General features: G+C 37.4%; 4 protein-coding genes across 11 annotated transcripts; 2 read left to right on the top strand and 2 right to left on the bottom strand.

The window, feature by feature from the left end:
• Positions 1-42,289: 42,289 nt before the first annotated feature.
• Positions 42,290-53,859, bottom strand: hic1l (hypermethylated in cancer 1 like). Of its 3 annotated transcripts, none has more exons than XM_048158457.1 (3): positions 53,698-53,859; positions 46,171-47,506; positions 42,290-43,384 (listed from the first exon to the last, which is right to left on the bottom strand). In XM_048158457.1, exons 2-3 carry the CDS (start codon positions 47,473-47,475, stop codon positions 43,208-43,210), a joined length of 1,482 nt encoding a protein of 493 aa, XP_048014414.1. In that variant the 5' UTR covers positions 47,476-47,506; positions 53,698-53,859; the 3' UTR covers positions 42,290-43,207. The 3 variants fall into 3 exon arrangements, with proteins under 3 accessions (XP_048014414.1, XP_048014415.1, XP_048014416.1); XM_048158458.1 differs by lacking the exon at positions 53,698-53,859 and adding an exon at positions 53,546-53,690; XM_048158459.1 differs by having other exon boundaries at positions 43,241-47,506; positions 53,698-53,858.
• Positions 53,860-54,020: 161 nt separating this feature from the next.
• Positions 54,021-93,793, bottom strand: LOC125247402 (FYVE, RhoGEF and PH domain-containing protein 6-like). 5 transcript variants are annotated; one of them, XM_048158679.1, is made up of 22 exons: positions 93,776-93,793; positions 85,991-86,176; positions 82,848-84,972; positions 80,876-80,975; positions 73,403-73,464; positions 73,168-73,198; positions 70,646-70,797; positions 69,426-69,582; positions 69,150-69,237; positions 65,583-65,633; positions 63,116-63,174; positions 62,958-63,029; positions 62,801-62,869; positions 62,097-62,180; positions 60,478-60,557; positions 60,123-60,216; positions 59,868-60,014; positions 59,025-59,133; positions 58,812-58,912; positions 57,937-58,065; positions 54,446-54,588; positions 54,021-54,320 (listed from the first exon to the last, which is right to left on the bottom strand). In XM_048158679.1, the coding sequence occupies exons 2-22, from the start codon at positions 86,001-86,003 to the stop codon at positions 54,284-54,286; spliced, it is 3,903 nt and encodes a 1,300-aa protein (XP_048014636.1). In that variant the 5' UTR covers positions 86,004-86,176; positions 93,776-93,793; the 3' UTR covers positions 54,021-54,283. The 5 variants fall into 5 exon arrangements, with proteins under 5 accessions (XP_048014636.1, XP_048014633.1, XP_048014634.1 ...); XM_048158676.1 differs by lacking the exon at positions 93,776-93,793 and adding an exon at positions 86,725-87,069; XM_048158677.1 differs by lacking the exon at positions 93,776-93,793 and adding an exon at positions 86,725-87,069 and having other exon boundaries at positions 85,991-86,167.
• Positions 93,794-100,801: 7,008 nt separating this feature from the next.
• LOC125247600 (mixed lineage kinase domain-like protein) lies at positions 100,802-119,253 on the top strand. The gene is made up of 11 exons (XM_048158983.1): positions 100,802-100,949; positions 105,507-105,959; positions 106,071-106,166; positions 111,588-111,771; positions 111,931-112,031; positions 112,115-112,250; positions 112,357-112,441; positions 116,047-116,186; positions 116,270-116,319; positions 116,428-116,571; positions 118,732-119,253. Exons 2-11 carry the CDS (start codon positions 105,512-105,514, stop codon positions 118,770-118,772), a joined length of 1,425 nt encoding a protein of 474 aa, XP_048014940.1. The 5' UTR covers positions 100,802-100,949; positions 105,507-105,511; the 3' UTR covers positions 118,773-119,253.
• A 1,287-nt stretch (positions 119,254-120,540) lies between these two features.
• On the top strand, positions 120,541-131,417 carry hexa (hexosaminidase A (alpha polypeptide)). Of its 2 annotated transcripts, XM_048158910.1 has the most exons (14): positions 120,553-121,001; positions 121,439-121,546; positions 121,732-121,797; positions 123,743-123,789; positions 123,890-124,000; positions 124,286-124,387; positions 124,760-124,892; positions 126,881-127,061; positions 127,156-127,242; positions 127,874-127,946; positions 129,760-129,934; positions 130,569-130,659; positions 130,740-130,847; positions 131,011-131,417. In XM_048158910.1, the coding sequence occupies exons 1-14, from the start codon at positions 120,740-120,742 to the stop codon at positions 131,072-131,074; spliced, it is 1,608 nt and encodes a 535-aa protein (XP_048014867.1). In that variant the 5' UTR covers positions 120,553-120,739; the 3' UTR covers positions 131,075-131,417. The 2 variants fall into 2 exon arrangements, with proteins under 2 accessions (XP_048014868.1, XP_048014867.1); XM_048158911.1 differs by lacking the exons at positions 130,569-130,659; positions 130,740-130,847; positions 131,011-131,417 and adding an exon at positions 128,039-128,213 and having other exon boundaries at positions 120,541-121,001; positions 129,760-129,929.
• Positions 131,418-144,179: the final 12,762 nt, after the last annotated feature.

The following is a 144,179-nucleotide window of genomic DNA, read 5'->3' as shown; positions in this document are numbered from 1 at the left end:
ATCAAATTGCCAGGGCGGGCTTTAATCGATGATGGACAGGCTATCTGCGGTTACGTAACCACCCACGTCATCAAAGAGCGCTTGGGTTGAATTGGTTTTCACCAACGATGACTGCAGCTGGAGAAGTAAGATGTTTAGATTCCGCTATCACGTCTGTAATAAAAGAAATCGACAGCGCATTAATTTTAAAAGACGAACAAAGAACCGCAATCAAGGCATTTGTCGATGGGAAAGATGTGTTTGCCGTCCTTCCAACGGGATTCGGCAAAAGTTTAAGTACAAGTTCAACATACGTCACTTACTGCGTTGCTCTGATTGGTTGTATGTCTATCCAATTGAGTGCAGAGTTTGTTTTTTTTACTGGTTCGGTTAAGACACGCCCCATAATTCAAGTGCAATGGAGCAGTATCAGACTCACATTCTGCCTAGAATATGAGTATGACGAAGTCAGGCTAATAGTTTACACGACTTGTACTCGAGCATTCTGCATTGCAAGTGCTATGGTATACCAGTTGAACTACAGTGCAAGTTTACTACATCAGAAAAGCCATATATAAGGATAGTTATGTGATGTAAATGTCAAAATGTATTAGTTTATAAACCATGCACAATGGTATAATAAGGTTTTTAAAAGTGTAAAAAAACACAATGGAGATATGATTAATTTTGAAGTTTTATTAAGTGTTAGATTATGTGGTTTTTATAATCAATTAACACTGCTTTTGTCATTTTTTACAAGATGGACAAAATTTGTCCCCCAAAAAGTCATTCGGTTTAACCAAAATTTTGGTTTTACCAAATGACACTTTTGGTTATACCGGATGACGATATTTTCAAACAATGCTAACAGGCTGATATCAAGCTAACTAGCTAGTTAGCTTGCTAGCTAGCAAAAGGACAATCAAACATTTCATATTTAGTACAAATTTTTAAAATATTACAACATTTTCCATGTTTTATAGCGGTTGTACCGAATTACCTGATGTTTCAGGACATGCGTATGAGCAAGAGAAAACATGAATTTGTCAAATAGTTAAAAGGGAGTTAGTTACTTTGCTTCATGACCATGTGGTCCTTTGCATTTGTCTGAATGATGTCACATCCTGTCACATGATATTGACCACATGACTTGATCCAAAATGGTCCCCTTATATTGATTACTCTGATTGACATCAATGAAATTCATTTTTCTGGACATTCTTTCTCATAACGACTTCTACACATAATTTTAATACCATTTTGCACTATGTTTATATATAATGTTGTAAAATCATAAAAAATATATACATTTATTACACTTTAATAACAAATGAAATGGCTGTATTGGCCTTTGGACAGTTAAACCGAACCTTTTGACACTTCAAAAGCTTTAAAATACCTTTATATGTAGGAAAATATAATTAAAACCTTTTGGATTCAATAAAAGAGACCTTACATACTTTGGATGTCATATGTCCCATCACGTCATTGATCCAGGTACGTTATTGGAGTTTTGCAAGAATGTAGGCAAATTTTTTCCAACAAGCCTGTGTTGCATATGGACTTTTTTTTTGGTCATTTTTGTAGCTTGACAGCCAGGACGTTCTGCAATATGATATATTTTTAATATGGTTATCACAGAGGAAGAAGGGTCATAGCAGTTTGGAATAACGTGAGGGTAAGTAAATGATTTTTCCCCCTACTTTTTTGATGAGCTATTGCCTTAAGATGTCTTTTTCCATTAAAGAGACAAAGTCAAGATGTAACTGATTGGCAAGTGTAATTTTAGAAAATAAGAAGTTTTTAGAGGTTTAAAAAGAATCTTGCTGAAATCCATCATCTCAATTAGATATACTGATAACTTATCTGTGAATCTAAATTATCATAATGGGGCACGCACAGATCTGGGGTCAAACAGTAATCTTCGTTACCTTAGAGATGAGCAAAATTCCTTGATAGAGTAAAGATCAAATGCGCTACCTTTAGTTATGATCCCCGAGGCGTCTACTCAACTATAGTTATCAATCAGTGAGGGCATGTCAAAGAGAAATTACTGTTGACAGATGACTTTCTTCTTTGCACATACATTAATACTTCTCTAAGAAATGTGATTCGGTTGATTTATGTTGTGGTCAGGAAGTGCAGGTTTCTCATGCATAAACATACATTGTAAGTGAATAATACTGAGTTTATAGTAATGTGGATCTGATTCCAGTTATCATTATACACAAAAAAATGAATTGTTGGATTTACTTAAAAAAGCAGCGTTAAGTGGTTTCAAACAACTATTTTGAATAATTTGTACAAATAACAATTTAGTTGTATGAACAAAAGAAATTCAAGTAAAGCTGACAAAATTTCTTTGAGTAAATACAAATCATTTGAATTTGTCACTTTTACATAATATTTATATATGCAGTTTACTTACGTAAGGTGAACACATTTATTGACTTAATTTACCTAATTATCTATTTGCTCTACAAAATGCACTCTAAACAATAAATCGTTATGTCAACATTCATTTGTGCGTTCCACTCAGCAATGTTAGGTTGACTAAACAAACACTTGTTAAGCAAAGCTGACAATACTCATTTTTAGTAGAAACAACTCAGATAAATGAAGTTCATGTAGTTACATGAGTTTTTTAAATAATGTGAACAAGGATGTTTTCTACAGTGAAAGTCCATATTTTTGAGTGTATGATCATAATAAAGACAACTTGCTTTCGTTACATTTTTCAAAGCAGTTTCTACAGGTTGAAACCATGACCCCGTCAAGCTCAATCCATTACAAGAAACAGTTTCGTCTCGACAGAAGTTTTCACACCTGAACACTGAGGAACCATATTCACTGCAAATTTCTCAATGAGTTTTCAGTGTGAGGAAAACAATGTGTTGGATTCAACTAATACACCCTAAAATTATGATATGATTAACACAAACTTTGCTTCCAAAACCTTTGTCCAATGTATTTCCAGGACATTTTTTAGATTATTGATTTTAAAACTAATTTAATGGAGATTTGTATGGGAATTTCTAGCGAGTAAATATTTTAGAGCAAAGCATAACTTAAAAAATATTCACTAGAAATTTTCATTGTTTATCTTTTGTAAGATTTCATTAATTTCCATGACCTTGACAATCCAATTCTCTCTAATATCAAAGCTTATATGCAGATGTAACTAAAAGAAACTTTGTAAATGTGGATTTCCCCAAAAACAAGTTGTTCATTTTAACTTCCTGTCATAGCAACATCTGCTTAACCAATAGTGTGTGTTTTTGGCGTGGTAATTTGATTGCCAACCAATCGCAGATGAGGGGAGTGTTCAAGAAACATGTTTGGAAACAGTCATTCTCTTCATTGCTTTCAATACTGAAAATATTATTTTTTCTGAACTCTTCACAAATTGCATCCAGGACACATCTAATAGGAATATGCACAGGGTGAAAATGGAGAACATGAGAATGGTGGGGTGAAAGAGTTGTCGGGGCTACTTTTGTGCATCAATGCTCATAACATTCAACCCTCTGGCCATCCTCTGGCAGACAGCCAGTTGGGTGGAGACAGAGCTGTAAATGTGTGTGAGTGTTTAAAATTGCACTGTCCATTAAAAAGAATGCTTTTTAATAGGTGTCTATTATAATGAATGAATTACTGGAGGCAAATACCTAAAAAAAATTGCATTTTTCAGGGATACACGGAATGACCTTTTGTAAAAATCGGCTCCAGGCATGTTTCTGTCATGAGGTGTATTTTATTTCACACTTTGAATGATTTCTCAAGTTGACTGTGCTGCTTTTAATGACTTTGTTTACAATGTGTGTTTGTCATGAGTTTAGGGCAAATTATACGGGAATCTGCAAACAACAGAAGATTTTCTTAAAATGTTGATGAAGTTTCCATGAATATGGTACATTTTGGTTTCCCATTATTTTGATGAAATATGAGTGAACATATCCCATGTTTTTCTTTTTCTGACATAAAATAACAACACATGAAAAGCAGGAAGTTTTTAAACAAAAAATTAACAGGTTCTTTTAAACACCATTAAGGTTCTATATAGGACTTTCAAAGCATGTTTTTTTATGGAATCTCATAAATAGGCTCTATTTCAAAGGGGGGTTCTGCTATTTTTACAAGCCGAAGAACCATAATCTGGTACTGTTTAGTGCCATTTATCTTAAGAGAGTACAACTGAATCGAAAACAGCATTTAACTAAATATTTTTCTGTAACAAAAAGTGGTAAAAGGGTTAATGTCACATATGAGAGAGAGACCTATTAATTATTAACTGATTCATGAGGATACATCAGTTTTTTCGATGCTATATGAGAGACATAAACCTGTTTAATACGAACTGATGCATTACAATAAATTGCATTTTCCAAAACTATATATGTGAGAGAGAAGACCGTTGAACTGATTCACTAAAATGTATGAAACTTTTCAGCACTGTATGTGTCACAGAACAGAAGAATGCAAACACAGGTAATATCCAAACAGAGTTTATTGAACACAAGGTGAGTAACTGGATAGCACAACGATATGTTGATACTGGCAGTGTTGGGTGTGCTTATTTGTTGCAGATGGAGTGAAGACCGGTGAACAGAATGGCTGAATCATGCTCTGATGTTGCAGACTGAAGAAGGACTGATGACTTGACAGTTCGAGATGGTATAAACAGGTAAGTATCCACAGGTAGGTAGTCTGTTCAGTGTTAGAACAATGGGTTTAAATAGTGACTGTGATGGTGACTGAGTGCAGGTGGTGCTGATCAATAGTCCGATGATTGGGATCGTGTGTAGTTATCTGGTGCTGAAATTGAGGCTGACTCTGTGACAGTACCCTCCCCCCCTCCACGGGAAGCTCCTGATGGCCATGATGTGTGATGACGGGGACTGACTCTGTCTCTGGGTGCAGGACGATTGGGATGACTGGAATGGAATTCCTCTAGCAGTGCTGGTTCCAGGATATCGTCACGAGCGACCCATGATCTTTCCTCTGGCCCGAATCCTTCCCAGTCGACGAGGTATTCCAGTAGGCTGCCCCGTCGTCAGGAGTCCAGGATGGTGTTGACTTTATACATGTTTTCATCTGCAGGGTCCACTGGAGGAGGAGGAGGTACATCATCAGCACCAGACCATGGGGGAGAAGGAATCAGAGGATTAGTGAAGGGCTTGAGGAGTGACACAATGCGGTAATGAGGAGGAAGGTTTAGCCTGTAGGTGACATCACTGATCTGCCTCTGGATGGTGAAAGGACCGACATAGCGGGGACTCACTTTGACAGGGCAGTCATAGACTGATGTCCCTGGTTGAAAACCAGACTTTCTGCCCTGGATGGTATTGGAGTGTCCTTCTTCTAGCATCTGCCTGACTCTTCTGTCTATGAACTGCCCTCTGGAGGTGGATATGAGCTGAGTCCCAAACCCTCTCAGTCTCCTGGAACCAATAATGGACAGCTGGAATGTCGGAGGGCTCACCTGACCAGGGAAACAGGGGCAGTTGGTAGCCAAGTATGCACTGGAAGGGTGTGAGCCCTGTGGTGGCTTGATGAAGAGTTCTGTGCATACTCAGCCCATGGTAGAAAATTGCTCCAGCTGTCCTGATGTTCATGGCAATAGGACTGCAGGTATCTCTTGATCTCCTGTATCTTCCGCTCAGTCTGGCCGTTGGATTGTAGGTGATATCCAGATAATTAAACTTGACCATTACTCCGAAGAGTTGGAAGAAGGCATGCCAGACACGAGAGATGAATTGGGGACCTTGGTCGGTGAAAATATCTTTGTGGATGCCAAAGTGACGAAATAGTTGATGGAAGAGGGTTTCTGCTGTTTCTAGAGCTGTGGGTAGTCATTTTAGTGGAATGAGTTTGCAGGCCTTTGAAAACCTGTCCACATTGACGAGGATGCTGGTATGTGAGTTGGAGGGTTGTAGATCGATGAGGAAACACCGATGTGTGACCATGGCCGACTGGGAACCAGAAGTAGTAGTAGTTTACCCTCAGGGAGATGCTGTGGAACTTTGGAAATGGCACAGACTGAGCATCCTTAGACATATCGGGAGACTTCCTGGGCCATATTGGGCCACCAGTACTGGTTGGTTATGAGCGAGAGGGTCTGCTGGCTGCCTGGGTGTCCAGAGCCCAGAGATGTGTGGACTGAGTCCACGAGGGACAGACGAAGGTGAGTGGGAACATAAGCCTTTCCCTCAGGACCTCCCAGCGGAGCTGGCTCAGACTGCATGGCTTCGGCTATTTGTACGTCGATGGATCACTGTATGAGACTGACAATTATGGCTGGAGGGAGCCCAGCGGGCTTGACAGGCGTAGATTCTACTGGCTTCATGAAGGTATTCCAGGTTTCTGTGATCTGTGATGACCTCGAAGTGGTGTTTGGCTCCCTCCAGCCAGTGACGCCACTCTTCCTAAGGCCAGTTTGGTAGCCAGCAGTTCTTGATTCCAGATGTCATAATTGCGCTCTGCCGGGGACAGTTTCTTAAAGAAGAAGGCACATGGATGGAGTTTGGGAGGCTCACCCTGCTGCTGCATTAGTACAACTCCTACCCCGGAGAGGGAGGCGTCAACCTGAACGACGAAGGTGAGTTCTGGATCTGGATGGATCAGGATAGGAGCTGTATAAAAGGCTGACTTCAATTGTTGGAATGCTGAAGTTGCTTCGGGGTTCCAGTACAGAGACTTGGACGGTATTGACGAAGCGTCACGTGGTGGCAGTGTTCCGTCAGGTTCCTGGAAAATATGAGGATGTCGTCAATGTAGACGATGACGAAACAATGGAGGAATTCGCAGAACACCTCGTTCATTAAAGGAACACTCCACTTTTTAAAAAAAAAATAGGCTCATTTTCCAACTCCCCTAGAGTTAAACAGTTGAGTTTTACCGTTTTCGAATCCATTCAGCCGATCCCCAGGTCTGGCGGTACCACTTTTAGCATAGCTTAGCATAGTTCATTGAATTTGATTAGACCGTTAGCATCTCGCCGGAACGAGAGTATAGTTCCTAGCCATATCAGCCTAGAAAATCACAACTTTTCATTTTCAGTCTGTCTTAGTACATGATGTAACTACAGAAGGGTCAAGTTTTAAATAGGAAAAATATTGAAACTCTTTGGTCATTTTTGAGTGAGATGCTATTGGTCTCATCAGATTCAACGAACTATGCTAAGCTATGCTAAAAGTGGTACCGCCAGACCCGGAGATCGGCTAAATGGATTAGAAACGGTAAAACTCAACTGTTTAACTCTAGGGGAGTTGGAAAATGAGCCTATTCTCCAAAAAAATTGAGTGTTCCTTTAAGCCCTAGAAGACAGATGGTGAGCATGACGGATAGCTTGAACAAAATCAGCAAACAAATCCGGTGGTGGACTGCCAGTATTGCAGGGATCCGCTTCGTGTTGCATGTTGGTCTGGTCTTCTGTCACAGAACAGAAGAATGCAAACACAGGTAATATCCAAACAGAGTTTATTGAACACAAGGTGAGTAACTGGATAGCACAACGATATGTTGATACTGGCAGTGTGGTGACTGTGCTTATCTGTTTCAGATGGAGTGAAGTGAAGACCGGTGAGGTTGCAGACTGAAGAAGGACTGAAGACTTGACAGTTCGAGATGGGATAAACAGGTAAGTATCCACAGGAAGGTAGTCAGGTAAGTGTTCAGTATAGAACAACAAGACCAGATGCTGTTGACTGAGGTGCGTGGGTTTAAATAGTGACTGTGATGGTGACTGAGTGCAGGTGGTGCTGATCAGTAGTCTGGTGATTAGGATTGTGTGTAGGAATCTGGTGCTGAGGGTTTGGCTGACTCTGTGACAATATGAGAGTGAGAGGAATTTTTAAGATAAGCTGGGTTATAGGATTATTTGAATGTTCCAACCCTACACATGAGAGTGAGAGGCACATAAAATGAATCAGCCTTTCTAGTGCTATATGAGATGATATAACTGGAATTTTTAAATAGATTCATTCAGTTTATGAATTTCATTCTTAAAGCAAATCATTCACACAAAGGACAATAACTATAACGATAACTATAACTATAAAATTGTAATAATCATTCTAATTTTATGAGAAAAGTCCACACCACAACTATAAAGATAATGCCCTAAACATTGACAATCAGAATCCCACAGACTTTAAAAAGCTCGAGCTTTTAAAACTGCATTGCACACTTAGAATAAACAAAATGAACAAAAAATATTTTTATTTGTCAGTTTAGGCACTAATATAGTTATAGTTATCATTATAATTATCATTCTTGGTGTGAACGGGCCTTTAGTCTTCTTTGTTTAATGCAGGATAACAGGGCATCCGTCAAGTGTATCCCTGAACTTCTTCAGTATGCACAGAACAATTTGTTTTGCATCATGTCACAAGAGGAACACACTGTGCATGTCAGCAAGCTTTTTGTCGGCATTGGGCGTTTGAGCGCAGTCAAAGCCAGGGAAGGTCACGCAGTCAGCAGGGGGCGGGGCTGATTGTTGCTCCTCCCCTTCGCTGTGGGTGGATGGATGATGGTCCTGATGTGGAATGTTGGACAGATGGGCTTGGCAGAAAAGACAACTGACCTCTCTCCACTCCCCCTCTGGCCCTGAGCCGTGCCTGGGAAGAACGGATCTAAAGTTTGCCTCCATTAAATGTCGATTATGGGAGACAGACTGCACGGATGGCAGCTTGTAACAAATGCTCCCTTGACCTTTGAAGGTCAAGCTCAAGAGAGGAAAAAAACAACAAAGCCATTGAAAATACTACACAAGATTTAGGTAAAGAGAACACACAACATAAGAAATGTTATCAAAAGAGAAAGCAATTTCTCAAAGAGCCAACAATGTTTGCAAAATACAAAAGCTAGGTTTATTAGACAACTAGATTAATGTCAGCCCAGTTAAATCAATACGATTGGTTGACAATTAAAAGACAATTATTAATATTCAGTAATATACTGCCATTTTTTTTACATATTGATAACTATTGTACATACTCTAGGCCAACGTACACATTGCAGTTTTCAATCATGTTTAAATGGATTCAGTTCAGAAATGAATCCACTATATTTCATGTGTGAACAGAAAACAAATCTCAAATGTGTGATGGTTGACATTCGAAAGTCAAGTAATATTACTGAGTATTAAATGTCTTTTAAATGTCAACCAATATTATTGATTTAACTGCACTGATAGTATCGGAAGAGAACAAAATTTGAACTGAATTGAGCTGGATGTTGACACTAACTTTTTTTTTCAAAATAAACACCATTATTATACTGAACAATAAAATGAACTGAACTCAACGTTGAATTGGCTTGAGCTAAATAATGACACTTTTTGACTTCTGTAGAGCCGCTTAGAGCTGAAATGAACTTGCAACATTGACAGTTACTGAACTGAATTGAAAAAAAAAAAACTTCGAACTAAATTAATCTTCCGTAGAGCTGATCAGATTCTCAAGGTTTTTTAGTTGAGATAGCTGAGCATGTGTGTGCATATATAACACAGGCTTGTTTTATTGTGTGAGGAATTGCTGTGTTGGTTCTGGACTCAACAGATGGTCCAGACACATAAAGGAATCACCTCCTGGTGTGTCCTTATTGACGCTTATGGAATATTAACATTCCGTTAGCCTGTTTCCACACTCATCCATAGGGAAATGCAATAGGAAAAGAAAACTGGCTGACCAGTGGCAGATATAATATTATAATATATATGTTTTTCTTCAAGTAAGCCCTTATGAAAAAGAAAGCCTTATTGTACTGAATGTGCCGCTGTAGTGTATTTCAAATCCTAAATGTATATTAAAAGTATAAAAACTGTACTTGCAGGTTATATAATATTAGTGGAATAAAAGGCCACTTAAGTGTATTTAAAAAGAGTATAAATTTTTATATTTTTAAAAAGTGAACTTTGCAATAATGTAAAATAAAAGTTTTACTTTAAAGTACATTTTAAATCATTATGGTTTAACAATCTTTTACTTTAAAGAAGTATACTTATTTAGACTAATAACATACTAAATGGAAAGTACTTGTTTATAATTTTAACTGCAGTGTGTTATTCAAATAAATGTGCTAAACTGCAACTTCATCATTGCAAATGTGTAATTACAAATACATTTAACATACATGACATACAAGTTTCAATAGAAATTACATTAAAAGTATATTAGTTTGCCATACATGTTTGTCAGTACATTTGTCAATATACTTATTTCAAAGACAATAAAATGCATTACAAACAGAAAGTGGGTCAAAACACTATGAAGTTCAGCTAATTGCATTTTTCATTTAATTGCAATTAACAAGCAATTAAGTGTTTCAAATTGTTTGTACTTAAGTATATTCTTTTAAAGTATATTATTTCTGTAATATCAAATGCTTCTGTAATAAAAGTGTAGGCCTACTTTATTTTTGAGTCAGTTTTCTTTCTGTTTTCTTTCAATTTCTCTCTTTTGGCATCAAAAAGTACTGTCAGGAAACACAGTGAAAAAAAATTAGTGATGAAAAGGCATGGACAGTTATTTTTGCAGCTGACCTTAAAGGGTTAGTTCACCCAAAAATGAAAATTATGTCATTAATGACTCACCCTCATGTCGTTCCACATCCGTAAGACCTCCGTTCATCTTCAGAACACAGTTTAAGATATTTTAGATTTAGTCTGAGAGCTTTCTGTCCCTCCATTGAAAATGTATGTACGGTAGACTGTCCATGTCCAGAAAGGTAATAAAAACATCATCAAAGTAGTCCATGTGACATCAGTGGATTAGTTAGAATTTTTTGAAGCATCGAAAATACATTTTGGTCCAAAAATAACAAAAACTATGACTTTATTCAGCATTGTATTCGCTTCCGGAATCCTTTCCATTGAATTGATTTAATTGAATCCTTTCATCTGTCGGCGTTGGTAATGCACTTTTATGTCGCTGTGGTTGTTTTTGGCGATTAGGACATCCGCGACATTTTGAAGCATCGAAAATACATTTTGTTCCAACAATAACAAAAACTATGACTTTATTCAGTATTGTATTCTCTTCCGGGTCTGTTGTCAATCTGCGTTCATGACTTCCTCTTTCCTGTTTTACGGCGGTTGGCATCCAGCTTATTGGTGCATTACCGCCCCCTTCTGCTCCGGAGTCAATTCAATGGAATCAATTCAATGGAAAGGATTCCGGAAGAGAAGACAATGCTGAATAAAGTCGTAGTTTTTGTTATTTTTGGACCAAAGTGTATTTTCGATGCTTCAAAAAAATTCTAACTAACCCACTGATGTCACATGGACTACTTTGATGATGTTTTTATTACCTTTCTGGACATGGACAGTCTACCGTACATACATTTTCAATGGAGGGACAGAAAGCTCTCGGACTAAAATAAAAATATCTTAAACTGTGTTCTGAAGATGAACGAAAGGTCTTACGGGTTTGGAACAATATGAGGGTGAGTCATTAATGACATAATTTTCATTTTTGGGTGAACTAACCCTTTAAATCATATGTATTTGTAGGAATTTCCTTTCAGATGCAAAATTTATGTGAGGAGAGAATTTAAATAATCAAGCAACATGATTTACTAAGGTTTGCAGTAGTCAATTAACTGGTATTTGCATCATTATTTAACACCCAAAAAGCATGTCTTAACTAATTTTGCTTGACATGCTACGATAGTTGATGCTAGGAGGAGAAACCGCAGAGAACAGAGAGCGTGTGACAGAAGGAAGTTAATTTTCTGTGTTGTTAGTAGATTACTCACACCTGATTATCATTGGTTTGTTCATTGTCATCATCAGTAGATCACCTGCAGAACTTTCCACTCCCATCGATGCTTTTATGGGATTGCGGTCTCACGTTAATGTGCCCTGAGGAAGCTCAAACGTGCTGCGTAACACTCGAGAATGAACCTCATTGGTTCTTGAGGAAGCTCAAACATATTGCAGAATCACAAATGTGCTGCCTAACACACGAAAATGAACTTCAATTGGTTCTTGCTGAAGTTCAAACATACTGTGCAACAAATGAGAATGAACCTCACTGGTTCTTGCGGAAGCTTCATTAAAAATATCTTTATTTGTGCTCCGAAGATGAACGAAGGTCTTATGGGTGTAGAACGACATGAGGTTGAGTATTTCATTTTTGGTTGAACTAACCCTTTAAAATATATTTTCACACCTTCTCCGAAATGTGACAAAATTATAGCTTGTTTGGAAAAGTTTCCAAGTTTCCAATACTGTTTGTTCAGCTATCCATGATTTTATTCTGAAGTCTGAACCTTTCTGCTAGTTGTGCTAATATTACCCACAACTCTTTGTGCAACACAAAAGAACTTTGCGACAGTTCCCTTTCAACTTTCAGTGGAAGAAAAATTAAGAGGAACACAAGTCTGAAGCAGTTTCTATATGTATGAACCTTTAAAGTAAAAAAAATATTAATTGCAAACTAATTAATTTAGCTAGATGCTTCCATGAAAATGTGTTTGCATGTAGCAATTTCATGACATTAGTTTGCCAACTAATCTCATATGTATCTACTAGAATGCAGGCAAAATCTGCCACCAATAGTCTATATGAAATTTCAATATGAACTATATTTCTATACTCTGTTACTGTACTGCATTACTGTATGTCAACAACTGTTTTGTGTCTATTTTCATTTGTCCTAATGAACTGTATTAGAAACATCTAAGACAGAACTGAAAATGATGCAAAGTTTCCAAAGATTGAAGAGCCCTGGGCTATTGTTATATGGATGTTACAAGCAGTTGTAAGTTATAAAGTTTTTCCCACTCACCCATCTGTTCGCTACATATGGCCTAGAAATGTGTGTGTGTAGGTGCATTATCTGAACTCCAGAAATCAAGTTCAGTATGTAGACAAGCATTCATCCCATCCGCCCATGCCTGATGGCCCCCGTCCTCTGGAAGAGACCTTCACAGGGCTGCCCGTCTCATGCTCCTCTGCCAAGAGATTGAGAGAGCGTGCAGGCTAGATGGTACCCAGCCAGGCACGGCCCCCGAGGGCCCTCCCTGTGGAGCCCTTTGGGTTAAATCAATTGTTTGGCCCCATTGATCCCTGACTGGCCATATTGTGGCTCTGTGGGATATCACACACACAAAAGAAACAGGCCGCATTGTCTCACACTCCAAATGAAGAAGTTCACTGGAAAGCAAAAAAATCTGAGCTTGGGGATGTCAGAGGTCGGCCTGAGGATGTGTGTGTGTTTCTGGGCTAGCTATACTTTTGAGGACACAACTGCTGAAAAATGTCTCCAGAAGATTTTTTCTTGAAATCACCCTTCACTAGATATTGTGGAATAAAGTCGCTATTTTGTTATTTTTGCCGCACAAAAAGTATTCTCGTCGCTTTATAATATTAAGGTTGAACCACTGTAATCACATGAACTGTTTTAAATATGTTTTTAGTAGCTTTCTTGGCACTGAAAAAGGAAGTGTTATTGCTGGCGATGCAGGCCTCACTGAGCCATCGGATTTCATCAAAAATATCTTAATTTGTGTTCTGAAGATGAATGAAGGTCTTATGGGTGTGGAACGACATGAGGGTGAGTAATTAATGAAATTATTTTCATTTTTGGGTGAACTAACCCTTTAAAGGTAATGTGTTTGGACACCTAATAAGCATGTTATTTGCAAATTAATTATGGTTAAACTGTACTGCCAAATGTACACTCTAAAAAATGCTGGGTGAAAAACAACCCAAGTTGGGTTGAAAATGGACAATGGACTGTTTCAACACAAAATGTTTTACACTCAAAAAAATGATTCTAGCTGCTTGTTCAGTTTATTTAAATAAAATAAGCTGAACCAACACAAATCTTTAGTTTTTTACTTAATTGGCATTTGCACTCAATTGTATTATGTTAAATGAAATTAAATTTGCAAAATGTTAGGTTAACCTAAACCATTTGTGTTGGGATGACATGAATCATTTATGTTGCATTGATTGAAACTGGGCAGTGGATTTCTAGTTCCCAGCATGCTTTGCGTAGGGAAAGATCAGGACAGTAAATGTTGAACTTAAGTGCTGTTTAATGTGTTTTTAGTAAAGGGAAATACCTTTTAAAGTTTGATGTTCAGTTATATTTGACATTTAAAAGAGTTTGTTATGTCGATTTTTTTGAGGTTACCATTATGCTGAAGTGTAGACCTTGTGGTTAGGCTATGGGTGGCTGCATGAAATAAATCTATGTTGTTCTCAACAAGCTTTAACTGTGCTAAAGCCAGTGATGAGAAGTTCTTTATCTGATCATTACATGCATGCTATAAATGTTACTTAGCATATGAAAAAGTGATATTTTAGTTTAGTTTTTATAGAAATATAAATAAATTAGTTTGAGGGCCAGCACATAATTTACACAGTCTACATATGGTCATCAGCTTTATCCCTCTCAATTGTCATGAAACATGTATGTCTGTGTACAACAGCTATTCACAACCTAAGCACAAGCGCACATCTTCACCATGATGGTAACAAAATTTTTTTTATATATATACGCTACAAACTCTTTTAAATGTTCAAAATAACTAAACATTAAACACTTAAACACTAACAGGTCTTTCCATTTCCTTAAAAGTGCAGAAAACTTGAGCAACACTGCACAAGGGCACCAGTCTGAATTGCAATAGCACTGGTTGGATCAACAAGAATGAATTATGTTCAGGAAACATTCACAGAATATGTCAAATGAAACTGGTGTGATCTCATTCAATTACCATGAATTTTACTCATCAGTACCTTAAGTTCAGTATCTTAAGTTCAAATAAATCAGTTCAACTGTGTGGAAATAGGTGTCATAATTGAATTAAGTTAGACCAACAAGTTATTTTTTTGAGTGTACCAACTAAGAAGTACAGCACTTTTAGAGTTTCATCTATTGGGACGGTTTAACTTAGAGCAGATGTAAAAGTGTAAAAGCTAATAATTAGTTGTAAATCCCTTGCAAACAATCACGGGAGCGAGTCTGTGACCCATAGACATCACCAGACTCTTGGTTTCACACTTTGAAATGCTTTTCCAGGCCTTTAATACAGCCATTTTCAATGGTTGCTTGTTAGGGGAGTTTCTGCCTTTAACCTATTTTGGGTTCATTTTAAGCCAGCCATATAATAATTTTAAACAATAGTTGAGTTAAATAAAACTGCCCAGCACATTGGGCAAACATTTAACCCAACTGCATGGTTTGTCCATTTTCAACCCAAATTGGGTTGTTTTTAACCCAGCATATTTTAGTATACTGACAAGCATTTATAATAAACTAAAAGTTAATATCATTCCTATTAAAACATTTATTTAAATACACTATATGGACACAAGTATTGGGACACCTAACAGATACTGTACATTGCATTCTAAATACACAGACATTAACATGGAGTTGGTCCCCCTTTGCAGCTATAACAGCTTCCACAAGGCTTTCCATAAGATTTTGGAGTGTTTCTGTGGGAAATGTTGCCATTTTATCCTGTAGAGCATTTGTGAGGTCAGGCACTGATGTTGGACAAGAAGGCTTGGCTCGCAATCTCTGTTCCAGGTCATCTCAAAGGTGTTTGATAAGGTTGGGAGTTTGATGAGGTTTAGGCCAGTCAGGTTCTTCTACACCAAACTCATCCAACTATGTCTTTAAGGATCTTGCTTTATGCACTGGGACACAGTCATGCTGGAATAGAAAAGAGCCTTCCCCAAACTGTTCCCACAAAGCTGAAAGCATAGAATTGTCCAAAATGTGTTATGTTGAAGCATTAAGATTTCCCTTCACTGGATGTAAAGGGGCTAGGCCAACCCCTGAAAACAGCCTGATACAATTATCATTAATATTAATATTACGTCTCATTAAAGTGTCATTGCAAACATAGGATTCCCAGTTTTATCAATACCATGAAACAAATCTAAGGTTTGCTTGCATAATTTGACTTCAAAATAGTACTAGTTTACATATTTGATCTTGAAAGTGCAAAAATGTTAAAAGTATACAGTTAGAATTGTGTTTGATAACTAACAGATAGCGACTGAAACCATTTGTTCAGATTTGAACCCTTTCAGAATCATTATAAACCTTAAAAATGGCTGAAATCAGTCTGAATGGTTAAAGGATTAGTCCACTTCAAATAAACTTTTCCTGATGATTTACTCACCCCCGTGTCATCCAAGATGTTTATGTCTTTCTTTCTTCAGTCGAAAAGAAATTAAGGTTTTTGATGAAAACATTCCAGGATTATTCTCCTTATAGTGGACTTCAGTGGCCTCCAGACGGTTGAAGGTCAAAATTACAGTTTCAGTGCAGCTTCAAAGGGCTTTAAACGATACCAGACGATGAATAAGGGTCTTATCTAGCGAAACGATCTGTCATTTTCATAAAAAAATACAACTGTATATGCTTTATAAACACAAATGATCACCTTGCACGTGCTTCTGCTTTCCGTATTCTTCAAAAAGCTTACGCTGAATGTCCTACACCTTCCCTGTTCTACTTACGGAAAAAAACGGAACTGGCGCCGCATTCGTTCCATAACAGCAGTAACATTTACAAGTGACAGCATATCTAAACACTTTGACACAAATACAAACGTAAATACTTTCCATTCATAAACGTCCTTTAAAAACTGTGCTTGCAGAGGTTCTGCTTGACCCTCTTCATCATTACTGCTATATGGGTCTGATTCGGGCTCAATTTGATATGGCAATATAGACGCCATTATTTACATTTCCACTGAAGCATATGTAACAACTAATGGTAAGGGGCGTGGCGTTTCTGGACGCTTCAGCGAATCACAATACACTGGGCCAGCTAACTAATATGAGCACATTGCGTATTTTGGAGGAAGTGGTATCATAGAATCAGGAAGTCAAACCGGCCGTTCAAACGACAATGGAAACAGTGGTGTAGAATAAAGGTAAAATATATAAAAAATACAGAGTTTTTTTTTTTAAAAAACGAAGCATTAAAGGATTAGTTCACTTTCAAAAAGTTTTCTCCTGATAATTTACTCAACCCCATTTCATCCAAGATGTTCATGTCTTTCTTTCTTCTGTCGAAAAGAAATTAAGGTTTTTGATGAAAACATTCCAGGATTATTCTCCTTATAGTGGACTTCAGTGGCCTCCAAACGGTTGAAGGTCAAAATTACAGTTTCAGCGCAGCTTCAAAGGGCTTTAAACGATACCAGACTAGGAATAAGGGTCTTATCTAGCGAAAAGATTAAAAAAAAATGTAAATGTATATGCTTTATATGAACAAATGATCGCCTTGCACATGTTTCCGCCAAAACCACACTTCCGTATACTTCAAATAGCTTACGTTGTATGTCCTACGCCTTCCCTATTCTACTTACGGAATGAACACAGCGCCATTGAAGTCCACTATAAGGAAAATAATCCTGGAATGTTTTCATCAAAAACCTTAATTTCTTTTCGACTGAAGAAAGAAAGACATGAACATCTTGGATGACATGGGGGGTGAGTAAATTATCAGGAAAATTTTATTTGAAAGTGAACTGATCCTTTAAGACGATGTTAAACTGCGCCCCATAAACACAATCAAGCCTAGAAAAAAAACAGTGAACCACCCCTTTAAGTGAGGCTTGTTGATAGATACACCATGGAGACTCCCAACACACACAGTTTGTGAGAGAGATACATTTTCCATAATTTTATGTTTTAAAAAACTAATGGTTAATTCACAATGTGTTCCACAAACTTGTCCACTGCTTAACAAACATTTCCACAGTAAAGGATGCTAATAAGAATTAGACATGAGGAAAGAGTTACAAACAAAGAGTTAAAACTCATATTTTCTCAACTATCACCCCTCCAAGCTACCTTGAGCTCACCTCACACTGGAATTTTCCAAACACACACACACACGCACTGACGCACGCACGCAGCCTTGCAAAACACAGTCTGATTAATCTTTTTGCCCTTAAATATCCAAGCAATGAGTCTTTTATGATTTATGTTACTACTCTTTAAAAAGAAACCGATGAAACTGTAGTTGGCGAATATCCAGGATAAGAAAAAGAAACTTAGCTGAAGGGGTTCAGGTGGGATATATGGAGCTAATGATATATCTTTAGATTAGATCAGTTTACGCTTCAGAGTCTTTGACTAATCTTGCCTAGGGTTGAAGTAGTTATGTTCAAGTACAATATCGTGGATATAAAGGAAGAAACTCTTCTGTTTATGACACATAAATGGGAACTGAAAGCTCATTTGCTCTAAAATGAGGCTCAAGATCCCTAAGGCCACGTGTTAGCAACATGTCACATGCATGTTTTAATATGAACAAAACATAAACATTTTTGGTTTGACATATAAAATTATCCTGCATATTCACTGTGTAATCATATGGAAAATACTGCAAATTAAATGTTACGTTTATATATATATATATATATATATATATATATATATATATATATAAAAAAAACAGTGGATCGAGTACAAAACTCACTGCCATTACGCAAAGCGTTTTGGGTGGTTATCAGGGCATTGCTAGGTGGTTGCTAGGTAGTTACTCTCTGGCCCAAGTCAAAAGAGCTAACCCTCACTGATATTCTCGATGCTAGTCAGTATAGTATAGGTGCGTCCCAATTCGCGTACTTGTGCACTATTCTATGATGTTTTTTAGTGCGAGTAGGGGAAAGTGGGGTGAGTTGTGCCAGTTTTACTCAAAGTGACTTTAAAGTGAGGCCATGGCAGTAATGCCTTCAACTTAAGAATGTACATATATTTCAGGATGTGGTGCATGCCTGAGAACAATAACTTTGAATCTGAAATAAATTGTTTCAGAAATATAGCTTTTGGAAAAAAAGTGGTCTCGTGGCACAACTTGCCCCTGGTGCGGGGTAAGTTGTGCCTTTGGGGAGAATACGTAGGGGTAATTTGTGCCAGTCATTTCTGAAGTAAAACAGAACATTTTAATGTTATGAACTGTAATGCTATATGAAAGCAAGACAAATTCAATACAAAATTACTCATTTAAGGTTTATTTAGATATTGTCACCCTATTAAACTGTTGGAATAGGCTAAGTCATATTTTGTAGTTTTTGGGAAAACACAAAAAACTTAAATACACAATATATGATATTTGTTAATCATTTCAGGCAAAAAGGCTTTGGCAATAGATGCCTGTTGACATACATAGAACGCTGTCTCTCAATTATAAGAATAACATATAAGAACATGCCACATTCCAAATTATTATGCAAGTGACATATCAGATTTCAGTAGAATAAACATTCAGATTTTAGTTTTTCTAAGAAAATGTTTGTTTGTTTATTTATCCATGTCTTATAATTGTTATCAGTCTCAGACAAAATAATTTGCCAGGTCTATGGAAACCCTACTTAGAGGTTGTTCCACATTATTAAGCAAGTCACAGTTCTCATGCAAAATGGGGAGAAAGAATGATCTTTCTGAAGATGAAAATACCTGTTTGCTGCTAAACACTGGCTTTTTTTATAGCTGCCCTTTTAATACAATAAATTTTTTTGACAGGAACTTTCAGGAATAACAGGAATAAGCCTTTATCTGACCGAGTTCTTCTGTGCTCTAAATCACTCACAAATCTTACGATAATTCGATAATCTCCATTCAGTTTTCACACAATATTAGTTGTTTTCATGCCTTTTGCACAACATTGGACCATTTCATGCTTTTCATCTTCAGAAAGTGTGTTTTATAAGTGTGTGGCATGATGGGTTTTGGTCTAAAATCAAGAATGTCACAGAATGTCACAGCGCACATAACCGTCACGTCCTTTTGGATTTCCCGGCAAAACCGGCCCGAGTCTTTCACGTAAAAATCAATTTACAAGCTTTCATAGACAACATAGGAAGTCAGGGAAGGTCTCGGTTTTTTAGGTTTCGTTACAAGCTGTTCACACACTTGCAATACAAAAAGCAGTTAATAAAAATTCTTACATATAGCCCATTTTAATAGAAATAGCACACCTCTTAAAATATCCATATGGCAAAAATGTGTAAGAGTACAATGTACAATTACAAATTAATAATATGTTGAAAATAATCATACGTGGTGGTGAGTTGTGCCACTGGCACAACTTAACCCAGGCCCTCTGGCACAAATCACCCCGGGCCCACAAGTTTGAAAAACTAGCATGATCCAGCAGTTAAGAGCTAACATCATGCTAACTGTATAGACTCATTGTGTAGCCTGCTAAAGCACTAAAACATGTGTGAAATGTTTACAAACTTGTCTATAATTGTTCAGACACTACAATCAAAAAACCTTGATCATAGAAATTTTAGAAATTTTATTTTTTTTAGCTAAAATGTGCTTTCCTCTCATGCCATGTGTCTCTCTTCTTTGGAGGATGAGTAAAATGGATGGCTTTTCAAAATTATGTGGTCACATGACCAATTTCTTCTATGGTTTTCCAGAAACAATGGGTGGAACTACTTCCCCCCTGGCACAAATCACCCCACTCTCCCCTAGTGCGTTCACACTGAAAATTCCAAAAAGAAAAAGAGCACTTTAAATACCCGGATGATGCACTAAATTAACGGAAAAAACGAAGTGTGGAATATTGTACACTTCATGCACTCAACTGTCACAGCTTTAATTACGTAGCGGAGGGGAAGGGGCTGTCAGACTCCGATGTTAAATGACAAAATAACCTTATATAATTCACGCACTACATGGATGAGTACATAGTGCATAAGTACATAGTGTATAAGTGCATAGTGTATAGTGCATCGTTTGGGACGCAACTTGTATTTTTTTTTCACTCACCACATGATTACATAAATGAGAAACCCTTGTTATTAGTGGTGGCCATTAAGTGAACTGCATCAGCAGCCAGCAATTTATTGCAAGTGCTGGTCCTAAGCTGGTCTAGGACCAGCACTTGACCAGCATAAACCAGCTCAAACCAACATCCCAACTTCAAAACCTACCTTACCAGCATATGCTGTTTTTTTTTCATCAGGGATGCCCCGATAGACTGACCACAAAGACCTTTTTTTTTTTTTTTAGTTCTTTGAAGTAAAAAGCTGGAAATATACCTTTGCAGCAGAAATCCAGACATGCGATGTTTAGATGAATATGAGCCACGCATTCCTCTCAATAACAAAATAAACAAACAACAAAAATGCCAGCGGTGACAAAGCGTCGGTTAAGAAAGCATCTGATCATAGCGATGAGGATATATTTGAACCAGCTCTGCGATTCACCGGCATCATGTCGACAGATGAGGTAATTATGATTATTATCTATGTGAGACTATAGGTTGAATTAATCCCTTGCATGAGACTTTGACATTACTCTGCAGAATGGCTCTTTCGGCATTATCCTGAACATTCTAGCGTTCGTTCATGCAGGGTTGCCAGGTTTTCACAACAAAACCCACCCAATTGCTTCTCAAAACTAGCCCAAAACTAGCCCAATGGCATTGCAGGTGGGTCTCACGCTAAAAAATCGTGTTCCAGAGGGTAAAATTCGCTTTTTTGGCGAGGCTTCCCTGGTAAAATTCGCATTCCAGGGACTAAATATCACATTATTTTGGGTCGATTCAACCCGCGGACATGAAAAACAACCCGCGGCAACAGTGTAAAAGTAACCCAATTCCGCGGGAAAACAGCGGACTTGGCAACACTGGAGCGCACATAACCGTCACGTCCTTTTGGATTTCCCGGCAAAACCGGCCCGAGTCTTTCACGTAAAAATCAATTTACAAGCTTTCATAGACAACATAGGAAGTCAGGGAAGGTCTCGGTTTTTTAGGTTTCGTTACAAGCTGTTCACACACTTGCAATACAAAAAGCAGTTAATAAAAATTCTTACATATAGCCCATTTTAATAGAAATAGCACACCTCTTAAAATATCCATATGGCAAAAATGTGTATGTTGTAAATAACACATCTAAAATATATTTAAAAATAGTGCCTACATTTTGTTTAAAACTTTAAATTAAAGTTTTATGGACATGAAATTAAAGCTGAACATTTTTATTTTTATTATATATATATTCATTTTTTTATATATATACTACAACCTCTGTCATATACAAAATTATTGCCAAATCTTTATGTATAATAGCTTGAAAGTCAACATTTTCTTACGCAAGGCCCTCTGTATTGTGTCTTTTATAAATGACTGATAGTTTCTCCACTTGTTTATGTGTAAGATCTTGGAGGCTGTGAAAGTTAGACCTTGACCTCTATGTCTTTGCACAGCCAAGCTCAGCTAATGCCTTGCATCACAATACATGCCACAAAAAAGAGAGTGTACCCCAAAAAAGAGTAAGACTTGTCAAACAAAGTGCTGCATTATCAGCCTAAACTTTCGAACACATATGCATAATGCCAGCGAGCTGAAAACCCAACAGTGCTGAATTGCAGCCTGTCTCTGTAATGCAGAATTCCCTTATCTTGCCCTTTCAGTCGTGCAGAGCAGAAAAGAGGTGGCTGTGTTTTTGTGTGTCCCATAGTGCCCCAATGTTATTCCATTGAGGTTGTTTTGTGGATCGCTTGACACCCCCTCTTTCACCCCACGCCAATCCTTCAGTTTTCCACCCACCATTGTCCTCTCCATCTTTTATTCCCTAACCAGATTCGTCATGTATGTTTTTATAGGTTTGGGGGAGGATGTTTGGCATTTGAACAGCGTTTGTTGTGTTTTGATGGGCCAGCGGTGCCACACCATCCACACGAAGCTGGCCATTAAAAGAACAAACATCCAGGGTGCCATATGGAGCCACCACACAATCAAATTACTCTCCTTGTTGTTGCTTCATTTACTCCAAACATGTTTTCAGTTAGCTTGAAGGAATAACGGTGACCTGTAAAGTCTGCCTTAAAGGGGTCTCGGGGTGACCGGATTATGTCATTGCTCTAATTTACTAATGAAATTATGAGGTGGGCTCTTGGCTCATCTATCACCCCGCTGCTCTGGGGGTGTCTGAGACCGAGAAGGACCATTCCTACAAACCTGATGCTTTTGTTCTTGGTTTCATTTAATTTAATAAACAAAAAGGATGTCTGAGAAGTTCTAAGACCTCCAACCGCGCGAAATCACTTAAGCTTATTCTTAAAAGGTTGCCGTTGAATCACAGTATTTTGTGTTGTAGGTATTGAGATGGTAAGTCTTGTATCTAAATTTTTACATTTTCTGAAAAAAAAAAAAAAGGTGAGTGGTGCTTGCCATTGCAAAACTCATCACCACAATGCTAGCACTTAGCTAACTTTGTTTTGAGTGGGTTTTAGCATGTTGCTAAGTGGTTCCTAAGACCCTTGTAAAAAGTGCACTTAATAACCTTTTTTGTGCTTTAAATAAGTACACTTATTTTGATGTTTTGACTAACATACTAATTCACATGTAAAGTATGTGATATTCAGTTTTAACTGCAGGGTTATTTGATATATTGATTACTTTTTTAAAATGTACTAAATTGCAACTTCATCATTAGAGAATACGTGACATACAGGTTTCAATAGAAATGACATTAAAGTATATTTTATTTTACCATGAATGCAGGTCAGTACAGTACATTCAGCAGTACATGTTTACCACATTTTAAATACAATAGAAGTAATTTTGAAATGACATATAAATATGTACTTAAGTCCTACTTAAGAGGGTCAAAAAAGTTCAGCTAATTGCATTTAATATAAATTTAAAGGTGCCCTAGATTATGTTTTTAAAAGATGTAATATAAGTCTAAGGTGTCCCCTGAATGTGTCTGTGAAGTTGCAGCTCAAAATACCTCATAGATTTTTTTTTATAAATTTTTTTAACTGCCTATTTTGGGGCATCATTATAAACGCGCAGATTTTATGCTGCGGCCCCTTTAAATCCTGTGCTCTCCGCCCACAGAGCTCGCGCTTGCCTTAAACAGTGCCTTAAAGTTTACACAGCTAATATAACCCTCAAAATGGATCTTTACAAAGTGTTCATCATGCATGCGGCATGCATGTGTCGGATTATGTGAGTATTGTATACTGTTATATTGTTTACTTCTGATTTTGAATGAGTTTGATAGTGCTCTGTGGCTAACGGCTAATGCTACACTGTTGGAGAGATTTATAAAGAATGAAGTTGTGTTTATGAATTATACAGACTGCAAGTGTTTAAAAATGAAAATAGCGACGGCTCTTGTCTCCGTGAATACAGTAAGAAACGATGGTAACTTTAACCACATTTAACAGTACATTAGCAACATGCTAATGAAACATTTAGAAAGACAGTTTACAAATATCACTAAAAATATCATGTTATCATGGATCATGTCAGTTATTATTGATCCATCTGCCATTTTTCGCTATTGTTCTTGCTTGCTTACCTAGTCTGATGATTTGGTTGTGCACAGATCCAGACATTACTGGCTGCCCTTGTCTAATGCCTTTTATAATGTTGGAAACGTGGGCTGGCATATGCAAATATTGGGGGCGTACATATTAATGATCCAGACTGTTACGTAACAGTCGGTGTTATGTTGAGATTCGCCTGTTCTTCGGAGGTCTTTTAAACAAATGAGATTTATATAAGAAGGAGGAAACAATGGAGTTTGAGACTCATATGTCATTTCCATGTACTGAACTCTTGTTATTTAACTATGCCAAGATAAATTCAATTTTTCATTCGAGGGCACCTTTAAACAATAATACATTTTCTTTTTCCTTTTTTTGCAATCAACATGCAACTAAATATCTGGCAACATTACATTCAGTTTGTATAGTCTTTTAATGTTGTTTTTTTTTTTTTTTTTTTTTTTAAATATACTTTTGAAAATAAATACTCTTTTTAAAAGCAAAAAGGGTACTTTTTTTTGCACTCGTCCACTTCCTTACTTAGAGGAAAATAGCTATGGGTCATTTAAATAAATGCATTAGTGAAATAGTAATTAAAATATATATTTTTTTATTTATTTTAAAGTTGTTTGGATGGGTTTATTTATTTATAGCATTTAAAAATATATCTAAGATGGTATTTAAAAACCAGTCAAAAGAACTCTGGCACCCTTGTTTTCATTCCTTTGGTCTTTGGCTGTTCTCCATGGTAACTCTGGTATCTGTTGGTTGGCTATGCAGGAGGGTAACTGCAAAAAGAGGATATCCACGTGTGTGGAAAAAAAAAAAACACCCCAATGAAGTGAAACCCTGGGTGGCCAATTACTTTAAAAGAATGACATACCTCTGTGTCATTAAAGAGAAACCTGGAGATTATTTTATTGTCTAGTCTTTATTTCTCTATAATTTTGCTCAAGCACTGTCTGTTAACAAGCTGTCAACATATTTATATTTAAGCTTGGGTGTGCAGTTTCGTAGAGGCTAGCAATAGCAAGCTAGCTTTGAAAGCAAAAGATCCCTCCAAGCAGAATGTCACGGGTTGCCATCTGGTAATTACGGTAGTTACGGCATGACATGAACACAGACTCGATTGCTTTATGTGATAAACAGATTTAATTTAGGCTTTTATTCACATAAAACATTGATCAGCAAATATAAACAAAAGCTCAACTGAACCTGCTTGACACGCGAGAACAAATCTCTTGCAGAAGCTCAAACGTGCTGCGTAACACACGAGAATGAACCTCATTGGTTCTTGAGGAAGCTCAAACGTGCTGCGTAACACACGAGAATGAACCTCATTGGTTCTTGTGGAAGCTCAAACATGCTGCATAACACACGAGAATGAACCTCATTGGTTCTCGTATGCGTCAATAAACATGCTTGAGCTTCGTTTACCACAACTGATGTGTGAGTTGATGAATGTTTATATGTGAATGGATTAGTTTTACAATCTCTTCATGAACTTTTTGAAGCCTCAGAGTGGTAGTTATGTAGCTGTCTATGGAGGGACAGAAGGCTCTCAGATTTCATTTGTGTTCTGAAGATAAACGAAAGTCTTACGGGTGTGGAACGACATGAGGGTATATATAATTATATATAATTGCTAACTATGAAATGTGAGTCGAACAAAACTTCCAACACTTCCAAACACTGATTGAACACTATTACAGCACATGACTTGAACTCTGTAGTCCCTTCATTCTCAGCCTGCATGGGTTCAAATAAGGTTAAGGCTACTGTGCAGAACCTGGTTCTCTGTGTACCACCTGAGGGCTCAACATGTCTCTAATTAACAAACCTGTGAGAGCTTGTGCAGTTCTCAAGCACCATAGGGTTGAGAGGAGAAGACTGGATCTGCCCTGACGCCAAACACACAGGGAAAAGAGTCAGCGAATACAAAAGAGTTATGATGAGTATAAGAAGTGTATCTCATTCTTTGAGAGCACAATGTGACATCTATAAGGAATCTTGCTCAGAGGTCTCTCTTTGAAAGCTCATAGGTCTTATTCTTGTTTCATTGAAGTATCTACAGTACTTTGTGTCAGTTGTTTCTCTTTCATTTCTGTGGGAGAAGCAATGGAGACCAATGGGAAAGACTGATTGTTCCAGAAAAATGATATCTTGAATCTGAACACAGTTTGAGACATTGTTGAAATCTCTTCTAAATCTCTAGATGTGCGATTATTGTTATTTCAAACTCTTCATTGGCCGTTTGTTCGATTCACTCGAAACTTGACATGCATTATCTAGATAACCTCATGACAAAAAGTTGTCAAAAGAATTTCGGTGATTCACGCTCGTGATGGGACGCCAAAACGTTCGAAGTAGGCAGGGCCACTTTCACTGAAATGTGTTTAAAGGGTTAGTTCACCCAAAAATGAAAATAATGTCATTTAATTACTCACCCTCATGTCGTTCCACAGCCGTAAGACCTTCATTCATCTTCGGAACACAAATAAGGATATTTTTGATGAAATCCAATGGCTCAGTGAGGCTTTCTGGATCCTCTCTCAAGATCCAGAAAGCTACTAAAAACATATTTAAATCAGTTCATGTGACTACAGTGGTTCAATCTTATTACATTATAAAGCGATGAGAATATATTTTGTCTGCCAAAAAAACAAAATAATGACTTTTTAACAATATCTAATGATGGCTTATTTCAAAACACTGCTTCATGAAGCTTAGGAGCTTTACGAATCAAATCAGTGATTCGGAGCACCAAAGTCACTTGATTTCAGCAGTTTGGCGGTTTGACACGCAATCCAAATCACCGATTCGACACAAAACATTCGTAACGCTCAGAAGCAGTGTTTTGAAATTACCCATCACTAGATATTGTTGAAAAGTCATTATTTTGTTTTCATGGCACACAAAAAGTATTTTCGTCGCTTTATAATATTAAGGTTGAGCCATTGTAGATACACGAACTGTTTTATATATGTCTTTAGTAGCTTTCTGGGCATCTGAAAGTGTTAATTATCTTTCTGGCAATAGAGTTCTCACTGAGCCATCAGATTTTATCAAAAATATCTTAATTTGTGTTCCGAAGATGAACGAAGGGTGGGTGATGAATGAGGGTGAAATTCAAAACAAGAAATTTGAGACATTAAAGAGATTTCATCTGATTCTTTTAAGAAGTGTAGTAATTAGAGAGCTTTTACAATGCATCATGGGATGCAGTATCACATAAGCGTACAGATCTGTTACGTGCGTTGCCATAACAAGCTCCTCAAAATGGGCCCCCATTTGATTGCATCTCACGCTGGCGGTTGGGGAGTATGTGCAGTCATTTTTAACGAGCGAGGGGCCTCTTCGCAGTGAGTGCTGAATTGTACCTGACTAATTTGTGTGTGGAGGGACGTGCTCAGCACTGGGCTGCATGCGCAAGGGATCTTTGTATCCGAGGCGGAGGCTGAGGTCGACCTCGCGGGGCTCTGCTAGGGGCTGGAACAAAAGCCACGGCAGGATAATCCACCCTGGGACAAAGTGTGTGATTAACATGAGAAAGCAGCTCGGCTTGGCACTGCTGCCTTGGGCGGAGAGGGAGAGGAGTGGTGGTCTACAAGCGTTTGAGGGGAGAGACTTTGGAGGCACAGATTAATGCACTGATGCGCAAACAAAAAGGCCTCGAAGGTGGTTCTGTTGATCTAAGATGTTTTCAGATAGTTGTTGGAGAAATCTTCCTTCTTGGATTCCAAACAGAAAGTAAACGGATGCGTTTTGGTATCGATGAGCGAAAGACTCGGATCTATCACAAATCCCCCTGTCCTGCTGCGATGACTAAACTGATCCATTGAGTGGCCTCTGTCCTAAGCCCCCAGCATGTAGATTTCCCCCCTTTCACAAACTTTCTTGGTTCTGCAAATTAAGAGGATGAGCCGAGCTCCGCTATGTAAACCCCCTCCACCTCCTGGGTCCCTGGTTTAGAGAGTCACAAGTAGCATTTGTTTTGTCTGGGAATAAATATCCTCTCAGTAAATCTCTTATTCTCTCAGTCTTGTCTGAGAGCATTTGATGTGTTGAAGCACCCTATCAGATGTCCTAGCAGATGCTGCGATTTCAGTGTCTTCAGTAGCTCTTTTCTCCAAGTCTGAGGCTACATCCTCATTTGCATACATAGGCCAGTAAAGTAGCTTTTAAGTAGAGTAAGTTTGCATGAATAATTGGTCAATGTATTTCAGAAGGAAAAGTTCACCCAAAAATTACATTTTTGGTAGAAGTATTTCATTAATGTATGTTTTGGATGTTACTATGACAGTAACAAATGCCAGTACTCAAGGGGGCGATAGAGTCCAATGACCTTTATAGGCCTGCAACAATAAACTTGAGATTCATTATTCAATATTCTCACAAATCTTACTTTCTCGCAAGTTTATATCTCACATTTAGTACTTTTTTTCTCAGAATCTCACAATTGACCCTTCGCAAAGACCCTCCCCCCTTAGTTACTGTTGCTTTGTCCGACAAGCCATGGCGCTGTCACGCCACATAGATTGAAAAATAGATCGTGGAGCAAAGAGGACACTGACAACACATCGTCAGACAAGACAGAACAGGTTACTTATGATATTAAATCAAGTCCCAGCTTTCAAACTGTGTTATTTTTTAAGAAATTCAAACAATAAAAACCATTTTGTGGCTCTTTAATATGTCGTGACAGATTGTTGTAGCGCCTCAGCTTAAACGGCTCGTGAACCGATCATCTCTTCCTACTAGTTTATTTATAGCATCAAATAAACATGAATGAACATCAGAAGGAATGTTGTTTCAAACACGGAAAGATGTTAATACACACCATTTTTCAAGTTCAAGTCCACCGAGGTTAATCTTCTAACTCCTGATTGCTTTGTCGGACAAAATGGCGGATTCGGCGTTATGATTGGTTAGATCGTTTGTCAATCAAACTCCCAGCGAAGGGTCAATTCTGTGTTTTTCTCATTAATTTTTAGACACCTCATCTGACTTGCAGAATTCTGATAGGAATATAAATTCGCTGCATTTTAACCTTCAAAAATTAAACAGATCATCAAAGCGAATGGGGCAGTGTGATGCAACCAACGCTATCTCACAACCAATTTGTACGTATTTTATGAGGTAGCAAATTCGTACCACCTCACTTGTATGAATTTGTCTAAACCCCAGTGACGGGTAGGTTTAGGGGCGGGGTTAGGGGTAGATCATTAGTATGAGTTCATATGAATTTGGCAACTCGTAAAATATGTACGATTTTGCAAAAAACGTAAGAAGGGAGGTCTTACGAATTTGTAAGAATTAGCCACCTTGTAAAATACGTACGAATTGCCGTGAAATCAGGTTGGATGCAATGTACTACAATGGCCACTTCAATACCATACAGCATCATCTTGCACATCATCATTCAGAAAAAACAAATGTATCATTTCATAATGTCTACTCAGCCTCAAACGGTTGTGGCACGTCAAAATACGTCCAGTGCAGATTCTTTTTATATGGGTTTATTATAGCAATGCTCGCGTTTGCTCTAGACCAGAAGTTCCCAACCCCAAGTACTGCACAGTTTAGATGTCTGCCTAATCGAACACACTTGATTTAACGGTAAAACTTTACAATAAGGTTCATTAGTTAAACATTAGTTAATGTATTAACTAACATGAACTAACCATGAGCAATACATTTGTTACTGTATTAACTAATGTTCGTTAATGAAAATACAGTTGTTCATTGTTTGTTCATGTTAGTTCACAGTGCATTAACTAATGTTAACAATTTAATAATGTATTAGTAAATGTTGAAATTAACATTAACAAAGATTATTAAATGCTATATAAGTGCAGTTCATTATTAGTTCATGTTAACTAATGTAGTTAACTAATGTTAACTAATGAACCTTATTGTAAAGTGTTAACAATTTTACTTATGATTAGGGACTTCAAGACCTCAGATGGGTGTGTCAAATAAGAGAGACATCAAAAATGTGACCTTGTGTAGCTAGAAACGCTTGCGTTTGCCTAATTGCTGCACGCTAAAAGTGAAGTTTTGGCCAAAAGTGATATTTGTTTTTATGACAAAAATGCATAGAAGAACAAAAGGCTCAAAGCATACACTGACTACAACAATCAGCCTTGCAAAAAATTATGTCTGCACAATTTTTGTGATATCTCAAATAAAACAATTGACTCCTTGCACAACTACGCAATATGCTTACAAAATTTTAATTTTTTTTTTGGCAATTTTCTTATGGTGATGGATATTTCCATCTGGTGATGGAAATGTAATTTTCAATGTTTAATAAGTAAATACACAGTATTTTATACTACCATAGTTTCAGGATATGAAAGTCCCTGTTATCACGTATTACTTGGGTTTGCGTTCTGTATAGTGTTAGCATTTAGCTTAATGATGCTAGGTTTATACATAGAATAACTGTTATTGCAGCTTTGGGCCTCGCATTCCTTGCCAAGTTTCTTCAACTAAAAAAGTTGAAAGAGAATCATTGCAAGCTACTCCTTTTCCATTAGCTCACAAAGTTTGAAAATCCACCATCATCCAGACAATTTATCTCATGTACTGTGATTTCAGATGCACTACTTCTAATCTAGTAGGGATAGTACACAAATAGGTTGAGTCTGTGTTCGTAATGCATCAGTAACATGCAAATAATGACCAAATTATCTTAAATTACTGACATCTGGAGTTATCTAAGGGGTCAGAAGTTCAGTATGCTGCCACCCTGACCAACAATATTTACTGATGCTTATTTGTCTGGGGGTTGCCACTTTGTTTTGGTGCGTGTGGGTGCATGTGTATTACCCTGTGATATTTTACGACTCCATTGTGTTCTGCCTTGTGTCTGCAAGCACCGTCTCTTCCTCTTTGGGGTAGAAAGCAGGTCAAAGCTTAAGCAAGACATCTCTCTTAAGTGGTGCATTGTTCTGCTTTTGTCTGTAGGAAATAGCTGCGGAGATCGCTATAGTAACCTTTACTTGAAGTACAGTTACAGGAAGACGACCAAATTCAGAGTGACAAAGTATATGGGCAAAGAAACAAAGGTTTTTTGAACTTTAGATCTCACAATAGATGTTGGCTGATCAAGTAACTTGTAAAGAGAAAGCATGTCTGGATGTGACTCATATATTCGCTAACCTTTTGTTTACCTTTTAAAACATGGAAACTGGAACTGAAAATGGAGAAACTTAACAGTAATTTTAATTACCCTATTGCCTTGTGGGTCATTCCTACAGTTTAGTGGATTCCTATATTTTGACGCCATGAAACAACACTGAATATACAATACATAAAAGTATATACATACATATACATAAAATGTTTACAGTTACTGTCATAACTTGTTTTCATGACAAATTTAAGCATATATTATATAATTAAGATATTTCTAACAGGTAAAGTAAATATAATGAATATATAAGCTAATATAGTGCATATATTTAGTGAAATGCTCCCCTCTACAGTTCATTTCTCTAGTGAACTAACATGTTGTGGACACTAAATGACTTGCCTGAGGTAAATGTGATGCTGCGTTAGATATTATTCTCAAGCTGTTTTATTGATGTCTTTCCGCGGTTGAAACACTGATTGAGAGATTACACGTAAACATATCTATGCACATATCATCTGTTCTTCTTCTGTGCTTTTTCCTGTTGTGGTGGTTAGCAAACAGCATTGCATTACCGCACGCGCCGTCTTCTAGATTTGCCTGTGACTTACTGTATTCGTCATCTGACTGCATTCACGAATACATGTACCATTATACCCCTATACCCCATTAAATTAGTTTGTCTCTCAAACTCAAGTCCACCTAGTTACATTTTATATTTTATATTGTCCATCAATTTATATTGGACATAAAAATGTTTGTTTTTTTGTTTTTAACCCTTTGAGCGGTACGGTCCCACATATGGGATTTTTATTTCAGTGCCCCTGGGCGTACGGTCGAACGTTCAGCGACGTCACGTAACAGCCAGATTCGAAAATGCGCTTTCGCGCTTTTACTGTGAGACGGACGCGCAGCTCTTGTCATATATCACAACTATGCAGTGTTTTCAGCCACATAACGTTTCTTTTAAGGTTTCAGACATTTAAATATGCATAAGCACCATTAAAACAATATATTTAGAGTTTATAAAATACACACTGATGTCAGACATCAGTGGAAGGAGCAATAACAATCCATTCATATACAATTTGCCGACACTTATTCATATCAGACACGCATAATGGGCCCAAGTAACTATAAAGTTTACTCTATTATTCTTCCAGTTCACCAGCCACTTACTTGCATATATTTCGGGAGAAAATTATGAATTCACCTGCTGTAAATCCGACTGACAGGACTCTGCGAACTGCGGGGCAAACTAAGATGGCGCCGCCCATCTTGCGTTATAGATCAAGATAAAGATCATTTATAAAGGCTTTTAAACGACAAAACACACTCACTTACACATATTTGAGGATCGGAATATCAGATAGTTGATAACATGGAAAGTACGTTTGTGAATATTTTAAATAAACAAGGAAAAACAAAATAATAGCGATCCACCTGTCATACAGTGTTATTGTGGCTGCGCTCAGCGCTCGTGACACGCATGACGCGTCGCTATGGAAACATTAAAGGCAAACGTTCTAAAATAACGGTCGCCTTAAAAAAACTCACTCTGGGGGGACAGTTAGAATATTTTAAACTCACGCTTGAAAGGGTTAAAAAAAGGCCTCATCCTTGGCCTGCTTGCCACATATATCTATTAAAATTGTTCCTAAATGTTAATCTTCTGTTGGCATGTTGTTCTTACCTAGCTAGTAATGGGCTTCATTAGCTTAAAATGTCCACCCTGTTAAGGTCCACCCTGTTACACAAGGCATTGTAAAAATGTCATGTAACAGGGTGGACACATTTCTTTTCAACAAACCGAAAATTACCAAACTGAATGACCCTTCTACAATGTACTCAAGTCAAAAGACAAACAAAATTGGGAGATGGGATAGGGGTATGTTGCATGCAGGATTTGATCCTCCTCTTGAGCATAATGCCACAATACTACCCACTATACAGATCCAATAAAATTCCATGTTATATTATTTTTTATAATGGTTATTCATGTCTGCTATGCTAAACGAGTCTGCTTTTGGCGGTCACAAATCAAAAACAAGGTCTAGGCTAAAAATATCCATCCCGCTTCCCCTTTATCTCCTCTTTTTCATCTTGTATTCATCCCCATACCTGTGGGAAAAAGATAGCAGAATAGTTGATTTATTGAACAAGGACGAGTATATATACTTTTTGGGGGAAAGCAAACAAAGTTTAAGAAAAGAACAAAGTCTAAAAAGTGCCATGATTCAGTAATAGATTTGAAATGAAGCAGTCAGAAATTATAAAAAAGGACAACTTCACACACACACACACAAACAGACAGACAGAAAGAAAAACACACACAGTAGGGAAGAGACCTCCAGATGGCTTAGGGTTCTAGTGGTGATGGAGAGGGTCATTAATAACCAGAATAAGAGGAGGTCATAACACAGCCAGATTCTGCCCAACACTTTATATGACCACACATAGTAACTTATATACGAGAAAAAAGCTGTGCACACAGAGAAAATACAACCATGGAAATGAGTCAAGCCAAGTTACCTTTATTTATATAGAGATTGTTTCAAAGCAGCTTTACAGTAATAAAAGGAAAGTGATGCATTTCAGCTGTTGTCTCATACAACAGCATCAGTACAGTCAGATCAATGATACTGTTGAATATTAAGTGTCCCCAACCCATCAGGTGACAGAAATGGAGAAAAAAACCTTGGGAGAAAACCCGGCTTAGTCGGTAGCATTCAAATATTCATTCAGTTCTTTTTGATCGGGTTCATCACGCCGGTATCGAGCCAAAGCTGGCCATAGGGTCTGTGCAGAGGACCTGTCTGGTTCTTGTGGTCTCTGTTGAGGATCTGTGCTAATGACTGTCATGTCGACGAGGCCTTCACAGGAGACTGTCTAGTAGACAGGGTCTCTGCTGACATTCAGGGCTTGGTTTTGGTACAGGTCCATTATCTGATGGACTGGATCTGGCTGACTATGGTAACCTCGGGATAAAGTTGAGACAGGCAGACTAATATTAGCGTAGATGCCATTCTTCTCATGATGTAATAAGTACATTAGGTGTTATAGGAAGTGTTCCCGGTTCTGGGCAGCGTTTCCCAAAAGCATCGTAAGCCTAAGTTGATCGTAGCTCCATTGCCACCAATGATGCTTTTGGGAAACGCAGCCCTGGTTGACCTTTATGCAGCCTAACTGTGTGTTCACACCGACGCCGGCGAGAGTGTCAAAATTCGCCCTGGCTGCCCTACCAACAACGCTGTACTGTGCGTTTAAACCGCTGCCGGCGGGAGGGTCAAAGTAAATGACAAGTTGTGGCAACCAATTGGAATCCTCTCAAGCGAGGACCTCTACATTCCAATTGGTTGGCGCCGAACCGCGTCATAGCTCATTACCATAAAGTTGACCTGACTTCAAATCTCCTCGACGCTCTCACCATCCTAAACGCGCCGTGCCGCTCTCGCCGAACTGGACCACGGAGCAATGGAAGAAGGTGGCCTGGTCTGATAAATCACATTTTCTTTTATGCCATGTGGATGGCCGGGTGTGTGTGCGTCACTTACCTGGGGAACACATGGCACCAGGATGCACTATGGGAAGAAGGCAAGCAAGCAGAGGCAGTGTGATGCTTTGGGCAATGTTCTGCTGGGAAACCTTGGGTCCTGCCATCTATGTGGATGTTACTTTGACACGTACCACCTACTTAAGCATTGTTGCAGACCATGTACACCCTTTCATGGAAACGGTATTCCCTGGTGGCTGTGGCCTCTTTCAGCAGGATAATGCGCTCTGCCACAAAGCAAAAATGGTTCAGGAATGGTTTGAGGAGCACAACAACGAGTTTGAGGTGTTGAATTGGATTCTAAATTCCCCAGATCTCAATCCAATCGAGCATCTGTGGGATGTGCTGAACAAACAAGTCCAATCCATGGAGGCTCCACCTCACAACTTACAGGACTTAAAGGATCTTGGTGCCAGATACCACAGCACACCTTCAGGGGTCTAGTGGAGTCCATGCCTCGACGGGTCAGGGCTGTTTTGGCAGCAAAAGGGGGACTAACACAATATTAGAAGGTAGCCTGAAGGTTTGATCATGCTCATAATTTAGAGAGGTCAAATATGATACAGTAGGCAATAAATGCTCTTTACCATACAAGCTGCCCATTTTTGCTTTTAAGCTTCGACTTAAAATATATCGACTTACAGTGGCATGAAAAAGTATGTGAACCCCTTGCAGAATCTGTGAAAATGAGAATTATTTTAACAAAATAAGAGAGATCATACAAAATGCATGTTATTTTTTGTTTAGTACTGTCCTGAGTAAGATATTTTACATAAAGGATGTTTACATTTAGTTCACACGACAAAACAATTTATTAAAATAACCCCATTCAAAAGTTTGTGAACCATTGATTCTCAATACTGTGTGTGGTTACCTGATGATCCACGACTGTTTTTTTGTTTTGTGATGGTTGTTCATGAGTCTCTTGTTTGTTCTGAGCAGTTAAACTGAGCTCTGTTCTTCAGAAAAATCCTCCAGCTCCTGCAGATTCTTCAGTTTTCAAGCATTTTTTGCATATTTGAACCCTTTCCAGCAGTGACTGTATGATTTTGAGATCCATTTTATCACACTGAATACAACTGAGGGACTCAAACTCAACTATTAAAAAAGGTTCAAACATTCACTGATGCAACACGAGGAAACACGATGCATTAAGAGTTGGGGGGTGAAAACTTTTGAACAGGATGAAGATGTCACAATTTTTCTCATTTTGTTTAAATATCATTGTTTTTCATTTAGTACTGCCCTTCGGAAGCAACATAAGATACTTGCATGTTTCCCGGAAGAAAAATTAAGTACAATTTACCTTGATATTTGAATTCAAAAGTTTTCACCCCCCGACTCTTAATGCATCATGTTTCCTCGTGTTGCATCAGTGAATGTTTGAACCTTTTTTAATAGTTGAGTTTGAGTCCATCAATTGTCTTCAGTGTGAAAAGACGGATCTCAAAAATCATACAGTCACTGCTGGAAAGGGTTCAAATATGCAAAAAATGCTTGAAAACTGAAGAATCTGCAAGACCTGGAGGATTTTTCTGAAGAACAGAGCTCAGTTTAACTGCTCAGAATAAACAAGAGACTCAATCGTGGATCATCAGGTAACCACACACAGTATTAAGAACCAATGGTTCACAAACTTTTGAATGGGGCCATTTTAATAAATTCAGCTATTTTTTTTTTTTGTCTTGTGAACTAAATGCAAATATCAGGACAGTACTAAACAAAAAATAACATGCATTTTGTATGATCTCTCTTATTTTGTTAAAATTATTCTCATTTTCACAGATTCTGCAAGGGGTTCACAAACTTTTTCTTGCCACTGTATATAAATTATATATATATATATATATATATATATATATATATATATATATATATATATACATGTACAATTAAAAAAAATAGGCTAAATGTGTTCTAAACTTATTTGTTCATTTTGCTGCATATGCTAAAGCAGTCTTTTTCAAAACACATTTTTTTGCACACAGCTTTGTTGCTTATAATGGGAGCGTTCTAGTTGTGTCACGTCACGTCAGTCACTTGCAGTGTAGACACAGCGCGTGGAGTGATGGCTGAGTTCAGGGGTGGATCCCTCCAGCCCCTTTGACAGGCTCAAACAGAGAGAGTTGCTGGTGACCAGGACGGGCCGAGGGTATGAAGATGTGGGGGGTGTTCGTGGAGCACCACTCCCTCCGCTGAATAGGCCTTCATTCCGCGCCGTTGTCCCGCTGAGGGGAGGGTGTCCCGGGGTAGAGCTGGGAACAAAAGCACAACTCAAAACCGCATCAGCGCTACACTTTCTGCCTTTTATTCTCCATATTCTTTTGTGCTTGTGTGTTTCTGACCTAGCTACACTTCGGCCGTAGGAATATTTATAAGAGAACCGAAAGCAGCATGCTGATAAAGCGGTGTTTTTGATAAATGCGTCTGCGTGAGCTCGAGAACATGGGCTACACAAGAGTATTCGCGAGTGCGCACACAGCACATTGCATTTATTACTGATACTGAAACTCATATATCACGAGGAGACAAGAACAGGGCCTTGATAAAGTGTAACACTGGTCATTTGAAACCACACACGTTCTGAATTTACTGCCAACAGCCACTCTGCATTATGTCTGCTCCTGTAATGCGCTTTTGTTGTGTACTTTACAATAAGCCCCATTGACCCTTACACTATCCTCTATTGTGTGAGCACCAATTACAGCAAATTTTTGTCTTTTTCAGCCAGTTTCCACCTTGCAACCTGGAATGCACAGGACAAAAGTGCCATTCGATAGTTCTTTGATGCGTCTGTTGTAAAATGACATTGGTTGTCATCACCGACTGCAGGACACTGAGATGCAGCCTGCTTTGTTTCTCTAACGATAGTACAACACATTCACTTTTTCACAGCGTTAGAAGTGTCATTTATTTTGCTCATTTCTGGCCCATTTTAGTCTACTCAAACATTAAGTTTGATTCAACAAAGAAAAAAGAATATATATATAAGGTAATTGTATTTCAATTTCAGTTAGTTTCAATTGTTCATTAGGGATTCAAGCGTGTAGCGTTGAAACTCTATTTTAATTGTTCAATTTCCAAGGATCAGCATTCTCCCCTAAAAGTGATCGGGCAGACCAAACCTTAAATCGTAGAGACTTTGAGGGCTGGTAGTACTCACACCGCCTTCAACATCACCAAGGCGCACCTGATCGGCCTGAGGGGGGCGCTACAGCGGTGAAAAGTACGAAATCTCTTATAACTCCTAAACTGTTATGGTGCGTTCACACCATATGCGAATGAAGCGTTAAGCTTGAGTGATTAACATGTTAAGTCAATGCAAATGACATGGCGCAAATTGAGCGCTTTGGGCGTTTGACGCATGTAACGCGTGATTCTCACGAATCGCGTAAATTGAAAAATCTGAACTTTGGCAAATATTCGCGCCACGTTAACCAATCAGGAGCTTGCTCTAGTAGTGACGTGATTACGACGTAGCGAGCAGAGGCAGAAATCCGAAACAACAATGGAGGACAAAATCATCGTCGCTGTATGATACATCTTTGTACTTTTATAGAAACAGGAATAAAAAGGATCTTGCTTGGAAGAAAGTGAGCGAGGAGGTCTGGTAAGTAAAATGCTCAATTTGAGCTATATATATTTACATATTGAGACTACAAGCTAGCTAAAGCCGTCAAATTGAGCTTATTCGCTGTATTTTACAACTACTTTCCCGCTGACGAGTTGATGTGTGCCTTTGGCTTGCTTAGTTGGGGACACTTGACATTTGATATTCAATAGTATTCTTGGCATTTATTCAACAGTGCTTCTGATCTGCCTGCATTGACACTATTATTTAAGAACTGCTGTGCAGCCAAATTATGTACCAGCTATCAATGTAAAGCTGCTTTGACACAATCTGCATTGTAAAAAGCGCTATATAAATAAAGGTGACTTGACTTGACTTGACTATTCAGAGGAAGTGTGCAGAAACGAGACTGGAGCCGCCTGGCAGAAGCCCCTCTCATGACGCGAATTCGCCGTCTGTTGTGAAGCTAATTTCACGCACGAATGAAGCAAGTAAACTCAAAATGTTCAAGCATCCAACTATGTGCGAATAGCGCGATTTATTCGCGCAAGTCGCGTCTGATGTGAACGCCCCATTAGGCGTAGGCTGTCTTATGTCATTGGAATCCTTGGCTCTAAATGGAATCCTTGGCTCAAGATGCCTCGGAATCGCATTTATCATCTTTTCAGGTATTTTTTTTTTTAAACTACTTTTGTGAACTAGTCCTAGATTTTTGTTCCAATCTGAACCAAATCAGTCTGATTGTCAATAATTATCAGAAAAAAATTGACATTTCGATTCGCGGTCCTTAAGAGCCGCCTAAACGTTTTACAAAAATGGCTATAACTTGTGAATGGAATGAGATATTTTCACCACTCAGCACACCTATGTAAGAGCTCAAATCTGTGGTCGCGTAAAAAAGGACATGACAACTGGCCACTTGGTGATGCTATAACATGAAAAAAACTTGAAAGACTGACTTGAAAATTGGCATGCAGTGTCTTTGTCCGCGGTGCCATGATTGTTTATGAGGACATTGATGTATCACAAAAAAAAAATGTCCGCCATCGGCCAATGAAGTTTGAGCAACTATCAGACAAGGTTAACGGAGGCCGATCGGAATGAAACTCGCTAAACCTGTTTGACTCACGGCCCTAGAGGTCTGTGAAAAATTCAAAAGATTTTGGCCACCAGGGGGCGTCTTCACGTTTTTCGTGTCTGTGATGGATTGTGTATCGTGTGATTTTTTTCGCACACACCGAAGACATTCTGAGCAACTTTGCCTCTACGACTGCCTCTGTCCATTGAATCGTTTGTTAAATATTGGAGATTATTTAAAAAAAAAAAAAAAACTTTGGCGAACTAGTTCTAGGTTTTTGACTCAACCTCAATAACTGTTAAAAAAATATATTTTATATGGTAAATTGCCTGTATTTGCTGTAAATTGTCTTCTCCATCTATGATTGAGATTATTGCAGGCTTGCTAATTAAAACAATACCTTTTTACGCATGTGCGTAAAGGCCTTAAAGCGCTTGAACTCCGATAACTGCTGCTTGCAGCTATATATTTTTTTAGTTTTGTTGATACAAAAAAGTCCTTGAACACTTATAATAGGAAAATGTTTCTCTTAAAAATAAAGCTTCTTTAATGATTCCTTGCACCCATGTTTAATAATAAAGTCAGTTTTTCTTATCAAATAATTTCATGGATCTCTTAAGGGGTTTTATTTCATTATCTGTGTGGATTCCTTTATTTCAGTAAATTAGCATCTTTAACCTTTTAAATGTAATGAAAGGTTAAAATAAGAAACCAAAACAATGTGGGTCACTGAAACTTTAACTATGCAAAGACTATGCAAAAGTGAGATAAGAACAAAGTGAGCAAAGACTTCTTATTCAACTGGTCTGAATGTTTCTTTCACTGTGTACTTGTCTGTGTGTGCATAGCACAAGCTGTCCGCTCTCTGATAATGCCACAAAGGGGATTTCTATGTTTGTAGATTTCTTAGTATGCAAGTTCCCACCCTGCTCAAAGTGTCTGCTCTCTCTTTTTGGAAGCCGCACGTGGGATGCTGCCAGCTGTTCTATTCTCTGAGCGACCTGTGCCTGCCACATTCTCTGAACCCTGTCTGCTTGTCCTACACTGCAGGGCCTGCACACCATCAGATAAGACCCTGAAGCCGTAAGAAAGCTTGACAGAACCCCTCTGAGGCACTCTGTGCTAACAATACGCCACAGCTATTTACATGTGAAAACACTGGGCCTTATCTTAAGTTCAGTGAAGGTTTAGGACAAGAGGACTCGACTTGCTTGTGTGGGGATGCAGATCTGTAACAGGTAGGTCTCTGCTAGCGGATAAAGGCTGCAGTGAGGCTGTCGGTACAACAAAGAAGCTCTCAAACTATAGTATTCCCAAATTTCCCACTCCAAAAGCTCACAATTTCCTCTCAAAGCTTGATGAATAATGGTGAAAACTTCCAGCAGTTGTGTGGGGTCTTGCTGCCACCCACTGGACAAGATATGTAAACACTGTTACTTAGAGATATTGGCTCTGTTTGAAATGGAGTAGTGTACTGCATTTGGTGCAGTACATACTGTATACTGCCTACAATTTCCATTCCAACTTTTTAGTGTGCTTTACTATTTTTTCATTCAATATGTAAGTTATCAGTAAAATCTATTTGAAAAGTTTTTGTTTTTTTAGGGGCTGTTTACACACCATTTTCAACTAAACACAGAAAACTCTTTAAAGGATTAGTTCACTTTCAAATGAAAATTTCCCCAAGCTTTACTCTCCCTCAAGCCATCTTAGGTATATATGACTTTCTTCTTTCTGATGAACACAATCTGAGATATATTAATAAATATCCTGATGCATCCAAGCTTTATAATGGGAGTGAGCGGGATCAACGAGTATGAGCTGAAGAAACTGCATCCATCCATCATAAACGTCAGTTAAGCTTTCTTCCTAAGTTGAATATGGTCTGGCGGGAGCTAGATATTTTACTTCATAACTTGTTAAATATGGATTTTTTATTTTTATTTTTTTTACACAAAGGCATCGCTTCTCTTCAGAAGGCTTTTATTAACCCCCCGGAGCCGTTTGGAATATGTTTATGATGGATGGATGTGGATGGAGGCACTTTCTTCAGCTCATACCCGTGAACCCTGTTCACTGCTACTATAGGCTTGGATGCATCACGATATTTATTCATATATTTCACATGGTGTTCATCAGAAAGAAGAAAGTCATATACACCTAGGATGGTTTGAGGGTGAGTAAAGCTTGGGGAAATTTTCATTTGAAAGTGAACTAATCCTTTAAGTGATTTGGCCGTTCATTTACATGAAAGTGGCGTTTTGGGGGCCTATTATGTGCGTATTGCGTGTTGTGTGTTCAGTTTTTCTATACAAAGTAACATCGCCAACTACTGGACTGACAGCAGAATACAGCATTTTTAGTTGTTTTTTTGTCATTTAATTTAGTTGTCCATGTCATTTAAACATACCCTGAGTTTGTGAATTTTTATTTTCAAAAATTTTATTTTATATTTACATATTTTATTTTGAGATATTTTACTTCTTGGCATTGAAAATGTTTATTTATTTATTATGTTATTCCAAACAGCCATCAATTAATCCCCAAAATAGCTGAAAGTTTTTAAAGATGCCTTAATATTTGCATACAATGCCGGATTATACATATAATTAATATATTTTAGAATCTTTTTTTTTTTTTTTTTACACAAGCCCACGTCAATAAATAAAGTAAATGGGAAGGTGCAGTTATTTGATCAGCATTTAATTTTATTTCATGTCATAACCGAGAACAATGTTACTCACAACAGGACCTTAAATTCTTCAAAGAGTGAAAATGTGCTTTGGTTTTCATAAACAGGTTGCAAATACTTTAGTATCATTATTTCTGAACAAAGTACTTGACATTTCAAAAGCATTTGAAAACCACACCAAAACTATACATGTACACGCACAAACCTGTACTGCTAATGGAAAGAGCTGCCAAAGCTTCTGAAGGCGCATTGTGTCAGTTGTAGAGAATATTGAAACATGTCTTTAAAAAAAAAAAAAAAAAAAAAAAAAAAAAAAAAGATGCAAAAACATTGATTAATGGCGCTTTATGGTTCAAAAAGTTCATTGGGATGTGTCCCTAAAATGTTCCCTGAGGTTTGCAGAGGATGCAAATGAAAGTGTTGTCACAGTTTTGAAGTTCAGTTTCAAGTCCCATTATGTAATAAAAAGTTCCTGAATATTCTAGAATTGTATTGATTTACAGACAATGTCAAATAATCATCTCAATATAAAGCAAAAAGAAAGAGGGGAAAAAAGCAAGCACAAACTGGACAAAGAGTGCCTGTAATGGCAATTCAGCAAATGAAATAATAAGTTGATCTATTATTTAAAAGTACCATTTTTGAAATTACCAGAACAGGCAACCAGCTACAAAACAAACTCAAAATTAGGTATCGTTTAAAAAGCCCTCCAGCATGATGAAAACCTGTGGTACAATGTACAAAATACCCAACCGGAGGTAGTTTAAAATAAACATGGTTTAGAGATATTAAAACACAGTAAGAAAATCATTTCATATCTGAACAAGTAAAAGTTTCAGTAATATATCAACTGATAACAATAAAATGTCATTTACATTAAGATACCCAAAGATATTTACAGTAGGTTTTGACTTTAAGCTTTTGGTCTCATTTCAACACTAAATGCGTGAATGCAATCTGCTAAACCTAACATTTTTAAAATCGTAAGAACAATGCACATGCCACAAGAAAATATGGACAACATGCTGCATAAATTAAGCCATTGGTTGAAGCATTGGGAAATAATAATTAAAAACCCAAAGGAAAACCCCTGAAAAAAGAAAAGAAAAATGATTATAATATAAACCTGAATTGAAAAAAGCATAAATTAGACTTAAATATTTAGCAAGAATATAGATTTGGTTATATAGTTTTACAGTATTTCTTCAGCATTTCAACATTCAACATTTCTTTGGAACTGTACATCAAAACACCCTAATTGCTCAAGCAATATGACTTCACCAGCTGCAACCCTACAGTGAAGTATTACCTGACCCCCTGAAAAGTGTACATTAAAAGAGGCAGTGTGTTTTCCTCCATTTTGGATCAGATGTCAGTTTAAGCTCATTAACTAAACTAGACAGAGTGACTGTATTATGGAAGACAGCATGTAGTTTATCTTGTCCAACATGTAGTCTTAATCTCATACAGGCTAATCAGAGGGTTTGGTTTAATCTGAGGTAGCAAGTTTGTGTATTCAAGTAAACAACCAGATAGCTTTTTATAGCGGTCCGTTTCTGAAGCCTAAACTATATCATGATTCCTAAATTACATTCGAGAGGTATCGCATGTCACTGCTGTAAAATACCTGGCATCACCAGGAACATTCGGTTGTTTCATTTCTGAGAGAATTACTAGCTATTTGAGGTAATTTTCGTTTTAATAGATCAAACTACATCTAAGTGGATAAACTTGATATTTGTTTAGCTACACACTAACAATAACAATAACTCATGCACAAGAAGAATAAGAAAGTTCATAGAAAGAGGTATAACAGCAGGTATTGGCTGAAGTTGGCATTTTTATACTTATCAGGAAATGGCATCGCCATACTTCTACGAAGAGCAGGATCATTCTTTGTAGCATTCTAGAGGATTTGCGGGCAAAACTGAACTAGATTAACTAAAAAAAAAAGTCAACTGTAGAGAAACCTTACTGAACCCTAGTTTAAACAACAATGGTTTTCTTTTTGAGAGTAGAAAACTAATGCTTAAAATAATGCTCTAGGTCTTCTCTACAGAAGTTTCATTTGCAGCTAGAAGAATCTTGGTAGAATTTATGGGCGTAAATGAACCCTAGATTTGCTCAAAAAGGAAATGAGTGTAGAGAAGAGTAAGAGGATTCTTTTGTAGAATCCTAAAGGACTTGTGATCCGAACGGACTACTAGATTATCTCAAAAGGTAAACTAAATCAATCTTCATATAGAGTTCTGGAGGATTTGTGGCCAAACCTGAACCCTTGAATAGGGTACAGAGGTTTCCTTTTGAGATAATGTGGGGTTCCATTTTGGCCACAAATTCGCAGAATTCTACAAAGAACCCTCTATATTAGGAGTGCCAAACTCAGCTCCTGGAGGGCCACAGTCCTGCAATGTTTAGTCGAGGGGTGTCCAGTCCTGCTCATGGAGGGCCACTATCCTGCAGAGTTTAGCTCCAACCCATACTAGAAACTTCCAAGCAGGTGTGTTGAGGAAAGCTGGAGCTAAACTCTGCAGAACAGTGGCCCTCCAGAACTGAGTTTGAACACCCCTGGTTTAGTCCCAACCCTGCTCAAACACACAAACCAAATAATGCTGAATGACTTGATTAGCTTGATCAGGTGCATTTAATTAGAGTTGAAGCTAAACTCTGCAGGAATAGAGTTTTGCTTCCCTACTTTAGATCGGGGTTCCTCAAATCCGGCTCTGGAAGACTACTGCCCAGTTTAGCTCAATCCCTAATCAAGGACACATGAACAAGCCACTCAAAGTCTTCAACTACAAGTAGGAGAGTTTGACCAGGGTTTAAGCTAAACTCTGCAGGACAGTGGCCCTCTAGGGCCAGATTTGAGGAACCCTGCTACTGCAGGGCTTATCAACCCTGATTAAATGCACCTGATCTAGATAATCAGTTGATAGGAGCAGGGTTGAAACCCAAATCTGTAGGAAGGCAGCCCTCCAAGTTGGCTCCTAAGCCTTGTTCTTGTGTCAGTCCAAATCTGAGTTTTGTGGATATCTGATTAGAATCCTATTATATTTGTAAACACGTTGTTATAAGAAACATGCTGAAAGTCACTGCAGAAACAAAGTTGTGTTGGCAAAGTGCCAGACGAGCAGAAAATGAAAATATACATGTTTTGAGACTGGTGGAGACAACAGCACAGAATAAAGCCGCTCATACTAGCCTCCTACGTATCTGCCGCTTCCCCATAAGATACCAATGCAGATATTCCGGTAAATAAATGAAAGAGCCATGGTACATACAAATCAGATCCAAACAGTAGCAATGCACAGTGTGGACAGTCGCTAACAAGAATTCGACTCAGATACACGAATAATAGGATTTGGACTGACAGAGTGAACATAGCCCTACTCTAGATCTTTAGAGGTATCATTTTTGAGCTAGAAGAATCTTTGTAGAATTTAAGAAGTTATGGCTGAAACTGAACCCTAAATTAGACCAAAAAGTAAACTCTGCAGAGAAAATCCAGAGGAATTTTCATAGAATTCTAAAATTTGTGGCCAAAATTGTACCATAGATTAGACTACAGAGATTTCCTTTTTATGCTAGAGGACTCTTTTTAGAATTCTAGACAAAATATTTGGATGAAGCTAAAGTTAGCTAAAAAGAAAAAGAAACCTCTGTAAAGAAGATCTATATGAAACTTTGTAGTGTTCTGGAGAACTTGTGGGAAAACTGAACCCTAGTTAAAAGAACCTAAACCAAAGCACTTTGGAGAACTGTTGGTATCTGCATTATCCAAGTTTAGGGCTCTTTGACCTGGTTCTAAGATGCTGAGGTATGCATCCGCATGTGACTAATGAGGTTTCTTTGTTGCGTAAATTTCCCACCACAGACCTGGCACTCATACGGTTTCTCCCCTGAATGGACACGCATGTGCTCAGTGAGACGGTACTGCCTGGTGAAGCGCATACCACACTCCTCACAAGCAAACGGCTTTAGGCCAAGGTGGCTGCGCATGTGGCGGGTCATCGTGCCACGTTGTGTGAACATCTTGCCGCAAATGTTGCAAGGGAATGGACGCAAGGTGTCAACATCTTTGAGGGACTTTAGCGGACTTTGCTCCAGGCTTTCAGCAGCTTCATGCGAGACTCTGGTGACTCCAGGGTCTCCATCACGTTCCTCTTCCTCCTCATCCTCAACCTTCACTTCCAGGTCTTCATCCAAATGACTTTCCACATGGGACTTGAGACTCTCAGAGGAGGGAAAACCCTTTTCACATGGTATACAAACGTAAGGGTTGTCCTCTTCAGCTTCTTTGAGAAAGGTCTCCTTTTGGTAAATAAAATTGGTGCTGCCATTGTTTGGTTTTTGGCCGTCAGTTTCGTCTTTTTTCCCTCCAATTCCTTTCTCTTTCTTTACAGACAACTGTAAAGTGAAAGTCTGATTCTGGCTTAATTGACTTCCAACCCTGCTAAGAGGAATGTAACCATTGACCTTGGATTTTCTTCGGGATCCCTCCCTTTTTCTTTCCTGAGCTCCATCCAAAGGAATTATCCACTTCTCTTTCTTTGGAACACACTTCCCATTTATTCCTAGCTGCATATTGTTGGAGATGTTTCTAGAAAGAAAAAACTCATCATTGACTGTTGTCTCAGAATGAACATTTTTCTTAGACAAATCCAACCCCAATTCCTGCTTTTTCCTTGCAATACATTTACTTTCAGCATTATGCCTTTTTTTGGGAGGAGTCATACACGTATATGTTTCAGTGTCTGATGAGTGGTCTTCGTACAGGCGAAATGAAGATTTGGAGCTCCCACAAGCTACACTATTGAGGGATCCATTTTGGTTCATCTTACTGGAACACAGGTTTGCGAGGTCATTGAGCTGGAGAAAGTTTGCTGTGGTGAGCAGAGAGCTCAAATCCAGTCCCTCAAAAGTCTCATCTGACAATTTACCGGTGTAAATGAAATCCAGAATTTGCTGGAAAACAGCTGGATCCACCATATCAGGGTCAAGGTGGATGAGGTTATCATGAAGGACAAGGGACTTGAAGTAGTGGCTGGTGGCGGCGAGGACACTTTTGTGGGCTCGGAAGAGCGTATTCTCAACCATGATGATGACATCGCACAGGAAGCCCTTGGATCGTTGTTGATTGAGCTGAAGAAGCAGTTGATTGGCGTAGTTGGGGAGCTCCATCGCCTACCCTTGATGTTTTGCATTGGTGTCACTGTAAGAAAGGATGACTAGATGTTATTTTGGTGTGACACAAACCCTCATGGATAATCAATAACATCTGTTTTGCCTTAAAGGTTCACTATGCAGGATTTCAGGAAAAAAATAATTAAGTGACATGTAAAGGCCAAGTATGATAACCCATGCTCGGAATTTGTCCTCTGCATTTAACCCATCCAGTCGCCTTGTTCAAGGGTACCTTAGTCATTTCCTACCATTACTGAGAATCGAACCCACAACCTTCTGGTTACCAGTCTGATTCTCTGACCATTAGGCCACGACTGCCCCAGTATAGACTCGTACAAAAATAATTCTCTCAATCATTCCACTAGAAGTGTGTGGTGGTGATTGTGTCTACAGAGACATTGTACTCTGCCTGTAATTTCTTATTTTCTTCTTGAATTCCTGTGCTTGAGACATTTATGGACTACAACCTTTGGCCAGTGGGTGTGTAGCCCTAGCCAATCATGACATGCGGCGCAGGTGAGGGCAGGACTTTGTGTCTGAAGCTCGAGAAGCTCCGCTAAGTTGTCAGTCTCGACACAAAAACAATTTGCTAATGTTGCTATTGCCTGTTATCTGTAACTCGAGTCAGATTATTAGGCATTGTAATAATTTTATGATGACAATAATTATTAGCGAGCTAGACTGAAGATGGCTAAAACTCGCTCACAAATTACAGCCAGTCATCTAACTATTAGCATAATATTTACACACACACACACACAAATCTTATTTATGCATGACAATTTTTTTTTTTTGGTGCAAAAACACTCATTACTCATCTTCCCGCAGGCAGTCGGTTCAGATGAGTGTGCAACTATATCAGGGGAGAGGGCTTGCGCTTCTGGCGGTGTTCCGCCCGTGATGAGGGGCCAAGTTGTGTTTACAAACAGTAATCCTGCATCATGCACCATTAACTTAAAAAAAAAAAAAAACACTAGGAAACAAGAAGCAGATGATAAAATGCTTAGATTACTTATTTTAAGAATGCAACTTAACTTCATCATATTACGCAGTTATAAATAAAGTCAGTCAATAAAGGCACAATATGTAATTTTCGCAGCTAGGGGTCACTTATTCAAAACAAAGGTGTAGCTTGATGACCCTGTGAATAAGAGTGGAATCATGGGACTTGTCGTCTTCACCTCCACAGCCAGTCGATGGAAAGCAATACGACGGGATTCAGGCACATATCACGTTCCTGGATGAGCTAACGTATTAAAGTTTTATTAACGTTACTATTATTCGCAACTGGAAAGGTTCGCAATGTAATGGAAGTAGGGTTGCACAGTATACCAGTATTGGAAAAATACAATTATAATTCAAATGGTACAATATCATGATTTCATTTTGGTACTTGATACGCTGCTGTTCCGCAGTTCACCGCTATGCGGCAATGTTACCCAAATCGATGTGAACCTGGCAAATGTGAGGAACAACATGGATCAAACAGATAAAAACTCATTCTACACAATAATAGAGTGGTGCAGGTATGACATCAATTTGCAGGCCAAAACGTGGAAACGACTTAGCATTTAGTTTAGCACTTCTGGTTCCATCATCCTGAAGTCAATTTTATTTTATGAGATTTTGGTTAAATGGCTAAAATAGGTCTGTGGCTCCCAGGATGATTCAGGAAGTGCCGATTGGCCTATAAAGTCATACCTGCACCACTATATTGTACTGAAGATATAAAATAAGAGAATATTGTGAATAACAGTACAATGTTAATGCTCCCATGTGTTTTTGTAAGTTTTCAATTTACAATGTGTTTTTGCAGCATTGAAGCCAATCACAGACATATCTGTTGAGCATGTGAACATAATGGCCAATAAGATGTGTTTAAGCTGCTCTGAATCCACTCAACACCGCTGAAAATGCTGGAGTTTGTTTAGTGCGAGCTCATAGAGTTCAGGCAAAGCAAGTTTGCAAATCCTTTATATATATATATATAAAAAAAAGAACACAATGTAAAGAGATTCATTGTGCAGTGCTGTCAGATTCATGGATTATAACAGGGTTTTTTGCTAAGTCAGTAAGGTGGCAGCGCTGAGCTTCAGTGATTATAATGGGAGAGCTCTTTGCTCACTTTTTTTATATTATATACATTTGTCAGGCTTCTAACTGCACATTTCAAAGTTTTAGGATTGACCACCTTATTTAAATGGTGTATTAAATCCACAAATGTGATTGACAGTGATGCATAACCTGATATTTCTGAGTTCAACATGTTCCTGGGTCAACATTTTTGTTGATCCTGGAACAACATTCAAATCAACCAATCAGATTTGAGGGATAAGTTTACAGATTATGTCAAGTTTAGGCTTAAAATCATGAATTGGTGCTTCTACATCAGTGTTATTCATCTATCATTTCCCTCTGATTTTTGGGATAACTTATGGGTAGGGTTAGGTTTAGGGGTAGGAATAGGGTTAAGACTAAATCTTCAGATTAGAATGTTGTTCCAGGATCAACAAAATATGTTGACCCAGGAACGCATCTAACTCAGCAATATCAGGACGTGTGACAGTGATAACCACAGCAACACACAAGAAAAAAAAAAAAAAAACCCTGATACTGTAAGTCAAAATAGATTGTGTATGAAGTCTTGAAACGTAAATGCAAACTAAAAGATCTGCCCCTTGTTCTGTGATGTATAGTGTTACTTTTTATAGGAAGATTGCATTTTTTGTATAATTTAATAGTTCAATAATAAAAAAAAAAAATATACAATTTTAAATGTATCACTTCAGTTTTGAGTATGGAGCACTGAAAAATGCTGTTTATGTTGTTTATATATTTATGCTTGAAAACAAGCAACATGTTACTGCAGAGTTTAATGCAGTGTTCTTAATAAAATTGTTTTTAATTCAGACGCTTAGTCACCTATTTTAGTATTTAATAGTGGTACTTAGTATCGATACTGAGGTATTAGATTTTGGTATAATACAAAATTGTGGTATCGAGCTAACCCTAAATGAAACTAGCGACAGATAATTTCTTCCATATTGTGAATCAAATTATCAAAAAAAAAAGAAAATTGTTCACAATAAAATCATTAAGATGCATTTAGAAAATAGGGTAAATTTCCATTTCATGCCTACTTAATACTTTCATGATGCAAATGAATTATTGGCCATGATATAACTAAATCAGAAATTATAGCTCAATAGAAAATTATTGATGTTAAGTCACTGCAATCGCCAGCAATGACATTTCCTCTCTCAAGATCCATTAATGTACTAAAAACATATTTAAATCAGTTCATGTGAGTACAGTGGTTCAATATTAATATTATAAAGCGACGAGAATATTTTTGGTTTGCCAAAAAACAAAATAACGACTTATTTAGTGATGGCCGATTTCAAAACACTGCTTCATGAAGCTTCGGAGCACAAATTAATCAGCGTGTTGAATCAACGGTTCGGAGCGCCAAAGTCACGTGATTTCAGTAGTTTGGCGGTTTGACACACGATCCGAATCATGATTCGACACAAAAGATTCATAACACTCCGAAGCATCGTGAAGTAGGGATGTCCAGATCCGATCACGTGATCGGAAATCGGGCCCGATCACGTGGTTTCAGACTTGATCGGAATCGGACGTTACCTCCCGATCAGGACTCGGATATATATGTATTAGGGGTGCAACGGTTCTCAGTAAAAAATCGAACCGTGCGGTTCTACACTTACGGTTCGGTAAGCACTTGCACCGCGGTCCATCTCAAATGACGACGCATCTATTGGTTAATATGGTTTGTTTAAAATAGCAACGTGGAAAACAGACAGACAGAGTTCAAATAATGTATGTTTCAGTCGATGGATGCGCAAAACGTTACAACAACGATAATCAGAAAGCGCAGACAAAAGAGTCACTCTTTGTAAACTGTTCACTGCGAGTGCCGTCTGCTCTAATGTCCAGTCATTTACGCGGTCATCGCCGTTGATAGCGCGAGCGCAGGTGAGACCTGAACAGTACACGCTGCTATCTGTGTTTAAACTAACTCATTTAAGCCTTGCTGTTTTAAACCTTCAAGAACAAGACGCGAAAGAGAGCTTGCGCGCTGTGAGAAGATTTGTGTGCGCTCATCTGAAGCGCGCACACGCTTATTTCAGTCAGCGCGCAAATACTGAGTTCTCTTTCAAGTCTTGCGCTTCAGCGGACAAATTCATACAAAAATTATGTCAACATGCCCGTCTTAGCGAGTATCCTAGCAAACATAGTCGGTTTTGTCTTAAGTGAACGTATATTAGTCGAGAAAGACAGCGCATGTGTAACAGTATATGTACTGGATCGTGCATGTCTTATAGGGAAAAAAACTATTCCTGCTGCCTGTTTTTAATGTTAAATCAAACAACAAATAACAAAGAAATCACTCACTGCTCTTGACTGAATAGTTTTTGTAACTTCAATACTGATTAATCTTTATTTATTTTATACAGTAAAGATAATATGCAGTGATATTTTATATTTGATTACTTTATCCATTTTCTGTACGTGAAAACTACTGTAAGATACCTGAAAAACCTGAAAAGCACTGTTCCTGGATCCTGGATCTGTTTTTTTCGCTCTTCTTTATTCTTTTTCATGTATTATAGAAGTATCGGATCGGGACTCGGTATCGGTAGATACTCAAAATCAAATGACTCGGACTCGAGGGCAAAAAAACGTGATCGGGACATCCCTATCGTGAAGCAGTGTTTTGAAATCGGCCATCACTAAATAAGTCGTTATTTTGTTTTTTTGGCGCACCAAAAATATTCTCGACGCTTTATAATATTAATATTGAACCACTGTACTTACATGAACTGATTTAAATATGTTTTTAGTACATTAATGGATCCTGAGAGAGGAAATGTCATTACTGGCAATGATGGCCTCACTGAGCCATCGGATTTCAACAAAAATATCTCAATTTGTGTTCCAAAGATTAATGAAGATCTTACGGGTGTGGAACGGCATGAGGGTGAGTAATAAATTACATTATTTTCATTTTTGGGTGAACTAACCCTTTAAGATGCATTTAAAAAAATAGGGTAAATTTCCGTTTCATGCCTACTTAATACTTTCATGATGCAAACCACTCCCATGAATCACTGGCCATGATATAACTGAATCAGAAATTATGGTTCAATAGAAAATTAGTGATGTTAAGTCACCGATTTTAAACAAAAGTTGACTGCAAAATATTCATACTCCAAATGAGTAGTTTGAGAGTGTAGAGACCAACTACAATGCTTTTGGCCCGAAAACTGTATGTTACAGCTAAAAATTTCTCTAAGGTAGAGAAAAGAAAAAAAGTAGTTTATGTCTCTTACCAAAAACACCAAGTCACTCAAGCTATTGTTACTAAATTAAAACATTGGTTACTTTATATCAGCCAAGACAAAAAGGATAATAATAATAATAAAAGATTTATAAAGCTTACACTATTTGAAGAAACACAATTAGTTTATTATGATTTTACATATAAAAATTGCACAAACTACAGCATTTTAGCAGAAGCTATGGTAATTTTAAATGGGACATGGGCATAATGTTCATAATTAAAGTATATTAACAGTCACCGCCCGTTTTTGAGTCAAGTATAGTGTTGTATTGATCCATAAACAAGAGTCCAACATACAGATTACCACCAAACGCGCATGTGCTAATTAATTGGGGCTGGTCTTTGATTAAAATTGCGAAACTACACGCGTTTTAAAATGTGTTTTGGTTTCATTTCAAAAGGTTATGAAAGAAAACATCAACATATACTCGTCGAAAAGAACATGTCGGTGAATAACAAGCCCGGGCTCGTTAAAGCACACGGTGGGTCGAAGTAAAAATACACGTATCTGTATCTTAATAAATGCGGAACTGCGGACACTGATCCTTTACAGACCTGCTTACGCGCTTATATGTCAAATTAATAATTTTATACTCTCTGCCACGCCTGAATAGGATATATGTTTGCAAAGAGACATAGACTGAACAATTTTAAAGCCCATTTAAAGTAAAAAAAAACAAAAAAAAAAACAGGAAACGATACCTTGCAAGGCAGCTGTGGGTTAGGTAAGCGGATCGCGAAATGCATTTAATGCCATTGGTGTTTTAATAATCAACATTAGCTCCTCAGTTCAACGCAATGCACTTATTTATATCATACATAAACGAAAACAAATATATTTTATCTTCAAATACCTTTTAAACAAGGGCAGGGGTCCTTACTTCTCCCGTCGTCATCAAAACGCCATCTTAGGAGCTTGTGACGTAGGCAGTTTGACCCCTGACCCAGTTCAGATCAGTCTCAACCCCCTACCTGTCCTGATGGAGGTATTACCATAGTATTACCTCAGGTTATTCTCTTGGAGTGACACGTAAGGCTTGTAATACTATAAGTAATTTAACCTGAGCCAGATGAGTGATAATAAATAGTTGAATAAAATATACAATTATATTAGACTTATACAATATAAAATATACAACATATTAAATGATAAAATACTGAAATGAAAGAAAAAAAATATAAAAAATACATTTATTGAGTGCAACTGGTTACAATGAATTTGCCATAAAGAATAAATATGATTGCTTAATAAAATGATTTTCACTGTATTCTCAGCATTACCAGATATATTACGAAGTATTTAATAACTAAAAACACTCACAACACTTTTCATTGTATGCAAATATGGTGAGCCACAAATATAAACAACTTAGTCATGATATAACTTTAATAAGGCATTTTGTATGAAGATCTGGTCTGAAACATCACGGGTTGTTAAGGTTAGAGAACCGTGGCTTCCTGGATAGCTTCAATCCATCTAGGAGAGAGAAAAAAATGTATATATGTGATTATTTTTTATATGCCTGAAAAAGACGACAAATACTAAATGCTTTGAGTATTACATGTCTACCCATTTCAAATATTTTTTGTCAGTACATTCACCTTTCACAGATCTGGCAGTCACTTGCTCTGAAAATGTAGTAAAGAGTGTTTTTGTGATAAAGTTTAAAATGCAATGAAGATTCTGGTTTTTCGGTTCGGAGAGAGAATCCGAGAAGGGGTTGACTTTCCAAAGCTGCTACATCCTAGATAAAACAAATAAAATAATGTACAAATGCAAAATAAATATAGATTTTGAACTTAATATATTTGTAATAGTGTATAAAATAAAGCAAAATTAAATAAACATAACACGATTTTTACTATATCACACAGAAACATTAATAGATAAATTAAGGAAAAGCACTGAATAACTAGCAAACATTCACTTCACAATATGTAAAAGAGAAAAAAAACACAGTTTGGCAGATTTGCTGTACTGCACAAAAAAGTTAGAAGGAAATACCCAATTTTCCTTAATCTTTTTTTATTATATATATATATATATATATATATATATATATATATATATATATATATATATATATATATATGTGTGTGTATGTATGTATGTAAATATCAAAAAGACTATTGAAACTAACTCATTTTCTGGATGTTTGATGACAGAAACCATACACTAACACATGATTGGCCAGATTTACACATCAATGACTATTTTTGTGCTCTGAAACTTCTCAGGTCACAGAGACAATGGAAAGATACTATCATTCCTAAACACCAGAAGCACAAGAAATAGGAGTGGCATTCAGTCCAACCTCAAAGTCTACAAAAAATTAAAATGACTCCATTATTTTCTCACCTTTGAATTGAGCGGTTGAGAAATGATCGCTTTATATAATGAACAAATTTAATTTAGGCTTTTATACACAAACATTCATCAACTTGCACATCAGTTGTGGTAAACAAAAGGAAGCTGCAGCACGTTTGAGCTTCCTCAAGAACCAGTGAGCACTTTTTGACCCCCTTAAATTTTTTACTCTTTGTTATATTGCAGCCATTTGCTAAAATCATTTAAGTTCTTTTTTTTTTTCCTCATTAATGTACACACAGCACCCCATATTGACAGAAAAACACAGAATTGTTGACATTTTTGCAGATTTATTAAAAAAGAAAAACTGAAATATCACATGGTCCTAAGTATTCAGACCCTTTGCTGTGACACTCATATATTTAACTCAGGTGCTGTCCATTTCTTCTGATCATCCTTGAGATGGTTCTATACCTAGGGCTGTCGCGGTTAAGGAATTTCCCTTGCGGTATTTTTGAGTGGCTCAATAGCGCGATATGCGGTATTACCGCCATATATACATATATATATATATAGAGAGAGAGAGAGAGAGAGAGAGAGAGAGAGAGAGGTCATATTCAATAATGAAACTAAATAGAGCATTGAAGTAAAGAGAATGTCAAAATAAGGGTCTACAAAACAAAACATAAACCTGACAATAAGATGGTAGAGCTATTGTTGTATGTATAATAGTTAGTTTCGATCCTCGAATCTGACAAAACAAGACTTTCTGCTGATATTTCACGAGTATAAGCAGAACTAACGTTACTCATCTCTGCGCGTTCTAGACGGCAGTCAGTGCAGTTACATTGTTGTGACACAAGGTGGCGGCAAGGGACTGTCTTTGAGTCTTTAAACCGTTCATTCAACTGCACGTTCAAAAACGCAGATTCATTCAAAGAGAGATGAAATGAAACAAGCTGTTGAAATCATTTTAACGTTGAGCGTCACTTTATAAGGCTCAGCTGACCAGTAATGCTTCGATGCTAAGGCAGAGATTTCGCTATCCTTGGACACGACAACTCTTTTTCACGAATATATGTCTCGGCCTGAAGGACAGACGCAGGTAATCGCACACGCTCAGTCGATCTCTCTCACATTCACTGTCTGTTTAGGCTTGTTTAGTGCAAATCTACGGAGCCTCTGTACAAATCACCATGGTACACATTATGCTATCATTATTACCTTATTTAATATTTAGTTCACGTGTATGAAGTGTAAAACGAGAAGGACATAGCCTTTCAAAAAATAGAAAACATGCAAATATCGCGGTTGCTGCGGTTTTTGCAGTGTTCTGCGGTTGGCTCGTCAAAAGCGCGGTATTACGAAATTGCGGTTATTGCGACAGCCCTATCTACACCTTCATTTGAGTCCAGCTGTGTTTGATTATACTGATTGGACTTGATTAGGAAAGCCACACACCTGTCTATATAAGACCTTACAGCTCACAGTGCATGTCAGAGCAAATGAGACTCATGAGGTCAAAGGAACTGCCTGAAGAGCTCAGAGACAGACTTGTGGCAAGGCACAGATCTGGACAAGGTTACAAAAAAATTCTGCTGCACTTAAGGTTCTTAAGAGCACAGTGGCCTCCATAATCCTTAAATGGAAGACGTTTGGGACAACCAGAACCCTTCCTAGAGCTGGCCGTCCAGGCCAAACTGAGCTATCGGAGAAGATCCTTGGTGAGAGAGGTAAAGAAGAACCCAAAGATCACTGTGGCTGAGCTCCAGAGATGCAGTCGGGAGATGGGAGAAAGTTGTAGAAAGTCAACCATCACTGCAGCCCTCCACCAGTCGGGGCTTTATGGCAGAGTGGCCCGACGGAAGCCTCTCCTCAGTGCAAGACACATGAAAGCCTGCATGGAGTCTGCTAAAAAACACCTGAAGGACTCCAAGATGGTGAGAAATAAGATTCTCTGGTTTGATGAGACCAAGATAGAACTTTTTGGCCTTAATTCTAAGCGGTATATGTGTGGAGAAAACCAGGCACTGCTCATCACCTGTCCAATACAGTCCCAACAGTGAAGTATGGTGGTGGCAGCATCATGCTGTGGGGGTGTTTTTCAGCTGCAGGGACAGGACGACTGGTTGCAATCGAGGGAAAGATGAATGCGGCCAAGTACAGGGATATCCTGGATGAAAACCTTCTCCAGAGTGCTCAGGACCTCAGACTGGGCCGAAGGTTTACCTTCCAACAAGACAACGACCCTAAGCACACAGCTAAAATAACGAAGGAGTGGCTTCACAACAACTCCGTGACTATTCTTGAATGGCCCAGCCAGAGCCCTGACTTAAACCCAATTGAGCATCTCTGGAGAGACCTAAAAATGGCTGTCCACCAACGTTTACCATCCAACCTGACAGAACTGGAGAGGATCTGCAAGGAGGAATGGCAGAGGATCCCCAAATCCAGGTGTGAAAAACTTGTTGCATCTTTCCCAAAAAAGACTCATGGGTCAAAAGGGTGCTTCTACTAAATACTGAGCAAAGGGTCTGAATACTTAGGACCATGTGATATTTCAGTTTTTCTTTTTTAATAAATCTGCAAAAATGTCAACAATTCTGTGTTTTTCTGTCAATATGGGGTGCTGTGTGTACATTAATGAGGAAAAAAATGAACTTTTTTTAGCAAATGGCTGCAATATAACAAAGAGTGAAAAATTGAAGGGGTCTGAATACTTTCCGTACCCACTGTATATTTATGTTCAGAGGGGCTGTACACAATTATGCTGAGTTTTTCATACCTCACTGGCAGCGTAAGTGTACAGAACTTTGTTCATGATGACAAACCAGAACCGTTTCCACTGTTTCCTGTTGGCCTTCGTCCTTTCCAAGTAGCCACTCATCGAGGACCCATCTGTGTTAGCTGAAACCTAAATTAATGAATAGATTAAATTTACTGACATGTACACTATTGTTCAGAATTAAATCTACTATGCTGATTTAGTGCTCAAGAAACATCATTATCAATGTTACATTACTTTATCCTGGGGTTTTACAGCCTAGTTCCAGACTACAATGCATGTTTGAGCTGTTTTAACTGAAAGATTGTCAGTGTCATTGTTTTGTCTCAAGATGCACACCAGTTATGATTTTTTTTTTCTGAGGCACATTTATAAAAGCTACTTAAATGTCCTAATTGACCTAAGGCCTAATCCTGGCTTAATCTAAGCCCTGTCTATGAAATTGGGCCTATTTCTCATCCAAATTTTTTGAGATTTTTTTTTTCTGCCTACCTTTGAAGAAACCACCTTCATTTGAACAGGGTTTTCAGATGCTTCAGTAACCACAAAAAATTAATTATACATTGGTCAGAGTGCATATTTTCACCAGCAAAAAAATGCTTGTAAACAGATAGTACACGTTTGACTTCAATCGCTCAAGCATGGTTGATAAAACACATACTAGCATTATTTTCACAAAATTATAGATTTACATATCACACATCACATATTACATGTCTTTAAGGTGCTAAAGGTGGCGCGAGACAATTATGAATGGCTTGAGTGAGACAAACCTCAACACACTGTGAACTGGAAACTGTCTTTATCATATTGGGTCAGATTAAGTCAGCTTTGATTGGCAAATGAAACACAGTCACAGTTCTTTGGATCATCACCTCTTTTAGGGCTGCTGGTATTTTCTTCTGCTTTCTGAATGGAAAGGAACCAGGGGACTTGCTAGTAGGCGAAAGAGGCATATTACTGGATGCTTGGTCACCTAATATTAGTAAAGAGTCACACATGCTCTTATTTAATACAAATCAATACAAATACATTGGCTTAAAGCTGACAGAGTTTCTGTGTGATTGTGTTTGCAATGCATGATGAACCTGAACTGTTCTGCTGCAAAATGGAGAAGCAGAGATCGCAAACTCGTGCAAGGTGATTCTTCAGATATTTCAGTGGATGTTCATTGGTTGAACAGGCCTGACAAACAACCTACATGCCAAGCGAAAAGAATGCATGCGAACATAAACACCAGTGAACAATTACTATGCAAAAGAAAGATTGAAAGAAAACTTTACACAAGTAAAAATAACATTTTCCTTGCAATCTTTAAATATTTTTTCAAATATATTTAAAGGGTTACATCACCCAAAATTGAAAATTATCCCATAATTTACTCACCCTCAAGCCATCTTATTTCAGTCAAACACAATCTGAGTTTTATTAAAAAATATTCTGGCTCTTCCAAGCTTTATAATGGGAGTGAATAGTAACAGATATTTTGAAGCCGAAAAAAAGCACATCCATCCATCATAAAAGTAATCCATACGGCTTTAGGGGTTAATAAAGGCCTTCTGAAGTGAAGCGATGCCTTTTTTTGTTAGAAAAATATCCATATCAAAATATCTGAATTTGTGTTCCGAAGACAAACTAAGGTCTTAAGGGTTTGGGACGACATGAGGGTGAGTAATTAATGACAGAAATTTCATTTTTCAAATATTTGCGGAAATAAAGATTGATTCCTGGCTTTTGAGAATCAATATTGAATTGACCACATTTAAAAAAAAAAATGTAAACATCGATTTTTTTTTTTTTGCCCAGCCCTATGGATCACACAGTGGTCATGCATTGCCACACTGGTTTTGCTGCTTATGATCGGACAACCAAGAATGGAATTTAATATCAAATTGGTTCTTCGTTAACTAAAGGGAGAAAGATCTTCTCACCTTCCCACAGGCTCTGCAATGATGGCGTCTATAGGTGAGGGTGAACTCACAGGTGCAGATCATACACATAGTGGCTCTCGAGTCTGGGATCCATATTGGGGCTTTGTTTCCCAGCTGGTCCCCAGTGTCTACAACGTCTTGGCTTGTCTGGAAAATTTCATTGATTTAGTTAACAGCAAAATTGTGCACATCAAGAATTATTATAAAGTTTATGATTTAAACTCAGGTACAGATCATTTCAATCAGTCGGTTTACCATCTCAGGGTTTCTAAATGTGGTCTCTTTCTTTGTATAATCATCGATTGCAGTAGAAATAGCCTGTAGCCACTCATCTCGACATGCAGCAGAGCTTTGCAGATAAAACCATGAGAGTTTGTAAATCAGAAACATACACATTCAATTGTATGGATTTGTTATGGGGCGTGAAATAAATAAGGGTAAGCATTCACATATTGTTGGGAACACTTGACCAAAAAAAAAAAAAAAAGAAATTCTATCATAATTTATTCACTCTTTTGTCATACCAAACTTGTATAACCTTCTTGCTTTATCCCTTTAAGAGTAAATGAATAAGACAAAAAATGATTTAAAACTTTTTAAAGATTCTCACCTGGCAGTTAAAATGAAAGATCGTTGAACGCTCTCAATGTTCAGCTCATTTTGATACCCTTCTTGACTAGGTTTACTAACCTGAGGAAAATACAGACAATAACAGAAAAAAAAAGACAATTCTGAAATTTATATAAATATTGCACTTCTTACTAAAATTACTGATGAAAATTATTTAATTAATTTAAAATAAAAATAATAAATGGTTACACTTTATTTTAAGGTGATGTTGTTACAGTGTAATAACACACATAAGTACTGAGTAATATTAATTAACTACATGTACTTACTATAGGGTTAGGGTTAAGGTTAGGTTTAGGTTTAACTGACTGTAATTATGCACCAATTATTGTTATTACTAGGGGTGCACATAACTTTTTTGATCTGGTTCTCAAGAGAGCACCTGGAGATGTTGCTTGGTACTCGCACTTTACGCGACACACTTATCCTAAAAACTGTCCTCATCACTTTCCTCCTGACTGCTCTCCTCACTATCTTCTTTTCTCTCGAACATGTAGATGATTTTACTAACATTAAAGCAAAACTCAGTAAGATTTGTGAAGCTCCCCCTACAGGTTCCTTCAGTGAATCACACTGTCATAAATACTCCAAGCGCAGCTCTGGACTACAACGACTACAACGCTCACCAGCGCAGTAGTTTTGCAAATACAGTACAAGAAATCTCGATGGAGGTGGGTAATTTTCGAAATTGTCGTGAACATGAGGTGAGATTGTGTCGGGTCCTTGCAAGTGCTGTTTTTTGGCATAGACGTGCCAGAGGGGGTTAGTGCACGCCTCAAACACACCACTACAAGTCAATTAACCATCGTAAGGACTTAGAAAACTATTTATGAAGGTAAAAAAAGTTACTTAGTTCTGCTTTAATGACACAGACAACAGCAAGAATATTAGGCTGCTGTCACTTTAAAAAGGAAAGCACTGACCGAATAACTAACACACATCGGGATTCTTTCTCAACTGTTCACTTATGACATAACCGAGAGAATACTTGCTGAGACAGGTATTTTGACATAATTTTGTGTGTATGTGTCCGTTCAAGCGCAAGTAAACGCGAAAAGGGATTTAATTCGGTGTTCGAGTGCTGTCTGACTGTCTCTCTTTCTCTGCGTGTGCACGTTTCAGGGGTGTGAGGCTGTGCGCTCTTCTTCCGCTTTTAAAATCATTTGAATGTGTTAATTGGCGAGGCAAAACACGTCCAAATGATAAACTAAATTTAGCAGTTAATCCGTGAATCAAATACGTGCCGAACCGTACGGATCACGGATTAACTGCGATCCGTTGCACACCTAATAATTAAAGAACACACTTATCATCATGATTGCTATCTTACCAGAGATGGAGAAAAATCCTACTGAAGTAAGTATATGTGCCCCTGTGAACCGGTCCTCAAAAATGTTGGTACTCAAAAGCGCTTCCCTCCATGTTTTCTGGTGCGCATCGTTTATTTTTACTGCGCATGCATACCTGCGTAACACTTATGTGCACCCCTGGTTATAGTAAGTGCATGAAACTTCAGTAACTACGTCACCTTAAAATAAAGCGTTACCTAATAAATAACTGTTTCATTTTACTATGGTAAATTCAGAATAAGCATCTTACCTTCATCTCAGCCAATGACAGCATGTGGTTCAGTTTGAAATTGCCCGCTGCTACTGGCGTGGTACAAAGAAGACTATCGCTTAACTGTTCAAATAAAAAAGAAATATGTTTTTATAGAGCAAGAAAAACTAACAAAGATATTTGAGGGTTATTTATATATATATATATATATATATATATATATATATATATATATATATATATATATATATATATATATATATATATAAATAAAAGTACCTGTGCAAAAGTTCACATAAAATCAACATAGAAAAAACACAAGTTCTGCTTTTGATTCGGTTTTCTTTTCTGTATTCTATGCACCTTATTTTTCAACGGGGAAGTAAGGTGTTTTCTGTGAATGTGCGAGACTTCTGATTTATTAGCCACTATGGGAAAATAACAAAAAGAATATCAAAGTGTTTGCGATACAATCTAGCGTGTTTATAATTAAGACAATACATTAAAATAATATGGTAAGAAATACCAGTTTTTAATATCAAGCAGCATAACTAGCTGTTTTGTACAGCTAAAAATAACTGGAAGGGAATGACACCGGAAGCCAGACACCTTAAATTTACAAATGGCTACACCATCTCTTACCTGAAAAATAAGGTGGATATATTCTATATTCACTAATACTATCATACCCTAAGAGTAATTTTTAATAAAATCGAATGAGAAGTGCGACAACTGTCACTTACTAAGAAGAACATTCGAGGCTGCATCCCTTTCCTGGAGAGCTTCATCAAGATCCCTTCCTTTAACAAAACCTAAAGAAACATACAAACATTGATATATTACAAAAGCATTTACTGTTGTTAATAGTTCAACGAGAGTGAACTGTTATTGCTAACCTACCCTTCCTGGCTGGACAAGCACGTGATTCCCAATTAAGCGGCACTGAACCTCATAGAGCTTTTGGGAGTTATCCTGTTTGAAAACAAAACGTTACATTTCTCAAGACTTACCAAAAAAAGTTAGTTCTTTTAGAAAGTAAAACATTGATTCTGAATTACCTCTTGTCTTACGAATTCATTTGCATGATTAGCCACCTCCTTTACTATCACTAGGGCAGCTGTAAAGATGTATAAAGATGTAATTTTTTCATAATATAGAAGATTCAGATCAAGTTTTTGTTGTACTGCATGTATTTAGATGATTTAAAGGTGTGCCTCATAATTAGGGGTGTAACGGTACATGTTTTTATTCCAAGCGGTCACAGTACGGGCGTCACAGTTCGGTACATACAGTCAGACGACAAATACAGTTCACAGGCGATCCACACTCCAATCCAGAAGGGGGCGCACACGGTAATGCAACGCTGTTTGCTAACAACAGGAAAAATCTATGCATAGATATGTTTACATGTAATCTCACAATCAGTGTTTCAACTGCAGAAAGACATCAATAAAACAGCTTGAGAATAATATCTCACGTAGCATCACATTTACCTCAGGCAAGTCATTTAGTGTCCACAGCATGTTAATTCACTAGAGAAATGAACTCTAGATAATATATGCACTATATTAGCTTATACATTGGGGGAAATTATTTGATCCCCTGCTTATTTTGTTAGTTTGCCCACTTATAAAGAAATGAGGGGTCTATAATTTTTATGGTAGGTTTATTTTAATGGATAGAGACAGAATATCAAACAAAAAAAACAGAAAAAACACATTATATAAAGGTTATAAATTGATTTGCATTTCAGTGAGTGAAAAAAGTATTTGATCCCCAAGCAAAACATGACTTAGTACTTGGTGGACAAACCCTTGTTGGCAATCACAGAGGTAAGACGTTTCTTATAATTGGTCACCAGATTTGCACACATCTCAGGAGTGACTTTGGTCCACTCCTCTTTGCAGATCCTCTCTAAATCCTTAAGGTTTCTTGGCTGTTGCTTGGCAACTCAAAGTTTCAGCTCCCTCCACAGATTTTCTATAGGATTAAGGTCTGGAGACTGGCTAGGCCACTCCATGACCTTAATGTGCTTCTTCTTGAGCCACTCATTTGTTGCCTTGGTGGAATGTTTTGGGTCATTATTATGCTGGAAGACCCATCCACGACCCATCTTCAGTGTTCTAACTGAAGGAAGGAGGTTCTCATCCAAGATTTTACGGTACATGGCCACGTTCATCGGCCCCTCAATGTGGTGAAGTCGTCCTGTACCCTTAGCAGAGAAACAGCCCCAAAGCTTATGTTTCCACCTCCATGATTGACTGCAGAGATGGTTTCTTGGGGTCATAGTCAGCATTTCTCTCCCTTCAAACACAGGGAGTTGAGTTGATGCCAAAGAGCTCAATTTTGGTCTCATCTGACCACAGCACTTTCTCCCAAGCCTTGTCTGAATCATTTAGATGTTCATTGGCAAACTTCAGACGGGCCTGTACATGTGCTTTTTTGAGCAGGGGAACCTTGCGGGCACTGCAGGATTTCAATCCATTGCGGCCTAGTGTGTTACCAATGGTTTTTTTGGTGAATGTGGTCCCAACTGCCTTGAGATCATTTACAAGCTCCGCCTGTGTAGTTCTGGGCTGATCCCTCACCTTTCTCATCATCATCTTTACCCCATGAGGCGAGATCTTGCTTGGAGCTCCAAACCGAGAGCGATTGATGGTTATTGTTATATTTCTTCCATTTCCGAATAATCACACCAACAGTTGTCTCCTTCTCACAAAGCTTCTTGCTGATGGTCTTGTAGCCCATTCCAGCTTTGTGCAGATCTACAGTCTTGACCCTGGCATCCTTTGACAGCTCTTTGATCTTGCTCATGGTGGTGGAGAGGTTTGAATGGAAGATGCAGATTCTTTGGACAGGTGTCTTTTATACACATAACGAGCTGACATTAAGAGTACTTTCTTAAAGTGATGGGACTAATCTGTGTTCGACATGGACACATAAACAATCTGTAGGAGGCAGAATTCTTGCTGGTTGGTAGGGAATCAAATACTTATTTCACTTGATCAAATGCTAATTAATTTATAACCTTTATATAATGTGATTATTGTGGATTTTTTGGTTGATCTCTATCCATTAAAATAAATCTACCATAAAAATTATAGACTCCTTGTTTCTTTGTAAGTGGGCAAACTTACAAAATCAGCAGGGGATCAAATAATTATTTTCCCCACTGTATATTCAATATAGTTGGTCTCTGTTGTTAATTGTAACCTTTAATTGTATAGTAATGTGTAAGAAAGTGCTCCCTTTATATAGTTTACAGCATTAGTTGAGATATTTTTTTTATCTTTAAGAAAATGTTAAATAATTGAATTTTTTTTAAAAGAGAGACAATTTGTTCAGTAAACCACTTAATAAAAAAAGAAGAAACAAGAAGCAATTTTATAAATAGTTTTCTCCACCTGCTGTACCGAACCCGTACCGAACCGTGACTTCAATACCGAGGTTTGTACCGAACCATCATGTTTGTGTACTGTTACACCCCTACTAATAATGGAAGATTTCAATAGCATTTATTTTCACCTTCTGCATCTCTGTAGTCTGGGGATTCATCATCTAAATTGTTCAAATAATCTGAGGAAAAAATAAATATTTAAATATAAATGAAAGAAATTTAAAAATATTTGAAATGCATACAAGTTTATACTTTTTTTTTAACAATAATAAACAATTAGAAGTTGCCATGTAGCCATGTCACTAGCGCCCATTTCCATTCTAAGCTCAGTGGTCATTATCCTGCTTGCATCTGATCCAAACTTTTACTCCACAAACATTGTCATGTATTGCAAATGCTGATTGTTATCCATGATGCTGCCTTTAGTTTCAAACCATTTAATAGAAGTCGACTGTAATGTAATTTTAATAATCTACAATAATCCTTAGTTTAAAAAAAAGGAAAAAAAAAACTTATGTAATCACACTAATGCATTAGCATTAATAAATACATTTTTCAAATTTTTGTACCATTAAGCCTGTACAGATTACACAGCAAAAAACATGCAGGAACATGTGGCCTATGGCACACAAATCAGATTTATGCTTTGTTAATCTGATTATGTGTTTGCCGTGGTAAAATAAAAGCATTAGCACCAACATATTTGACATATACAAAATTGTTCTCAAAATATGTCCTTGTATATAGATATCTTACAACTGGTCATCTGAAAGTGTGTGTGTCACTGTTTGTGATGTTTGCTAAGTCAAGCATTAGGAAATCTGTGAAAATCTAGGAAATCTTGCCGCTGTCGCCTTTGGCTTGCTTAGTTGGGGACACTTGACATTTGATATTCAATAGTATTCTTGACATTTATTCAACAGTGCTTCTGATCTGCCTGCATTGACACTATTATTTAAGAGCTGCTGTGCAGCCAAATTATGTACCAGCTATCAATGTAAAGCTGCTTTGACACAATCTGCATTGTAAAAAGCGCTATATTTTATATTCAATTCGATTTGAGTGAATTCTGATTCATTTTGGTATATATTTCAGTTATCCATTTTGCTTGCATATGAAAGAAATTCTCTCTCTGCTAATAATATAAAATATTCAGGGCAATGTTTCAGACTCAAACTCGTACCTCAAGTATTCATTAAAAGAACCAATTAATAAAAGTTATTTGTTGTGGGAATCTACAGGCTACACTAGTTGCATTGTATATTTCTGATAAACAACACCCTGGCAACTGCACTTCAATGTGCTACACACACACACACACACACACACACACACACACACACACACACACACACACACACACACACACACACACACACACTCAGAACACTTTAAAAACTGCATAGCAATGAGCTAAACCCTCTTGGAACACCACACCACATAAAAACACCCTGGCAACCACCCAAAACTGCACTGCAATGTGCTTAAACACTCATTTCACCTTAGATACAGCATGAAAACCAACACCCAAGCAACCACACCACAATGTGCTCATTACACCTTAGCAACTGCATAGCAACACCCTGGCAACCACCTACAATACTCTAGCAACTGCAATGAGCTTAAACCTCTTGGAACACCACATAAAACACTGTGGCAACCACCCAAAACCCTAATAACTGCACTGCAATGTGCTTAAACACTCATATCACCTTGGATAAAGCATGACAACCACCCATCACCCTAGTAACCACATTACAATGTTCCAAAAACCACAGCAACAGCATAGCAACAACCTGGCAACAACTTACAATACTCTAACAACTGGACTGAGCTGAAACCCTTTGGAACACCGCATAAAAAGACTGTGGCAACCACCCCAAACCCTAGTAACGGCAATGTGCTTGAACACTCATATCACCTTAGATCAGGGGTCTCAAACTCAAATTGGCGGGGGGCCATTTCTGTGATTGACACCTCATAGGAGGGCCATATTAACATTCAATTTAGAAAGAAAATTTACTTTCCTTTGCATTATTTCTCATTTACTTCAAATTTCATTAGGCCTACTAAAATTTTTTATACCTATACCAATATTTTATTTACCATACTAAATGTAAACAGCAGTGTCTCTCTCATTGTTACAGAGTGTAATATAATTATATAATACTATTACTTATATAATACTACTTATAATACTACTAATATACTAATATAATACTACTAATATAATACTATTAATTGCAATAGTCTGGTGCAACTTCTCACATCCAACAAGGTGCATGGAATAAAAAAATTAGTAATTTAGGAACAAAACCAGCAACACTTGTGGCGTGGAGGGGTCAGAAATAAACAAAAAACTGGAGCTTTATATATATACTTTATTTTGCCAAAAAATAAAAATCTCTCATTGTTACATACATTATTAGTTTTTAACATTTACACAGCTGAGACACAATTGTCCAAGATGCCGTTTGAGCATCGGTAACGTTTAATAGTTGCATCGGACGCGTTTCGGTGGTTTAAATCGACGCTCGTGATTTAAAGTCGAGTGCTTTTACTGTAATTTAGGCAAGCGCGCTCATAATAGAAGCGACGCGGTTGAGAGCGCGGCTCATGGTTGCATAGCAACGACAGACGCCACTGGAGCAAAAGCGCATTGAAAAGGAGAATGCGGCGCGGCCGCTTATGTGACGCGATATGTGAATGCCTTAGAACGGCGACTTTTTCTTTGCATATCAGACCGGTAGCAACTAGTGAATAATAATAATAATAATTTAGCGGGCCGGATTATGTTTTATTTTTGAGATCAGTTGCGGGCCGGGTAGAGGGGGAGGGCGGGCCGTAAATGGCCCGCGGGCCGGCAGTTTGAGACCACTGCCTTAGATACATCATGACAACCACCCAACACCCTAGCAATCACACCACAATGTGCTAAAAACCACTCAGTACACCTTAGCAACTGCATAGCAACACCCTGGCAACAACCCCAGAATACTCTAGCAATTGCAATGAGCTAAAACCTCTTGGGACACCACATACAAACACCCTGGCAACCACCCAAAACCCCACAATGTGCTAAAAACCACTCAGTACACCTTAGCAACCACATAGCAACACCCTGGCAACAACCCCAGAATACTCTAGCAATTGCAATCAGCTAAAACCTCTTGGGACACCACATACAAACCACCCAAACAACCACCCAAAACCCCACAATGTGCTAAAAACCACTCAGTACACCTTAGCAACCACATAGCAACACCCTGGAAACCACCCACAATATCCTAGCAACAGCACTGCCACAGTCACAACCCCTAAGCAACTGCATAGCAACACCTTAGTTTTCATGGTATGTGACCACAGGAGGAAGAAGGCAGGAGACCAGGTTTCCAAATAACACTCAAAGGTTTAATGATAAATCAAAAAGGCAGGTAACACATCCAACAACAACAGTGACTGGACAACTGAGGGAGGTGAGTGGTGTGCTTAAAAGTCCTGTGTGATGAGGTGCAGACAGGGAAAAGGTGTGTGTGATCAGCTGATGATGGAGTGAGTGCAGGTGAGGGCCAGGGAGGATGATGGGAGATGGAGTCCAGGACAGACGGAGACTGTGACACTAGTATTGTGGCAGTGATTTTTGTATGGGAAAGCACTCCTATTTCTTTCAAATCTTTTTAAAGTGTAAAACTCACCAGTTAGGAGAAGTTGATATTGTGGAATCCTCTGGATAGGTTTAAGCATGTAATGTTTCACTGCGAGGTTGGCACAGCATGGATTGCTCTGTATCATTGAGAAAGAAAAACAGATGATGGCCTGAGGGGAATTTTTGTCAGTAGATTTTAAGAATGTAAAAAAAAAAAAAAAAAAAAAAAAAAAACACCCAAGAGACCACATCACTACAAAAGCTGTCAACAAGAGTATTATGATATGAATTAAACTGAAAAAACAGGTCGGAGTGGTTCTATTACCTCAAACTCTCTGACGGCTTTGGCAAATGCTGGGTTTTTCCGGCAATGCTCTTCAAGAAGTGCCACATTCTTGTCGAACTCACAAATATAAGTGGAGTACATTTTAAGATAAGGTCCTTTCTTCACAAATATATCCGCTACACCGCAATGCTTGTTCCTGTTTGAACAAGGAAACTTCTATAAATAGACTAGTTCACATAAAAATCATTTATTCATGTTTACTCATGTTTTTCCAAATGTGGTCTCATTTTTCTATCTCTTCTATTAATTTATTTAAAGTACATTAAAATGAAATTCATAAATACAAAGACTTGAAAACACGTTCTGTGCTGAGCACTGTAATCGTCATAACCTTGTAACGTGGGGAAGGTTATGACGATTCTAAGGAGAAGTGGTCCAAAATCCTCCCCATTTCTAAGAACTTGACGCATTTGTTTTACACATTTTTTTCTTTTTATATGCCACTGTTATATGTCATTGACCCATTTATAACAAACATGATGTGGTTTTCTACAGTTTCTACAGTGACATTTTCTATGAAATCACGGCAGACCTACCAATTCACTGTAGCTACAGTAAGTCTGACTTCTCATTGTTTAAAGGGATATTTCACCCAAAAATGAAAAGTACACCTATGACTTTCTTCTTTCAGTCAAACACAATCAGAGTTATATTAAAAAATATTCTGGCTCTTCCAAGCTTTACAAGGGGAGTGAATAGTAACCGAGATTTTGAAGCCAAAAAAGCACATCCATCCATCATAAAAGTAATCCATACGGCACCAGGGGGTTAATAAAGACCTTCTGAAGCGAAGCGATACGTTTTTGTAAGAAAAATATCCAATTTTTATAACTTTTTAAACTAGAATCACTGGCTATTTTTCAGACAAAAACGCATCGCTTCACTTTAAAAGGCCTTTATTAACCCCCTGGAATCGTATGGATTACTTTTATGATGGATGGATGTGCTTTTTTGGGCTTCAAAATATCAGTTACTATTCACTCCCGTTATAAAGCTTGGAAGAGCCAGAATATTTTTTAATATAAATCTCGTTGTGTTTGACTGCAAGAAGATAATCATATACACCTAGGATGGCTCGAGGGTGAGTAAATCATGGGATAATTTTCATTTTTAGGTGAACTAACCCTTTAAATATAAATAAGAAGGCATGCAGGATTGTTGCTTTCTAGTGTTTGCTGATGTTGGTGCAGTTGCATTACCAGTGAGCAACCCGTTCTTCCAGCTCTTTCAACAGGTCGCAATTTAGCTCGTACAGCTGAGGCAAAGAACACAAGATCTGGTTCACGACTCGCTCATCGATTACGGCTTTTCCCGCCTGACAGGAGGCCTTCAGTACCGCTTCACGAAAATCCTGCGAGGATTAGGGAAGTGAGATTAAACTATAGAAAAGTAAATCATTATTTAAGGAGTCACTATAATGACATTTTACCATCAGTAACAACAGAAGCACTGATAATGGACAAAGTCACCGTAAAAACACCATGATAGTTGTTCAAAAGACTCAAAACAAAATGTAAACAGTTTTTTGCTGAAAGTCCTAAAAAAAAAATCATATGGACTAGTTTTATGATACTTTCATGGTGCTTTTGTTCATTTTGGAGCTTGGCAGACCCAGTTTCCATTAGTTTTAATGTATATATACAGCCAGAATATTCTTCACAAATTGCCCTTTTGTGTTCCACACCAGAAGAATTAATCAAATTCATACAGGTTCAGAACGACATGAGGGTGAGCTCTTTGTTTATGGAAACAATGCCTAAACTTGATTTATTTACTCAGTACACAGACTTTGGAGTGGAAAATAACCCTGAAAAACTAAAGCCATAAACTATTAATAGTTCATGACTTTTTCCACATCTAATTAAAGGTGCCCTAGATTCAAAAATTTAATTTACCTTGGCATAGTTGCATAACAAGAGTTCAGTACAAGGAAATTACATACAGTGAGTTTCAAACACCATTGTTTCCTCCTTCTTATATAAATCTAATTTGTTTAAAAGACCTCCGAAGAACAGGCGAATCTCAACATAACACCGACTGTTACGTAACAGTCGGGATCATTAATATGTACGCCCCCAATATTTGCATATGCCAACTCACGTTCAAAGCATTAGACAAGGGCAGCCAGTATTAACGTCTGGACCTGTGCACAGCTGAATCATCAGACTAGGTAAGCAAGCAAGGACAACAGCGAAAAATGGCAGATGGAGCAATAATCACTGACATGATCCATGATATCATGATATTTTTAGTGATATTTGTAAACTGTCTTTCTAAATGTTTTGTTAGCATGTTGCTAATGTACTGTTAAATGTGGTTAAAGTTACCATTGTTTCTTACTGTATTCACTGAGACAAGAGAGCCGTCGCTATTTTTCATTATTAAACACTTGCAGTCTGTATAATTCATAAACACAACTTCATTCTTTATAAATCTCTCCAACAGTGTGTAATGTTAGCTTTAGCCACGGAGCACTATCAAACTCATTCAGAATCAAATATAAACATCCAAATAAAAACTGTACTTATGCTATTAGACACGCTGCATGACGAACATTTTGTAAAGATCCATTTTAAGGGTTATATTAGCTGTGTGTTTAAGGCAAGCGCAAGCTCTTGGGGCGTGCAGCATGAGATTTAAAGGGGCCGCACACCCTGAATCGGCGCATTTATAATGATGCCCCAAAATAGGCATTTAAAAAAATTAATTAAAAAAAAACTATGGGGTATTTTTAGCTGAAACCTTACCAACACATTCAGGGGACACCTTAGACTTATATTACATCTTTTAAAAACATGTTCTTCGGCACCTTTAAATAAAATGTCCACAGCTATTCTGTTTGAAGGGTTAGTTCACCCAAATAAATGATGTATATGATGTATATGACTATTTTCTTTTAGATGGAGATTTATTTAAAAATATTCTGGCTCATATGGATTCATATGGATTACTTTTATGATGGATGGATGATTTTTTTGGGCCTACAAAATCTGGCCCTCCCTTCACTACCATTATAAAGCTTGGAAGATCAAGGATATTTTTAAATATATCTCCGACTGTGACAGAAGAAAGTCATATACACCTAGGATGACTTGAGGGTGAGTAAATCATGGGATACTTTTTTAGGTGAACTATCCCTTTAATTCCTGGAGGATGACATCCTTGAAAGCCCTGATGTTTGAAGGGTTGTGTTACTCAACTCCCCCACAGGTGCCCAAAAGTGTTAACATCAGGTGAAATACTTATCCACTAAAAGATTTTCACCTTGGGAGAATGTATAGAGTCAATGTCATGAAAAGTGCCCAACAATGCAGAGAATGAGAAGGTAGCATCTTCTGTTTCAAGATTTTGTATTACATCACACAATGGTGTGTGAATTCATGACACCATTGATATACATTCCTATATAAGAACTTTGCTACCACTAAACATCACTGCCATACATCCCACATTGAAGCTACTGAATTGCCATTTGATTTCAAAAATTCCATCAAAACACTGATGCAGTGAAACTAACAGACTCCCAACACAGAATGCAAGTGTGATTTCAATAATAAAGTAAGAATTAGATTAGATTAGATGCAAAAAAAGCAGATTTAGAAAAGAACCCATGTGACTGATAAACTCACATTTCATGAAATGGGTGAAAAAGCAGAGCTAATGTTTCCTACCTAATGTGACTGCACCTAAATCAGTTCAACAGGTTATAGTAAACACTTACTACATGAAGGAGCTTCAGTACTTGCACAAATCTGTAAATAAAAAAAGAGAAATGGTTTAATTAAGAGAAATGATACATTTATTAAAAGAGGGATAATTTATGCAAACATGAAGACTTTCTTTATTCCGTGGAAAACAAAAGGAGAATTTGATGAAACTCTTTTCCAGACAGTAACTTAATATTAAGTATTTTAATATTCCTTTAAAGAAGATCTGACTAGATAAAACAGACTTACATTTTCTCAGAAGACAAAATCTCATTTACAATGTGTTCAACGTTGGTTTTCTTCGCTTCGGTCTAGAAAAAAAATATTTAGCTCTAGTTAATTAAGCAAACTATATAAAAAGTATTTATTGCTTATGCTGTACTGTAATATTTATATAAATATATAACATTTGTCTTTTAGGAACAATACAGTGTTATATCTTATAAAGTGTTATAAGATTTCATAACATTTAGGGTGATTTCACACTTGAGTCCTCTTTAAAAGAACCAAACTCAGACCCCTTGAAGTGGACCAAGAGGTGAACCAAGTGATAAAGGACACGGTTCTCCTTATAGTCACACTGTCCCTGTCCCTGAAAGTGGTCCACTTAAGTAAAAATAGGGACTCAGACCTCATTGTGTTTATACTGTTGCTTTTTAAAGGGGTGTATGATTTCACTTTTTCACTTGTTACCATGCCATTATTTTGCGCCAGACTGATTCACAAACGAGGGTCAATTCAACGCTGGATTTGCACAAAAGATTAACATGACGGCACATGCTAGTCGATAAGTTGAATCAACTCCAGAGCAACTACATAAATTTATCCTCTAACTGTTCAGAAACGTCCATTTGCATTCTAAAAGTTGTAACTTCTTCCTGAGTCTCTCCATCAGTGTCGACTCCGGTTTGAACAATGTAAGGCTGAACACCATTACTGACAAACGTCATTTTGGCTGCGTGAGATTCTCCTGCTTTGTTGTTGTTGAGCAACTGAAGCGTGAGCTGTTAAAGCTCCGCCCTCTTCTGGAAAGTGGGCCATGAGCAGCAGCTCATTTGCATTTAAAGGGACACAGATGAAAACGGCATGCTTTTGCTCACACCCAAATAGGGGCAAATTTGACAAGCTATAATAAATGATCTGTGGGGTATTTTGTACGGTGGCTGAGAGAGCTCAACGCGCTGCAAATGAAGAAAACACATGCAAATAGAAAAAACACCAGCAAATAAAGAAAACATCTTCATCAGTTTGACAACACGTGCTGCAAAAGTCCACAACACATGCAAATAGAGAAACGCGCTGCAAAAGTCCACAACACATGCAAATAGACAAATGCGCTGCAAAAGTCCACAACACATGCAAACAGACAAACGCGCTGCAAATGTTCACAACACATGCAAACAGACAAACGCGCTGCAAAAGTCCACAACACATACAAATAGACAAATGCGCTGCAAATGTTCACAACACATGCAAACAGACAAACGCGCTGCAAAAGTCCACAACACATACAAACAGACAAATGCGCTGCAAAAGTTCATAACACATGCAAACAGACAAACGCGCTGCAAAAGTCACAACACATGCAAACAAACATGAAACAGACAAACGCGCTGCAAAAGTTCACAACACATGCAAAAAGACAAACGCGCTGCAAAAGTCCACAACACATACAAACAGACAAACGCGCTGCAAAAGTTCACAACACATGCAAACAGACAAACGCGCTGCAAAAGTCCACAACACATACAAACAGACAAATGCGCTGCAAAAGTTCACAACACATGCAAACAGACAAACGCGCTGCAAAAGTCCACAACACATGCAAACAGACAAACGCGCTGCAAAAGTCCACAACACATGCAAATAGACAAATGCGCTGCAAAAGTTCACAACACATGCAAACAGACAAACGCGCTGCAAAAGTCCACAACACATACAAACAGACAAACGCGCTGCAAAAGTTCACAACACATGCAAACAGACAAACGCGCTGCAAAAGTTCACAACACATGCAAACAGACAAACATGCAAACAGACAAACGCGCTGCAAAAGTCCACAACACATACAGACAGACAAATGCGCTGCAAATGTTCACAACACATGCAAACAGACAAACGTGCTGCAAAAGTCCACAACACATACAAATAGACAAATGCGCTGCAAAGTTCACAACACATGCAAACAGACAAATGCGCTGCAAAAGTCCACAACACATACAAATAGACAAATGCGCTGCAAATGTTCACAACACATACAAATAGACAAATGCGCTGCAAATGTTCACAACACATGCAAATAGACAAACGCGCTGCAAAAGTCCACAACACATACAGATAGACAAATGCGCTGCAAATGTTCACAACACATGCAAACAGACAACCGCGCTGCAAAAGTCCACAACACATACAAACAGACAAATGCGCTGCAAAAGTCCACAACACATACAGATAGACAAACGCGCTGCAAAAGTCCACAACACATACAGATAGACAAATGCGCTGCAAATGTTCACAACACATGCAAACAGACAAACGCGCTGCAAAAGTCCACAACACATACAGACAGACAAATGCGCTGCAAAAGTTCACAACACATGCAAACAGACAAACGTGCTGCAAATGTTCACAAAACATGCAAACAGACAAACGCGCTGCAAAAGTCCACAACACATACAGATAGACAAATGCGCTGCAAAAGTCCACAACACATACAGACAGACAAATGCGCTGCAAAAGTTCACAACACATGCAAACAGACAAACGTGCTGCAAATGTTCACAACACATGCAAACAGACAAACGCGCTGCAAAAGTCCACAACACATACAGATAGACAAATGCGCTGCAAAAGTTCACAACACATGCAAACAGACAACCGCGCTGCAAAAGTCCACAACACATACAGATAGACAAATGCGCTGCAAAAGTTCACAACACATGCAAACAGACAAACGCGCTGCAAAAGTCCACAACACATACAGATAGACAAATGCGCTGCAAATGTTCACAACACATGCAAACAGACAAACGCGCTGCAAAAGTCCACAACACATACAGACAGACAAATGCGCTGCAAAAGTTCACAACACATGCAAACAGACAAACGTGCTGCAAATGTTCACAAAACATGCAAACAGACAAACGCGCTGCAAAAGTCCACAACACATACAAACAGACAAATGCGCTGCAAAAGTTCACAACACATGCAAACAGACAAACGCGCTGCAAAAGTTCACAACACATGCAAACAGACAAACATGCAAACAGACAAACGCGCTGCAAAAGTTCACAACACATGCAAAAAGACAAACGCGCTGCAAAAGTCCACAACACATACAAACAGACAAATGCGCTGCAAAAGTTCACAACACATGCAAACAGACAAACGCGCTGCAAAAGTTCACAACACATGCAAACAGACAAACATGCAAACAGACAAACGCGCTGCAAAAGTTCACAACACATGCAAAAAGACAAACGCGCTGCAAAAGTCCACAACACATACAGATAGACAAATGCGCTGCAAATGTTCACAACACATGCAAACAGACAACCGCGCTGCAAAAGTCCACAACACATACAAACAGACAAATGCGCTGCAAAAGTCCACAACACATACAGATAGACAAATGCGCTGCAAAAGTTCACAACACATGCAAACAGACAAACGCGCTGCAAAAGTCCACAACACATACAGATAGACAAATGCGCTGCAAATGTTCACAACACATGCAAACAGACAAACGCGCTGCAAAAGTCCACAACACATACAGCAACAAATGCGCTGCAAAAGTTCACAACACATGCAAACAGACAAACGTGCTGCAAATGTTCACAAAACATGCAAACAGACAAACGCGCTGCAAAAGTCACAACACATACAAACAGACAAATGCGCTGCAAAAGTTCACAACACATGCAAACAGACAAACGCGCTGCAAAAGTTCACAACACATGCAAACAGACAAACATGCAAACAGACAAACGCGCTGCAAAAGTTCACAACACATGCAAAAAGACAAACGCGCTGCAAAAGTCCACAACACATACAAACAGACAAATGCGCTGCAAAAGTTCACAACACATGCAAACAGACAAACGCGCTGCAAAAGTTCACAACACATGCAAACAGACAAACATGCAAACAGACAAACGCGCTGCAAAAGTTCACAACACATGCAAAAAGACAAACGCGCTGCAAAAGTCACAACACATACAGATAGACAAATGCGCTGCAAATGTTCACAACACATGCAAACAGACAACCGCGCTGCAAAAGTCCACAACACATACAAACAGCAAATGCGCTGCAAAAGTCCACAAACACATACAGATAGACAAATGCGCTGCAAAAGTTCACAACACATGCAAACAGACAAACGCGCTGCAAAAGTCCACAACACATACAGATAGACAAATGCGCTGCAAATGTTCACAACACATGCAAACAGACAAACGCGCTGCAAAAGTCCACAACACATACAGACAGACAAATGCGCTGCAAAAGTTCACAACACATGCAAACAGACAAACGTGCTGCAAATGTTCACAAACATGCAAACAGACAAACGCGCTGCAAAAGTCACAACACATACAGATAGACAAATGCGCTGCAAAAGTCACAACACATACACAGACAAATGCGCTGCAAAAGTTCACAACACATGCAAACAGACAAACGTGCTGCAAATGTTCACAACACATGCAAACAGCAAACGCGCTGCAAAAGTCCACAACACATACAGAAGACAAATGCGCTGCAAAAGTTCACAACACATGCAAACAGACAACGCGCTGCAAAAGTCACAACACATACAGCAAATGCGCTGCAAAAGTTCACAACACATGCAAACAGACAAACGCGCTGCAAAAGTCACAACACATACAGATAGACAAATGCGCTGCAAATGTTCACAACACATGCAAACAGACAAACGCGCTGCAAAAGTCCACAACACATGCAAAAATGCGCTGCAAAAGTTCACAACACATGCAAACAGACAAACGTGCTGCAAATGTTCACAAAACATGCAAACAGACAAACGCGCTGCAAAAGTCACAACACACAGACAAATGCGCTGCAAAAGTTCACAACACATGCAAACAGAAAACGCGCTGCAAAAGTTCACAACACATGCAAACAGCAAACATGCAAACAGACAAACGCGCTGCAAAAGTTCACAACACATGCAAAAAGACAAACGCGCTGCAAAAGTCACAACACATACAGACAGACAAACGCGCTGCAAATGTTCACAACACATGCAAACAGACAAACGCGCTGCAAAAGTTCACAACACATGCAAACAGACAAACGCGCTGCAAAAGTTCACAACACATACAAATAGCAAATGCGCTGCAAAAGTTCACAACACATGCAAACAGACAAACGCGCTGCAAAAGTCACAACACATACAAACAGACAAATGCGCTGCAAAAGTTCACAACACATGCAAACAGACAAACGCGCTGCAAAAGTTCACAACACAACAAATGCAAACAGACAAACGCGCTGCAAAAGTTCACAACACATGCAAACAAACGCGCTGCAAAAGTCACAACACATACAGCGCAAACGCGCTGCAAATGTTCACAACACATGCAAACAGACAAACGCGCTGCAAAAGTTCACAACACATGCAAACAGACAAACGCGCTGCAAAAGTTCACAACACATGCAAACAGACAAATGCGCTGCAAAAGTCCACAACACATACAGCAACAAACGCGCTGCAAATTTCACAACACATACAGACAACAAACGCGCTGCAAAAGTCACAACACATGCAGACAAACGCGCTGCAAATGTTCACAACACATGCAAACAGACAAACGCGCTGCAAATGTTCACAACACATACAGACAGACAAACGCGCTGCAAATGTTCACAACACATGCAAACAGACAAATGCGCTGCAAAAGTCCACAACACATACAGACAGACAAATGCGCTGCAAATGTTCACAACACATGCAAACAGACTAACGTGCTGCAAAAGTTCACAACACATGCAAACAGACAAATGCGCTGCAAATGTTCACAACACATACAGATAGACAAATGCGCTGCAAATGTTCACAACACATGCAAACAGACTAACGCGCTGCAAAAGTCCACAAACATCACAGACAAACGCTGCAAAAGTCCACAACACATGCAAACAGACAAACGTGCTGCAAATGTTCACAACACATACAAACAGACAAACGCGCTGCAAAAGTCACACAACACAAACGCGCTACAAACACATACAAACAGCAAACGCGCTGCAAAAGTTCACAACACATGCAAAAAGACAAATGCGCTGCAAAAGTCCACAACACATGCAAATAGACAAACGGCTAGGCTACTTTTAATTCTAAAAGTAGCCTAATCATCATTCAGTTCATCGCAGAAGGACTTGAGATCGCTGGGCCTGGTATGTGCTATTTGCAGCGGGTTTGTCTATTTGTTGTGGACTTTTGCAGTACATTTGTCTATTTGTATGTGTTGTGGACTTTTGCAGAGCGTTTCTCTATTTGCATATGTTGTGGACTTTTGCAGCGCATGTGTTGTCAAACTGATGAAGATGTTTTCTTTATTTCCTGTTTTTTTCTATTTGCATGTGTTTTCTTCATTTGCAGCGCGTTCAGGTCTCTCGGCCACCGTAATTTTGAGCTGAAACCTCACAGACACATTCTGGGGACACCAGAGACTTATATTACATCTTGTAAAAGGGGCATTATTGGTCCCCTTTAAAATGTACTGGTGAAATCAGGCATTATGAAAAGTATTTGCTCCATTTACTAATGAACATAGGGTTGTCAAAAGTACCGACTTCAGTACCATTTCGGTACTGAAATTTTAAAAATGTGACGATACCAGTATTTCCCCCTAGCATTTTGAGCACTGTTGAGTGGATTATTTATTACTCTTTACTGAGTGCTTACACAGATACACACAGGAGCATTTGAAAGCAGGCATCTATCAGCGGATCCCTAATATATCTGCTGATAGACGGATCCGCAGATAGACGCCTGCTTTCAAATGCTCCTGTGTGTATCTGTGTAGGCGCTCAGTGAAGAGTGTCAAATATGTTTATTTACAACATGTTTTTGAAGCGTTGATCATTGTGGCCAATCACAGACATATCTGTTGAGTATGTGAACACAATGGCCAATCAGAGGTGTTTAAGAATCCTTCTCAAAATGCTAGGGGGAAATGTTGGTATCACATCTTTAAAATTTCAGCACCGACTAGGTACCGAAGTTGGTACTTTTGACAACCCTAATTGAACATACATTATGTAAAGCATTACATGCAGTAGTTTAGTGATATAATTAAATATCTTGTGGGTTTAACACAAAAATATAAACAAGGCGTTCACACATTTGTGTCTCTCTCACAGAGTTTGGAAGCGTTTGGAATGACAATAGACAAGTGTTTGTTTTGAATGAAAAATCTGGAGAGATCTGCCAGCAGAAGCAGCCATCTGATGACCAAAATAAATCGGAATTTACAAATGGAAAAAACCTGATCCTGGAGCGATTTCACAATGTACATTTTTAGTGAATCGTAGCATTAGCTGAGAGCGAACCATACTCAAACACATCCTGAGATGGTCTCGGTTTGGATCGAGATCATTTGGAGTGTTTACATATTTGCTGAGACCCCTGATAAGGACCAATTGTGAAAACACCCTTAAATATTTCTTAATATCCTCTAAATGTGAATACAGTACCTGTTTTTCTCTATTGATGGTGTTATCCTCCTCTTCTGAGCTACATTCATCTTCTTTTGAATGCATCTCCTTCATTTCTTGCACTTCTTCCAAAACATTTCTGAAAAGAAATCAAAATGCCTCCCAGATTTTAAAAGCATGTGAGTGGAACTGAAGGGGTGTCACATCCCAAAAACACCAAATTTCTGTCCTTCCCACCATAATAGCTACAGGAAGAGTCAATAGTAATGTCTCAGAATCTGTACTATGAATGAGATGTCGGTCAAATGTAAAATGAATGACTCAGCGACACCTGTTTAGAATGCTGGTATCCATTCTTTAAATTCCATATCAAATGGGTGTGTCATATAAACAAACTAAACTTCTTTACTTTGTACAGACCTAATGTTTTGTTGGTGCTATTAGCCAGGAAGTATCTAATTACAGTCCTAAATCAAATTAGACTGCATGTAAAAAATAACATGGCTCATTTCCAATGAAATCTGTTTGTTTTTGATATTGTTGATGTGTAATATCTTTAAAAAAAAAAAAAAAAATACATTCATAAATTTTTAAGTGTTGTTTAATTGTCCAAATACCTTTTAGGGCAATTGTATATTTTTTAGTATTATTATTGGTATTGATTTATTTTATAAATTTGTAAATTTGATGATATAATCAAAGTACAAATGTCTGTCCCTCCATAAGGCCTGTAAGGATTTTTACTTTTACTTTTTTTTTTTTTTTTTTTTAAACCTTCAAAGCCTTTGCCAAAAGCTTTTCTAGTTAAATATGGCAGTTATTTTCAGCAAATTAGTTTGAAGTTCAACTAATTTCTACTTAAATTCAAATTTGAACTGCAATTCTGCATTTTGAGCATTTCCTCATCTCAACTATTCAACTTTTTCATTAATTATTTATGTCAAAATTAAAAGTGAACTATATTACATATAAAATGTACAGGAGGGGTTCTCAACTGTGGCCCTCGAGGTCCACTTTGCTGCTTTAGCCCTAACCTTGATTAAACTCACCTGTCTATATCTTTCTAGTAATTCTGAAGACCTTTATTAACTTAAAGCGAAACTCTGCAGGAAAGTGGTTCTCGAGTTGAGAAGCCCTGATGTACAGTATGCCTTCATTTAAGCATTACAACATTGACTTAAAGGTTTAGTTCACCCAAAAATAAAAATTATCCCATGATTTACTCACCCTCAAGCCATCCTAGGTGTATATGATATTCTTTCAGATGGACACAATCAGAGTTATATAAAAAATATCCTGGCTCTTCCAAGCTTGATAATGGTAGTAAAGGTGGCGTGAGATTTGGAAGCCCAAAAAAGTGCATCCATCCATCATTAAAGTAATCCATATGGCTCCAGGGGGTTAATAAAGGCCTTCTGAAGCAAATCAATGGGTTTTTGTAAGAAAAATATCCATATTATAAACTATAACTAGCTTTCAGCAGACAGTCAATGCAAATTGACTTCCGCCAAAAAAGTAACTTCTGTCGCGATGTATAACGTAGGATGTAGGAGTAGTGTAAGCTTAGACACCTCTTGCGGTTCAAACAAATAAAGCTGGGCAACAAACTCAAGATCCTCAATATTTCTCTTTAAAAATTCTACTTTTAGACTTCTAATTCATGAATGGTGTTTTGTTTGCTCTATACTCTGCGCTTCCGTGTGGATGCACTTATTTGGGTTTCAAAATCTCACGCTCCCTTCTCTCCCAATATAAAGCTTGAAAGAGCTGGGATATTTTTTAAATACAACTACGATTGTGTATCTGAAAGAAGACAGTCATATGCACCTGGGATAGCTTGAGGGTGAGTAAATCAAGGAATAATTTTCTTTTCTTTTTTTTTGTGAACTATCCCTTTAAACTAGATTTAGTTTCTAGTCTAAAGGGACTTTTAATGACTTTTAATATTGGCCATTTATCAGTTAATATATGAAAATAACTATTGGTTTATCTGTATTGCCTAAAATTTTACCTTTTAAGAAACTGCTGCTTTTTGGTGTGTGCCCAGTGTTCAGGGAACACATCTGGAATTTCATAAATATCATCATCCTCATACATGGCTGACTGATTTCGGTTATCATCGGCATCCTGTGCTTTTGAAGTGCTTAAAGGAGGCAGGTTTTCATATTCTGGAATATCTTCATATGCATGTATAGATTCATCAGAATTCTCTAGATGTTTTGGAAGATCTTCATCTACACTCTGCTCAACTAGTATATTTCCATCGAGGTGACCACTGTGCAGTGATGCCAGTTTATGAGAGCAGATTTCATTCTGGCTTTCCTCTGTATCCACTGACAGCTCATTGATAACTGGAGTGAGGTCAAGGGCCTGCCCACTCTTGACAGATAACTTGGGAACCTTTTTGACAGGGTCAAGATCCATGATCCTTAGAAAGGAGGTCTTCTTGAGGCCATCAGGTTTACGCATATCTGCTGAGGATAAGGACTTTGATTTAGGCTTGAGAGTCAAGCCGGTCTTCTTGTTTGGCACATCACTTGCTTGGTTCTGATTGTCAATTTGTCCTTCAAATGCGAGCGGGGGATGTCCTTCAGGATTTGTTGTGTCAATGTGACCATCATTTCTCAGTGGACTACTGAATGCCAGAGTCTTTTTATGGAGTCTATCTGCTGAAGGTTCTGTAGAGCCAATGTTATCGTGCCTTTGGCCATCAGGTCTTCTTGAGATCTTCTTGAGGCCATCAGGTTTATGTATATCTGCTGAGGATAAGGACTTGGTTTTAGGCTTGAGAGTCAAGCCGGTCTTCTTGTTTGGCACATAACTTGCTTGGTTTTGATTGGCAATTTGCCCTTCAAATGCGAGAGAGGGATGTCCTTCAGGATTTGTTGAGTCAATGTGACCATCATTTCTCAGTGGACTTTTGAATGTCTTTTTAGGGAGTCTATCTGCTGAAGGTTCTGTAGACCCAATGTTAACCTGCCTATGGTCATCAGGTCGAGGTTTCTGGGATGACTTCTTTGGACGGGTATTGCTTGATACTTCAGGGGGTACATCCAGATTTTGTACTTTCTTTTCAGTCCCCTGTACACCAGTTTCCTGGGTTTTATTTTGTTGCAGCTTAGGGATCCTCTGGTGTGGGACAGGTACTGGGGTGCCCTGGCTGTTACACTGGGTACCTTTAAAAGTCCTTATGGCCTGAGGACCTTTATTGTTCATCTCATTAGGACTTTCTCTAGGATCTGAATTGTTTGCATCAACAGGTAAGACAGTAAACGCTGACTTGGTAAGGCCCGCTGACTCCTGATGGATAACGTTGGGTTGTGCCATCTTTTTTTTGCGTGGTAAGGCTACTGGTGGTGCTTTCTTAAGAGGCTTAGTAGGGGACGGACTACACTGCACACTACTTCCAGTTTGCTGACATTTCACAGACTCTGGTGTTTGACCACTATCAACAGATGAATTAACACTAGAGACAATGTTCTTTTGGTGTTTCTTGGTCATTTGCATCTCAGAATCACTCTGATGTGCCTTCAAAGGCTCCTTGTTCTGGATCTGGGATGTTCTCTGAAGTTTTTCAGTTGGATGGAAATGATTATTATTGGACGAGGTGTGTCCAGAGATGCACTTTGACAAAATAGGTGTCACCAAATGTTGTTCTTCCTCTGGTGTTCTTGGCGGAGATTTGGATAAACTCTTTTTGGGACTTTTGGCATTTCCTGTTTTACACGGATCAAGGCTGTTCCCATGTTGATTAACATTTTGGTTGTTTTCCTTCGGTGAGCAATCAGCACAATTTCGGCCATTGCATACACAAATTGGAATTATGTAATCCCACTCCGGCTTGATGTTCCCAGTGTGCATTCCATTTCTGAAATTTAGAACACCAACGTTCTTTGTGATGTCAGACTTTTGTTGTGAAATAGGCTGACGGCCCTCCTCGAATGTGAGATGTTTTGAATCGAAAGGAGGCGGAGGTTTGTAAATTGGTTTTGGTGCTACATCAGGCTTAACTTTACTTTTAACAGCTGGTGAGGTATGTTGGTAAACACACAACATGGGAGCAGGTCGATGTTCTGTTTGCACTGGAGCTGGGAGAACCTTTGGTTTTGGAGCCAAAGGTGGTTTCTGATCACCTGCTGAGAAAAAAAAAAAAAAGAAGCATAAGAGGAGACATAAAAACAAGGAAAGAACACTTTGGTCGAAACACGGTTAGTTTGCTTTGACCATTAAACCAAACTTTGTCCTTAAGACACATTTTGCTGTTTGTGCAATTTTACTTTTTAAATATCCTACTAATAACAATAATAATACAATAATTTTTTTCTCTGAATTAAAATAAAGTAAAAGATTTAACATGTCTTATGGTGTACTTTCTTTCTGTATCCAAGCAAATAATCATTACAAGAACAACAAATACAAACTACAAAAATATACAGCAGGAAGCGGTGCAAAACAATAGAAAATTCATGATTTTTTTTTTTACCTGAAACATACTGTAAAAATTTCACTTTTGTTGTTAGTATTATAACTAAAAATTCTTTAAGTTGTTAACTTTTAAAAGTCATTAAGTGATATTGTATTATTATCATTCTTGTTGATGTATTTTCTGAAACATTAGGCTTGTGGTCTAAAACAGAAAGGATAAGGACTTGAAAGATGATAAAAAACTATTTTAACAACATTTAAGGTGCTGTCATTTTCATTTCCTACATTCATCACTACATTGAAGGAATGTGTAGGCTACATGGAAAGTCCCTAGCTTTAATGGAATTCAGCAAGGTTTATATAGCATATTCTTCTAAATAACTTTGTTAAATTAACACACACATTTAATATACATGGACTAGCTGTCAGATTCTATAATCCAGTGAGGTAGGGTGCTTGAACTCAAACAAACCACTTCTAGAGAAAACTCATTTGTTACATAAATATTTTGACATATCCGTGTGACAACTAGTAAGTTTCTCTTTGCTTTTGCCTTCAAAAAGTCAGTTAACCAAGTATAAAATAAACGAAACTTTCCATATAGATATATTTTGCACAGTTTGTCTTTTAAATGATACAACTTGTATTAAAAAGTTAACATCAGCTTACTGTAGCCTATTAATAAAATGGTTGTAGTTGTGACTTAGTATGAATAAATAAATAACTCACCTGTACGCTTCATCGTCCCAAAATATTCACTTATTCATGAGACATACGTGACCACGAGCAAATATCCTTTGTCCGTTTGTGTTTCCCGGTAGTCTACCTGGTTTCTAGAAGCTCAACGACACCATCCAAGGCGACGTTTCCAGTCCAGTATAATGAGGAAAGAGTGTGATCAAATTCCTTCAGAGGCTCAGAGAAAGAGAGGGCGGGTTACAGATACACACGTGCCTTTGTATAGTATGTAACTAGTAGAGTAATTCCAGTTTTGATAATCAGCTCCATTGTGTGCGCGCCTGGCTGTGTTGATCCGAGTTAATAGAGCTACTGGTAAAGCTACAGTTGATACAAAGGAAATTATATAGAAATTAAACTCCTTTATATCATCTATTTTTGTGCTGACTATATCGGTAAAACAAAATAAATCTGTTACTCACAAACCTAAAGACGCTAAATATGAGAAAATATTTAGCGCGTTTCAAATCTAGAGGTATAATATTTGTTGTTCTATTAATACCAAATTCCTTGTTTAAATTTTGCACCCAAATCAGGCAAACACGCGATTGATTTAGTCATGGGTAAATCGTGAACGATTCGAATCTTTAATATGACTCTCAGGAACGAACGAGTCTCAGAGAGTGATTCATTCATTTTGCGTTGACCGCGCACGAATCTCCATAGTACAAGAAACAGAAATGATTAGGCTTCGTGTGAGATGTATGGCAAGCCAAAGTACTCACAAACGCCTGGTCGGACGTCTGATTGCACACTGACGCGTCAAAAGCGCGCGTTTTGACAGCAAAACGTGCGTCCTCGACGTGTGATTTGCGTTAAGAACACGCGTTCTTAACGCGCGCTTTGGTATCATGGGAAACGCGCGTCAAGAACGCGCGTTTTTGTGTACCAAAACGCGCGTTCTCGGCGTGTGATTTGCTATTAAAACGCGCGTTCTTGACGTGCGCTTTGGAGTGACCAAAAACGCGCGCTTTTGACGTGCGTTTATCATAACACAAATGGGCGTCGAATACGTGCGTTTTGAGTCAGACAAAACGCTCGTTATGAACGTGTGAACAGGTAAACCAAACAGGCAGTGCAAACGTGTGTTTAAAGCGTCCATCAGGCGAAGAGAACGCGCTCTTTCCTTAGAGTTCTCAAAAGTGCATGTCGAAAGCGTGTGCTCACTCTTTAGGGCTTTGAGTCTGTTATGTTTTTGTCCGCTATAGGTTTAGGACAGTATTATCATTAAACTCAACCAAAACAACATGGAATTGTCGAGGATAAATTTGGCAGATGATTATAATGGTTGAGTTATAATCCATAATAATTAATATGAAATATGCATATGAAAACGTAAAACTATTATTTAAAATAGCCGTGGGGGATTACAGTGGATATTCCTTCGATCAAGGCCAAAACTTTGTAAGTTTGTAAGGAGCCAATAACGACATGTATGATCATCTTGGCTATATATTACGGTGGCGCATTGCCTCATAAATAATATTTTTTTCCCCTCAATTATGTCATTAAGACATCTTTTCTCGTAATAACGAGATGTTATGTCGTTAAAATCACATATTTTGTACGTGACGTGTACGAAAAATACCTTTATACCTTTATCTGATCTATAGAGCTCATATAGCCTATATCGGTTCAATTTACATTTATTTTTTTAGCGCTTTTCACAATACTTAGGCCTATAGTTTTAAAGCAGCTTTATAGGAAATGCTTTAACATTACAATTTGGAGTACCTAATCTGTTATCAAAGGTGACTGTACAAGTTATGGCCTAATTTCAGACATATATAGCCTACATAGGCTATATGTAGTTAGCTAACATATTAATTTAAACAATGTATTAAGGTAGAAACAATGAGCGATGTCCAGAAAAATGTGTAGGCCTAGCCTATATATTAAACGTTGTAGCCTACTAAGAAAGCATAGGTACTACACAGAAAACTGTATTCGTGCAGAATTTGATCTTTTAATAGCCTATCACTTAGTAGGCTACATTAAGCGACCTTGAGCTTTTTCTTTATAACGGTTTTCTATAAGAGAAAAACACTTAATGTAGGCTAATTAAACGAACTGCGTTCATATTCTGGGCTCATCTGCTTTGCTGTACATAGTATGGTTTAGTATGGTGTTTACTGAGTTTGGTCTTTTATGTCACACATTATACAAGCATTAAGCTTTAAACATGTATTTTAGGCTATCTCCACAACAAATCCATAATGGTATTCAATACAAAACAAGACTGAAAATTGTTATAAAAAGTATAAAATAATCATAAACAAATTATGGCATTCATTACAAACAATATTTATTTAAAAGCCTAAAAAAAATGTATTTAAATTGACACTGTTGGGCTCTCATTCGGCACAAATCCAATTGTGTATTAGCACTTGGACATTAAAATATATTTACGCCTATTATGTTGTTAAACAATGCTTTCGTGTCCCAAAACAGCACTCACATGCGCAAAAACATGTTTGGAACAGGGTCGATAATTTCAATATTAGTGGGGCTCAGCCCTAGCCTGGTAATACCAGACTCTGCTACTTCACTTTGCTTCGTAGACAGAGTCTGGAATGGCATAATAGAGAAGTGTTTTCTCTCTCGCTAGGGGACGCTTGTCTGAAGTTTAAAATCATTGGTTACCTGTAAGCCAATCAGATACGTTTAGTTATGACATATGTTATGTGCCTGTACAGCCGCATCGAAGCACAGACATCATGCATCGAACTCAAATCTATGATTGAACTTCCACTGTAAACCTGTTGTAAACACATGATGATGCGAGCGAAATACCGGAGTGAACATGGCTGTAAACGACTTTTGCAGATTATGCGAAGTTAATGCATCCCGAAGTTTGCATCCCGTGTCTCGTTTCCCATTTCCGCGGTCGTTTCGGTTTTCGATTTCTCTAACCTACAATGTAAAACTCGGCGCTTAGCATCTACGTCACGGCTCTCAGCCCGCCCTCTGTTCGTTGATTGGCCCGGCTGTTTCCAGACCGGTGGAAAACAGAAAGCTCTGACGCTGTATCAGACTGAGTACAGAAGCGAAATGAAATTGAGCGGAAGTAGGAAGTCTGACGTAGTCAGGCTAGCTCAGCCCCAAATGAGGGATTTAAAAATATATATATGCTATAGGCCGATATAGGCCTATTTAATAAATGTTATGCATGAACAATACATAGGAGGCCTATATCAAGTACATCCCTGTTAAATTTATTTCTAATCATTCTAAATATTCATGAATATTCAATAAGAATATCGACAAACTTTAGGCTATTTTTGGGATGTATTTGTCTAGATTGGCAATATGTGGCTAACATTTTCTTTTTAATATTTTTTCCAATACATGTAATCTTTTGAACACTATTTTTTTTTTAAACTCTATTTCTGTGCAGTAAAATTAACTTGAATGTATAACAAAATTTAGTAGTTTAGGCTTTAAAATATTGTTTGTAGGTAATGAATGCCAATATAATTTATGTTTATTTAATACTTATATTTTGTATAGAACAATTTAAAGGATTTGTTGTGGAAATAGCCTAAAATACATGTTTAGCATATTTTTTTGTAAAAATTTCGTTTTTACCGGCTAGCCCGGCTTCAGGTTGGCATAGGGGTATTTAATCCCACCACTGCGTAGGCTTTTTTAGTTCCCCTTGCGCTACAAATCTTTTAAATGTAATGGTATTCAGAAAAACAGAACAATAATGACAAATATAATATATAAACGTCAACCCCAAACCAAATTAATTTAAAGCTAAACTGAAATAGAAACCCATTTGGCATAAATCCAAATGTTTCCATATGCACTATTTGGATCCTATAGCCTATTTATTATTTAAACGCTCTGGGTAGCGTTTCCCAAAAGCATCGTAAGCCTAAATTGATCGTAGCTCCAAGCTCCATTGGTTTCAATAGAGCTACGATCAATTTAAGCTTACGATGCTTTTGGGAAACGCAGCCCTGGGCTGGATTTCCCGATAACGTTGTCTCTCAGCGCGCTACGAAGACCCTAAAGTATACCTTAACTGAATGTATACCTTTTTCAGGCATGTTCCCCGAACTATACCTTAGGAGGTTGCTTAAGATATACCTTCTTAAGTGCGACGTTACCAGGTGCTGCCCATGGCACTGAAGCTGAATTGGTTGATATCGATGGCTCGAGAATCGATAATTCACTCTATACAGGGGCTGCTTCACTATGTTATGTGAGAAATCAGTGTTCTTTATAAAAAGAAGCACTTCAGAAGTAGAAAATGCATTTATCAGGACTCATTGGATCTTATAAAAATAATCCAAATTACAAGCTAAATCTATCTTGTAATTTATCTATATTCTGGGGGTGCGGAGCCCCCATCAGCGCGAGTTTAAGGCGGCAGTTATTTAGAACATAATTTTAGAATGTATTAATTCCTTGGAGACACGTCATGCAGCTGGCAGATATGTATGTAACTCGTTTATATCGTTTTTCCTTTGTTATTCAAAATATTCACAAACTTGTTAACTACACCAAGCATTTTATGATATATTCCGATTGTAAAATATGTGGAAGTGAATTTTTGTCGCGCGATGAGTTTGCACCGCAATTCAGAGCTGTCGGATTTACTTAATTTTCCCCGAAATACATTAAAGTATGTGGCTGGTGAACTGGGAGAAGAATAGAGTAAACTTATGTTTCATACACAATGTGTATCTGATATTAATAAAACACTTCGTCAAATTATATAATTGAAAGGGTTATTATTGCAGCTTCTATAGACATCGGTGTATTGAATTTGAATTTAACAAACTATAAATGTATTTTTATATAGCCTAGTGCCTCATTCATATGTGTATTTAAATGACTGAAATCTAAATAAACCTGATGTGGGGTTGAAAACACTAAATATAGTTGTGATATATGACAAGAGCTGAGCGCGTCTGTCTCTGGATCAGAGCTAAAGCACATTTGAAGTGAATCTTTGCATTTTATTCTTTGTCATTATCCTAATTGAACACTGGATGCATTACAACTTCAGAATTATATTCGTATAGACTGTCAGCAGTGATAAGGTATAGTTAAGAGTGGTCCAGACCAACCTTACGAAAGTATGACTTACAGAAGGTATACAAGAACGTTTCGGGAAACATGTATTAACGTTAACGACGTAGAGTTAACAAGGTTTCGGGAAATTCAGCCCTGATTGTACACAGACTAAAATGAGCAGTGGCTTTTTCTGTATTTGGTTGAATGTATTTTGTTTTGACAATAAACAGGCTGCATGCGATGTCAAGTTATAGTAGCCTAGCTAAAACTGATATGGCGCCGGCGCGTTCACTTGAATTTTCTTATAAAAGCATAAACAACTTAAAATACTCAGACATTTATGGTCATAAGAGTAACACCATTCGAATCTGTGTAGGTATAACTATTATTGTAACTATTATTTGCACTCACACAATAAAACATTGCTTGAAAAATAAAGACAAGCAATGCCTTTCCGTGAACTTCTCAAAAATGAATCGAAACTCATCATATGGTCTACTTGTCGCATTTTTTTTCTTTCATTTTCTTAATATGTTAATTATTTAGGTTTAATATATTTCGTGTATGCCTAGCTAGAAATAAGCTATTTATTCCTTTTATAAGATTTCATCTTGTTTTTTCTTCGTTCACAGAAGACCTTTTTTGAGGTATTGTCTCCACTTTCATTCATCAGTTTTATTTTGATAAATAGGTCTATGACAATATAGCATTATTTTTGTATCCGTAGCGCAGGCCTGTGTATTTTAGCAAAATTATTTTTGAATAGACCTATAATAAAATGCGACTGAAACACCAATGATAATTTTTTTCTCTCAAAAACTTAATTCTGACTTTGTGCATGTGGCATAATCAGGTGCGAGTTATTTTCCAGAAAGTAAGTAATGCTAAATAATAAAACTGTGTTTTATTAGGCTATTAGAAACTGCATAGGCTACACGGCAATAAAACAATAATATTGTGTTCATAACTCTTTGGGCATTGCCATCGATACAGGCATCTAAAGGTATTTTACACTATATTTGCTTCTGCTTTTCGAGTGCGGAAGTGTGATAAAGGCATGATAAATTCTCTATTATAGATCAGATAAAGGTATAGCCTATACATTCACGTCATATATGCCAACAAAATGTCGTTTTAACGACATAACATCTCGTTATTACGAGAAAAGATGTCTTAACAACATAAATTCTCGTTATTACGAGAAAAGATGTCTTAACGACATAATTGAGGGAAAAAATATTATGTATGAGGCAATACGCCACCGTAATATATAGCCAAGATGATCACACATATGGTGTAGTATTTTATTGGCTCCTTACAAATTTACAAAGTTTTGGCCTTGATCGAAGGAATATCCACTGTAATCCCCCACGGCTATTTTAAATAATAGTTTTACGTTTTCATATGCATATTTCATATTAATTATTATGGATTATAACTCAACCATTATAATCATCTGCCAAATTTATCCTCGACAATTCCATGTTGTTTTGGTTGAGTTTAATGATAATACTGTCCTAAACCTATAGCGGACAAAAACATAACAGACTCAAAGCCCTAAAGAGTGAGCACACGCTTTCGACATGCACTTTTGAGAACTCTAAGGAAAGAGCGCGTTCTCTTCGCCTGATGGACACTTTAAACACACGTTTGCACTGCCTGTTTGGTTTACCTGTTCACACGTTCATAACGAGCGTTTTGTCTGACTCAAAACGCACGTATTCGACGCCCATTTTTGTTATGATAAACGCACGTCAAAAGCGCGCGTTTTTGGTCACTCCAAAGCGCACGTCAAGAACGCGCGTTTTAATAGCAAATCACACGCCGAGAACACGCGTTTTGGCACACAAAAACGCGCGTTCTTGACGCGCGTTTCCCATGATACCAAAGCGCGCGTTAAGAACGCGTGTTCTTAACGCAAATCACACGTCGAGGACGCGCGTTTTGCTGTCAAAACGCGCGCTTTTGACGCGTCAGTGTGCAATCAGACGTCCGACCAGGCGTTTGTGAGTACTTTGGCTTGCCATAGAGATGCACCTCTAATCGGCTGAAATGTATGCGAGAGTAGGCAGGGAGGAGTGAATAAAAGTGCATGGCAAGACTTCTCATTGTGGATCAGCGGTCTATAGGAGAACAAAGATGGATATCGCGGGATTCACACTGATGCACTGTGTTGCTGGTAAACTGAATAATTTATATTGCTTAATGGGTCAAAATCACTATAAAATGCCTTTGAGACGTCACAATTTCCAAAATAAAAAGCTGAGATTTAACTTCATATTTGTTCTATTAAAGCTGCTGTAGGTAACTTTTGTAAAAAAATATTTTTTACATATTTGTTAAACCTGACATTATGTCCTGACAGTAGAATATGAGACAGATAATCTGTGAAAAAAATCAAGCTCCTCTGGCTCCTCCCAGTGGTCCTAATTGCCATTTGCAGAAATACACCGCTCCCGGTAAGAAACAACCAATCAGTGCCAGGAGGAGTGTCTTAGCAGTGTCAATCAATCAAGCTCGCGTGCGCGCTGATCACACTCCTGTCATGCACAGTGTACAGGCGTCAAATTCAAGATTACCGGTGTGCCGCAGCTTTGCTTATGGCGAAATAAAACGATGTTATATGCAAAGGACCACCCTGAAATCTACAAGTAAACCACGCCATACATAATTTGTCAGTCCTGTTTTGAAATTATCGTTAGTTGTGTAGTTCTTAAAAAATTAAACAAATCAAGCAGGGATACTTACTTGTCAAGCAGAAATGTGGCTGACTCTGCATCGGTTTTTAATCCGTTCAGGACACGTAGCTCCCTCCACCTCGGAAAAGCCGCTCCGATATTTACCCTCGTTTTATTTCGGGCTCTATCTAATTCTTTCTTTTTGGCTTTTTTATCATCGTCATCTGTCTTTTTCCGTTTACCCGTCTTTATTTTATGAGCAGGTGCCACTCGAGGAATTGGCAGTTTGGATTGTTTTTCCGCCATAAGCAAAGCTGCGGCACACCGGTAATCTTTAAGCCTGTATGCGCTGGCGCTGTGCATGGGAGGGGTGAGATCAGCGCGCACGCGAGCTTGATTGATTGACACTGCTAAGACACTCCTCCTGGCTCTGATTGGTTGTTTCTTACCGGGAGCGGTGCATTTCTGCAAATGGCAATAGGACCACTGGGAGGAGCCAGAGGAGCTTGATTTTTTTCACAGATTATCTGTCTCATATTCTACTGTCAGGACATAATGTCAGGTTTAACAAATATGTAAAAAAAATTTTTTTTACAAAAGTTACCTACAGCAGCTTTAAGGAAAGCTGTGTGTATAAAATGAGAAAAACACATTTCAAGAGACTTAAATGTTTGGCCATTTATAATAAAACCTCAGAATTTCATTATTTTGCATTATATTCATGATGACTAAGTGATTCTGATGAGGACACCAGGCACTTAATAGTGATATTGACCCTAATATTAAAATAAATATAATGAACAAGACACCCAAAGGTGTCTTGTTCATTATATTTAATAGGTTTGCAATCACGTGGTTCTGGTGACGCGCGAAATTCAGGTGGAGGCCAAGCAGTGAAAATTAGAATTGAAGAGATGGAGAAAAGTCCGTGCTGGTTTAGAAAGGTATAAACAGAAAATCACAACTTATTTTGGACGTGATCCTAATGTTATGAACAGGAGCGATTTTTCTACTGAAAGACTATGAAAGAGAATATGAAGATGCCGTCACGAGTAATGGTTTGTTTATATCGCGCTGCCTTTCTGCTACTGAGTTTAGGGCAGTATTTTTGATTTTCTGTTGTGATTGTGAAAAATGTCACCATTGTAGGTAATTATGCTGAATCGAGAATTGCCACAGGAGGTAACTGTGAAAAATCTGGGTGTAAAAAAAACCTGACGGTGTAATTTCGCCTTTTCTACGTGTAAAAACACTAAGGGAAGCAGGTTGAGGAGGTGATATTGCAAATCTAATATGTCACTGATTAAACCTAAAGCATATGCTGTTTTTTTCAACAGGGATGACTCTCACTCATCTTGTGAATGAGTATAACTTGTAGACTGGATAAACCCAGCCTGATCTGCCGGCGATTTGATTTCGCCCGGCAACTCAGTCTGGAAACCCGTACATTCATTTCTACTGCTTCTGTTACACTTTTGCGGTAACCAATCACAGACTGGCTTTATTCACCTTGCTTGCTATTGGCGGGTATAACACGATGACGATAGAGAAGCGACGGCAATCACGACCGTCAATCCAATTCCTTTTAACCTCTCGACGATGCTGAATGACTTCTTTAGTTTAGCAAACAAATCGCTCGGAGTGGGTGTAAATACCACTCACTTTCATGTTTGCACAACCTGCAAAAATCGCTCGAAGCTATTGCTGCTTCTGCAAACCGCTGATCAGTGCTACAAACCAATACAAACTAAACCTGTCTGGAGTTTTCGCGTCGCTCTGCAAAGTATGTCACCCGGATCGTTGATCTGATTGGTTGAAGGACTATCCAATTGCATGAATAATGCTCGTTGATCACGCCTCTTGTGCAGTAGAAAATACATACAGACTCCCCAGACCAATGTTCAATTTTAAATTGAGCTTTGTCTGATGATAGCCAGACAATATAACTTGCACAGCCACTTCAAAACTGTTCACAAGCTTCTATGGGTTTGATTTTGGTTGTCATTTGTTGAGAAAAAATAAATAAATAGTGTGTCAGCGTCTGTCCGCTGAATGTGAAACTCTGATTCTCCTCCGTGACCATATGGGAAAGTGAATATTTACAAAGACAACATTAAAAGTAGTTACATTTACACCCTTCCAACAAAGTAATGGATTGACTTCTGTCAGCTTGTTGAACACGTTTTTATTTGGACATTTTCTATGATGTCTGAAGCAACAGCACGTGTCCAGCGCGTGACGCAGTTCTCACGGTAACCAGATCAACATTGTGAATGGAATTCTACCAAAACTTAAATGAAAACACCAAGTGATCATGTAAAAATACCATCATCCCATTGACCTCCCAGACACCACTGGACTGAACTGGAAGGAAGACATCATCTGGTGTCTGGAGAACATCCTTCCCAATCCAGGACATAGCCAGACCCAGAGCCTGAATTACCACCATTCGAATGCGGAAGAATCGCGTGTGCCCCCCACAGATTTTGAGGAACCACCTGCCACAACGAGCGAGCCCGAGTCCAGAGGAAGAGAGGACAGTGCTCACCTTTGCCCCAGAAGAGGAACGTCAGAGTGAGTCTGAACCAGGGGTGTGAGCCCTCAACACCAGCAGCTGAGGGAACACTGGGACTGAGGACTGGCTGATTAACTTCAATGGGGATGCATTAACTCCCACCCTATCCCACCTGGTATCTGAATCATCTTCGCTGTTTAAGGACTGTGAATCAACCGTTTCATCGAATCTGTTTGGACTTATGATCTGTCAGTTTGTTCGGAATTACTACTGTTAAAAGACAGCATTTGAGAACTCTATGGACTATGATCGGTCAGTTTGCTATGAATCACCTCCGTTTAAGGACAGCATTGTGAACATTATGGACTGTGTCATACTTAACTTTTTCCTGTCTAGTTGCATATTACCACCTACCAAAGAGCTCAGCCAGTCCTCAACCCAGGTGCTGTCGGATGCCCTGCTGCGACATCAAGCCACCAGCAGTGCCAGTGCGTGAGGATCCTGCGGCTCCGCCTCCAGCCTCTAATCCCTTCACTCCATCTCAGCCCATGGACCTGTCTGCTCTGCCTTAGCTCCTCCCACCTTCACCGTATACCCTCAGTCTTGCAGCTCCACTGGGTTACCTCATCCCACCGGCTCCCCCTTCGTCACTTCTGCCACAGACTTGAGGGCGATCCGGCTTCGCCTCTGTCCTCAGTCACACCGGCATCGCCTCAAATGCTCATTGCCGTGGCTTCGCCAAGGTTTCCAGTACCTGCGACTTCACTCAGTTCCATCGACCCTCCGTCTGCGCCTTCGGATTCTACAGCTCAGTCTTCATCGTTGTCCCCCAGATGCCGTCAGCCACCACAACACCATCTTGGCTCCTCCCTCCCTCGACTCCGCCATGGGCTGGCGGCACTTGAGAGCTCGGGGTCTGTGCCATCGGGTTGCTCCTATCTTAGCTGCAGGGATCTCACCATCCTCCCATCACCATCCCTTCGCCACATTCTGCCACCATGCCTTCACTTCAGCCTCTCACCATCCCTTCGCCATCTCCTCGTCCACCTCCAAAACCCCCTCCATCCCTCCCTTTGTTGTTACGTCACGGTGCGAGGTCGCGCCTTGCCGGAGGGGGGAGTAATGTTACCATTATGTTCAGTTTAGTTTAGTTCATGGACATTTAGTTTGTATTTTATCAGTTCCTGTTATCCTTTGTTTGTATTTCCCACCACTCTTTAGTTTAAATAGGGCTGCACGATATATCATGAGATTGTCACGCGCATTTCGTCATGCCGGTTCCCTGAGTTTGTTTCAGGAGCGGCATTTCAGCTGCCTTAAGCCACGCAATTTAATCATTTTGTTTGAGTTCCTATTTCTGTCTAAGTTGAAAGCAGGTACGATTTATCGGTAATCAGGGAACCGGCTCGCGTGCGCGTCATTCTCGATATATCGTCAGCCCTGTTTAAATAGTCACCATCATTATGAGTTTGTTTCAGTTTCAGCTGCCTTAATTTAATCATTTTGTTTGAGTTCCATGTCCTCGCGTTCATTCTCGGTCTGGTCACAACACCATGACGCAACGTGAGTCCGCTACACGATAAAAGGTATCTTTTCCATGTTGAAGTTTTTGTATAACTAGCCGCGGTATGCAACGATTCTATTTTAGAAATGATTTTCTATTTTTCTGTGACATTGTGGCTGAAACAACAACACAAAGTATGGCAATGATAATCTCAGGTAATGTTTATGTGCCTATTTAATGTTAAAAGCATGTAATGTGACTTTAAATATCATTTACTGCTCTCAGCTTTGTAGCTGCACTAAAAGCAACAATGGATAATTCACCTCAGATCTTGAAATAAAACAAATGGAAACAAAAACGTTCAAACTCTGTTTCTGCCAATCTCATGTTAATCTTGAGTACATATAGAGTAACAGTGCAACCTTCATATCTCCGAAAAGTCTTTAGTTTTGTCATATTTATAAAAGATAGATACGCTAAACTGAGTCTGTCCAAAAAAAAAGCCGAGATCCTGGAGGCGTGTCTGCCGTCAGTGCCATGGGCGGAGCTAAAGAGTCACGGGCGCACGCAGCTTTTGCGTATAGATTGACTGCTAGCTGCGACATCATTATAAATAAAAAGGGAACAAAAACGTTCGTGTTGTTTGCATTATATGCACTTGCGCACCGATTGCCAACAAAACACAGACATCTGATGCAGCTTTACTCACCACCCATGATCTGCAAATCCAGTGCCGAACTGGGACTTGTTTACAAAGTATTCATCAGCAAAATCCCGGGAACAAACAAACATACATGCACAACTCAATTGCTGCCTCGGAAAAACAAACTTCATCCTCTGTTCCCTTGGCGCTGGGTTCTTTGGAAAGCTGAAAAAGGTAATCTTTCCCTCACAACCAAAAACACACTCCTTTGTTTACAGGAGCTGCGTCTCATTTCGGAGGCTTCGTCCTCCGGAGGTCGTGTTTGAAGGTTGCATACGTCATCAAGGATGTCATATTTAAGAAAAGTAACCATAATAAAATTGACTGATATTCATTGTGAGGTGTAAAATACAGTAATTTCTTTCCTACGTTGCAATCTAATGGTTATTTTTCTTAAATGAGACTGCCTTGATGATGTATGCAGCCTTCAAAGGGTGCAGACCCTGAATTGGGACACAGCCATTGTTGAAAAATCTCTTGGCTTCCGTATCCCTCATGAAACGCGTTGATGGGCGTGCTCTTGCTCTGGGTGATGTGTGTGTGCACGCTTATCAGGGAGAACTGCCTATATAAGGAATTCCGCCCTTTATTACATAATAAAGGACTATACTAGAGAAAAACTCTCAGAAACCGGAAGTAGTCATTTGGAAATACTCTGTCATACGTCCAACTCGTGTTTTGAAACTTTGGCCATGTTTAGCATGAGAATGCAACTCTTTAACAGTGTAAAAAAGTCCGAATGCATGAAATAGCATTACACCCCCCCTTTAAAGTTTGTGTTTATATTTCATCATCTGCCTGCTTCTTCAGTCTGTCTACACACCGCCGTGACAACCGTATCTTGACAGCTTTCTTGTTGCTGGGCTTAGTTGACTGATGCTGATGATATCTCTGATTTTGTTACTTGCAACTCAGTGTCTAATTTAATTTTGTGTGGTTTTGAGTCTTCCTCAATTTTGGCAAAAGCCTGTTCATTTACCACAGTTCTCCTTTGTTAAACAGTTCTCCTTTTGTCTCCTCAGTTTTTTGTTGCATTTTGTGAAATGGTTTGGTTTACCACACCTTTTGCATTGTCTACCCATGGTTGGGCATTTCTCCTTTTCCCATCGTCCACAAGTTGTGGATTTCATTGCATATATTTTGGGTTTGATGGAATTTTTTTTTTTTTACGGCCTTGTTAAATGCCTTGTTTGAACATGGCGTGCGTGACCCGTGGCATGTGAATTACACTGTGCGGTCCGGTCATAGATTTTAGCTGTCCCTGTGTAAAGTTGTTAAATTTCGAGAAAAAAGTCGAAATAAAATGTTGAGAATAAACTCGCTAAATTACGAGAAAAAACTTGTTAAATTTCGAGAAAAAAGTCGAGATAAAATGTTGAGAATAAACTCATTAAATTATGAGAAAAAAGTCGTTAAATTACAAGAACAATTTGTTCTCATAATTTAACGACTTTTTTCTTGTAATTTAATGACTTTATTCTCAACATTTTATCTTGACTTTTTTTCTCGAAATTTAACAAATTTGTTCTCGTTATCTAATGACATTTTTCTCGTAATTTAATCACTTTATTCTCAACATTTTATCTCGGCTTTTTTCTTGAAATTTAACAAGTTTTTTATTGTAATTTAATGACTTTATTCTCAACATTTTATCTTGACTTTTTTTCTTGAAATTTAACGAGTTTTTTCTCGAAATTTAACAACTTTAATCTCAAGATGGTTTTATTTTTTTATTATTGCTTGGCCCTAATCCTCTTCCGTAGATTTGAGTGTTTGTGGAGTTGAATTTGAAAATGGTGAAGCAAATATCAATCAGTTGATACTTTAAAAAGCCAAATGATTCAGGGTGATTCCTTTAACACTAACTGACAGAGACTTATGATGAGTTCTTCCTCGTTTTTAACCAGAAGTTCCGTTGTTTCTGACTAATATTGTAGGACATGTAAAGGTAAGTACATTTTCTAAATGTTTATAGTTGAAAAAATTCTAAACATTAATTCATATGCGCCTAATGTTTATACTGACATACTTGATATAAAAAGGAAGAGCCATTTTGTTGTTTTTCATGCATTGTAAAAAAAAAGAAATGGTATGATTAATAAGTCACATACATTACTTTAACTCTCTTTTATACTGTTTTATAAGTTACACAAGATTTTACTTGATTTTAAAGTTAGTTTTAATGTAATTTAAGTTGAAATTATTTGTACAGCCAATTTGATTATACTTATAGTTTTTAAGTTGAAATAAGTAGATTTTTTTTTTTTTTTTCAAGTGCAGTGTATAGGTTGTTGTTGTTGGCTGTTTTGAAACTTTGAACTTGAAACTGTGCTGTGTTATATTTTTCCCTGGTAATTTGGCGTGCGGTTTTTATACTCTATGCTTTGCCCAGCCTGTTTTACGAAGGCCCACCCCCTTTAACATGTCTGGCCTCGCCCAGACTGAGACTAGCTGTTTTCGCATTCCTGTGTCAGACTGAAGAGGGTTTTTACCGGTTCAGATAAAGATAAAGTAACTTAAAAGTAAGTACCATAAGTTATGTCTTTACATATAGTGTATTTTGTGATTGTTTTGTGTTTTACATTCATTGTGCCATAATCATAATAGTTTTACTTCTGTTTTTCTTTAAAACTTACAATTATTATGTCATGCAATAACTTTGAAGTATCTATGGTATCGTTTTTTTTGGGGGGGGTGATTGTAAGAAATGTTGTGTTTTGCTATAGAAGTACCTGCTTTTAAAAACAAAGACACAATATAGACTGGGAAGGATTACCAGGACAAAGTCAATAAGGAAGCCTAGATTACTCCCTTATAAAATGTTTAAGTATAAAGGGCAACATGATTTTTAGCTGATGATGTGTAGTAGTGCAGTGGCAAGTTCAAAATGAAAGTAGCTTTCACAATGAACTTCCTGTTTGGGGTTTCTGCTTCATTCGTTTGTGAAAGTAACTTTTCGAGAGACAAGTCTCATTTTAACATGCAGTATTGAAGTAGTTTTCAATGATACTTCATTTTCTTTGATTGTTTTGTGGTATACCGCTCATTGGAAACATTTATAATGACAAGAACAGTGATTCTAATGGGGATGAGGAAATTGGGTGCATTGATTTGATCTAGTAAGTTTCACTTCTCCTTTCAGATGCCATAAAAATTTCTACTTTTTCAACATTTAAACTGAAGCTTGTTTTTCCATGATTGCATTCGTTTCATTTCTTCATTCGATGTGCATAAATCAGAAGCAATAATGAAAGCCATAAAATTATAATTATAACAGTTTTTAAAAAATGTATTTAAACGTAAATTAAACGTTTTGATGCCGCCATAATAAAACTGTGTAAAACCTTTGCTCCCTATGAACCTCTGTTAGCAATACATTGACTGAAGTTGTCATGTGAAAATATAGCTAATCATTGATCCTAAAATAAGGTATGTTTGTTGAAAAGCAATGGAGGAGTAGGTTCAAAAGTAATCTGAAAAACATTTGATATCTGAAAAATAAAAATCTCTAGTTATTTTCTTGTAGAGGGGACGAGGTCTAGTTGTCACATGGGGAAGTTATCATGATGGACACAGTATATATTCAGTACTATAAGGTTTTGAGTCCAAAGTCCAATGGTCTGTTGCATGAAGCTGGTTTCAGTTGCTACCCTGGGTCCGTTTCCCAAAGCGAATTATGGTCACAAGTTCCATCTTTACCAATAGAGTTCAATGGGACCAACCTTAGTTCACCAACGATGCTTTCGGGAAACGCACCCCAGGTAAGTTTGAGATTATTTTGAGCAGACTCTGGCTTTTTCGGGATCAAGAGGGTGGATTGGTATTTAGTGGTTTCGTGGCCATGGTAACTTACACTTCATGGCTAACCTGCTCTGGAGCAGGTTTTTATTCTGGGTTAAGAGATCACAAACCCAAATTGGACCAATCAGCTGTGAGTAAATTGACATGTATCTGATGCAATAAAGCCACTCCCCCTGGATCTCTCACATCAAATTAAAGCAGTTTAGAGTGAAAGAATTTTAGAGACAAAATTGCTCATCTTTTGCTGCTGATTATGTATTATAATTATGTATAATTCATATAATATATTCATATAATTTTGACAGTTAATATTAAACTTTGCTTTTAAATTAATATAAATATAATACATGCATTAATATAGAAAGTTTTTAAAACAATTTAAGGTTACATGTATTCATTTGAGCTCTTTTTGAACCTATATAAATTATTAGGCCTATTTCTTTGATTCGCATGCATTAATATAGTCAGATATTTTCTTTTAGCTGCCTTCTGAAACTTTCACTGCAGAAGCAGTGTTTATTCCTGCCTTGTAAATGCGTTTGATTTCATTATATTTTTCTTAACAATGTCTTAATCTTCAGAAGAGAAGTGAATTGCACTGTCTCTCTCGCAAGAAGTGAATCAAACCGACGCTCTCCATGTTCCGTGTGATTGGCTGTTTGCCGCACGTGTCACTTTCAGGTGCACGTGCTTTAGAGTTAATAGCAAACTCTGGATTAAAGGGTTAGTTCACCTAAAAATGAAAATTCTGTCATTTATTACTCACCCTCATTTCGTTCCACACCTGCAAGACCTTCGTTCCTCTTCGGAACACAAATTAAGATATTTTTTATAAAATCCAATGGCTCAGTGAGGCCGCCATTTCCACACTTTCAATGTCCAGAAAGGTACTAAAGACATATTTAAAACGGGTCATGTGACTACAGTGGTTGAACCTTAGGGCCGTTTCATAGTCAACGCATCTGTACGCATACGTGTCCCCGAGGCTACGCATCGTTACGCTTCGGCCGCCATTATGCGTCGGTGCGTAGCCAAATGTGTCGTCCTAGTTTTTGATACGCGACACGCCGATGCACGCAATACTATGCGTTGTCGGTGGGGGCGACATTGCAAGTATTGTACATTAATTCAAGTATATTGTGTTTACAGAAGAAGAAGGTTTGAATACAATGGCGGGCGAAGAGGAAAAATGATGCGAACTTATACGTATTCATCCACATTTATACGATAGTTCATCGCAATTACACTCAAATAAAACACTTAAATAACTCCCCATCCTGATCTCTTTTTTGATTTAAAGGGCGAACATACACTCAAAAAAATGAACTTTCACTGTTGTTAGTTTCACTCAAACCACCCTTGTTCACATTACTTAAAAAACTCATGTAACTACATGAACGTAATTTAACTGCGTTGTTTCTACTAAAATTGAGTATTGTCAGCTTTACTTAGCAAGTGTTTGTTCAGTCAACCTAACATTGCTGTGTGAAACGCTCACATTATTCTTGACATAACTAACTGTGCAGTGGATCCGTAGTTCCCAGCATGCTTTGCATGGGACTGCATTAGGAGAGTAAATTTAGGGATTAAAGTGTTATTTTATGTGTTTTTCAGTAAAGGGAAAGATGTTGTTAGTTTATGTTAGTGTTTAATGTTCAGTTATGTTGGACATTTAGAGTAGTTTCTGTAATGTTTTTGAATTCTGTGGTTACCATCATGCAGAAGAGTGTCGCCTGTGTTTAGGCTGTGCGCACTCATATACGGATATCCATAATAGGATGAAATTCCTACTCTCAATTCAATTTGGTTTGTTCAATTAGTTATTTTTTGAGTGCATTTTGATATGATGTATCCTTTTTATTTAAATGATTATTCAAAAAAAAAAAAATGTGTTCACCTTACGTAATCAACATAACATTATTAAGTAAACTGCACATATAAATATTATGTAACAATGACATTCAAATGATTTGTATTTACTCAAAGAAATTTTGTCAGCTTTACTTGAATTTCTTTTGTTCATTCAACTAAATAGTTTTTTGTACAAATGACTCAATATTGTTGCGTGGAACCACTTGACACTTATTTTTTAAGTAAATCCAACAATTCATTTTTTTGAGTGTACCACCGTCTATCTCTGCGTTGCCTTTGTTGCCGCCGATGTAAAATCAGCAACAGAATACACTCCTCTTCAGTTGCCATTTTGATCTGAATATCACGTGACCCGACTCTACTAATATCACCCGACTTTACTACCCCCTGTTGCGTGAGCGGTGTATTGCATACACGCATCGCCCGTGACGCTTGCGTCCACTGTTTAGACTATGAAAGGGAGCGTGTCGCTCGCGTCGCTCGCGTTGCTTGCTCGCGTTTCTCGCGTTGACTATGTAACGGCCCTTAATGTTATGAAGCAACTTTTTGTGCACCAAAAAAACAATATCTTGTGATGGGCAATTTCAAAACACTGCTTCATGAAGCTTCAAAGCTTTACGAATCTTTTGTTTCGAATCAGTGGTTCGGAGCACGTATAAAACTGCCAAAGTCACGTGATTTCAGTAAACGAGGCTTCGTTACGTCGTGTTTCGAAATTTCATTGGTTCACCACTGGAGGGCGTGACTTTGGCAGTTTTATACATGCTCCGAACCACTGATTCGAAACAAAAGATTAGTAAAGCTTTGAAGCTTCATGAAGCAGTGTTTAAAAATCAACCATCACTAGATATTGTTGAATCAAGTCATTATTTTGTTTTTTTTGAGCACAAAAAGTATTCATGTTGCTTCATAACATTAAGGTTGAACCACTGTAGTCACATGAACTGTGACATTTTGGGGTGAACTCTTTAAACCTGAGTTAACAGAGAAAGTTTATACCAAGCTTTGTGACACCACTGAAACCTGATCTAAACCAGGTTGGATTTATCTGGATTTGTCAACTCTAAACCTACTCTGAAACTCAGAGTTTGTTCAGCTAGCTTCATGCAACAGGCCTCAGATGCATAAAAACTTGTGCTAATTTAAAGCACATTATAGTAGTCATGTTTTTTTTTTATCTCTTCCATTTTTGTTTCATTTTTACTCTTTACATTGTTGCTGAATTACCAGTTAAATAATCTGTACTGGATTTATTTGCTTTAGAGCTTATTTTATATTTCAAAATAAAGTATCTTTCAAAAATCATTGAAGAGTAGATTTACATTGTGTCAACTTGATATCATTCTTCAGTCATCCAAGACTCTTAACCTTGGAAATATTTCTTTTTAAATTTATTTTCTTCCCAGCTGCGATGGACATCATAGAACCAATCCTGGCCATTGCAGAAAAACTGTACAACCTGTGTGGGGAGGTGCAGGCCAACAAAAAGCGCTGCAAGCGTTTGGCTCACCGCGTGTCCACTCTGGCTGATCTGGTGGCAGCTGTGAAGGATCATGGCTTTGGGACTGAGCCTGAACAGGTTATAAATGGACTTAAACAACTTAAACTCACTCTGGAGTCAGCAGAAAGGATAGTAAGGAAATACACTTCCTTGAGCTATTTGAAACGCATCGCGAAAGCGTATGAACTCGGAGAGGAGTTCAGCGGACTAAATGAAAGACTGAATGATGCGGCACAGTTACTTTCTCTAGCGCTTCAGGTCGAGCACAGAGGGAGTATACAGAAAGTGTTTCAAGAAGCAACGAGGCGAAGGGAAGATGAAGAAGACAGGCAGAGTGACTCTCTGGAACTTCGGAATTGTAAGTTATAGGCTACTTAAAGATATTGTTGTATGGATTTGAATTGGAATAAAAATGGCTACTTTGTAGGATACAACTATGTATTACAGGGTATAAATTTTCCTTCTATAGTGCTCCAGTCTTTAGCCCAGGAGAATAAAGGACTGAAAAAGACAGTTGACCAAACGCATAGAGATGTGGTGGACATTAAAGACATGCTGGAGTCATGTAAGTAAAAACAAGTGGGTCAATGACAAATAACACTGTCCACAAAAAAGAAAGTATATATATGTAGGGGTGTAATGGTACACCGAAGTCACGGTTCGGTACGATTTCGGTAAAATAGGAAAAAATGGTCACGCTTTAGTTTTAGAATCCAATTCTCACTATTAACTAACTATTAAGGTCTGCCTCAATAAAACCCTAATTACTGCTTATTAAGTTTAGGTATTGGGTAGGATTAAGGGATGTAGAATAAGGTCATGCAGAATCAGGCATTAAAGGGGACCTATAATGTCCCTTTTACAAGATGTAATATAAGTCTCTGGAGTCCCCAGAATGTGTCTGTGAAGTTTCAGCTCAAAATACCCCACAGATCATTTAGTATAGCTTGTCAAATTTGCCCCTATTTGGGTGTGAGCTAAAACACACTGTTTTTGTGTGTGTCCCTTTAAATGCAAATGAGCTGCTGCTCCCGGCCCCCTTTCCAGAAGAGGGCGGAGCTTTAACAGCTCGTGTTTCGGTTGGTCAACGACAACAAAGCAGGAGAATCTCACGCAGCCAAAATGAGGATTGTCAGTAAAGGTGTTCAGCCTTACATTGTTCAAACTGGAGTCGGACACTGATGGAGAGACTCAGGAAGAAGTAACAACTTTTAGAAGAGTTGATTCAACTCATCGACTAGCATGTGCCGTCATGTTAATCTTTTGTGCAAATCCAGACCCTCGTTTGTGAATTAGTCTGGCGTAAAATGACGGCATGATAACAACACTCTACTACAACAACTCTTCCTCTTCTCTAAAGAAGCCCAATATGGACTCACCCCCTTTGTTGCGTGTTCTCGGGGGCGGGGTTTATGTAAATTTCAGGGTTAGTGATGTCACTAACCCAGGAAAATGCTTGTTGTAGTCCCTACCAGCCATTTGTTGTAGTCCTTAAAAAGCGATTTCTGTAAAAGAAAATCTCCCTTTGCACTGAACTTTGAGCATCATAACTTTGCAGAAGTTGTTCATGCTCAAACAGCAACATTACACACTAACTGAAGATAAGTGAAATCATAATTAAGGACCCCTAATATGTGCTTTATAAGTACTAATAACCAGCCAATATCTTAGTAATATGCATGCTAATAAGCAACTAGTTAATAGTGAGTATTGGACCCTAAACTGAAGTGTTACCAGAAAAAGCAACAACTCCCCAATGCTAGGTTTCTTTTCATTTATTTTGAACAGACAGTAGTACAAGTTTGTTCCACCTAGCGGGATTTAGTCCCCCAGTTGGTACAGTTTAACCTACAATAGTATATTAAGCACTAAGCACTTAACAGAATGCACTCTTGCATAGGTCATGTATTTTTAAAAATTTTCCGCGTTCTGCTCTGTTTCGCACAGTTGATAACGCAAGCCTTTCAAAGTATACTCCTTTGTCTGTGAGCACAGACACATTTGACATGTGCGTGCATCTAGAGGACACACGGGCAAAGAGTATAAAACCCAAGAGGCGACACTTTGATACTTTTTGGGCAACAGTCACTAGGTGGCGCTCCGGTTGCGCGGCCACCATTATGGGGTGAAAATACTAACTGGACCATAGAATCCTTCACATCTTACGTAACCAAAATCAGCGAATTTCACTGCCAAATCAGAAGCGCAAAAGAACATTTTTTTCAAATGAAATCATCAGTAAATTGTATGGCACCTACAGTACAGTCCAAAAGTTTGGAACCACTAAGATTTTTAATGTTTTTAAAAGAAGTTTCGTCTGCTCACCAAGGCTACATTTATTTAATTAAAAATACAGTAAAAAACAGTAATATTGTGAAATATTATTACAATTTAAAATAACTGTTTTCTATTTGAATATATTTCACAAAGTAATTTATTCCTGTGATGCAAAGCTGAATTTTCAGCATCATTACTCCAGTCTTCAGTGTCACATGATCCTTCAGAAATCATTCTAATATGCTGATCTGCTGCTCAAAAAACATTTAATGTGTACAATTGTACAAAATATTTGTGTACAATATTTTTTTTCAGGATTATTTGATGAATAGAAAGTTCAAAAGAACAGTGTTTATCTGAAATCTAATCTTTTGTAACATTATAAATGTCTTTACTGCCACTTTTGATTGATTTAATGCATCCTTGCTGAATAAAAGTATTCATTTCTTTAATTTCTTTTCAAAAAAATAAAAATAAAAATTCTTACTGACCCCAAACTTTTGAACGGTAGTGTATAATGCTACAGAAGCTTTGTATTTCAGATAAATGCTGTTCTTTTGAACTTTCTATTCATCAAGGAATCCTGAAAAAAAAAAGTACACAACTGTTTTCAACATTGAAAATAATCATAAATGTTTATTGAGCAGCAAATCAGCATATTAGAATGATTAATTCAGCTTTGCATCACAGGAATAAATTACTTTGTCAAATATATTTAAATAGTACACAGTTATTTTAAATTGTAATAATATTTCACAATATTACTGTTTTTTTACTGTATTTTTAATTAAATAAATGTAGCCTTGGTGAGCAGACGAAACTTCTTTTAAAAACATTAAAAATCTTAGTAGTTCCAAACTTTTGGACTGTACTGTACAATAAATGTTCTATTGTCTTATATATGTTTTATTTTACCAGTTGTGGAATCCAACCATTCATCCATCTGAGGTAACGTAGTTAGCCTACTTTGAGTATTTCCATTTTATGAAACTTTACACATTTATTAATGGTAAATTAATACATTTAAGATCATCATGTTTGCAGCGAACAATATATTTAAGACCTAGTGGAGCAATAGTAATAATAGTATCACTCCACTATGTCTGAATTGAAATATATAGCCTATTGTACATTTTAATGGATCACGCTACAAACATAACGATCTTATAATACATGATGCATTGCTGTATCCGTTATCGCATAATTTCCACTTATGGACACTTTTGCTTTAACGGACATTAGACAACACTGCAAAATCAAGCTGTTATATTCAAATATTTATTGTCCAACATTCCCAATTTTTCTGATGCATGTCCTTAATTTAATTTCTTATGTTGGTATTAATTCAGTGTTTATAATGCTAATACTTGAACTTCAAAAGAATTGTAACCCAAACTGAGTTTCTAGAGAGCAAAGTTTTTGTGAAAAAAAAAAAAAAAAAGTGGAACATTTAAACACAAAGTCTGTAAAATAAACTGTAAAAAGGATTTGATGATCACTAGTGATAGTATTTTATTCTGTGTTGTCATCATTCAGGTTGGATTTCAGCTTTAATGTACGTTTGTTTTTGTTTTTTTTAACAAAGCAGCTGATATTGCCATAGAAACTAGTGGACTGCCGAGTCGCTTTCACCACAAAATGGTGGAAACGCAGGGCTGCTGCTGGGCGCCGGTGTTGCAATGGAACGTTCTATTGAGTGTAGCTTCTTGTTAGTGTATATTCTTTGATACTGGTCATTCGCACATGTGCTGTTCTTCTGCTCCTTTTCCTCGAACAGTGTTGCATTACCGTGTGTGCCCCCTTCTGAATTGGAGTGTGGATCACCTGTACCGTTCGGTTCGGAACGATTACATGTATCATTACACCCCTAATAAATAAATATATGTGTATATACCGTTACACCCCAGTGTGTATATACAGTGGGTACGCAAAGTATTCAGACCCCCTTAAATTTTTCACTCTTTGTTATATTGCAGCCATTTGCTAAAATCATTTAAGTTCATTTTTTTTCCTCATTAATGTACATACCCATTCCCCATATTGACAGAAAAACACAGAATTGTTGATATTTTTGCAGATTTATTAAAAAAGAAAAACTGAAATATCACATGGTCCTAAGTATTCAGACCATTTGCTCAGTATTTAGTAGAAGCACCCTTTTGATCTAATAAAGCCATGAGTCTTTTTGGGAAAGATGCAACAAGTTTTTCACACCTGGATTTGGGGATCCTCTGCCATTCCTCCTTGCAGATCCTCTCCAGTTCTGTCAGGTTGGATGGTAAACGTTGGTGGACAGCCATTTTTAGGTCTCTCCAGAGATGCTCAATTGGGTTTAAGTCAGGGCTCTGGCTGGGCCATTCAAGAACAGTCACGGAGTTGTTGTGAAGCCACTCCTTCGTTATTTTAGCTGTGTGCTTAGGGTCATTGTCTTGTTAAAAGGTAAACCTTCTGCCCAGTCTGAGGTCCTGAGCACTCTGGAGAAGGTTTTCATCCAGGATATCCCTGTACTTGGCCGCATTCATCTTTCCCTCGATTGCAACCAGTCGTCCTGTCCCTGCAGCTGAAAAACACCCCCACAGCATGATGCTGCCACCACCATGCTTCACTGTTGGGACTGTATTGGACAGGTGATGAGCAGTGCCTGGTTTTCTCCACACATACCGCTTAGAATTAAGGCCAAAAAGTTCTATCTTGGTCTCATCAGACCAGAGAATCTTATTTCTCACCATCTTGGAGTCCTTCAGGTGTTTTTTAGCAAACTCCATGCGGGCTTTCATGTGTCTTGCACTGAGGAGAGGCTTCCGTCGGGCCACTCTGCCATAAAGCCCCGACTGGTGGAGGGCTGCAGTGATGGTTGACTTTCTACAACTTTCTCCCATCTCCCGACTGCATCTCTGGAGCTCAGCCACAGTGATCTTTGGGTTCTTCTTTACCTCTCTCACCAAGGCTCTTCTCCCCCGATAGCTCAGTTTGGCCGGACGGCCAGCTCTAGGAAGGGTTCTGGTCATCCCAAACGTCTTCCATTTAAGGATTATGAAGGCCACTGTGCTCTTAGGAACCTTAAGTGCAGCAGAAATTTTTTTGTAACCTTGGCCAGATCTGTGCCTTGCCACAATTCTGTCTCTGAGCTCTTCAGGCAGTTCCTTTGACCTCATGATTCTCATTTGCTCTGACATGCACTGTGAGCTGTAAGGTCTTATATAGACAGGTGTGTGGCTTTCCTAATCAAGTCCAATCAGTATAATCAAACACAGCTGGACTCAAATGAAGGTGTAGAACCATCTCAAGGATGATCAGAAGAAATGGACAGCACCTGAGTTAAATATATGAGTGTCACAGCAAAGGGTCTGAATACTTAGAACCATGTGATATTTCAGTTTTTCTTTTTTAATAAATCTGCAAAAATGTCAACAATTCTGTGTTTTTCTGTCAATATGGGGTGCTGTGTGTACATTAATGTGGGAAAAAAATGAACTTAAATGATTTTAGCAAATGGCTGTAATATAACAAAGAGTGAAAAATTTAAGGGGGTCTGAATACTTTCCGTACCCACTGTGTATGTATGTGTATGTGTATATATATATATATATATATATATATATATATATATATATATATATATATATATATATATAAATATAAAAATTGTTTGGATTAATATTTTGAATGGTTGCTCAACTGAACAGTTTTATTTGTCATTTGTTGGCAGTGAAAAAACCATGCCTTCATCTGCAGGACATTAGAGAGATTAAACCAGAAGAACTGACCTACAGTATCCCTGTTCAACCCCTTCTGAAGTGCAACCATTCTGAACTCTACAAAGGGATGTACAACAAGTTCACTGTGGCTATCAAGAGATACTCGTGCCCGTTGAGCACCAGCCCCAGCCCCAGGTAGAGTGTAATGGTGTAATGGGAAATTGTTCCATAAAAGTGATAAAATATGTTTTGTGGTCAAATGTTATCATGTCATTACGTTTTTATAATGAGTGAGACCAGTCTATGTGGTTGCAATCTTCATTTTGATTTGTTGCACTTGTTCATTCTCTCCAGTGAGTTGAGGAGTGTTTTTAACAAGGAGGTGGAGACCATGAAGCGCTTTGAGTCACCCAATATCTTAAGAATGTTTGGTATCTGTGTCCAGGATGAAAATGGTATGCTAATTTAATTTAAAAAATCTTTTCAAAGTTTGAACTTTGAGTTAAACACACATCTGATTGTCACTGTTTTCTTACAGGACCAAATCCATGTTACTTGATAGTCATGGAATACTGTGAGAAGGGTAGTCTTCGACAAGTCCTGGACAGTAATAGCAATCTGCCCTGGGCCAGAAAAACTCAAATGTGTCTGGACGCGGCACAGGGGCTCTACAGGTTCCAAATCTAGTTAATTTATTCTCATTAATGTCTCTTGAGTTTTAAAATAGACTACAGTGAAGGGACTTAATTGCATTATTTGGTAATCCTTTGCACATTACAGATTGCATCAGTCAGAAGAAAAGTTTAAAGTGCACGGTTCCATCAGAAGCTGCAGTTTTCTAGTGGCAGCTGGCTACAGAGTGAAGGTAATTGATTTTCACTTTCACAATATTAAAATCATATATGTTTTTGTTAAACACAACATCTCATATCCCACTTTAACCCTGGATTTTACCCTGGAGTGTGCCATTGCCATCTACCTGGGGTTGGTGCTCAGCGAACATAATTATATCTTTATGGCCTCAGTGAACTTATACGTCCCTTTGTATTGTTTGGAATGGCTGCACTTCAGAAGGGGTTTATGTTGTTCCACACCCATAAGACCTTCATTCATCTTCAGAACACAAATTAAGATATTTTTGATAAAATCTGATGGCTCAGTGAGGCCTCCATTGACAGCAAGATAATTAACACTTTCAGATGCCCAGAAAGCTACTAAAGACATATTTAAAACAGTTCATGCGGCTACAGTGGTTCAACCTTAATGTTATAAAGCGACGTGAATACTTTATGTGCGCCAAAAAGTATAAAATAATGACTTTTCAACAATATCTGGTGATGGGCAATTTCAAAACACTGCTTCGAAGCTTTACAAATCTTTTGTTTCTAATTATTGGTTCAGAGAGGCAAAATCATGTGATTTCAGTAAACGAGGCTCCGTTACATCATAAGTGTTTTGCAATTTTAATAGTTCACGTGACTTTGGCAGTTTGATACACGATCCGAACTACTGATTCAAAACAAAAGATTTGTAAAGCTTCAACGCTTCATGAAGCAGTGTTTTGAAATCGCCATTCACTAGATATTATTGAATAAAGTCCTTATTTTGTTTTTTTGGCGCACTGAAAGTATTCTTGTCACTTCATAACATTAAGGTTGAACCCCTGTAGTCACATGAACTGTTTTAAATGTGTCTTTAGTAGCTTTCTGGGCACTTAAAGTGTTAATTATCTTGTTGTCAATGGAGGCCTCACTGAGCCATCAGATTTTATAAAAAAATATCTTAATTTGTATTCCAAAGATGAACGAAGGTCTTACAGGTGTGGAACAACATGAGGGTGAGTAATAAATGACATAAATTTAATTTTTGGGTGAACTAACCCTTTAACCCCTGGATGTACAGTAACGGTCAAAAGTTATATTTTATATTTTAAAAGGGTTCATCATATTTGGGGGTCTTTAAAAAAAAAACCTGTCTCATGGTGCGTTCACACCAGACGCGAATGAAGCGTTAAGCGCGAGTGATTACATGTTAAGTCAATGCAAAGACGAGAATAGACATCCTGCGGCGCGATTCGTGCGAATGAGGAGGCGCGAATGAAGCGGTTCGCGCGAATTGAGTGTTTCGGGCGTTTGACGCGCGTAATGCTGCGTTCACACCGAAAGCCCCTCCCATGACGCGAATTCGCGTCTGAACACACTTTGTTTAGACGCGCGAATTGAGTGAATTTTACGCGCGTCTGTTAGACGAATTAGACGCCCCAGACGCGTCTAGTTGGACGCTTGAACATTTTGAAGTCAGACGCGCGTAAAATTCGCTCAATTCGCGCGTCTAATGCTGCGTTCACACCGAACGCGTCTGGGGCGTCTGAGGCGTCTGATTTACATGTTAAGTCAATGTAAACGCGCGTCTAGGTGTCCTGCGGCGCGAATCAAGCGTCTAGCGCGGCGCGAATCGGCCGTTGACGCGCGAATGGCGCGGCGCGAATTGAGCGTTCACGCGGCTGACGCGCGAATTGAGCGTCTGACGCCCAAACGCCCGAGTTGAAAAATCTGAACTTTGGTTAACGCGCCACGAATTTACGCCAATCAGGGACTCTGCTTTGGTAGTAACGTGTTTATGACGTGATCAGCGGTGGAGACCAGAACAAAGATATATACCAGACAAAGATAATATATATATAATAGATAATAGTCGCTGTGTGAGGCCACCCTGAGCTCTATGATATATATTTTTATCGAGACAGGAATAAAAAGGACCTTGCCTGGAAGAGAATAAGCGAAAAAATCGGAAATCTGGTTAGTTGTACAACTTTTTGCATGATTTTAGCCGTTGATACTAGCCCACCTTCTAGCTAGCAAAAGCCGGCCGGCATAACCGAGTTAAATTGCCGCTACAGGTTTCCAACTGACGAGATTATGTGTTTATTCAGAGGATCTGTGCAGAAAGAGATGAAAGCCCCTCCTATGACGCGAATTCGCGTCTGAACACACTTTGTTTAGACGCGCGAATTGAGCGAATTTTACGCGCGTCTGAGGCGTCTGACTTCAAAATGTTAAGCGTCCAACTAGACGCGTCTGGCGCGAATTTGACGCCCCAGACGCGTTCGGTGTGAACGCAGCATAAACAAAGTGTGTTCAGACGCGAATTCGCGTCATGGGAGGGGCTTTCATCTCTTTCTGCACAGATCCTCTGAATAAACACATAATCTCGTCAGTTGGAAACCTGTAGCGGCAATTTAACTCGGTTATGCCGGCCGACTTTTGCTAGCTAGAAGGTGGGCTAGTATCAACGGCTAAAATCATGCAAAAAGTTTTACAACTAACCAGATTGTCCTATTTCTTCGCTTATTCTCTTCCAGGCAAGGTCCTTTTTATTCCTGTCTTGATAAAAATATAATGAGACATAGAGCTCAGGGTGGCCACACACAGCGACATCTTTGTTCTGGTCTCCGCCACTGATCACATCATAAACACGTTACTACCAAAGCAGAGTCCCTGATTGGTTAACGCGCCGCGAATTTACGCCAAAGTTCAGATTTTTGAACTCGGGCGTTTGGGCGTCAGACGCTCAATTCGCGCCGCGCTATTCGCGCGTCGCGCGTCATCTGCCGATTCGCGCCGCAGGACACCTAGACGCGCGTTTACATTGACTTAACATGTAAATCAGACGCCTCAGACGCCCCAGACGCGTTCGGTGTGAACGCAGCATACGCGTGATTCGCGCGAAACGCGCAAGTTGAAAAATCTGAACTTTGGCGAAAATTCGCGCCGCGTTAACCAATCAGTAGCTTGCTCTAGTAGTGACGTGACGTAGCGAGCTGAGGCAGAAATCCGAAACAACATGGAGGACAAAATCATTGTCGCTGTACATACTTTTATAGAAACAGGAATAAAAAGGATCTTGTTTGAAAGAAAGTGAGTGAGGAGGTCGGACAATCTGGCAAGTTGTAAAAAACGGTCTTTACTCAATTTGAGCTATATATATATATATATATATATATATATATATATATATATACATATTGAGACTACAAGCTTGCTAAAGCCGACCAATTGAGCGTATTCGCTGTAATTTACAACTATTTCCCCACTGACAAGTTGTGTTTATTCAGAAGAAGTGTGCAGAAAGAACAGGAAGAGTCTGGGACACATAAAAAAAGGAGCGGGAGAGCCCCTCTCATGACGTGAATTCTCGTCTATTGTGAAGTGAATTTCACGCGCGAACAGCAAGTCGCGTCTGGTTTGAACGCACCATTAGAGAACTTATTTCTATGATAGATTTTTTTTTTAAACAGAGGACACACAAATCAATTTAGCCTAACAGATAGTTAAAGAAAATAAAAACACATATTCAGTCAAACTCATAATGTGCTGGACACCTAACCTAAACTTAAAGGGAATATTACTTGTTGGGGTTTCATCCAAATTTTTATGTTATGTGTATATGCTCGTTTGTATGTTTCTAAAGTTGGGAGGCTTTGAGTTGGCAAGAACAGAAACTTCTCTTCAGAAGAATAAATCCAAAAAGAACAGTGCTTTCCATTACTGCTCTCCACAACAGCTTCAGAATATCAACCATCCTTACGACAAGGCATGTGAGATCTACAGGTACTGCACACCAACTCGAATATCAAATGCATATCTTATTGAAATAAAGGATGACTGTTACTGACTGTACATGCTCTTTTTAGTTTTGGCATTGTCTTGTGGGAGATTGCAACACGAGATGTTCCTTTTAAAGGTGTGTATGAACACCACCATCAATTTTGGGGGAAAAAAAATCTGTTAATCTTTTACATATTTGTGTTTTTCTGAATATTAGTTAAATGTTCTGTGCCTGTGTTTTTAGACTGTTCTTCCCACAGTCAGATCTATCAAAAAGTGTGGGTAGAGAAGGTCATGGAGCCACTTCCTACAGATTGTCCTAAACAGCTAAAAGAGCTCATCAATGCCTGCCGTTCATTTGAGCCTTTCCAAAGACCAACAGCAGGAGGTAAGACCCTATCATAAAAATGAAGTTAAATAAAACAAGTGGACCATCACATTTTATTCTGTGATTAGAAATGTTACTTGTAACATCACATACATTACAGACAGTTTGAAAAAGCAGCGTCACTGGCCCTCGAGATCTACTTTCCTAGAAAAATTTAGCTCCAACTCTTATCAAATACACCTGAACAACCTAATTAAGATCTTCAGGATCAGCCTGGTCTCGTTAATATGTATGTATCAATACGTAACCCTTTCAGGTGCAAAACATACATTTTTGAACATTTGGATAGATGCTAAAGGCAGGAACACACCAAGCCGATGGTTGGCCGTCGGGCAGTTTTTGTTCGTTGGCCGACTAAGTTTTCCCAGTGTGTTCCGCACCGTCGGCTGAATTTGGTCCTCGTCTGCTTTTTTCCGGCCGATTCCACATGTTGAATCAGCGTCGGAGCTCGTCGACCCGTCAAGCCATCTGATCATTCTGATTGGCTGTTCAACTACTGCCACCTGCTGGTACAGAACGGCATTTCTTCTTACGCAGGCGCAGAACGGTCGTGCTACTTGGCCGTTGGCTGTCTAGCATTGGTTTGGTGTGTCAGGGCAACTTTGGACCCAGACGCTGCTAACGTGAGCCAACCCCACAGTCTGCTTTCGTCGCCACTAGTTTGTCGGCGTCGGCTTGGTGTGTTCCTGCCTTAAAATGTACAATATAGACGTACTGACAACATTTAAATGTAAACGTATTTACAGCTAAGAAACATAAAATATATACAAATCTTTAGTCATAAAGATATTTGTATAATTGCTCTTTTTACCCTTTTATAGATAAATTGTAGATCCCTTAACCCAGTACATCAATATTGTATGTTTCATTGTGTATGAAAACATAATTAAATGTACATGTGGTAGAGCCACACTTTACGTAAAAATACTTGACTACTAATGACATCACATTGTCAGGATTACTACAGGCAAATGAGTTTGATTTCGAGGTCCAGAGTTGCCCAGTCAACTTTAAAGGCAGGAACACACCAAGCTGACGGTCGGCTGTCGGACAGTTTTTGTTCGTCGGCTGACTAAGATTTCTCAGTGTGTTCCGCACCGTCGGCTGAAGTTGGTCCTCGTCGGGTTTTTTTCGGCAGATTCGACATGTTGACCTCGTCGGTCCATCGGGCCATCTGATCATTCTGATTGCCTGTCCAACTACTGCCACCTTCTGGTACAGAAAGGCATCTTGCGCAGGCGCAGAACGGACGTGCTACTTGGCTGTCGGCTGTCGAGCGTCAGTTCGGTGTGTCAGGGCAATTTTGGACCCAGACGCTGCCGACGTGAGCCAACCCTGCAGTCTGCTTTCGTCGCTACTAGCTCGTCGGCATCAGCTTGGTGTGTTCCTGCCTTAAAACTGCATATTGTCACTTTATTGAAACTTTTCTGAAATTCTCATTCTATTATCAACCTAACACAAAAAATCTCTTGTTATATCCATTTCTCTGTGTTATGTATGGGCCATTAGTTTAGCAATTAGTTTGAATTATCAAATACAATTAAAATTGGCCCATTGACAGTGTGACGCCAAGGTTCTTGGCTTTATGTCTGGGTTAGATGATTGTGTTTGCTGCAGAGGGAGAATAAATGTGATCTGACTAACATTGTGGAACAACAGCTCTTTTTCTTTTTCATAATTTTGTTTGGTTTTTGCCATTATTAGAGTAACAAAACCAACTGAAACAAAACAAAATAATTGGTTAAATGTTTGACCAAAAACAAGGCAAACATAATGACTATAAATACTAATGACTATATAAGCAGAAATGATAATTAATAAACAATGAAATGTTAAAAAAAAACAAAAAAAAAACAGGAAGGGTAAATGATTACGAGAGACAAGTAAAAACTAAATACATGAACAGTATGACTCATGAAAACAAATCAGAGGTCAACATATCGGTTATACCTACAGAAACGTTTGTTGAGATATTTCAAGAAAGGGCAAACAGCCTTTACTCTTTAGTCTTTACTCTTAGTCACAAAACAGACATTATTATAAACAAGATTATTCAAATAGATAATGTGAATATGTGAACAAGAACACACAAATTATAATTTTTGATGGTAACAATAGAAAATCTGAATTTTAAGAAAGTGTTATGGTCTTTTTTTTTAGTATTGGTGGACATGCTTCTTAAAATGGTGGATGAGGATTGATGGAGCACCTCTGCATCTCTAACCGAGCCTGCTGCCAAAGTGTCCGCATCAGATTCTAATGACACCATCTACCTGGGGGGTATTCCAGAAAGCAGGATAAACTTTACATGCATAAACCCTGAACTCTTGGGATATGCCGGTTGCAGAACACCTGTGAGGAATTCAACCAACGTCTAGTGGTAACCTAGAGTTAACTCGCACACATAAAGTCATTGTCTATGGATTGCAGATTTCAGGAGGCAGCATGGAAACAGAAGTTAAGAAGCATGCCATGCTTCTTTTTTTCAGTTAAAAGTTGGAATGAAATAAAAATTCACCATATCTATTTTATAAATTCATATTATTGATCTTATTGTGAACAGTTCATCTGTGCGTGTTTCATTTTTGATCTGTTTTGTATAACCTTGTAATTTTTACTCAATGTCATAACTGGATGCTGGACTTCTCCAATTCTCCAATAATAAAAAATGCATGATTGTTATGTTGGCAGTGTGTATATACTTTCTGGTCTTTTTGATCAAATTTGGCCTTATATGGAATAAAACAGCATGAAATATTCTTCCTGAATATATGGTCACATCGCAAAATTCCCTGTTTTCTCTCAAATTCTTTCACTTCCTCTAATGTAATTATAGGGGGGATTTTAATTGCGTTCTGGACCCATATTTACACAGATTACTACTCGGTGTGTTCCCCCTCTAAGTCCAGGGACTTTCTTCACATGTACATTAAAAATTCTAATGTTGGTGATGTATGGAGGCTAGCCAATCGAACTGGGAAAGACTACTCCTTTCATTCACAAATGTTTATACCCGTATCGACTACTTTCTAGTTGATTTGAAGTCAATTACCTTTACGTTAAATGCCACTTATAATAATATTTCTAATCTCAGACCATAGTACAACAGTACTGATTTGAAATATGTTATTTAAATGTGAGTGTGCAAGGCTGCAAGCAGTTTCTAAGATTTGTCACGTGATTTCAGCAGTTTGACACGCGATCCGAATCATGATTCGACACGGAAGAATCTGATTTGAATATGAATATTTTTCACGGAAGAATACGCTGATTCATAACGCTCCGAAGCTTCCTGAAGCAGTGTATTGAAATCGTCCATCACTAAATAAGTCGTTATTTAGTTTTTTTGGCGCACCAAAAATATTCTCGTCGCTTTATAATATTAATATTGAACCACTGTACTCACATGAACTGATTTAAATATGTTTTTAGTACATTAATGGATCTTGAGAGAGGAAATGTCATTGCTGGCAATAGAGGCCTCACTGAGCCATCGGATTTCAACAAAAAATATCTTAATTTGCGTTCCGAAGATTAGAAGGTGAGTAATAAATGACATTATTTTCAATTTTGGGTGAACTTACCCTTTAAATGTAGAATTTAAAAGTTTGTTTGACTTTAGCGCCCTCTAGAGGCTTTTTCTGACTCTCATAATTTAGTTTTCAATTTCAAAATAGACCTACTTGATTATTCATGTTATATTACCAGAATATCAGCACAAACAATAAACAGTGACAGGGAAATTTAATAAAAATATTGTGCCTATAATATAATATAATATATTAGAATAATATTGTGTAAAATAACAATAGAAACAAGTAGATATTAACAAAAAATACGAATATAGCATAAAATAAAATAACTGAGGAAATTAAGAACGAATAGATCAAACAATAAACCAACAAATTACGTTTTAAAACAATATTATTCACAATTCCTTCTCAATATTACTCGCAATTCATAGTTTCTGTTGGGTTGGTTTGTTTTTTATCCCGGAAATAGCCCATGTGACTCGAGCTGAGCCAATGAGAATCGCCGCAGCTGAGTTCAGGTCAGCTGAACAAAAACACTATCTACCTGTCATATGACTCGTGTTTTCACAGTTCCAGCGCTTTTCCCTTGTGGAGCACACAAACCTGCACTGAAACTCGACTGAAGTGACAGCAGCATGGCTCACACCGGCACGTACTCTCGTCGTCTGCAGGTTTGGCTCTTATTAGCAGTTGTCAGTCTCACAGTGGAGCAGGTGGATGGAGTCTGGCCGCTTCCTCAGCAGATCCTTCAGTCCGCCGACAGATACAGTCTGAGTCCACAGCTCTTCTCCTTCACTTACGGGAGAGACTCGGCTGCACAGACTGGATGCTCCGTCCTGGATGCTGCTTTCAAGAGATACTTCTCCATCATATTCCCTGACTTTACAAAGGGAACAGGTTGGTTTATGCCTGTCTGCCAATGAATGAAACAAATAGACTTCCGTGTAAGAGGATCAGTGTTGGTTAAGTCACTCTAAAGAAGTAATTAATTGAATTATACCTTCAACAGTGTAATTAGATTAAGGTTCTATTGCATTAATTATTACTAATTACTTTCTAAATCCCATATCAACCTCGACCAGTTGAACAATACACATGAAACTTCTCTTAATTCTTTCAAATAAACCCATATAACATTCATTTTTTTATTGTTTTCATTTATTTATGGTTGAAAGGATGTTTTAAAAGGAAATTCAAAAATGTGCACAAACATGTTTTGCCTGTTCTTTTGGCTGTTTAAACACTGTTGGTGGGCATCTAAATGGCTCTTCAAGTCAAATAAACAATTTTGCAATACAAAATAATGTGTGTTGTTGATATGTTTATTTGAACAGACAATGGGCTTCGTTACTTGTGGTCGGAGCCAAACTCGTTTGTGGTGTCTGTGAGTGTCAAAAGCAGAGGATGTGACGGCTACCCTGACGAAGATTCAGATGAGAGCTGTGAGTGTTTCCTGATCATGTGATCTTGAAATGAAACCTCTGCTGACCTTTGACATTTTATTTTTTCCAGTCATTTTAGAGAAAGCTAAATTAGAAGGTGTAATGACACTTTCCAGATTCAAAAATTGATGTCATTTTATGGCATATAAAGCATAAGGCATTCTAAATATGTTTTGTTGTTGCAGATAACCTGAGTGTGTCTGATGGCCAGGCTGTTCTGAGATCAGTGACTGTATGGGGTTCTCTGAGAGGTGTGACACAAGCTATAGTGTTTTTCATTTGTGCGTAAAGGTGCAATATGTAAGAATTTTGCAGTAAAATATCCAAAAACCACTAGGCCAGTGTTATATATTTTGTTCACTTGAGCACTTAGAATATCTGAAATGTTTGCAACTATTTGTAAATCGTGAGAAAATTGCAGTTTTAACCAAGGCTCCGGGACGTGTGAGGAGTTGTCTGTCAGTTGCGTCATACCCGCGTTACCCTCAGTTTCCGGTTTTATTTTGTAGAAACCATGAAAACACCAAAGATGTTTTAATATATTACATGTTTTAATAGACAAGGGAACAGCTGTTTTGATATATTTATAGACAGAAAACTAATTATTGTTATATAGCTCAACACGTTTAGTCTTATTGTTTAAATCTAATTTTCTTGATTTTTTGCGAGTACCATGCTTTACCACGCCTCAGAGAAAAACACTATTTTGTGAAGAAGCTAACATAGCATAATCAGATGCAGCTTCATTTTTAGTAACAGTAATACAGCATTTTCTCCCTCATACAATACGTTTTAAAATTAATTACATGCCATTTATCAACACAAGCCATCCAATATTTAATATGATATACTAAAATCGATCTATCTTACTGCACTGTGTGTCTCAAACAAGTGTCTCACAGCAGCCACCGAGCGAACGCACAGAGTAATGTTATAACATCATTTTCAACACACTCAAATGTATCTAATATGATAAACAGAGCTGTGTTACCTCATACTCATGACCGGAAAAGCCGAAGCAGCGCCGGCGACTGTGTCATAATAAAAGTTCCATTGTTAAAAAAGTTCAGCTCCCACAACACTCGGTCCTATAATTTCTGCGATCACGGAATCCATTCATAAAAACGGAATTTACTATATAACGCGGAATGTTACGGAATTTGTCAAATTTTTGATGAATGAATTAAAAGCAGGTCAGTACACGTAAATTAAATCGCGATATAGACTAGTGACTGAATATTAAACCGCAAAAAGACTATTTAAACATGAATCCTGCATGCCTGTGTGCCTCTGAAATGAATGATGGAGAAGCGCGGTTTCATTTACCTCACACGCCACACACACAATCGCGCGGGCGCACGCACGCTGAAGCACATGCGACGCTTGCGGTGTTTTCGTCCTCTGTCGCCTCACAAATTTCTCTCCAGAGCTGCTCTGAAAGTCACTTCATCAGCATTTAACCGCTTAGTTTGAGAAAACTACCGTCATAAACACAGAGAAACTCAAAGCTCTAGGCAAACCGTCAAAATAAAAGTTCGATTTAACTTGACAACAACATATTACTGTTGTACAGTAGAATTTAGATAAATTAATTTAACAATAAATTATTAAAATATATTTTAAACAATAATCTCAGTGTTTCTTCCATGTATTAATTTTAACAGTAAAGCTCTGTTGTGCAGCACATTGTTTGACAAAAAAGTTTAATTTCATGATTAAAAGATAAATTAAATGGTATGCGTTCATTTGATTGCCCACAGAACTTCTGAAGAAAAAAAATTCATAAAAATATATTTTTTTAATTAATTAATATTGTTGTTTTTAAGAATTCAATTAATTAGACATGCTTTTTGATTACTAAAATTTAATTTAATCCATTAAAATGGAGTCAAAAAATAAATAAAACGGAATCCAGAAAATTTAAAATGGAAAAAACTGAATTTGGGAAAAAATAAAACGGAATTTGGGAAAAAATAAAACAGATTTTATAGGGCCCTACTATCCCGATTATTTCCACCAGCTATGAGGTGAAGACCACATGTCCCAAGATTCCGTGCTCAAGCTTGGCGTCATCAGGCTACGCCTTTGTTTTGAATAGACCTCTAGCGGACAGAAATCTTACATATTGCACCTTTAATTTTATATATTTGAATACCCAAAAGCACTAAATATTTGTCTTTATCAACTTATAAAAAGGTCTGGAGTCCTTCAGTCAGCTTGTGTACCAGGATGATTATGGCTCTGTAAGTTTTGGGGTGACAGTATTTAGTCATGTGATTGTAATAAATTGCTATAGTGAAGCAGTATATTAGCATATTAAATATGTTCTTTCTTTCCATTCAGTATTTTGTCAACAAGACAGAGATTGTAGACTTCCCACGTTTTTCATTTAGAGGGCTTTTACTGGACACTTCAAGGCATTATTTACCCCTCCATGCTATTTTGAAGACCCTGGTATGTATTTGCTTTTTATTTTAAATCATCCAGTCTTCAGTGTCACATGATCCTTCAGAAATGATTCTAACATGCTGATTTGATTCTGATTATTATCAATGTTCTTGGAAAACTTGATACATTTTTACAAGATTTTTTGATGAATAGGAAGACAGCATTTATTTATATAGATACGTTTGTAACATGGTAAATGTCTTTACTGTCGCTTTTGTTAAATTTAATTCCTTTATGAATAAATGTGTTAAGTATGTGAAATAAAATAAATTACATTTTAATTTTCTTTAGGATGCTATGGCCTACAGTAAACTCAACGTCTTTCACTGGCACATCGTGGATGACCCTTCCTTTCCGTATCAGAGCCGCACCTTTCCTGACCTCAGTAATAAGGTAGAGAGGCTGTAAAATCACCTGCAGTAAAGTTAATATATGCATTTATTGTTTATATTGATTGTAGCGGCTTTAAAGATGCTGAATATATATAATATATACTCTATATCTCAAGGCAGCTACAATTTTATTTTAGTATTATCCATATACAATTATAATATTTATTCATATTTTGAATAAGCTTTTATTTTTATGTTTTCAGTTATTTTATTTTAATATGTTTTAGTAATTTTGTTATGGGCTTTTATCATTTTTTTTTTTTTTTTTTAGCTTTAATTTTTTTAGTTTTAGTAATTTGAATAATTTCAATTAATAAGAAATTATTTTTAATAATTTTAGTGACCAATAACAACCCATACGTTTTTCTTCTAGGGAGCTTTTCATCCGTTCACTCATATCTACACACAGTCAGATGTGATGAGAGTGATTGAACATGCTAGAATGAGGGGCATCAGAGTCGTACCTGAGTTTGACTCGCCTGGACACACTCAGTCATGGGGGAAAGGTACGCACACACAGACACACACACATATACACACACACACACACACACACACACATGTTCGTTTTTGTGATTTGTGGGGACATTCCATAGGCGTAATGGTTTTTATACTGTACAAACCGTATTTTCTGTCGCCCTACACTATCCCTACCCCTAAACCTAACCATCACAGGAAACTGTGCACATTTTTACTTTCTCACAAAAACTCATTCTATATGATTTATAGGCCTTTAGAAAAGTGGGGACATGGGGTAATGTCCTCATAAGTCACCCCTTCTTGTAATACTTATGTCATACCCATGTCATTATACACATTTGTGTCCTGATATGTCACAAAAATGTGCGCGCGCGCTCACACACACACACATCCAGTGTTGGGGGAAGTTACTTTTAAAATAATGCATTACAATATTATATAACAAATTGCATTACATAGTTACTTTTTATGGGAAGTAATGTGTTGCGTTATTTTTTCTCACCTGGGCTGGGCTAGCTTTGTTTGATTAGTTTTTTAATAACAAAAAAATTCTATTTTTGGCAAATGTAAAGGCCATTTCACACCAAAAGTGAACTGAATAATAAATGCAAATTCACGCCTGTACAGTAGAGGGCGCCACTTAAGCAAACCTTTCAGCTGTGCTGTTTAATATTTAACATATTTAATTGTTGCATGTTTGCTTAATATTCTAACTTTGCATTTCACAGTTTTTATTCATTTTGAAGAATACTGAATCTGTTTTGTGCAAATGAGATGAATAAATGCTCACATTTAGTCTAGAACTACAATAACCATCATGTTCACACAGTGCACACAACTCTGCACTTTATTTCTCTCAACACTGGGGAAAAAAGAGGCGTCAGTCAGTAAATGGGGAAAAAAGTAACTTGCATTACTTATTTGAAAAAGTATCTCAGATATTTTGTTGTAAATTTAAAAGTAATGGGTTACTTTACTAGTTACTTGAAAAAGTAATCTGATTACATAACACGCATTACTTGTAATGCCTTACACCCAACCCTGCACACATCTCCTAGAAGAATATGAAATCAGATATTATAAATAATAATTTTAAAGAATTAGGGTTGTCATGGTAACAAAGTTTTAGTAGTAAAATTTTGTAGTTATTACTACTAATTTTGGTACCTGAGGAAAAACTGTTGAATTAATGCTGCCCTCACGTGCTATCGGAAATTTGATAATTCCCACTTCTGAAGTCATGATTACGAGCTAATCGCATTCAAGTTTCAAAATGGGAGGGCGTTTATGTGCAATTTTTACCTAGGAAACTAGTATTTACGATCATTCCAAAAGCATGTGAAGGCAGCATAAGTACTTTAAAAAGATGTCCAATTTTGTTTCGTCCGTTGGTTATCAGTCATCAGTCATCACAGTTTCCAATTCAATCACGCATTTAAATACGGTTGTCAATCCAGAAACTTTGCAGTGTACTTAGCAGCATGAAAAACTAAACTTGTATTCAGATTTTGAATGGCTAATAAACAGAAAGCAACAGAAGAGCCCTCTCTTTATAATCATTAAGGCTGTCAATCTCTGAAGCTACACTCTTGTGAAAACTCCAATTATAATAATAAAAAAAGCTGTCTTAATTGTACAATGAACCTCTTTTTTATATTGTGTTTATACTTTGTTGGTTACAATGAAAGGATCCACAAGCATTGAACAAAAACAAAACCTTGTGCGTTTTTAAGCAGATTCTGACTAACTTAGTGACCTCCGCTCAACAGACATGATTGTGATTGATTGTGAATTCTCAACGCTTGTAAAAACGCACTGTAAATAGAAACCTTTGATGTTCAAACAAACATGAACGAGAGCGTTCGAAAGCAGTGTCTATCAGCAGGTACCGAATATACCCGGTACTCTATACTAACGCTACTGCAGAAATGCTGGTACCTTCAACTTTCTTTCTTTTTAGTAAATTAATATGAAATTCCTACAAAGAATAATGACGCTTGTCCCTTATTATCAGGACAGCCAGACCTCTTGACACCTTGTTACAAGGGAGATGTGCCCTCTGGTTCATTTGGACCTGTCGATCCAACGGTAGACACCACTTATAAGTTCATGGAACGCCTTTTGAAAGAGGTGAAATCTGTCTTTCCCGACTCATATGTTCACTTAGGAGGGGACGAGGTCAGTTTTGCCTGCTGGTAAGCACTTTCGACATACGTTTTGGGTGCCTGCATTAGCAAAAGGTGGTATTTTTTTGTGTGAAAATTTTAACAAAGTTATTCTCTCAAACAGGCTGTCCAATCCCAATGTGCGAAAGTTTATGGAAAAGATGGGCTTTGGGATGGATTTTACCAAACTGGAATCATTCTATATGGAGAGGTTAGTAGAATTGTGAGAGTGTTTCAAATTTCAAAAACTACTTACATTACCATTCAAAGTTTGGGTACGGTAAGATTTTTAAATCTCTTTTAAAGCCTCGTACTCACCAAAAATACTGTAAAAATAGTAATATTGTAAAATATTATTAGTGAAATATATTTATGATCATAAATGTTTACTGTCACCTTTCATAAATATAATGCATGCTTGCAGAATATAAGTATTAATTTCTTTTAAAAAATTTGAATGAACCTACTGTAAAACTTAGAACAGACGTCAGAAGTTTAAATTCTTTATTAATAATATATATTAATAAATTTAGAATAACAGCATCACTTGTTGGCTGCTTTTCCTCATGGTACCTTTTATAACTGGTCTGTTTATAAGTAATTATAATTTATATATTTTAAACATGAAACATTTACATTTTAACAAGTCCCATATTCTAAAATTATTATTTCTATGTGTTAAGCCTTGTTTGAACCATTTAAAAAAATCTTGTATAAGCATATCTGTTTCAACTAATGTGTTTAGTAAATACATTTTCTTGTGGTTAAAATTATGAATAAACATGAACACAGTGTCTGTGGTTTGTGTGTCTTTACTGTATGTCTCTCTTTATGCTCTTCAGAATAATGAACATGACCGCCGCTCTCAACAAAACCTCCATTGTTTGGCAGGACGTGTTTGACTACCATGAGCGAGTGAGTAGAAATCTGCTCTACACTGGTTGCTTTCAAACCTCAAAAAAAAGTATTGCGTGTGGTTTAACCAGAATGAGACACTTCTCTTCTAGCCCAGGTCGAAGTATGTGGTGGAGGTTTGGAAGCAGGGATGTTACCTGTGCGAGATGCGCCGGGTGACTAAGGCAGGGTTAAAGGTCATCCTGGCGGCTCCTTTCTACCTCGACCTGCCGATACCCACTCACAGCTGGGCCCGCTACTACATCGTGCGGCCCCTAGCCTTTAGGGGTCAGAGCATGAGTGCAAAACACTAAAAGTACAAGAGATTGCAGTGCTGTGTCTGAGTGCAGTGCTATATTTTTACATTTTTTAACATTTTAATTCAGTCCAGTGTGAAAGTGTGTGTCCTGTTAAGTGAGAATCAAACAAACATGCTATTGATAAGCTTGACTCTTGCCCAGAATGCTGCATGAAATCATGTTGTCACAATCATTGCAAAGCACTTTCTTACCAGGAGGTGTCAACCAAGAGTCGACTTTTGAGTTGAAGCATGTCTGTACATGTAACACAAGCCCAGCTTCCCAGAAGATATAAAGCAAAATACAACAAAATGTCAGAACCGTGGCTTAGTGGTTAACACGTTGAGCTCTGGTGCTTTTTGGGCTTTTGAGTTTGAGTCTAGCTTGCAACATTTTTAAACTCTCGTTTCCATCTTTTCACCCCATCATTTCCTGTCCTCGCTCCACAATACGGTCAATAAAATTGGTAAAAGCCCCAAAATGTTGCATTTATGCACAAAATATTTTTTTTTTGTATGTCAGAACTGTGGATTAATGGTTAAGACATTGAGCTTTTAAGTTTGAGTCTAGCTTGCAACATTTTTAAAATCTCATTTCCACCTCTTCCACCCCATAATTTACTCAATAAAACTGGTAAAAGCCCAAAAATGTTGCATTTATGCACAAAATATATATTTTTTTGTATGTCAGAATTTTTGATTAGTGGTTAAAATGTTGAGCTCTGGTGCTTTTTTGGGCTTTTTGAGTTTGAGTCTAGCTTGCAACATTTTTAAAATCTCATTTCCACCTCTTCCACCCCATAATTTACTCAATAAAACTGGTAAAAGGCCAAAAATGTTGCATTTATGCACAAAATATTTTTTTTTGTATGTCAGAATTTTGGATTAGTGGTTAAGAGGTTGCGCTCTGGTGCTTTTTTTGGGCTTTTTGAGTTTGATTCTAGCTTGCAACATTTTTAAAATCTCGTTTCCACCTCTTCCACCCCATTATTCACTCAATAAAATTGGCAAAAGCCCAAAAATGTTGCATTTATGCACAAAAATAATTTTTTTTGTATGTCAGAATTGTGGATTAGTGGTTAAGACGTTGAGCTCTGGTGCTTTATTGGGCTTTTTGAGTTTGAGCCTAGCTTGCAACATTTTTAAAATCTCGTTTCCACCTGTTCAGCCCATCATTTCCTGTCCTCGCTCTACAATATGCACAATAAAATTGGTAAAAGCTCAAAACTGTTGCATTTATGCACAAAATAATTTTCTTTGGTATGTCAGAACTGTGGATTAGTGGTTAAGACGTTGAGCTCTGGTGCTTTTTTGGGCTTTTTGAGTTTGAGTCTAGCTTGCAACATTTTAAAAAATCTCGTTTCCACCTCTTCACCCCATAATTTCCTGTCCTCGCTCAAATATACGCTCAATTAAAAGTGATAAAAGCCCAAAAATTATGCATTTATGCAGATTTATAAAGCAGACATTTTTGATAAATCCATAAAGGCCGATAATGCCTGTGACCCAGTGTTTCATGTCTGTACACTGTCTCAGATTCCACAGGACACGGTTCTGGAGATCTGGAAGGGTGAACATTACCAGGCTGAACTGAGCAAAATGACCAAGGCTGGGCACAGGGTTCTGCTCTCTGCCCCCTGGTACATCAACCACATCAGCTACGGCCAGGACTGGCGTATTTCCTACGCAGTGCAGCCCCAGAATTTCTCCGGTGTGTGGAGCAGCATGTTAGGCTGGGGTCAAAGTTTAAATATTTGGTATAAAATAGAAAAGCATATTAATGGGCATTTCCTGGTTCAGGTACATTTGATTCTAATTTATGGGCTGGTGGTTGAGTTAATTTTGTAAATTCAGTATACAGATGGTCAGTTAGCTCTAATTAATGATAAATCAGCTATTTAATGAAATCAACCATTTTGTTTGCTTTGTTTGTAGTGCAGTGGTGTATTTTCTGTGTATATCTTTTGTATTTCTTTAAATTTGTGCACATTCTTCCATGTTTTGGGGACAGAAGAGCAAAATAAGTTATTTTTTCAATACATAAAATACATAATACATTTTAAATATTTCTTTTCACCTTCATTTTTATTTAGTTTTTAGTATTTTTAGTGCTTAAACATTATTTTATCTTATTTTCAGTTAGTCGCCAAGCGATGCCATAGAAAAAAACATTTTTGATTCCCCAAAGAGCATTTAAGTGAACACTTCCTGAAAGAACCATTATTTTCTCAGTGTGAAAAACATTTTAAAAATCTACAGAACCTTTTTCCACTATAAAGAACCGTGGATGCCAATAAAGAACCTTTTTTAGAGTGTATTTGATTACATTTTCTTGTATGATTTAGGGACAGAAGAGCAAAAGAAGTTGGTGATTGGTGGAGAGGTCGCCATGTGGGGTGAATATGTCGACGCCACCAATCTGACCCCACGTCTGTGGTATGCAAAAATATACAGATAATATTATTATTATTGGTGCAAAATCTTTCATAATGTTGATCTTTGTGATTGTATTAAAGGCCGAGGGCCTGTGCTGCAGCTGAGAGGTTGTGGAGTGATGAAGAAAAAACTTTGAACGCAGATCTGGCCTTCCCTCGCCTGGAAAAGTTTCGCTGTGAACTTCTAAGGTATTGAAATATATTCTTTATCAACCTCTGGACTATTACAGTCCCACACTACACATACAAAATCCATTATTTCTTACTATTATTAATAGCCCTATAAAACCTACTGTATCATTTGATAGACACATGTATCTAAATGATGTATCTTGTGTTTGTATTGCTGCAGGCGAGGGATTCAGGCGGAGCCTCTGTTTGTTGGCCATTGTAAGCATGAGTATAATGGACTGTAAGTTCACTGATGAGCCACTAAAACTGAAGAGGGATGCGTTTGTGCACTGGAATATTGCTTTTGAATTTGCACAATATTTTTTTATTTTAAAACTATTTTCATGAATAGAAAGCAAAAGAAAATGTGGATTTTATTAATAAAGATCCTTGCAAGAATGATTTGCAAGTTAATCTTCTTTCTTAATAATATTAACACTATTCTATGTACCCCTAAATGCAATGGCCCCAAAGAGTATTTGGACACTAAAGTAGCAGTAGTTTAAATGTTTGAATTGAATTTTTTGTATTAAATGTATGAATAACTGTATGATATCAATATATTGTCATGGTGCATTGTAAACTTCATAACTCAGTCTGTTAGTTCATTATTTATTTAACAAAGGTTGTGTTTGTTCCTGACTCCTAAATTAGGAGAGTATCAGGTAAATGGCTCATGTAAAGTAGCTACACATTTAATGAAATCGTCTGGCACTATGACACCAAATCCGTCTCCCCATCCTCACGGCAGCAGATCCTATTAACTCCGATGGGGTTTAAACAGGAGCTGAAGTAGGACACTATGAGGCGCGAATGTCCAAAATGACACTTTACTGTTGTTATAGGAGGTGCAGTAAGCACCTGGAACCAACGCCTTTTTTCTGTTTGTCTTTTTTTAGTTTTATTTATTAATTATTAATATTTTAATATTCTTTTTTTATTTTAATTTAAGTTTTAGTAATTTTGTCTTTTTTATGTTTCTATTTAGCCTTATTAGCTTTAACTTTTTACTTCAGTTTTAGTTTTAGTAAATCAATCAGAATCATTTCTCAAGGTTTTTTTCCTTGTTTATTTCAGTTAAATTATATATATATATATATATATATATATATATATATATATATATATATATATATATATATATATATATATATATATATATATATATATATATATATATATAAAATAAATTTAATTTTCATAGGCACATATATATAGAGAGAGAAAGAATATTTTATTTAATATAATATAATTTTCATTATTAAATATTTAATATATAAATTAAAATTTATATATATATATATATATATATATATATATATATATATATATATATATATATATATATATATATATTTAATTATACATATAGAGAAATAATATTTTACTTAACATTAATATAATTATTATTACTAAAACGACTATTAATATTACTAAAGATTTAATATTTAACCATTTTAGACCCTAAAATTAACAATAATAAAAAATTAAATATTAAATTATTTTATGTTATATATAAATTTTAAATATATTAAATATATTAATTTAATAAATTTATTACTTTATATATATATATATATATATATATATATATATATATATATATATATATATATATATATATATATATATATATATATATATATATATATATATATATATATATATATAATTAATTATTTAATAATGATAATTATATTAACATTAAAGAAAATATTCTTTCTCTCTATCTATATATATGCATATGAATATATAGAATTTATATAGATTTATATATATATTTAATATTTAAATATTAAATATTTAAATTCTAGTTTGTTTAAAGATATAAACATTTATCAATTACTTTTTTATTACTGTCTTAATTTGTTTTCTCTTTTAATTGCAGTTTAACCTTTTTTCTACAATATTTTGTACCAATATTTAAATAAATTTATGCAATTGTTGTCTAAATTATTTAAAATAAACTTTTTTCCACTGATTACAAAAATAAGTATTAAATATGTAATAATGATAATCATATTAATCATAAATAAAATATTCTCTCTCTCTCTCTCTCTATATATATATATATATATATATATATATATATATATATATATATATATATATATATAGATAGATAGATAATGTATGATAATATAAAATAATATCATATTATCGTAAAATAATATTAAATAATATAATCATATTATTTAAAATATTATATAAAAAATAATATAATCATATTATTTAAAATAAATATATAAGATTAATTAAAAACAAATATATATGTTTACATTTATATATAATTTAAATACTACATTTTTAGGACTATAATTTCTTGTATTAGACAAGAGATTTAGTATTTCTAGTTTATATAAAGACAACACCTACATATTTATCAAAAACTTTTTTTATTACTGAGTCTTAATTTTTTTGTTCTCTGTTAATTGCAGCTTGATCCTTTTTTGACGATTCAGCAGCGAGTTGCATGTAATGAATAAGCCTCCCTATCCCTTGCTCAGCACTAACATGGTCTTTTAACTTAAGTCCTCCTAATGTTTAAGTTACTTGCCAAAATGAGCTTACATGCCTTTGATATTTACTTAGACAATTGATTTTCTCATTGACGGGATTATGCTGCCGCTAGCAGATGGCAGGGATTGGCTAATCCCAGAAGGCAACGGTGCCGCCCAATTCCCACCTGCCCTTTTCTGTTCCCTACATCTACATGTCCAGCGTGAAGGTTGGTAGAATGACCCCTGCATGACCTTTAGCTTGTTATGGATGTGTAAACAATAATAACCTGGAATAACCTGGAACATCAAAAAAAAAAAAAAGGCAAGGTATAGCTACTTTTGCTGTTTATATAGCAAAACACCCCGTATTAAGCATATCTTGGACATTGTTGAAGTGATGATAGAATATCATCTTACAAAGTTAGATATTGCATATTATTTATGTATTGTGATCAAAATACTATCTGCCTATATGTATTGTGCACTGCTGAAGAGATTTCCCGCCAAATTCTCCTCTCTTGGCAAGCAACTTGCAATTTCTCTGTCAGTTAATGTCAATTCGGAAATCTAGTCAATAATCTTATTAGTTAATTAGTGCTAAAATAAGGCGTGCTGTTTTGTGCCAATTTCCCTCAGTACCCCAATTACACAAGTTCAACATGAGCAGCATATGGCCGCTTGTGTCCATGAATGCGTTTAATCCCGAACACAAAGATTAATCACGATGAGTCATAGATTTATAAATCGCTGGCTTCCTTCCACCATGACAGGGGCATTAGGGCTTTTTCTGAATATGATAAATGGCTCTAATTAGATTTTAGAGCTTATTAGTTTTTATTTCATGATTAGAGCCTATTATTGGCAACTGTAAGCCTTATTGTAAAAAGGACAGCTGCATTGTTTCACTCACTGTAGAAGTAGCTCTAAAACTATGTATAAGTTACATAAATGATCTAAAAAGTGTGTCATAGTTTTATATTAGTCAAATAGCTACAACAAATGACCGTTCTGGATCACAAACGGGGGGAGATGTAGGATCTCTAATTGTTCACTCTTCGCACAGTTTGTTTTCTTGAAGACTCGCATCCGTATCCTGGAGTGATTATCCCTGTCTCTGTCTAATTTACTTTACTCAATGATCTGAGTGCAGTTTGTCAAGGCAACTACTTCACCGGTGCTCATCTTAAGCCATAAAGCTACAGTGAACTGAGAAAAGTTCATAGAAGGCAATGCCAGGTCCAGGTTTCAGACAATAGGAAATTTAATTAAGGAAAACTGAAAATGAAGCCTATTTTTAGAACTATTCAGGTTTTGAAATGCTTTGTTTCACTATTTTAATTTAAATTAAGCACATCCTCATCCATTTTCATTACTGTAATGCCAAAAAAAAAAACAATTCACTTTGTGATAAGAAATATTAATATTGAAATATATGAACAAAAAATAAAATATTTTAAATGTTGAGAATATTAGTTGCCTTGAAATTATTCTGATCATACAAAATCAGTATTATAAATTACCGTAATTTTACATGTTGTAGAGTGAAAAAACAATATATTTTACTTATGAGAATTTAAACAGAATCATCACTGAGATTACTGTTACAAATCAATAAATAAATGTATAAATAACATATATGCATACATAAAATGACTATATGGAGGAAAATTAGTTTGTTTGCTATGAAAATAATGCACAATGCAAACAAATATTAATAGTCCTAAAAGTGGCTTTCATTTGTTTATGAAATATACAGATTTGTATTTAGTTTTAATGTTTAATATGCCTTAGTTTTGTTTGGTTTTGGTTTTTTTTTGTTTTGTTTTGTTTGTTTGTTTTTTTGTATTCTGTTTGTTTTGTTTTTTGTTTTATATTGTTGTTTTTTATTATTTTGTTTTGCATTTTGTTTGTTTTGTGTGTGTTGTATTCTGTTTTATTTTGTTTTGTATTGTTTTGTGTTTTTTGTTTTATATTGTTTTGTATTTTGTTGGTTTTGTGTTTATATTTTGGTTTTTTTGTATTTTGTTTGTTTTATGTTTTGTATTTTGGTTTTGTGTTTGTATTGTTTTTTTTATTTTGTTATTTTTTGTTTGTTTGTTTTGTGTTTTTGTTTTATTTAGTTTTTTGTTTTGTTTTATGTTTTTGTTTTTTTATGACCCAATTTATATTAGGCGTCTTTAACTACTATAATTTTTTAAGTTAATTATTTGATACAATGCACTTTATTGTGTTCTTACATGTTTTTACATTATATTTACAATGTTGCATGTAATTACAGCTATGTATGAGGGCAGGTATTACTATGAGCTGTAATATCTATAATTTATCTATAATGACACAGTTGACCCTTCCCTTACCTTAACCCACCAAAACCTACCCATTTTATGTAAGTACATAGTAGTTAAAGACACCTAACATAAAGTGTGACCTTTGTTTGGTTTTGTTTCTTGTTTTGTTTTGTAGAAAGTGACCTTGACATGTTTCTGTGAGGTGTGAAAAGCACTGCTTTGAATGTCGGGCTCAAGCACTATGGCTGACTGTAACCCTATACAGTGCTGCTGTTACCATGATAAGCTCTATACTGTAATGAAATCAATCAAACAATAATGACACCTAGATAGAAGCAAAATGAATATGTGCACTAATGTCTGCACTAAGTCGCCATCTTGTTTCAGCAGGCACATGTTCTTGCACACTGTAAAAGTTACCCTCACTCTTTGACAAGAGCTGACATTCAAAGAGATTATACGCAAAGCGCCTTATGTGATGCACGGAGATGTGAACTTCTGTCAATACGCCTTCAAGGACATTCACTTCACCTGCGGAAAACACGCGGCTATTTCTGATGCACAGGTGCCTGTTTCTGTCTTCTGTCCTGTTCATATTCCCTATCCCATACTTATAATAAATAAAAAGCAAATTCATCTATAAATAATCAACACTACAATGCATAAATAATTATTATTTCTAATTAATTAAACCAAATCATTCTTAATTAAATAATATTTATTTATATATATTAATAATAAACAGTCAATTCTCATGCAAGTATTTATGTATTTTCTACAATATATTTTTACACCAATTTTTCTATATATTTAGACAATCATTAGATTATATTTTATTTATGGAAGCTTGTTTTCACCACGGAATAAAAAATAAAAATAAAAAAGGTAATTGCGACTTTTTTTCTTGCAATTCCAAGTCAGAAATGTGAGGAAAAAATATTTTTTTTTTTTAATGCATGACGGAAACAAGCTTCCATATATAATATAGCTAATATAATAAAATATAATATATAAATGTTTTTTTATTTGTTTACATCTGTATTTATTTAAATATGTTTACATTTGTATTATTAGAATAATTTTTTCCCCCTTTTTGGACAAACAATGATAGAGTTATGGTTCATTAATATGTGTGTGTGTGTGTAACCATCACTATTTTAAAATGTGCTTATATTAATTATTAATTAATAAATTATAAATTATAATAATAAAGTTTTTCTTACAATAAATTACCTTGATTCCAGAACATTATTTTTTATTTATTTACTTCCAACATATTTACTTACTTGTACCCTCAGAACACATTTTCAGGCAAACTTAGCATGAAGTTCTAATCTCTAAATATTGCATCTTTATTGATTTTATGCTTCACCGATCAGTCCTTCCGCTCGTGGCATAATGTCGGTGACACGTGGCGTCGGCGCGGCGAGTCAGCCGTCAGCGAGCTCGTTCCTCCAGCAGCAGTGATGGCAGGGGCGGCTGGAGCTGCTCAGCGGTCTGAGCCTCATCAGCGGCAATCTGACAGTGATCCGCCCAGCGCTGCATTCTGCTGATGGCAGCAGCGCTACGGCCTGCGCGGCATCTGTTTACTGTCAGAGATCTAGGTCAGGCCGTGCTTGAGGCGGAGGAGCGCTGTGTGACACACACCCTGAGCACCGCGTGCGTTCTGCCTCCAGAACCGTCCAGAAGCATCTGTTCTCACCTGAGAAACTAAAGAAATTTACTGACATTTACATTTACTAAGTGAGCGTTTTGTTTAGATTTAACTTTCTAAGTCTTTGCAGCTTCAACCAAATTTTCAAAATAGCCTATAGAATGTAAAAGAATACATAAAATAATATTATTATTGGCTAAAACGTGTTTCTATGATTCTACATTAGCATTAGTTAGCATTTTTGAAAGATAATAGCATATATTTCATGTTTAACAATAGGTGGAGACCCCTAAATTTACATTTTGTGTCTGTATAGGCCTAATTGTATATCATTTACAAATTTGTGCATATATTTATTAAGAAATTTGCATAAAAAAATTACCTGCAGTGTTACTCTCAGTGCTACCCTGACAAACCATCATATGACAAAAAATAATATATTAATATATATATACATTAAAAAAAAAAAAATAAATAAATATATATATATATAAATATATATATATATATATATACACACACACATTTTTAATAAATTCAAAACATAGTTCATGTACACTGTAGAAATTATTTTCATGATTTGTTATTATAACATTTTTCTTTTGTCAAGTCAACTTAGATAATTAATGTAATTCGGATAACATAATATTTTGAGTTTCTGTTGATTAAATCAATCACCTTCATTGTATTAACTCAAATTTTGAATTTAAATGAACTCAATTTTAAGGCAACCAGGTAACTTACTTTTTTAAGTCAAACCAACAATTCTTTTTTACAGTGTAGGAAATTCTGGCAATGAACCTTGCATGATAAAAGGTGAATTGTATTTTTTAAAAATGTCTATATTTTTTTTCTATAAAAGTATATGCATAATCCCCTGTGAAATGTATTATAGATTTTTTTTTTTCTTCTTAACATTTTTTTAAAGCTTTTCTACAACATTTACAGCAAAATATGTGCATTTTTACCATAAATGGTAGGGTAATTTAAGCAATTAAAGCATTAGTCCACTTTCAAATAAAATTTTCCTGATAATTTACTCATGTCCATGTCCTTCTTTCTTCAGTTGAAAAGAAATTAAGGTTTTTGATGAAAACATTCCAGGATTTTTCTCCTTATAGTGGACTTCAGTGGCCTTCAAATGGTTGAAGGTCAAAATTACAGTTTCAGTGCAGCTTCAAAGGACTTTAAACGATACCAGACGAGGAATAAGGGTCTTATCTAGCGAAACGATCTGTCATTTTCTAAAAAAAAATAAAAATGTATATGCTTTATATACACAAATGATCACAAGTGCTTCTTCCAGACCACCTTCCGTATTCTTCAAAAAGCTTACGCTGTATGTCCTACACCTTATTCAACGTAGGAAAAAACGGAACTGGCGCCACGTTCGTTCTGTAAGTTGAATAGGGAAGGTTATAAATATACCCTATACCATATATTTCTCTGTACTTCAAAAGACATTTTAATTCACTTATTTTCTCAATGCAATTATTTTAATAATATAGATCAACTAATTAGTCTTCACAGTGGATAAGTGTTTTTAATAAGCAGGTCTGTTGTGTGTGGAGTGTCTTACATCAACAGCTTTCCCCTGACGTATAGGGAGCCTACAGTAATCTGTGGCGTTCACGGTCTGGTCGCAGACACAGCGAGAGACTTCAGCATACGGTTATGTAACACCTGCTGAGTTACACTGTCAGCACTGCACAGATCAGACTCTAAACGCCTTAAATGTGCCCCATGACTGCTCTACTACACTAAACCTGTGACAATGAAATGCCATTGTGATCAGTGTATGTCTTTTGTTGCTGCCTTATATGTTCACAGCTAAATGTATATGATGTAACCAGTGTTTATCAATGACTTCAGTGAATGCAATTAAATGATGGTTACATGTTGTCTGATATTTAATTTATAGCTATAGCTTAAGTTATCATTCTGTAAACAAATAAAAGCAAACCAACAAAACACAATAAAGTGGGTGAAGAGGTAAGCTAAACACTACAACTCTAGATCAGGTCAAACTTTTAAACCTTCAAATGCCAAAATATATTACAAAATGTACTTTAAGAGACAAGAAATTGTATCCAAATAAATGCAAATTTTGTAAAATATGTATTTGGACAGCATAAATAAATGTATGTTATACACTGTCCGAGTGCTCGACTCTTGCATTGTCAATACAAGATCTTGACCAAAACTTTATGTACTTCTTGATGGAAATAATGTAAGATATATTTCCATCAAGAGGTGCATACATTTTTGGTCAAGATCTTGTATTGACAATGCAAGAGGTGAGCACTCTGTAAAGTCTCCTCCAGCAAATCCCAAAGACTTTCAATGAATTTAAGGTCTGGACTTGCCAATTCATGTGTGAAAATGATTCTTCATGCTCCCCCCAACCATTCTTTCACAATTTGAGCCTGATGAATCTTTGCTTTGTCATCCTGAAATATGGCCAATTGATACGTCCACCATGATACGTCTTCCTACATGGTTATTGAAGAAATGAAAAGCTACACACTCCATCAATTAGGGTTAGAAGAACTGTTTCCAAACATATAACATGCTAGAAACATAATAATCACAGCAATAATAGTCCAGTCATAGACTAAAGCATTTGCGACTTTTTTTTTTTTTTTGGGCTGGGCAGTGTATTATGTAAGTATTACATAGTATATATATAGTATATAGAATAGGCAAAAATTAGGAAATATAAGTTATATTCATTATGTAAAATTATGATATAAAATATAGTTATATAAAATGAAATTATATTTATTATATAAGATCTATTGAAATATATTTATTTAATATAATATTTTTTTTTATATAATACAATATATTTTGGGCTTTTTATGTATATTTTAAAAAATATATTCAAAAATGTTTTTCTTTCAATACAGCCGCCATATGAGAACTTGAGCACTAAAGATGCTTATGAAATACCATTTGAACACCAAACATGCTTAACCAGCATCTTAGTAAATAGCCTTGACCTGAAATGATCCGAAGTTTAACTTAAAGGGTTACCTGTAAACCTTATCAGTCATAGTGCATAATATTCCTGCTATTTTTAGGCCAGTCTAATCTCTTTGTTTTATGGTAATCTCTGCTCTGCTCATCTAAGCAAGTCTTGTCCTAAAAAGCCACTAGGAACATTATGTGTTATTGCCACCTGCTAGTTACATAAACACAGCTAATGCCGAGCTGCTGCGAAGCATACGCTCAGGTGTGTCACTCACACATGACATCAACAGGAATGTGTCATGCGCCGAGCTTTAGTTCTGGAAACTCGCTGTCACATGTTTTGACACCCTTGTTTTCAGCTCTCATTCTCTCGTGCAACACGCTGTCTGGAAACAAATAAAAGCAAACCAAAAGACACAAAGTGGGTGAAGAGGTCAGGTAAACACTACAATTCTAGATCAGCAGGTGAGGCAAAAAGAAAATGAATCACTGACAGTTTTTTTTTTTTTTTGCAAATTTTCTGTGTAAGCATACATTTGTTAAAATATTTTATTTTATTTTCCATCCTTTCTCCAAACCGTAGATTTATTTTATTTTATTGATGTATGGGTCATGACTTTTTTCCACCCATTTTCCAAACCACTTGTCCTATAGGGTCACAGATTTTTATTTTATTTATTTTATTTTATTTTATTTTATTTTATTTTATTTTATTTTATTTTATTTTATTTTATTTTATTTTATTTTATTTTATTTTGTTTTGTTTTGTTTTGTTTTGTTTTGTTTTGTTTTGAATCAACAAAACAAAACTGTCCTGTTACAGCCATGCAAACCAAATGAACCACACAGTCAGACCACAGGGCATAGCTTAGAAATATCTTCTCAGGAATTAATTGTGAGATAATTGTAAGAACAGGTGTATATTTGTGTGGTCTGAAACAGTGAATAATAAACCATAATTAGCCGATATCAAACACTTCCTTCATTATTAACAAATACAATTATCCTAATGACTGTCGGTTATAAACATGAAATTCTTTGCGGCAATAACAATTTTTTTCCACTAGGCATAGCTCTCATAAATGGAATTATCTGAAACGTGAACTATCAGGCCAACCCATGAGCATGTAATTGGGAAGTCAGCTACACAGGAAGATGTGTACCCCAGAGGTTTACAATTCAGGATCCATTCCACTTCAATAAGTACAGTCAGGAGCACTTCCTCAAGGGCATTTTTACAGGGTGAATCTCTCATTCCCAGGCACCACCAAAGTGTGGGGCGTTTGGTGGGTTGAAGTGGAAAGATATTTTCTGCTTGGCCAGATACTGTTGCAATTGAAGGCTGAGGGATGCAAAGGCCTCTTGAAGTTTTCTTTCCCCACCATGAAAGTTTGTGCCCTGGTCTGAAAATAATTCACAAGGCCTACCATGACAGGCTACAAGCCTTCTCAAGGCCATTAGGAAAGAATCAGTATATATAGAAGTAAGCAGGTCGAGGTGAACACATCTTGTGGTGAAGCACTTAAAGATTATCCCCCATCTTTTCTCACAGCAATTGCAATTTTGATTCAAAATGGTCCAAAACGGTCCATGCCATTACTAAGGTGGTTTCTGAAGTCTCAGTCTGCCTGGCGGTAGATCTGCCATCTTCGGAATGATGGGTTTGACCTTGCACTTGCATAGATGTTGCTGCCTATAGATGGCTTCACTTCCTCTTAGTACCCCAAAGTTTCTCCTTATTTCCGCAAATACTCTCTCCAGGATGGCAGAGCTTGTTATCATAGTCCTTTATTAGTAGTTTGGTGACTGTGTGATGAGGATCTAGCACTATAGGGTGGATAACTGATGGCTGAAATCAATTCTTGATTAGGACAACCACCAACTCGGATGACCTGGTAAGATTCATGATATTCTGGTGCCAAGGTTAACAGCCGACTAGTTGAGTGTATGGTTCTCTTTGCTTTGAGCTTTGCTTTGAAAAATTTCAGAAAGAGAAGCATTTCTGCGGCCTGCCGATGGCTGTTCAGTGTTTTTTTGGATTTGATCTATTGCTCCTATAAGATCACTCCAGGAAGAATAGTTAGCAGGGTCAGGAATATTAGTGGCAGTAGTTTCTGTCATAATGGCACAGAAAATTCCCTTTCGCTATTCATTTTTATCCATAGGAGCTTGTATAAGGGTAACTGGCCATTCTGGTTCAGGTCTGAGTAAATATGATGGACCTTGACTCCACTTGTTGGGTAGATTATTGACTACTGATTAGTCTCAGCCTCAGACGTCATGCCCACAGACCGTTGGCTGAACGTCTGATGCATATGGCACACTTACCTGGAAAAACTTGTTTGAATTCTACAGGATGTCCAGGAGACATTAGTGTCACGTTCTTTAATGGTCCACCTGGAAACAAATGCCAAACACCCTCGTGGAAGAAGAACGCCGTCGCGTTTGCAACTGTGACAATGCGTGCTTATCAGGGTCAACTAAATGCTGGATTATCAAAAGTATGTGAAGTTCGCGTCTCCATTGTTGCAGTACATTCACACAACATTCTTGAATCTACAGGATTCAGACATTACAGTATCTATTCCAGGACAGTTGTGGAATCTGTCCACATAACCACTATACTAATTTCCAGAGTGAGCTCAGTTCAAGAAGTTTGGCCAGCTGAGTACCATTCAAGGCCGCACATAATTCCAGTCGGGGAATGGTTTGTCATCTCTAAGTGGCAACATGGGATTTCGCCATAATGAAGGCTGGCTGGACTTGGCCTTGTGGATCTTCTGTGCGTAGATAGTCGACAGACCCATATGCCTTCTTAGAAGCGTTACAGAATATGTGGATCTGTCTGGTGACTTTAGACTGGTCTATATTTGATGTCACAAGACAACGAGGCAGGGTAATAGTGGCCAAGTTAGGGAGTTCTTTTTCCCAGTTATTCCAGGATTTCAGGAGATCCTCAGGCAAATTAGGGTCATCCCATTCCTGTTGCTTATCCCACAGTCTCTGGAGTAACAATTTAGCCCGTGTGGTGAATGGAAGGATAAAGCCAAGCGGATCATACTGACTTGCAAAAACTCAAAAGATGTGATGCAGAGTACATTGTTCTGGCTTTGCGTGGTGGCGTTTGTAACCGAATGTATCTGATTGACAGTGCCAATTCAATTCTAGAGTATTTTCCTGGGTTTCATTTCAGTCTTGGGGACAACCACAGCTCATTGCTGTCCACCATAAATTGCACTAATAGGAAGAATGAGCAACAGTAGAGTGGACATCAGTGGTGGCAACAGTAATGCAACCACTGTTATTTTCAGCCGTACAGACACTTTTTTTAAATACAGTATCTCACACAAGTGAGTACACTCCTCACATTTTTGTAAATATTTTATTATATCTTTTCATGTGACAACACTGAAGAAATGACACTTTGCTACTATGTAAAGCAGTGAGTGTACAGCTTGTATAACAGTGTAAATTTGCTGTCCCCTCAAAATAACTCAACACACAGCCATTAATGTCTAAACCGCTGGCCACAAAAGTGAGTACACCCCTAAGTGAAAATGTCCAAATTGGGCCCAAAGTGTCAATATTTTGTGTGGCTACCATTATTTTCCAGCACTGCCTTAACCCTCTTGGGCATGGAGTTCACCAGAGCTTCACAGGTTTCCACTGGAGTCCTCTTCCACTCCTCCATGACGACATCATGGAGCAGGTGGATGTTAGAGACCTTGCGCTCCTCCACCTTCCATTTGAGGATGCCCCACAGATGCTCAATGGGGTTTAGGTCTGGAGACATGCTTGGCCAGACCATCACCTTTACCCTCAGCTTCTTTAGCAATGCAGTGGTCATCTTGGAGGTGTGTTTGGGGTCGTTATCATGTTGGAATATTGCCCTGCGGCCCAGTCTCTGAAGGGAGGGGATCATGCTCTGCTCATT

Source organism: Megalobrama amblycephala, linkage group LG15 (assembly GCF_018812025.1).
Source record: "Megalobrama amblycephala isolate DHTTF-2021 linkage group LG15, ASM1881202v1, whole genome shotgun sequence".
NCBI lineage: Eukaryota > Metazoa > Chordata > Actinopteri > Cypriniformes > Xenocyprididae > Megalobrama > Megalobrama amblycephala.
Note: the sequence above shows the minus strand (reverse complement) of the source record. Positions and strands in the feature narration are given on the sequence as shown.

What these genes read in the sequence shown, in the direction of transcription:
- LOC125247600 (XM_048158983.1), top strand. Translation starts at nt 105,512, where the DNA reads ATGGACATCATAGAACCAATCCTGGCCATTGCAGAAAAACTGTACAAC. An exon ending in CTCTCTGGAACTTCGGAATT is followed by an intron (nt 105,960 to 106,070) that starts GTAAGTTATAGG and finishes TTCCTTCTATAG; the next exon opens with TGCTCCAGTCTTTAGCCCAG. An exon ending in CAGCTGGCTACAGAGTGAAG is followed by an intron (nt 112,442 to 116,046) that starts GTAATTGATTTT and finishes ATGTTTCTAAAG; the next exon opens with TTGGGAGGCTTTGAGTTGGC.
- hexa (XM_048158910.1), top strand. Translation starts at nt 120,740, where the DNA reads ATGGCTCACACCGGCACGTACTCTCGTCGTCTGCAGGTTTGGCTCTTA. An exon ending in ACCAGGATGATTATGGCTCT is followed by an intron (nt 123,790 to 123,889) that starts GTAAGTTTTGGG and finishes CTTTCCATTCAG; the next exon opens with TATTTTGTCAACAAGACAGA. An exon ending in TTCCTGACCTCAGTAATAAG is followed by an intron (nt 124,388 to 124,759) that starts GTAGAGAGGCTG and finishes TTTTTCTTCTAG; the next exon opens with GGAGCTTTTCATCCGTTCAC.
- LOC125247402 (XM_048158679.1), bottom strand. An exon ending in ATTTTGTCTTCTGAGAAAAT is followed by an intron (nt 73,199 to 73,402) that starts GTAAGTCTGTTT and finishes TTTTATTTACAG; the next exon opens with ATTTGTGCAAGTACTGAAGC. An exon ending in TACTGAAGCTCCTTCATGTA is followed by an intron (nt 70,798 to 73,167) that starts GTAAGTGTTTAC and finishes TAATCCTCGCAG; the next exon opens with GATTTTCGTGAAGCGGTACT.
- hic1l (XM_048158457.1), bottom strand. Translation starts at nt 47,475, where the DNA reads ATGGAGCTCCCCAACTACGCCAATCAACTGCTTCTTCAGCTCAATCAA. An exon ending in AGAAACCGTATGAGTGCCAG is followed by an intron (nt 43,385 to 46,170) that starts GTCTGTGGTGGG and finishes TTCTTTTTTCAG; the next exon opens with GGGTTTTCCTTTGGGTTTTT.